Genomic DNA, 114,057 nt, shown 5'->3' with positions numbered 1-114,057 from the left:
TTGAATTATATTATGACTCAACTAATGCATAAATTGCCTTGGACTATTCTCATTCTTGTGATTGCAATTAGAGGGTTCTCTTCGCATCTGAAGTAAAAAGATGGTTGCCTGAATGGTGGGAAGTCGATTGTCTTAGAAAGCCCTGTTGAATTTCTTTCTAAACCATCTAACGTGACACCCTTTATATTCATAGGATCGCTTACATTCGTATTTATAATATACCTTCTACGTCTAGCAGAAGAGGTGGATTTCGATGCAGCTTGATGCAGTGCACTTCCACTTTTAATAATTGTTTTACCATCTATCAATTTAGTTTCATACCGCAACACAGTTTTAAGTTATTTAACATTCATTTTATTGTAGTAACTTTATTAAAATGTATATTGTTTTTTTAATTTATTTTTCAACATGTCTATCGTGGGAAAAAGTCTTGAAAAATTAACCGTAACTATTAACCAATGATTTCCGTACTTATAAATGAAAGCACTTAATTACTATGATAGAATATAAAGAAATAATAAACTTCAAGTAAATATAACATTAAAATTATTTTCGGAACCTGTTAAATAGAATATTACATAGCCAATTAAATGAATACTTGATATTCCAATATATTAAACATAAGTCATTAATTATACTGCACCCCAACTTGAGAAAAGTTTTGATCTAGTGAAGATTCTGATAATGAATCTTTAATGGATTTGTATTTCGTTTTGTGCCTTAGTCCAGTCAAAATGTATACTGTGATTTGAAATTTTTATATATATATATATATAGAATAATATTTGCAATGCTTTAAGTCATAAAACTAAGTTATAGAATTCAAAATATATCATAATATTTGCATTCGAATAATAAATTGGATGGAGGAAGGGAAATTAAAACGTTTTACTTAAAAAGGAATAACCAAACTTTCATTTGGAATAATATTAAAATAACAAAATTACAGGTATTAAAAAAGACTATAAAATGAGCCATCGAACATTAACCTTTTGGCTATTGACAGGAAATCCGTAGTTAATGAGTAAGGTAGTTAAATTAGGCCAGGAATAAATTTTTTTAAAAAAAGATTGATTCTGAAAAATATTTTAATTTTAATTAGAGCAAAGTTTTAGTAATTTCTTCTTAAGTAAAACATTACATCTGATAAAAATGTCGGATCGTTATCTGCATTATTTCTTAAAATATTCAGTTGAAAAAAAAAAAAAAGATGAGGGTCGTCAAAAAATACCTATAAATACTTTTCTATCTGTATGAATTCGTAGAGAGGAAAAAAAAAAAATCTCTATAAAAAAGGTTTGTTTTTAAATATTTTTAAATGATATTTATATGGTTGTTTTTCAGAAAAAAAAAAAAATAATAGTAAATTGTTGAAATCAATGTTTTGTCTCCATCATGCATTTTTTAAAATTATTAACCGTTTTTCTTATATACTACCGCAAATGCTCTTGTCGATTCTGCTTCGTTCAGTGGTAGTGGGGTGGTCGGCTGTACGTAAGAAAATACCGCGAATGACTAAAACAAAATCTTAAATTCAAATTTAATATTCACTTTACAAAATTTAATTCAAATCAAAACAAAATTACAAAATTTAATTAAAATAAAAATAAAATAGCAAAATTTAATTCAAATTAAAATAAAATTACAAAACTTTGCTCAAATTAAAATAAAAATATTTTTTTAAAATCTACCCTTTTTAAAATTTACTTTTGGCTTAAGTTATCTTAATTTTTGAACTCAAAAGCCTATAACTTTCTATGCAACTATTTTTCTCCTTAATACTTATCACTTTCTTATTTAAACTTTTCCTCTCAAACGAATAACCTTTTACTCAAAGCATAAAAAAAAAAATCTATTTGAATTTTCCTTCCCTTATCCCATTTGATATACGGGGATATAATAGCACATTCTGGATGGTCAATCCAACAATATAAATAAATTATAAAAAAATTGGTGTTATATACTAAATCTTCGCTTAATAATCACAATAGGTTGCCAAATCTTACTTGTAATGCGAAACACTCATTAAACAATCCATGTAAAATAGGACAATACGTTCCATTGCGAAAAAAAAATTCAAATATTATTTAAGTTCAAAAAAAATTATTATTTATTATTCATGCCTTTTGTGTGTATATAAGTTGTATTAAGACATTTGTCATCAACTGCGTTCCAAAATTTTGCGAAAATGAGACATAGCATTATCATTAAAAAATTTTTTAAAGCGCATAGTTACTGCTTCATTAGGATGATGCTCCTCATCGTACGATGCAATAATTTTCCATGCTTTGTACATCTTCATTATTTGTCTGGAAGGTTGATGCTCATTGATATCGTTGCTTTGCACCTCTGCCTGGCCCCAGAGACAAAATCTCGACGATTAAAGATTCCAGAGACATTTGCTCAAGCTCCTCGGAGTTGTGTTCGACAACACTATTTGGTCAAAACTTGCTCCATGTTTTCTCTTCAAACAAGCGTTCAACACAGACTGATGCAGTCCAATCGAGCATGTAGTTCCCAGTGCCTCCTCGCCACCTGTTCTGCGAAACATCGTTCGTTACGCAAGTCACTTTTCTACATTTTGTTTTGCTCCTTATGAAAAGTTCGACTGTATGTTTTTACCATATTTTAATGGCAATTCGACTGAGCTAAACGATCAGATCATCAGTAAAAATCGAAGCAGAAATTAAATCATTAAAATATTAATTGAGAGTTTCATTGAACATTTGTATTAATTAAAATAAATCTATAATAAATTGTATTTGCATGCGAAAAATCTTCTTAAACGCGCCTCTCAAAAACTAACAGCTTTAAATATTTTCCATTTTCACTGCCGTCTAATATATTGCTGACCTATCAATTCTTTAATTTCATTTTTCAAACAATGATAGCCCCCCCCTTCACTTTCAGTGTAGACAAAACTTATGAACGTGCCTCCCACATGTCCGTATCTAATTACTCTCTGAATTGGTTAGTGTACACGTTGTGTTCTGTTTAAAATTAAACAAGAATTGAACAACTTATCATCTTTGACATTGATCTTTTTTTCATTTCAATGAACAAATCTTTCAATAAACGGAATTTTGTAAATTACTAAGGTGGCATTTCCTTCAAAATGTTTCGCCAAAATAGAGCCTTGCGTTTCAAATATTTTACGAATTTATAATTAATTTCATAATAAATTATGAATTTATAACAAATTAATTTATTCTAAATAAATTATTCCTTATAGTTTATAAAAATGTACACCAGTGGACTGGACAAGCTTTTCTTAATGAACACAGTAAAATTTTGGCTTACGATCTGTTTAGCAAATTTTTTCAGTTTTTTTTTTTTTTTTAATAATTTGAAAAAAATGAAGTGGAAACTTGAAATTTGCACCGGCTGACGAAATTCTTTCTCTTCTATCAAAAGCAATTATTCACCAGTAAGTTTGTCCAAATATAAATGCAATAGAAGTTGTTTGATGCCTGACATATGCGCAGATATCATACAGTGCAACATTTAATAACATGCCATGTTCATTTATTTTTTAATATAATCATGACGTCATAAGATTTGATCCCTCCTCTTCTGCTACACAAACTGGTTAAAACGCAGACAAAATCCAACCAAATATTAAATTGTGCAGTATTAAGTTGAAGAATTAACATATTTTCAGTGATCGCCACAATTCACAATTTAAAAATATTCATTTAATTTTATAACGATAGCAACATCCATCGAAGGCAGTATGAATCATTGATTTAATAGCTGTGAAAAGTATTAGCCAAGAAAACAAAACCCATAATTAATTACAAAAGTATTTCATTCTTAAAAGCTTAATTTCTCTTCAAAATACTGTCAACTGATTTTAAAAAGTCTTATGATTTAGAAAGAGCAAGGAAACAATTTCATTTAATGTTCAGCATTAGAAATGTAGGACAATAGAAGTGTCTATGTATCAAGTGTAATTTTAACACGTCGGGTTAATGACAGGCCAGGCATTTTGCCAGTCCTGCTACCTTATAGTTACATCATTACTCCGAGTTTAAGCTATTGATGGTAGAATTTTTTTAGACCTACTTTATAAAAGGATGAAGTGTTTTTATTTTTATGGATTTTGATGATGATTTTCGCAAACTATACATAATTATCAAAGATATTCTACAAAGAACAATATATCAGCTACTGACAATTCGACAATCGATTTGAGATGCCTTAAAAATAAATATATAAAAAGTTAATTTCGATACTTTTAGTTAATTTTTCAGAATATTTTGAGTTTACTTTCAATATTCAAATATTTAAGTTTTTGCTTTTTTTTAAATAACTAAAAAATGTGTTCATCAGAAACAATTTGAAAGAACTATACATTCTGAAATAGAAATCTTTTACTGATGCGATTTTTTTTAAAATATTAATTTTAAAGCTATTATCTACAGTAAATACTGCCAAAAAATATTTTAAATTATCAAATTTACTAATTAGCAAATGAATGTAATAAACATTACTTTTTTAAAAACGTATATTCTAGAGCTTTAAGAAGAAAGAAATATTTTGTCAATAATTGCATTGAAACCGATTTGCGGTTCAATGAGAAAAAAACGAACGTACTAGCTCTTGTATTTCTTGGATGGTCCATAATTGATCATATAAGATTATATGAAACAGCTCTAGTAAACTTTAACTAAGCCAGGCATACTAAAAAAAGTATTGCTTTTCTTCACAAACATTTTTTGAGTGTATAAGAAGTCGTCATTTGATTTAAGTGAATCGGACAATCCAATCAAAATTCTATCAAGCAAAGATGCTGTGTCAATCATATCTTATTGATAGTCAGAAAATGGAGTCATATAGCTATTCTAAAATAGTAGACATGCATATAGTATACCGAATAATTAGCAGAAAAAGGACTTTTATACTTTTGTACCTTAAAAAAACTTCCAAACAGAAAAGTGCTTCTTCACGAATTTTCTATGCATTTTCAAGGATGGTAATAGGAAATTTTTCTAGTGCAATCAACAATCATTTGTATATTATTCATTTTCACAAAACTGATAATGCAAAAGAATTGAAAATTAATTCATTTGTTAGTAGCACATTCTTCATAATGTAAAAGGATCCCTATTCATTTATTTCTGCTAGTCAAACCATGCATTAAATGCATATTTACTACCACTAGAGCTTTTCAATAATTTCTCTGTCATGTTTTGGCATGACTATCTTATTCAATTCACACCTAATTAGTTCTCTAGAGAAAACACATTTTAGCAAATACGTTTAACATGAAATTGTGACTTGTTTATAGATTCACTTGCACTTAAAATCTGACAAATTCTTTTGTAACACTGCATATAGGATCACCATAATTTAACTTTTCTTGAAAGCATTGCATACTAATGCATCTTGAGAGCCAAATGAGTTCCATTTTTCATTTGTAATCAATAACCAAAGAAAACTTGAACCTATGTGAATACAGTAATAGCTTAGGAAAAAGTAAATTCTGAAAGATATGTTTATTTCACTGTGAAATTTAAATGGAAGTATTTAACATCAAGTTTAAAAAAATTATAGGATTGGAACTGCAAACGATTTACAATTAATGATTTGCATTAATAACCCCCCCCCCTCGCGATTATCAAGTCTAGTTTTGTTTTGTCGTAATTAAACGAGGAAGGCAACGCTTTACATTGGCAACATTACGAAGGCACTGGAAACAGGGTTCTACTATGATCCTCCTACATGTCATGCACAAAATACAAGTTGTGACAGAAAAAGAGCACCATTCAGCTCGTTGTTCATTGTTTTGTCAGTGTGTAACAGACTTCAATTGTTGCCCCTGCTCCTGTTTATAACTGCACAGTGTGTACAGCATTCATAAATTCACATTCTACGTGGTTTGAGATAAATGGAGGGCTTAGTACTCAATAAGTGAGAAAATATGCATTATAACAGTGAGTTTGGTCTTTTGGGGAAAGAAATGAGTTCATAGAACTCCGGTCTATCTGACTTTTTTGCTATCCACCCTCATACTCGAGAGTGTATTGCAGTTATTTTCTTTTGATATCTCTATCAGTAAAAATCATGATAATAAAAACATAGCAGTGCAAAAGGTCTTATATGAAAAGTTAAATATGGTTTAAATTCACTGGCCATTATTCCTTCACATCACCAAAGGATGTTAAGTCACTAATACCAAAAAGTAAGATAGTATTGGCTACTTGCACCAATTAGGCAGTAGACAGTGGATTACAACCTCATATACCTTTTACCCTGTGAGTGATGCTGCATTGTAAAAACTAATTAAACAATAAAATGTCTTTAAAAAAAACTAAGAGTATATCTTAGAAAATCAATAGATTATGGATGGCAAGGGGTTGCCATTTTAGTCCCTTCCAAATTATTGTCAATTTTCAAGAAATGATGAATTAAAAATAACAGGAATCAATTTAACAAATCTATATAATGATAAATATTGTTAAACATCTATTAAAATAATCTATGAAAAAATTTGCATGCTTTTACACAAACAATACATTAAGCTGACCGGTGTCCTTTAAAAAAGTATATTGCTCATAGACATGTAAAGAATAAATGAAGTACAAGTTAACAAAAAATTTTGGACTGAAAAAAAAAACTTTTTGGAGATGTTTCTATAAATGTATGAAATGGGAATGGATATAAAGAGGAAATTATCATCCAGTACTTCAAGTCATTTTTTTCAACATGCCTTCTAAACCACCACCAAAACTGAAAATGGCATTATTGTTAAAAATTAGTATACATGAGGCAAAAAAAGAAATTATTTCTATGGATGAAACTTCACCATTCAAAAGATAATTTAAGTCATTTACAACGAATTTGCAAAGTTGTCTTCATCTATAGGTATCCAGATCTTTTATTCTGTTGCACTTTATTCACCAGACATTAATCCATAATTTCTATGGTTTAGGATTCATTGTAGGTGTGTGTCAAAAATTTAATTTTCAAAAAGAAGCTGGAAAGTTCTTATTAACCTCAAAAATTATACAATTTTAAGTATAAAAAAAAAAAAAGAACATTTGAATTTGTATGTGACAATTTTTACACTAAGTATCATTATTTTGTTCCTCCAAAAGCTCTTACTTTGCAAACATTACCCATTAAATTTCTTTCCTGCATTCTGTTCTTCCTCATTATACTGTTTTAAATTTAAAGGGGGTAAAAAACAATCCACAATGAACCAAAATTTCTTTTTAATTGCATACTCTTTTACAAACTTTAAAAATATTGTTGTCATCTTGACTTAAACAAGAAACAGCCTAAAGCAGTATTATATACACATATATACACAATGTGTATTATGCAATAAAAAACAATGCATTTCAGTTATTAATAGCAAAAACAAAGGGTTCTCTTTTTCGAAATTTTTACAAGCATATCAAATTATCAAAACAGCACAATAATGCCTTTTTGGTTGTGAAAATTTTCAAATGACCTAAATGATAAAAAGAACAAGAAAAACATTTTTCTTCAAGTCTCTTTCCCCCCCAAGTCTAACTGTATAATTTACGAAAAACAGCAACCAAAATAAATAATAAGAGGGAAGGGAAAAGGAGAAAAGAATTCACACTACGTAATTAACAGCCAACAGTGCTGCCAATAACTAAATATGTTTCAATAATTTGTACTTTGAAACATAATGGCAACACTGCCAAGTTTCAAACACATGACAATCCACAAACACAGACAGAAAAAAATTGCTTAATGCAGACACTGATATAAATTTTGAAGACAGTATATCTATGTAGTTATATATATTGTATATAAATGTACAGAGTTAATAGTTAGATTTTAAAAATTATTTAAAATGGAGAAAAAATACAGTAGAACTTCCCAGGGCTCCCAACATTTCATGTTCCCTTTTCAATAATGTGAATTAAACACATACATTTAGAGGTATAAAAATTGTCACTTTTTTTTGTAGAAATAGGGCATGTTTTATTTATTAAACTACAATTTTTCAGCAGTTACAATTTATTATCTTTTCGTTGTTTCTATTAAATTTGGATAGCAATGGGATTTTTTAAATTTTAATTACAAAGGCAATGGGAATACAACTAAAAAAATGTTATTACATCTTAGTGTTTAGTAAACTCCATCATCTCTTAACATTTCAACAGACCTTTTATTTTTTTAAAAATATTATGTACATTTTCAGGATTTTATAATGCACAAACTGGACATCTCCAGCTAAGAATGCAGCCCACAAGGTATACTGCCAGAGAAAGGGCAATGCAACAGCAAGAGAGACTCACAAACTAGATTTGGAGATATCCGGCGGTAAGATCATCGCTCAAAAAACAGGCTCTTCATGAGTTGTTGGTATTTCTTCTTCTTCATGCAAGAAAATCATAAATTTCCCCCTTTTCACTTTGAGGCATACATTCAACTTTGACAGAAATAATAAACAAAATATTGCACTTACAATGGCAATATATTATCTGGATAAGTGCATGCAAAATTCCACACTTGGTTAAATATAATACACGAACAATTAAGTCTAACTATTGCTTCTTTGGCAAGCACATCAACATTCTTTGCTATACAAGACAATTTCAAAGAAAAGTTTCTTTTTTTAAAAAACAATAATTATTTTATTCCTTTTTAAACAATTGTGCATACAGTTTACAAGGCTAATGAGTAGTTTATTATTGAAATTAACAAAGAACTAATATTTCTTTCTTGCTTTTCTTAAGTGGGAAGTCAATTCACTTCCCAAGTTAAAATCAGACCTTCACAATTAGATTGCACAGAAACCAAACTGAGTGATACACAGGGATTAAAATCTTGTCTCTTCTTTTTTTACAAATACAAGATGACTTCATTGAAAAAGAAAACAAAGTTACACAACACAATAAAAAACAAGAATCTCTCTATTTTGATAATAACCAGTTATCTGTTTTGACTGGACAAACAGTGCAAACAATGACTTTTAAATATTTCTGCATTTACTACTATAAAAAAGGGATTTAGTTCCATTCACGCATGCAATTTAGTATATGTGTAAATAAAAAATACACTGGACAATCCTGAGTTTTACTTCCTATTTAGTTAAGTTACTCTAAAAAATGAGAATCTGTAGGGCAAATGCAAGGATTTTGGTCAAGCCTGGTCAAATTCTATATACATTTACACACACGCAAACTCACACACACGCACACACATACATATATATATTAAGCTTTTTTAATTTTAGCTTAAACTGAGTAAACATTTTTTAAAACAAAAAACTTGATTAAATATACTTCTGTCAGCACAAAAAAAAACACTTAAAACACAATTTTATATACATATATTAGATGAAAGAAAAACTTTAATAACTAATTTGTATTTAAAAATTCAAATTGCTACGTTTGCTTTTCATTCATAAATTAACACCACATTGTCAATTTGGAAGACAACAGAGATTAACAAAATGGCATACTGTAAAATATAATTTAATAATAATAATAAAACAATTGATTCGGTTCAATAGTTCCAAAACTTAAGTAGAGATTGCAGTTTAAAAAAAATTATCTGTAATAAAGCACCAGTGAAATCTCTCAAGAAGAACAAGAGCAACAAAACATCTTTTTTAAAAGAAAAGAATATTGAATCTTGATTTAAAAACTGTAAATGATAAAACAACTATTTAGCTACACTGAAACAAAATTATATATCAAATTATCATTAAGAATTTTCTGTCAACGCAATAAATACTATCCAAATATGTTGCTAACATCTCTACAACTTAATATATAAATTCATCATAATAGTATAACAATAATAAAACTAATCCAATTCTAAAATCAAAAGTTGACTAGACTAAACTAACAAATGCATAACCACCGAAAGAAGAGGCCCCCTTTCTTTCTGAAATATATAAACTACAGTAATTCACTTGAAATTAAAATAGGCTGCCATAAATGCAATAGTAGGTACAACAGTTGTCCAATTATGTCACTAATTCAACACAGACAATTGTGGCTGTAGAAACAGGACAGCCACCGATACACAGACTAAATATTCATGTACAGAAACACCTTCAAGTCACAAGAAGAGTGCAATAAAAAGACTACATAAAAAATGCAATTAAATTACATTGTACGACAAAATCTGCAAAGGAAAGTGTAGATTTCAGAGGATGCAAAAATTTAGTGTTGGAAGGGGGTGAAGGTTTTTAGCTAAACCATATCAATCCATCATTTACTATTCTTCGAAAAAACAATGCTGACAAACATTTAAACTGTTTTAGCAAAAAAAGGAAAGTTCCTTCTCCTTTTTCATGAAAGAGAGAAAAAAAGGGGAAAAAAATCAAACTGCCTTTTCTAGAGTCTAGTTATCCACGAGCCATCTTTCACATAATGAAATGGAAGCAACCGTGAGAGTTCCTCAGGGGGGGACAGGGAGTGATCGCACGGAATGAGGCGGCAGCAGCAGAGCGGGTGGCAGTGTTTCGTTTTTCATGGTGCCCACCCTCGCCGCATGCAGAACAGAGAGAAGGGTTACAGGCACCCGTCACAACAGTTCATACTGATGCAGGTGCATCCGCTGAATGATGTCGCGGCAGTCATTGAATACCCGTCGAATGTTCTCTGTGTCCACGGCGCACGTGAAGTGTGGATAGCAATAATGTTTTCCATCGCCACTGGCTGTGCTAATGCGCTGAAAAAAGAATTATACTCATCAAATTTCACTAAATGAAAAAGTGCAAGACATTTATGTTTATCAACAAAATTAATACAAATTACAAATAATAAAAAGTAATGATTATATATTTAAATTCTTTAAACATTCTTTTTGATCGAAGGTTAGAAAACACACACTACTGAGGAGGAAAACTACTATAAGCAGCAAGCACAACTTAGATTTTGGCTGAATATTTTTTTAAATTCTTATTTTAGAAATATATTGAATATATAACTAACTCCCCTCCCAAAAGCAAAAAAGTAGGATACATAAACACATACAAAAATAATAACAATAAATAAAAAGTTAGAGATTGGACGTATTAAAATTATTACCATATATTTCCCCTCATCCTCTAATTATTTGCGTAATATATAATTAATTTGAATCTAAAACATTATACAAATGTTTAAAGAAAAGTAATTAGAATACGTACCAAAAATTCATCCCTTATAAAATATTTAGCTCTCAAAACTTCAGGTTCATCACCTTGATCAGTAACAGCTAGGACGAAAAACAAAATGTATATTCCAAAATAACCTATGTAAACTAAAATGCAAATCTGTAATTAACCTAAATATTGAAGCCTTGAATCATCCTATAATCGTTAAGATATAGCAGATGAAAAATCACAAATAATTCCTATTTGTTTAAGAATTTGTTGACAAAAACATCAATTAGTAAATCTTTTAATGAAAACATTACATTATCTTAACTAATCATAAAGAAGAATATAAATGTGCATGTCCTTCTGTATATAGGTGTGCTGGCATTCTAGAGGCTACAATGTTTGACCAAGATATACAAAATTTGGTACACAGGTACTTTGGCAAGTAAAAATGTGCACCATAGAGCATTATTCTTTTCTGATAATTTAATTAATTGAAGATAAAGCTAAATATTGGCATTTTCGAACTACTTTTAAAAAGAATTTTTTCATGATAAGTAGGTTTCTGTTTAAAGTATGCTTTTATTAAATTTCTGGAAATTTTGTTATGCTTACACATAGTATAACTTCACGACTTTTTAAAATTTTTAACTTTCTAAAGCATTTTAGTTAGAAAATTTTTTTTGTATTAATTGAAATTTAATCAGTTTCAATTTCAAATTAAAAACCACATTTCATGACAGATAACATAAAATTTTGGAGATGCAAAGCACAATGTACAGAATGATGTAAAACTTTTAAAATAATGCATCTAACTCGTCTAACAAAATTTAAAGTCTACAGTACAAAAGTACTTTGCCAAAGAAATAGTTAAGGGCATAAATTATTTAAATGAAAATTTTAATAAATCAGTCTACATAGACCATCTAGTATCCCACAGTGGCTATATATATATATATATATATATATTAGTGTGAATATACAAGCAATTTTCTTTATATACGAGGTGGAAACCCTTTGTTTAACTCCCTTCACTTAGAATATATTTAAATAAAAAGAACTTAAAATTGAAAGTATATAATTACATCATCTTACTTTATAATCACTCAAAACTCAAGAAAGATCAATAATGTAGTAAATAACGTATAAAATCATCCAAGTATTAAAAATTAAAAAAAAAATGCAATCTTGAGAAATAAAAAATTAGACAACTGTCATTATTTTCAAAAAGCAGAAAAAATAATATGAAAGCCTGGTCTTCCATATGGCCATTATATAGAATATTAAGACAACATCAATATAGATAATAAAATCATAAAAATAACATTTTTAACAATCAGTTATCTGGCAGAACTAATGCAACACTCAAAATTGCAAAAGGTAAATTATATTTAATTCAATTAGGAGGAGGGGAAACAAGCACTTTTTTTTTTTTAATGCAAATACAGAGTTCTTAAAAGTAAGGCTCGTAAACTGTAATCCTAAATTTCCGCATGAATTATTTTCAACCACCTCAAAAATATTTTATTCTTACAAATAACACTTTTTGTTAACTCAGTTTAAATTATAAGCTATTATTAATGATGAATTATTTGATTTTTATGGTTACAGATGCAAGTCTCTTTAATACAGGGAGTCTGAAAGTGCCAAAAGCAAGACAATTAGCCACATTTTGACATACGGCTCTTCATTGGATTTCTTTAATTATGACCTAAGATTTTTTTAAATATATTTAAATTATAACGATGCCTCTTTCTTTCAGAGATGTAATCAAATTAACCGATGTTAATATTTCTTAGGTAGTTTATAAGTGGAATATTTTTTTCCCTTTTTAAGAACAGAAATTAAAAAAGATTTTCTAAGAAATAAAAAAAGAGAAATATTTAATGAAGAATATAATGCCTTTTCTTAAAAAAGTAATTCCACAAGAATTTTCTTTGGTTCAAAAAATGTCAGATTTTCTTTTGGAAAAATTTTCCTAAATTCAGATTTTCTAGGAATTTTAACAACCAGTAAACAACAATAACTACATTACAACATAATAATTAAATGACTTTTTTTCTTTCCTCAACACTTTTTCTTTTTATGATTTAAAGTTATTTACTATTTAAAGAACAGTCATTATTTTTTTAAATTTCATAACAAACTGAAAATGTATACAATTCATGATAAGTTATTTCCCTTCAAAAAATTCATATACATACGAACTTCAAATTGAGATAATAAGCACAAGTTATTTTTACAAAAATTTCAAGCCAATTAAAAATTCTTTTTCCTTTTTTTTTTTTTTTTTTTTTTGCTTTGGAAGCGAAAAATTTCTATACCATCGGGTGGCGTTTGATAGTGAGCGAAATCAGGAAAATAATCTACAAGCTTTGATTTTCCAGCTTTGATTTTCTCTGCTAAAAGATCTTGCTTGTTGAGGAACAAAATAACGGATATTGTACGTAGCCATCTGCAATGAAATAAATAAATAAAAGTTAACTAATACCCTATGAATTGATAAAAATAATAAAAGGAAATTGAAATCAAGTAATTTTTTTAACTAATTGATACAGAATCAAAACTAACAAGTTTGCATTTAAATATTTCATTTAAATCAAGTCTTTTCAAATTATTATTGGATGTTACTGAAATTTTAGTACTTTATTAAAGTTGTGTTAAAGTTCTCTAATTGCAATTTCATTATTTTTAAGTATAACTAAAAAAAAAAATAATATAAAAAATTTTTAAGTCAATTCCTACTTTCACAAGAATTGAACTCGCATTCTTCACCTTCACATGAAAAATACCGAAAATCTTGCTTTTTACTGATTGAGCTACTGCCCGTTGATTTCAATTTTAATTACAAACTGCAAAAACTCTATTTAAAGTATTAAAAATTAATTAAATTTCATAATTAATGAATTAATATTTGAAAAAAAACCTGTATTAACATCAAGTGTCATTCACTACAAGTTTTAAAAAATGTATTTGAACTTCAGTGGATGAATAAAAAGTGGAAAATATTTTATTAACGATTGGAAATTTGAATAAGATATATAAATATATATAGAGAGAGTGTGAACTAATAGTAGGAATTGAAAAACAATTTTACAATTCTTAATTAAATTCTATACCATCTATTATAAAATGAAATACCAAAGAAGGGATAAAGAGAAAAAATACATGAAAGCAAATTAGTTTTTTTCTTTCTTTAAAAGAAGTTACAACTAATATCTTAAACATAACTATCAATTTATTTATTTTTTAATTTTAATTGATATATTTTAGAATAAAAACCTGTTATTCCAAATGCTCTTGAACAAATCCAGCGATTCCCTGAGTCTATTCTGATTAGGGTCTTCTCTCAGGACCATGTTATAACTGCTGCAAGCAGTCACAAAAATGATGGCTGTCACATCATTGAAACATTGGATCCATTTCCGCCTTTCATCTCGCTGACCGCCAACATCAAACATGCTAAAAAATAAATAAAAAAATTTGATTGATATAAAAAAAGTAAAAAGTTAAATATCATGCTCTCAATTAGTTATTTTAATGAAATTCATTCCCCTCCCTTTTCCCCCCCCTTCTTTTCATTCAGGTATCTAAGAATTAAACACAAAATTTGTAACTTCGATTAAACTAGAGCTTTTGATTAATAATTTAACTACTGTAAAGTAATGTTTATTTTCATCTAATATTAAATAAATTAATGCAATGAAAAAAATCTTATGAATTAGTTATAAAAATAACAATATGACGGATTCTTGAACACTTATTATTAAAAAAAATTTTTAATTCTTTCCAAAAATAAAATGTTATGATGACATGATTGTAATATTAATATCATAAAAGTGCTCAAGCCTTTAGCTTTCCATTGCACAGACTGATGAAGTTTTAAAGATTATATGTTTAAAACCAAGCAAAAGAGAGAAAAAAATCACAGGTTTGAACTGCCAATAATAAACAATAGTATGATCTGACATATTAGTTCTATTATTTTCTTCACAAGTTTAAAATTATATCAATTATAACAAAGAATAATTATATATGCTTGTGCTTTAATTTATCATCTATAAACAAAACAACAAAAAAAACTGAAATGATTAATTTATTATGTTAGTGAATTTATGGCAGAAATTGTTCTATTTCTATTTAATTTCTTCACATAAAGAGCAAGTAATAAATATGATATGGAAATAATATTTAAAATATCATTTGCACAACCTAAACAAGATATATAATTGATACTCTTTTGACTGATTTTTTATCAATAATTTTAAAACATTAAGTCTCCTCATTTGTGCTTTCATATGACAAAAAATTATGATACATTAAGAGATAATATACTGAAAGTAGGTAATGAAATAGTGCAATGCATAAATACAAAATGATGTTTTTTTAATTATGTAGAATTCATTCTTCTCAAAGGATAATGATTTGATGTAAACACAAAAACTACAGTGCAAAAAAATAAATAAAAAATATACTTTTTTTTATTATAAGGGGTGGGGGGAGGTTAAATATTCATTATATGAATGTAGTTTCAGTAATTCATTTATCATCATATGAATACTGATTTTTAAATATCTTAAATGATTTGACAAATATTACCTTTTTGAAAACAGGGAAATAGTTAGACTTTTCTTTGAAAATTTTCAATAATTTGCAATCAAACCTAATTTTTCTAATCAAATTTTTAAAGTAATTTCCAAATAAGGTTAATAAAAAAATTTTCCATTTATATATATTTTTTTTAAAAAAATCAAGGCAAAAATTAATAAGAATATTATTAATAAGAATTAATATTAATATTAATAAGAAAAAAGTTTGTCAAGAGAAATTAACATCAAAGTTTCTAATAGATTATAATACATGAATATATCTACAACAGACAATTTAATATACATAAGTCATTCTTTGTAAACCATAAAGTACGATTTACAAAAAATTGTGCTTTATTAATTAAGCCATACTTTAGATTTTTACAAAAATAAGTTCAAGTAGTTAAATGCAGAGAATGTGGATTTATTATTAATAGAAGTTCACTTATAATATTTTCAACTTTTAAAAGAAATTAATTAGCATATAAAGGCCTTTCTAGAATAACGAATCAAAGTTTGAGACACTTTACTTTTGTAATATTTTACTGAAATCAAATATTTTATTAAACCTCTAAATCAATAATTAAAATAATGGTATCTAATTAATAAAAAAAATTATAAAATTTTTATTACAGAATTAATATAAATGCAAACACTTTATGGATTTTTTTCCCTTTATTCTCTACTTAATGTTAAAGCAATTTTATAAAAAAAACATTACACATACATTCTTTTAAATTCAAACCCAATTTATAAATTGAAAAAATCTACATTAAATTATGAAAAAAATTATAACTTTTACAAATAAAGGGCTGAAACTTTATTTTTAATTAAAATGAGAAAATTTGTTGCATCAAAAGATTTGAAAATCTTAATTTTTTTTTTTTTTTTTTTTAATTTAGTGGATGTCCAAAATGATTCTTGAAAGTAGCAGAAAGTTAATTTTTCCAACAAATTATTAAATTTAACGAAGCACTGTAATAGCACTTTATATATGTGTTCATGAAATGAACTATAAACACTGCAAAATGAATTCTGTCTAAACTCATTTTATTCAAAAATGAATTTATCCCCCATGAACATTAAAAATAAGTAGTCAAGCTTTGAATTATTTTTAAGTACAAAAAAAAAAACCCTTTTAAACAATATAAAAGCTAAAGAAGCACTTTTCAATACCATACAGTAAAATAAATTTTATTTAAATATCCTTCTTTCCTAGTTTTTATTACTTAAATTCAGTTTTTTGATAAATCTTAAGAAATTGCACAAAGAAACAAATGTTTATTTCTTCTGCAATACTGCACATACATAAAAGAAACAAAATTCTTAATTAATAAGAATTCAATTCACTGTTAAAAACTTCATTAAAGTTGTCCTTTTTATGCTATTCAATTTCTTTAAAGTACAAAAAAAAAGTGCCTTAGCTTTATTTATAAAACAAGCTTTTGTGAGACATTCCTAAATATTTTCAATCTTATTAAGCTATCAATAAATTATATTTATTTATCAATTGCTTTGACATTAAAAATTATTGAATTATGAAAAATGTACAACAAATATTTAACTTCTCCCTTTTACACCATATACTTAAACACAATCTAAAGGTTATAATTATTGCTAATTTTAGTATAACAAATCTTGAAAAGTTAAAAATTGCAAAACATCAAATAGTTTACTCAATCATCTTTAAAATATCTCTTTAAATAAATGCACTACCACCACCTCTTTTCCAAATTTCAGTTTTTTTTTTTTTTTTTGCCTTTTAAAGGAAATTAGATAGAAAAGTACATACTGAAAATTGACTTTATCCACTTGGAACTTTGTTTCAAATATTCCTGAAGTCAAAACACGACATCGAAGGATATCCTGAAATATCAAAAAATGACGAACCACGTTACTATGTCACAAAATTCCACAAGGTGAAATTTACCTATTTTTATTTTATTCTGGAAATTTTCTCACCTGTTCAGTTGGAGTATAGTCACTCCTTTTTATAACACTCACCCTATCAAGAAAACTATAAGAGGAAATAAAAAGGTATATTTAAATTATGTAAAAAGGTTTTGAACTTCAAATAATAATAATAAACATTAAACTAGAAATTTTTATATTCAGAAAGAAATTTCAACTCTCCGCTTTTATATGGCAAATCAATTTACTCTAAAAAACAAGAAGAAACATTTTGATATTTGCATAAAATGCAGTTGAATTATGTAAAGAAAAAAGAAATCATTCCCAAATTTATTTGTTATTTTTAATAATTTAAAGAAATTTTAACAAATTAAGAAACTTACAATTAAATGTTTTAATAGCAAAACTGCTTCACTCTTTTGTCAAAAATATTCAATAGAATTCTTTATGAAATTAACATCTAATTCAAAAATTTTCCAAAAAAATTTTCATAATAAAATATGGAAAGTCATATAGCTAATTTTTAAATTTTGCTTCAGATCCACCAGGTATTTCTAAGCAATATAAGATTAACTGCTATATATTTGATCTCATAAATAAGCTTGCAATATTTATATACTGGAGGCTGTAAATAAATCTGTTATGATGCCATTATTCCCATAAGTCAGCAATATTTATTTAGAGTAATTAAGCTAAGAACAATGGTAGAATTTAATATTAATGACACTAGTACCAGGAATATTTTTTAATGTATTTTAATGAGAATAAAGAATAACCAGCAATAAATTTTTTAAAATCCTTCGCAAATATTATATTACAAACTCCTATAAAATATATCCTTTCTAAAAGAATTTCTTTCTATATACACACTCAAAACATTACACACAAATAAAAATAAAATAGAGAATATATATAACAGTTTTGTATGCTTACTACTTTGCACAGTCAATTAACTGATATTCATTTGATCTCTCAAATGTCTGCTGAATACCTCTATCCTTCCATAAAATTTCAGTGTGCTCATAGAATTCCTATAAAAAAAGAGGGGAAAGAATACTGAAACAAATATTTTAAATATATATATATAGAGAGAGAGAATATCCTATTTCATCAAAAGCTACAAAAAACACATATCAATCTTCTATTAATTTTTTTTAAGTTCATAACCACATCAAATTCAGAAAAAAAAAAGAAAAAAATGAAACTAAACAGACTTAAAAATCTCAATAGAATCTACACAATAATTTACATACATAATTTATTTTTTAAAAGCATACTTCCATATAAAATTATATTATAAAAGAAACCGCAATAATAATCACTCTTACCATTTCTTCCAAATTATACAATTTTTACAAAGAAAAAATAGCCAATTTTTGAGAATTTTAGTACAGTTCTGTACTTTCTACTATGGAAGTGGAAGAATTTTTCAAACTTTAGATATTAGCCTTAAAACAAAATAATGCAGAATATTTTTTAAGAAGACTTTGACAATTTCTAATTTAGTAGAGAATATGGAAGCTCGTAGAAAAACATTTTAGAAGCTAATACAAAGATTAATAAAGGACAAAAAGAAATTAATTAATATTATGTACTTACTGGAGGATAATCAAAGTCAGGATTACTCGCAACATCTTGAATGTAATCCACTCGCCATTGGTTGTCAGGATTTTCTAGTGGTACTGGAGGGGATAATGTGCTCATGGCCCCAGAAATTGTCTGTAATTATAATTTAAAAAGTTACAGTTATAAGAATTTAATACATAGTACTGTAACAGTTGCATTAATATGAAATTAGGACTTTGTAAGCTAAAACTTTAAAAACCACATAGCCATAACCACAACAAAAAGAATACCTTTTACAAAATATCATTACACAAATTATATTAAGTTATAGCAGTTTGATGGTTTCTTAATTCAGCACATTGCTTTTTGTTTTAAAATTAGATATAATGATCCAATGGATTTGAAAGACAAATGACTATACTCACCAATATTGCATCCCTTATATTTTTTTTAATATCTTCTATCTTCTGTTTCCGTTCCCTGAATATAAAAATAAAAAATATTAAAGAAAATTTTATGTAATTGTCTTAAAATAAAGATGAATTTCTCAAAAATTGTTTACAATTTGTCTAAATCATTCTCATTTTCATCTCCACTTCTACTAAATATGTTTCCAGAATTTGAGAAAAAGCTTATTGAATAGAATCAGAAAATTTAGTATATGCCATTATGAAATTTCATTCATTTTTTTAAAATATAAATTTACATAAAAGAATTTAATAAATTTTTATATGTACAAATAAAATAAACATATATGGCTTGAACTATAATATTTATTATAGCACTCTTTAAGTTTCCTAATATTTCCTTTTTGTAAAATTAATTCAATAAATAATAATATAAATAACTATGATAATTCTTTCTCTTTCATGTATAGTAACACTATCATAATTCAGAAGCCAATAGGAAACTCCTAATAAATTTACAATTATTCTGTAAGGCTAACTGATCAGCTGAGGAAGATTCCAAACAATTATTGAAAATCTAAGTTGCACTGAACAATTTTCTTAACATAATAAAAAATTGAATTATATTTCACATATTAGAAATCTGATTTCTACAAAATACATTTAATCACAAAATACATTTTTCTACAGTGAAAATTAAAAGCATTGTCTAGCCTAAATGTAAATAATTTTTCTTGTTTCCATCAAGCAAAAGTTATAATATTCAACATTTTTAGAATTTTATAAAATATTTTTTTATTTTCTTGTATATGAAGTAGAATGATTGTTTTATTGGTATAAATAAGCCAATCATGAATAAACAGCAAAGATCAATGAGGTGAGATCTGAAATTTTTATTATTTTATATTAATGCTCATTCATTATATTCTTTATTCATGGATCAAACTGAAGGTGTTTGTGAACATTTTCTTTCAGCATTTTTTTATTCTCTCATATATGCAATTTAGAGAAAGTATTAATCGTCAAAATATTCAAACTCGAAAATTTTGAAGAATCTCCAAATTTTAGACGTTTCTGAATTTGAAAAATACATTTTAAGAAAATGCTGGTCTGTCTGTGACAAAAATAAATCAAACATGCATTGAGATAGTCTGTTAAATGACCTTTATGCCATAATTGCATATTTCTATCAAATTTTGAACATTCAGGGGAAGTCTAGCTGTCCAAAGACACATTCATACAATAACTACATGACAAAAAGAGCTAAATAAATAAAATTCAATATACAGATTTAACATGTATAGTGAAGACACTTATCAAATTTCGAGCCAAATCCAACAAGGTGTTGACTGCCTATCAGCCTATACTTTCAGAAACATGTAAATATAATAACACAAACCTTAAGGTCTTAAATATATTAAATTTGGTATGGATTTTGAGACTGCAAGTGTAGTTTTGAGTCAGATTTTTGCTTCAATTGGTGGAACAAACATCTAAAGTACATATTTGATTTTCAAATTATTATTAACTACATGCCCAGAGTTAATCAACAAAAAAACTCACCAAGTAGCATAGGATATTCAGTAAAAATACTAAATTCAACCAAAAAATATTTCATAACTATTTTACACCATGTAAGGCATTCTCTGAGATAACACCTTCATTACAGAATATGCAAGAAAATTTCAACGAGACCACACCCTCTGGTAAAGAGCAGCTGTTATATTTTAAATGTGTTTTTCTAAAAATGTAAAAATTAACAAAAGTAATTTTATGAGCAAAACTGAACTGAAAAGGCAATATTTCCTTTCCTCCAAAAAATTAAATTCATTTAGTCAGTATAATTTTATCAATAACACTATCAAACTGAAGCACTACAGAAACCTTATTGACATGATACTAAAGTCAATTCTGCCTTTTCTAAAAAGAATTTTAAATTTCTACAGAAAAATCCAGGGGAAAATTAATTTGATTTCTTATTTTATTTATAATTGATTTATAAACTCCTGTAATAATATCTCTTCGAAGTTAGTTTTGAATAATTTTTACCATTATTATTCAGCACAAATTTCAACAGTGCTTTTGCTTCAAAAATTGAAAAGTAATGTTTATATTGATTATAATATCTTTTTTCTAAATAAATTAGAATATCATGTTAGTTATTAATTGAAATTAGCAAAAGTTTGAAACTTTTATGCTTATATAGTAGAACTCGAGTTCATTTATTATATTCTTTCAAATGCTTCTTCCAAACATTTTAAAAACACAATATTTTAAATATCTTAACATGTATCAATATATCATAATTATTTGAATAAAGTAATAAAGTTTCACTGTTTTTTATAATAATCTCAAAAATTTCAGAATAATCCAAATTTCCTTTTAATTTTCCTTTTTACTTTAAAGTACTTTATGATTATTTTTTCCAAACATGTTTCTTTTGTACATAATTTCACACCTCCAAAATTTTTAAATGATTAAAAAAGAAACAAATAAAATTTTATACACAATTTATATGAGAAAAAAAACCATCAATAACACTGCTATGTGTAGACTTAAACATACAATTCTTATTTTTATCACTATTACTTTATTGTATTACAGTATTTAAAAATGATAATGAAATTAATTATTTTATCTTAATAACTTTCTGAATATTTATTTATTTATTCTATCATTATAATCAAAGCAATTTTGCTAGGAAAAAACTTCTATTTTATACAATGAATAATAAGTTATTTTGATAATATTTAATAAAAATATTTATACATACAAGTTGCAGTTATAAATTTCAAAAACTCATCTATTCATCTCATTCAAAATATTTATTATCAACTATGATTAATAAAACAAATCAACTTAATAATAAGAATAAAATAATAGACATTATAAAATAAAATTATTGTTAACAAAAATACTTATGAATTAAAATGTATGAAATTAGTTTAAAACATTATATATGAGAAGTTGAAATTTATAAATTCGTATATGCAATTCTTCCAGATGCCCCAATAGAACTTTAGCATGTCTGTTTTTAAAGAGATATGCTTTATTTTATTAAATAAAACTGTCAAATTTATGTAAAAAAATATTTAAAATTTCAGAAAGGCAACAATTAACACTTCGTATGTAGTTTACTTGGCTAAATCATTTAACATTTTAAAATACGTCTTTTAAATGCAGGACAATATAGAGGGAAAAAAAACTTACTCTTCACTAAAACCATTGACATGCAATATCCTCATCTGTTTAACAATTGTGCTTTTTCCAGATTCTCCAGCACCTATTAAAAAAAGAGAAATAAAATGCAAATGAAAAAAAATGCATACACATTAAATATAGTTCAAAAGAAGGAATTTCTGAAAAACAGAACTAACTTTTAAAACAATTTTAGATTAGTTCAAAAGAACTAATCTAAAATATTCATAATAATCATTTTTAAAAAAAGAAGAGATCAGATGATAATCTTTCTTTCATCATGTTAACTAATTAGGTTCAAGTTCAAAAATAACATAAAAAGATACAAAATAAGCAGATAAAATCACATCATAAAAATGTGGTTTGAACCATCAATAAAACAAAATACAATAAAAGATAACTAAGATTTAACTGATTAAAAAATTAATTTAACTTTTCTTATTCAAGTTTAAGGAAGACCTCAAGAGTAACTGAATTTTAACATAACTTATTTAGTGCTTTTATTTTATGATAAGTTCTCAATCTAGTACATGCCTATGTTTCCATATCACAACTACGCAGATATTTCTTCCATATAAGTAAAAACTAAAACTGTATAAAAATTTAATGTCTGAATAAAAATTACATAGACATTAGATTTTTGTGAAATTTTTCAAATGAAAATCTACATATTTTAATTTTACAAAGAGATATAGTAGCATTAAAATTGTAAAAAGCAAATTAAAATATCTATAGTATTTGCAGAACACTACTACTTTTAGCCTACAGTATTATATAAATATTCCACAGAAAAAATATCAATATTTTTATTAACACATAAATTTCACATTCTAATTTTTCTATTAGCATTCTGGAGAAGATTTGTAACATCATTACAATAATTATATAATAGTTCAAAATATAATTATTTATGCCAAAAGCATCACTTATTTCAAGTTATAAAAATAATTAAACAAAAACTAATTTTAAAAACTGTTTTTATGTTTAAAAAAAAATAGCAGCAATTTAAAATATAACACATCTAATAGAAAAATCTAAAGCACATTCATTTGAATTTCTTTAAGAAATGTAATTAAATATGATTCAAAGTAATTTCTTAAAAAAAACTTGTGATGGACCAATATTCACCACCACAAAATGTAATTTGATAATAAAAGGAATTTAAAATTTTCTTTACCCCTTTATTCATGTTTTTCCCCCTTTGTTTTAAGCATCTGATTGAAAAATTCTGACTTTTTCAGTGAAATATAATATAATTAAACTCAAAGATTCACATGAAAGCAAAAAACAGAATCCTAACTTTTAAGCTGTTCTAAGAGTAAGAATTCCAAAACATTCAGCATATCTTATACAGTTAATGTAATTTGACAGCCTACTTGATACAGAATGAACACAATTTTAGCAACACTATATAAAAGAAAACTAAGCAAGATAAGTAAAATAATATGTAACACTTATTTTAAAATAGCCAATCATTCCCTACCTTTTATTAATAAAATTTTATCAATTATTAATAAAATCTTTCTCACTGACTGCCTGAAAAGAAATGCGAGTACTATTAAAGTGACAAACTGGAAAAACTTTAGTCAAGAACAGAATGATATGGAATTAAATTCTGTGGAAGGTAAGGGTTCAGCCAGGTCTATTGTGCCAGTGAAGAAGAATGGCACACAGTTGTATAAACAATAGTAGGGTGAAATTAAATGAAAAACTAAAGATATAAATGAAAATTGGAACCTTTTATTTATTTACCTTTGGAATATATTTGCTAATAATGATTTCAAGAAATTATTTAGTGTTTCAGCATATAAAATACAAACATTTATTTTCTTTTATTTGAAGCTGCTTTATAGTTTACTATATACTCATAGGAAATAGTTTTACTATATACTCATAGAAAAACTATTTCATAAAAAAATTATTTTTTAATAATGATGTAAAATATTAGCTATTAATTTTTAAAGATAAGTTTCCAAAACAGGTATTTATCTCAATATTTATTTTTCAATTAATTCTATTCATTTAAAATATATGTAGTGTTGTCTAATAATATTTACTATATATTACTGCAAATTAAAAAAATATTAAAAAATCTATAAACCATTTTTTTAATTAAAAAAATATTAAGAAAATTTAATCAGAAAAAAACAAATGGAATAGTATATCATACATTTTACATATAGTATTTGATTTAAATAATCAATCCATATGAATTACAATGAGTAAATGCCTAACAGTGTTTCAACTAAATTTTACTAGATATAATTTTAATATTTTTTAATTTTGGTTTCTATTAATTTTAATAAAAGCAGAAAGTGTAAAATTAGGTATCAAAATTTAATAAGAACTGATAATAGAGACTAAAATGAAAGATACAATTATTTATAATACTTTCTGAATTCTTAGGTTATGATTTAAACATTAATCTGAATCAGATTCAGATATTTTAGTCAGACTCATAAGTTCTCAAATAAATTCCACAAATTAAACATAATTATATTTTTCACTTGTAAATGATTGTACATATTCATTTATCTTTGTTTTCTTGAGAGATGTTTTCTTCCCTCATTAAATCTAATTTCCATTTCTTTCATCTCATTTCTACATAACATATACAAGTACCCAATTATATGGCACCTATACGAATTAAGTTTTTCAGGTGTCAAAATGTTTTTTTTAACACAAAATCAAGTGAAAATGCTGAAAATTCTTTCAGATGAAGCAGATGCAAGTGATGCACTTTAAATGCATCAATTCAATGTAATACTAATGTTACATATAATAGGAGCTCATACCAATCTTTTTCTTGTAATGAACAAAGTCAGCCTTCAGCAAATATATTTCATAAATGAAAGTTAAAGAATCAAAAGTATGATTTCAAATCAACCTTTTGTATCATTAAACTTGAAATCTTAGTTGAAAGTGAGACCAATAACAAATTTATCACTTCTCTTAAAAAAATTATCAGAAATTACCTTTTTTCATTTTTTTTTTACAAAAGAAACATTGGTAGTTCTTCGAGGATGTAAGTAAGGCCTACTCTAAGTTATTAAAAAGTTAAGGCCTACTCTAAGTTATTAAGATTCATAAAGTCATATGCTCATTAACCATATGACTTTATGAATCATTCAACTCAATGCACATGTTATATGTCCTTATTGCTTACAAAATGCAAATCATTATTTTAACATAATATAAATGGTATTAAAAATAATTCTTCCATTTATTTAAACCAGGAAACATATTATTCTACTGGTAGATCAAGTAGATATGACAAATTATAAAATTCCTAAAATATTATTTCCATCAACTTCTTTCATAATGCAACAACAAAGTTATTTACATAAAAACTTATTCATTAAAAATTATAAGAAACCTATAGAAAATTATTTATTTAAGGAAATCACAACTTCTCTTTCTAAAACAAATTTTCCCCATTCAGTTGTTTTTTTTTTTAATATTTTATTTGTATTTTACATTAATATATTTTTTAAAAATCATCCAGACAATCTGACTAAAAAAGTATAAAACTGCAGAAATATTACTTCAATTATATTTTTTAATACAAAACTGTCAAGGTCCGTTATAAATAAAACAATAATCATGGTTATACATCTCGGCTGCTTGCACATATTTTATTATTATTATTATTGTTTTCTTGTTTCATAAAAGTTGCTGGGAAAAAAATTTCAAAGCAACTAACTGTTTTGGAAAAATCATAATGAATTTGGCATAACTATCACTACCTTCTTAGTAATGATTATATTTTTCTTGAAAAAATCAAATTCTCATGTTTGCAAATATTGGAAGAATAAGAGGAATTTAAAATACAATTTTAAATAAACCATAATGACAGAATTTAAATGCAATTTTATACAAACCATAATGAAAAAAAAAAAATGTAACTTAAGTTTATACCTGTAATATAACTAAATTGTAATTAACTAATTGTTCAATTTTTACTCCTTCCCAAGTAGACGCTTTCTATTTTAGGAATATATTGTGATTTTGATTCAACTATTAATCTTAGAGCATTTGAAGTGTTTATCAATTTCACATAATTCTGGTATTAATCCTTATGCTTATGAATGATTTAACTAACTTTTAAATTCATTAATACGATGCATTCATAATGTTGCTATTATGACACAAGACAGTTAAAAAATAAGTTTGCTATAAGCATTTGATACAAAGTATTATTTATGAAATTTCCAATCAAAACTGCATAAAATAAATATTTATCTTATATTAAATTTACTATTTGTTTAAGTTAACTCAGTTGTTCAATACCATTCAAAAGAATTACCAAAATAAATAATAAAAAAGACAGCTTGTAGAGAAAAATTATATCCAATAAAACACAAAGCAAATTTAATATTCATACTAACACAAGTAAAAATAAAATTCTAATTAGAGTCATGAATGATATTTAATAATGAATCAATAAAATAAAATATTTTTATAAAACTATATATAAAATTCTGCAATCACCAATAATAATACAGTTTGACTATCTAAAAATGAAATACTTTATAACAATTGTAACAACAATTGCAATCAACAAATCAATTTTTGTTATTAAATTAGCAATGAATTAGCAAGAGTAGAAAAATAGCTTCCAAGCAATGTTTTTAATAATGCATGCTTTAACTATTGCCTATTCTTGTTAAAATATAATTAGCAAATTAATATAATAGAGATAAATTACTTTAAAATAAAGAAAATAAAGCATTTGAGACATCAGCTGATTACATATATTAATACAGATAATGATAATAAAGGAAAATACCCAAAATAAAGCCCCTTCCCTTTCAATAAATATTCAAAACAAATTTTTCTTGGAACAATATTTGAAGAATTAATAAGATCCTTGAATACAATCCTTGAAATCCATTGAAAGCACATTATATTTGTTAATAATTTGTAAATAAACAATATGTTATTGAAAAAGCAGGAAGTCTGAAACAAATACTGATTATCTGTCCATGAATAAATATATAAAATATTTACAATTAAAATCTGAATTTGTGATATTTTTACCCACAATCCATAAAACATGAATGAAAGAATCGATTTCATAAAATTGAATTAAATTATTTATCTTTGATTCTAATTTAAAAATGTAGCAAGAATTATTCAATTTTTTATAATATAATATTTTTATTAATAAATTATCAATTAAGAAATCAATAAATAGTTTGTACTTTATACAAATCCAAATTAATGAATAGCTATTTTGATAACTTTTTTGGCACAAATATCATGAAACAAGGAAGAATTTAATGAAAGTTTTGTAACAATCAATTAAAAAATTATTTTTTAATAATAAAAGGCATGAAAATATTTTCATCTATAGATGTACAGATATATTTGCTAGTCTACCATAACATATTATCAGCACAACAAATAAATATTCATACTTTACTCTTTATTATTTTAAAACTATATATAGTAAAAATAATTACTACACTGTATTGAAAGAAAAAGTATAAGAGTTATTCAACTGAGTATAAAATCTGTATGTTTATTGCATAGATTAAAATTAATAAATTGAGCACAAAGTAGTATTATAATATCATGAAACTCTTCCATGATATTAATATATTGCATGCATTTCAAAAGTTTCATTTTAACTGCAACAAATGAAAATTGTCAAAATAATATTTGCAAAGGGAGATATTTAAATAGATTGGAGGATATATATATATCATATGCAATATCAAGAAAATTTTATGTATAAAACAATCTATGGGAAGCGAATATACAAATGAATTATTTCTAACTAAAAAACAAGGATGGATCATAAATATTTTGATGATTAATCTTTTATTTGTTTAAATAATTTTAAAAGATGGGTGAAAACTATTTATAATGTGATAAATGTTAACAAATTAAAGATTTCACTTTTAATGAATGTTTAGAAAGCATACATGTGGAAAAAGCAAAAAAAAAAAAAAAAAAACATACAATTTATTACTTATTTCATCCAACTATACAAATACAAATTAGGTGGTTACACAACTGGTTAGATACAAATTAGGTGGTTAACAGTAATTTGTATTGTATTCCACCTAATTTGTATTTTAGCACCAAATTAAGCAAAAGAGAAAATTTAATTCAAGAAAACTTAGTTTACATAGTTTTATAGGCATCTTTAATGTATGACACATTTCCTAATTGTAAATGATAAATTATGTTGCCATGTTCAATTTTTTTTTTTTTAACTGATTGAACAAGTTTTTCAATTTCTACCTATCAGTATAAATTATGAAAATTATCGTGAGATATGAATCAATAAAATCTAATGGAAATAATCCTAATTCTTTAACTTGTATAGAAAAAGGTATTTTTTATGGAGGAAGGAGGTAAATGATAATTTTACAATCAACAAAATTTAGTATCATACATAAAATTTGACTAATTTAAACATTGAACTTAATTGTCAGTACAAGATCAATAAATTTAGTTTCACGTGTTTCTATTCTTTTCAATATGTGTAAAAATGTAATAAAGTGCTTCTCTCCCCCCCCCTTTTTCAAAATCAGGTTCCTAATTGTGAAAAAGAAGGGGGGGGAAACATATATGACTACTAGCACTTTACAGGGGAAGTATATGCTAAAAAATAACTAAAAAGAATTACAAAGAAAAGTAAAGATTAGTACAACAATTATGAATAAAATATACAATTATTTTTGAACCATACATGAGATTTTTTTTAATAAATAATTAAAATGTAATATGTCCAACCAAGATAACTTTATGCTATCAAATGAATTAGAAGTTACTGAAGATTGCTACTATATGCAATTAGTATCAATATTTGCTTTTTTCAAAAGCAAAATACTGTAAAATTAACAATTTATGTTATACTTTTGACAAAATTTTTTTTGGGGAATTTTGCATTTACCTTTCAAAATCCAAAACAAAACCGATTCACTGTATATTTTTCTACTATGCAGGAAAAGAAAAGACAAGCCATATTTTTTTTATGCGCATCATTTTATATCAATCTGATTTTTAACCTACAACAGCAATGAGTAGGAAAAAAATATATCTTTCTTACAGCTTCATTTTGAAACTTTATTTTATATTTCAACTTTGTTTTCTGTCATAATTTGTCTTTAAAAGCATATACATAAGAAATCAAAATGAAATAAAGAATTTTATTTTTAATTTAATAAAAATCAGCTGCAATTACAATACTGAACTGCAATTCAAAATTCTATAGTGTATTCAGTCCTTAAATTATTCTATTCTAAATTAGTTAATTCACATTACTAACATTTCCTCTTTTATTTCTGTCCAATCTTAGCACACAGCTACTAATCTAGTATTATCTCCTGTGTCAGACTGACTTTTCTAAAACTGGACTAATTATAATGGATCATTGAAATTAAAAAATAAAATATTGAAAATATAGAGAGATACATATATATAATTTAAAAATATTATTTCATAATAATAAGGTCATAAATGAAGTTTCAAAGGTTTTTCCTCCCCCTTCCCAAACATTATTAATGAATCCAGATTTCTAATTAACAAAAAGATAATGGATGTGATATACATCATTAAAAAATGAATGTGATATATATAATTAATATAAATATATGTAAAAATGTAATGTATGTATAAAATAGTTTACATCAAGAGCAAAAATAAATAATAGAATATGTCAAATACAATACATGTCTGAAATTTTATGATTAAAAGTGTTTTTTTTTACTGTTTAATATCTATAAAATCAAGGTAATCTGAATTATTTAAGGCTTCTGCTGTGAATCCTTTCTAATACTTGTTAGTATTACAAGCAATGTTTGACAGTGAAGCAAATAGCCTTGTAAAAAAAAAAAGAGAGAGAGAGAGAGAGATTAAACAAATGTAACCAATAATCTCAAAAAGCTTCCAAAATAAAACTTCACACAAAAGATAATACTAAGTTAAGTTTTTCAGTCTCTTAAATTCACCAATTAGACTTTGAAATTTAAAGCAAACATTTTAAATTTATAGTGTTTGCTTTTGGTATAAATATGTATATGCTCAGAATAATTCCAATTTGCCATTTAAAAGACAAAATGTACAACAATATTTTAAATTTAAATATAATGTAATTTAAATTCAAGCTACCATTATTATGAACTCATCAAACTACAGGAAAAACATTTAACTTCTAATTTAATGAAGAACAAAAACTAATACCAATGCTATTTCATTTTAAATGCCATAATCAAATGATAAAAACAATTTATTAATAGAATTTTTAATTAATTTAACATTTTTGGCAATATGTCATTCTAATAACTATTTATTAATAGAATTTTTAATTAATTTACTAACATTTTTGGTAATATGTCAATCTAAAAACTATTTATTAATAGAATTTTTAATTAATTTACTAACATTTTTGGCAATATGTCATTCTAAAAACTATTTCTATATGGGATATTTTTTTTTCTTTAATATATATTCTTAGGTTGACTTTACTTAAACAAAATATAGGTAAAACAGCAATAAATAATGGTAAAGTATGACAACTATATAAAATGTCTTCCCCTAAAATCCAATCCTTTGCTGTTCATCATTAGTTATTTGGAAATGAATTCTAAATGAAATTGGCAATAATTTGATACAATTAAGAAAAAAGAATAGATTTTTTTTTTTTTTTTTTTTAAAGAATAGAACCATTTTTTGTTCAAAATGTTAACTAAGAACTTAAATTGAAATCGATTAAGTAAAAAAGATTGATTGTGCGAAAATCAACACAATTAATGAGATAATAATCTGAATATAGGATTCATTAATAAAATTAATAAACTTTATCTTCAGATTTTTTTAACCAAATGAAATTATATAAAATATTTTCAATAATACTTTCAGAAAATATAAATTGCTTTCGGAGACAATGTTCTAGTATTATTTACAGTACAAAATATAAATATTGTCAAAAATTAATTTTTTCTTTAAAAAATAATTTTATTTTTTTTATTCTAACTTAATAAAAATTATCCTTGAATTGAACATGAAAAATTAATTATAAAGAATGCTGAAGCGATTAAGCCCATATCTTCTGACATCCTGTATACAATAATAAAAATTAAAAAATTTCAATATAAACTTTTTAAAAGTGAGGTAAACTATTGCAAAAATAAATTTTATTTTTGAAATGTTATTTGTAGAATTCCACTTATTCTTAGATACTTAAAAGTAAATACTGATTATTGGCCGTCTTCCAATGCTCAAAAGCAAGGGGGTAAAAATCTAATTGCTTAGCAAATGTGCAAGCCAATTTTTTTATTTTCCCACATAAACCTTATTCCTCGGAAAAGCATAGGGGAAGAGCCTTAAAAGTTCTCTCTATTGATCAAAGATATGGATTGTAAACATTATTAGTTCTTATTTATGAAGATTTTAAATTAAATTTGTAAAAAATAGCAATAAGCAAATTTTTTTAATAAATTGATTTTTATAAATAGCCAAAAATTTAAAAGCAATGAAGAATACAGGATGAAATTATTAGCATAACAAGATTAAAAAAAAAAAGTCTTATAAAGCCAATGTTTTAAATAAGTTCAGTAATCTAATTCATTTTATAATTTAAGTTAAAATTTTAATATCAAATAATTTCAAGTGGGTCCGAGATTGAAAAAGGGAAGAGAGAAATCAACATCTGAAGCAACCATTTGTTTAAAATTAAAGTTAAGAGTTTGAAGCAAGAGTTAAAAAAGCAGGTAGGCCTTTTTTAATGTGATCAAAATTTTAAATAAATTTTTCAGTAGAGGAATTAATAAATATGAATAAATCACTTAAGAGCTGAAAACGACAAATAGAAATAGCCAAATTGATGTTAAATTAAATTTGTGACCAATGTTAAATGGGACTCAAATTAAGCTGGATTCCTAGAATAATCATTCTAATTTTTTGGATTTTTTTTTTTTTTTTGAAACTAATAAAAATAGTTTGACTTTTATTAGAACATGAGCTTTAAAACATGTAAAGCAAATGAGCTTTAAAACATGTTAATTAGAACATGAGCAAAAAAACATGAGCTTTAAAACATGCAACAACAAAAGAGATCATTCACAAGATAGTTTATATTATAATATTTATTTTTGTTAATATTAAAAATTTTCTCTCAGTAAACCATTTTTAATTATGTTGCCGATTTGTTTAATGCAATCTTTCATTACAATTATTGTGATAAAATTATATTACAAGATTTATTCTTAGAGAAATTCAAAATAAAAAATGGTAAAAAATATATTAACATTTCGGATACGTATTTTTAAAGAAAGTTGTATACTTTCTTTGCAATGAAATGAAGAATAGCAAGATTTGAAATTTTATGATTTAAAAAAGCTATGTTCTTACAGGAGAGAAATGTCTTGCTTTATCTAAATTGCTTGGATAAAATTGGGCTTTATGATTAAACCTAAGGTTTTTAAAACGAAATTAATCAAGCGAATATATTAAACTGAATATTCATATTTTTAGCATTATAATTGAATCCATCTGTTAAAATTTAATCATTTCCTACCAATTATAATAGAAAAAACTGTGTAAACATTGCTTTTTGAATAATGCAACAAATCTTAGGACAGTAAATTGCCATTGAAAGCCGGGAAGATTAAACATAATATTTAAAGTGATCACCATTCCCACAGACAGAATGAAATTAGGAAATATTTTATATGCATTAATAAAAATAATATTACACTTATGTACAGATAGATAAACTATAGATATATTTGTTAGTTGTCAAAAAATGAAATTAGGACTTTTTTTTCTGTCATGATTAACCATGATATTTTATCCAAAATTGACTTTTCAAATTTCTTCCGATAAAAAAAACTGGCATCGATAAGAATAGAAAATCCTTTCTTATTTTTCATATATATGCTTTTTATAAACAATTTTATTCACTATAGTTTATCATCCACAGTAAGTTTAAATACAATTTACAATCATCGAATTTTAGTAACTTTTTGTATTTCAGTAAATAATATTTAAATCTGAATAATTTACATGAAAGTGTAAATAAGAACATATGACTGATTAAATATAAAGATAGACTGATATATATTCTAACTCCAGTGAAATATATATATATACTGATAAATTCTACAAATAAATCTATTAACATGCATTGCTATATAGCAGTGTCTGTATATGTTACAAATTAAGATATTTTGTTTCATTGTACATACTTTAAAACTCATACATTAACATTATCTCAGTTAAGTTACTATAAAAAACTACTTGAAATTAAACTATGAATTGTAATTTTCCTTCTCACCATATCCTCAAAAAATAATAATAATAATAATAATAATAATAAGTAATCATTTATTTAGAATAAGCAAAAATTGAGAAACACTGAAAATTAATTATATTATATCATATACATAAAATCAGCAATAATATTATATTTTGTATTATTTTATCCCTCCAATAGAATAAAAATAAAATATAAATTATTAATCCCAATTTTAAATAGCTAAGAACTACCCTGTACTGTCTTTCATGTCAATAACTTTTTGTGAATTCAAATGCATACAACAGAATATATGATTAATAATTTTGGCATAAGAAGCAATCACCATTAACCTTCTGAATACTCACTTATTTTGATTTTATAACTTTCAAGTTAGGAAAATTAGCTTTCAAGAAAAGGAATAAAACTTTTCTGTCACACAGGAAGTTAAAAATTAGCAATACAAACATTTAAAATAATTAGAAAATTGTTAAAATGACACTAAATCTATTGATAATGTTCAATCAAATGTGCAGTGAGCATATATTTGTAGTGAAATAATAAAACATTATGCATTATATTAAACACGATTGTAATTCAATATTAAATAAATATTTTCTTAATCTTTTAACAATAATTGCAGTCTCTGATAAAGAATTAACCCACATTAACAAGAAATTATGAACAAACTCTAATATAAGAAGAAAAAAAAAAACTTTAATCAACTTATAAGGTAAATGTAAATGCAAGTATGATCACAAGGAAATAACTTTGGATTAGTTTCCAAATTGAGTGGCCTCTATAAGATGATTTTTCAACCCCAAGTTCCTCTCGATAGAAAAAAAAAATATTTTAATTACTAATCCACTTCAAAATGCATACAATAAAAGAGGGGGGGGGATCATTATGTTGTACTTCGATTAAAAATAGAAGTTTGATTCTTAAAGGATATATTTCTTTAGATGGAACAAACAACAACCCTAAGGACTGCACAGCAGAGCGAATAGAAATAAAATTGCAATTTAAGTATAAATCAATGATAAAAAAATGTCAAAAGAGTAATTTTTTTATAAAATGTAGAATAAATCTATTACATAATATAAGAATGAGATTAAGTAAGCAACAGATAAAACAAATCATAAAAAAAAAAAAAATCAGCATTGGTAAATACTAATTTTTAAGAAAGCATTTTGCTTAATGAAAATGTCAATTTCATTACTTTTCAGACTGAATTAGAGCATTCTACGAAATATAATACACTAATAATAAAAATTGCAATAAACACATGTAAAGGATGCCCATTATAAAATGTTTTATATGAATTACTATTACAGATATAATCAAATACTAAGGTAATTAAAATAATTAACAAATAGAAAACCTATTCATCTGCATTTAACCTTTTACAGTTCATAATTAAATAATGAACTTTCTTACTGTGTGATTATTTGCAAAATAAATAAAATAGTATACTGAGTCAGCAAATTATGTTTAAGTGTTAAATTAGTTAACAACTTGAAGTAAATATATAAATAATTTTAAAAGTAAAACATTGTTAGATGCACTTTCAGTGAGAAATTTTTTTTTTCACTTTAGAAATGATTTTAAGATGAAAAAAAATCACATAATGATAGCTAAACAAAGTCTGTTCGAAACTTCTAAATGGATACATTTTAATATGATGAAGAATAAAATTAGCAACAAATAAATAAATTTATGAAAGATATGCATTTTGTCAAAATTTCATAATTCAAACTGTTTTCTTCAAGCAAAAGATATCGATATAAACCAAAATTTTTGATACATTATATATTTTGGAAATAATTAATTAACTATTCTGATAGTTAGTTAAGATTCAAACATTTAGAACATATATGCATATGAAGGTTTATATTTCAAAATCATAATATTTTAGTAGAAAAAAAAATTACACAGGCCGATGAAATGCAGGTTTTCCCAATTTAAATGAGAAAATCAATTACACAATTCTTAAAGAAATGTGAAAGGAAACTATAAAAAAAAAGAAGACGAGACTTCAAAATGACACATAACACGGGCATATTAAATATTAAAGAAACAGCAAAAAATAATAAAATTTCACTTTATGTTTATTCAGAAACTTGTAAAAATTTAAAACACTTGTTTTAAATGCAGTTTTCGAATTAGTTTTAAAATGAAACCATCTAATAATCGAAGGAAAAGATAAATTTCAATTGTGTCACATCAAAGTAAACGTAAGCCTAACGTCTGAAAAATTTTTATTTTACCTGAAATTTAAAATTAACCTATTTAGTTATTTAAATCTGTAAATAATATGTCTAAAATATACGATATCCCATCCAATAATAGAAAACAGTAAGTCAATATTCAATAATTGATGTATAGTATCAACTGTCTGCTGTTTGGGTTGGGTTTCGGGATGAATAATACATCCCCAAAAATCAGATTTACATTATTTTTACAATATTCACTTAGTGTTGAATTTAAAAGATAGAAATTGAATACAAATAAAAAGATATTATCACATTAGAGTCGACTAAAGAGCAAAATCGAATGACCTTCACTACTAAACGAATGGCTCGGTTTGTATAGGATGCATATACAAAGTAGCAAATTTTTATTTGGTATGTACAAACCTAGTAAAAGAAGTCTATGAGTTGCCCTGTATATCTGTTTATCTTTTTGAATCTGTCTTTCGATTTTCTTATTTGCTTCTTTCCTCCTTTTATCTTCTTCGGCATCGCCCTTGGAGCTGGAACCTCCGAAACAACCCATGACATTAGGCCTAATGCCGGTTACCGCCGGCCTACACAGCCTAGCTATCGACTTTGGTTACACACAATCGAAAATACGATCGGGAATATTCTCTTCAATTTTAATCCATGTCTTTATTCTCGGATGATTAGAAGGAGTAAGCACTGCAGAGCTCTTACAGATATTGCGTCGAACTAACGCTCATTGAGAGAATACTAGTTAAAGAGGAATTTAAACAAGTCACAGGACTAACATCCTCAGCTTATTTCCCATTACCGTACACTCGCGAACACGATCGCTTCGCTGCCTAGAGAGAGATCACGACAAAGTAAAAAGCTTAAAGAAACGATATATATGTCTAAGCAAAAAGATATACACTAATCACACAAACAAAAGACGTCAGTGGAAGAGGCTATGTTTAAATATAGAAACAAAAATCTATATTTAAGCCCAGTATTTTACGTTTCTTGGACGAAGAAGATGAAATTGGAAATTCACTATTTTGAATAAAAGTTCAATTTTTTTAAGCATTTACCACTTTCCTGAATAGGAGGTTTTATTATCAGTTTTTTTGGATTATAAACAGAAACAGCAAGGTATATGCCAAGAATACTTTTATAATGACTATAAAATTTGTCAAAATATAGACTCATTAATTTAGCATCTATGATATGCAGTTTTTTTTAATTCAACAGCATTTTCACAAAACATTAGATTATCGCTATTTTCCTAATGAAATCAATAGCATATGGAACAGAAAGAAATTTATTGAATTCACAAAGAGTTACAACATCTACGAAATTTCTAGGATTTAAGACCAAGGAGCTAATGCAAATTACAAAATTTTAATATCGTTGCTATAGCTAAATGCTTGATCAATCTTGCTTTATATTCACCCCTGTATTTTTTTCCCCAGGCAAACATACTGATATCAATTCTTTTCTTCAAACAATCAAAAATGGTAGCGCCATTTTTAAATATGCTTGGGATCGGTCATTTATAACTAATTACCTAATAAATGCTTTGAAACGTAGCGCAATTTTTTTCCCAGTTATGTTATTCCATCCTCTTTGAAATAAAACCTTAAATAAATTGCAGTTTTTTTTTTTTTTTTTACTTTGACAACATCTTTCGTTGTAAAACGAAAGTAAAAGCAGTAGACGCATTGTTTTCAAATAATATTCCATTTTTGTTTAAAAGATAAATTTATATGTCTGAAGTAAGTAAGGAATATTTTCCTTTATATTATTGTGAGTATCCTGAGCAAGTTGAGTGGTAATAAAAAATTTTATCCCATAAAAAAGATTAGAAGGCATTACGAGAATTTAAAAAAAAAAAAAAAAAAAAAAAACATTAATTCATTAACGTCTTTTAAAGTGCCAAGTATTGGCATTCAACTATCAAAATTTCAAATTTTTATATTGGAACTAAAGTTTTCTATTCAAAGCAATAATTACAATGAATTCTTCAACTTAGATATTATGTATATTGGATCAACCCGAGCACATAGCGAGAAAAAGTTATGTACTCACTGCCCCTTGTCAATAATGTTTATTTATTTTTGCTAAAAAATACTGTACTAATCATATTTATAATGATTTTCTCTTCTCTGTACATTCAAAGACTAATAACAAGACCCATGGTACTAATAACTGCCCTTTGTTAGTCTTCACCACGCCACCATAACGGCACTTTAATAAAACCGAATGCGTCATATAATTAAACAGAAAATTATTGTGCAAAACCAATGAATTCATTAAATTAAAACACAAGGTATGGAATTTTTTAAACAGAAATATATGTCATGTGAATGAAATTAAAATGAACCGTAGAAATAAAGCATTTTTGTTTTGATTTAAATATTAGGTTTATCATGTAAATGATGAAATGTACTGATGACATAATATGATGATTAAATTTAATGATAAAATGCCAAGGAATTTAATCGCTTTAAAGTCATTAGATAACGCTTTTTTTCTCCTTGGAATCAAATGGTCTTTGAAGTAGGAATACTTTTGAAGGTGAAGATAGTGATAAACAGAATTTAAAAAAAAAAAAAAAAAAACTGTTCTTCAATTAAAAATTGCAATTTAAATTGCTGAAAAATTTCTTTTGACATTTTTCAAAGGAAATTAAATTAAATTCAAAATGTTAGTCGAACAAATATATCATTGTCTAGTCGAGATTCTGTGAGGGCATATATCTTTTTATTTATTCATTTAAACCTCTATTCAAAACATCGAATTTTATATTTGATTTGTTTGTCTCCATATTATTTTTAAAACCCACTCAAAATCATAGCAATGATAGCATGACGCGAATCAGAAAAATTTTACATTGATTCTTATCTTGAACATTATTTAATAAAAATGTAAATAATAAAGGATATGAGAACATTCTTTTGACTTTTGTATTAGGGATACTTTAAGATGTCAGATATCATAAAAATTCATAATTTTTTTTATTCACTTTTTTTTTCTCCTATACTTTATTTAAACTCATAGATGATTGTTCATATGTTTCTATTTCATAAGAAAAAAAGATAAGAATAAATGTAATGAAAATAAATTTTCCGAATAGATCTTTGATACTATTTGTCATTTTAAATAATTGTTTTTTCAGTTTAAATAAGTCAAAATAAAATAAAAGAATAATAAAAACGATAACTACTTCAATAGATCTTTTCAATTTATTGCAAATCTTAATTCTTCAAAAAAAGAGAGAGATTAAATGTTTATTTCTATTTCATTTTTAATGATATTCTTTTATAATAAATAAGGAAATAGGTAATGGGATATAATTTACCATAGATCAATGTGTGGACTACATATAATGTTAAAATATTAAACAATACAATTTATTTTGGTAGAACTTTACTCAAAATCAAAAAATAAGGAAATAATTAATTTTGAAAAAAATTAAGCCATAAGTTGTCAGTCCTTTAATTCCCAAGTTTTAGCCAATTAATTTTTATTTGTATCATTTTTTTTAGTGGTGTATTTCCGACTAGGCAGCTGCCTAGGGCTGCTGGACTGAGAGCAAGAAGTTTATTTAAAAAAATTGTTATTAGCTAAATTGCTAAAAATTAAATTTGAAAAAATATGAATTCTGTCAAATTTAATTGTTTCAATCTTGTTTGTTTCATCAATTTCATTTAATTACTACAGTATTTACAAGTACAGAGCATCTGCTTATAAATAAAATTATGTACAAATACAGATACCGCTCATTCGTTGTAAATAAAAAAGTAAATAGCTTTTAAAAAAAATTATAAAATAAAAAAATAAATCTAAATTAATAATTAATATATTAATTATTTTAAAAATAAGTTCATATAAAGAACTAAATTGATTAATTTATTAAAAGAGGGTTCACATAATGTAGACTGCTTTGGATCGTAAAATGCCTAAATTCGCCATAATTCTACCATCAATTTTTGTTTACATTCCTTAAAATTTGAACTTTTTAAAGTAATATAAGAATATGTTTGAATTATTGTATACTTATTTATCTGCTTCTGAAGATAATTTTTTTTAATTATTAATTTCTTATTTTGCTCTCAATAATTAACTTTCTTAAATAATTTTTCTATTACTTTTCATGAATTATCTAATAAGAAAAAACCATTAAATTAATCAGCTATGTTGGTTAAATTTAGTTCAATTAATCATATATTAGCTTCAAATTTTGTTTTTCTGTGGATGGCTTGATGCTTATCAATGGAATTCGTTTTTTAAAACAGTTTTTATAGATACATCTTCAATTTTTCTGTATAATGAATGATATTTGAACATCCCTGTGAATACGAAATACGATATCTTTATGCTGTTGTACAGATTCCAAACCTCCATGATGTTTAATATCAATTCCGAAAATGTCAAGAAGATATCGTGATAATGTTGTTGGGCATTTTATGCTCACAACGATATCACATGACGCATTTTATTTTTTTTTCGGAATCGACCTTTCATCAACTCCCCCCCCCCCTTTCCATCTTATACTTCATGATAGATTAGGCATTGTATTTAAGCCACTTCAAAACAGTTTGAATAAAGGATTAAAGACAGTAAAAAGGAAAATGATTTCAATTAAACTATTTTTTCAATTATCTTGATCAGCTCAAAACAGTGTTTCTAATAACCTGGAATTCATTTAGTAAAGTAAATAAAGCAAAGTAAAGAATGAAAGAAGTAAAACAAGCAATTTTTAAAAGCAATTTAATAATAAGAGATTTTAGAAGTGGTGAAAAAAAATGCACTTGCCCAGGGAAAAATAATAGTGCACTTCTAAAATAGTCGATAAATATACACTTCTACACAAGTCGATAAATATATTTTAAAAATCATTCTGATAACTGATTTTTATATAATTTTTTGAATTCATTCCGAAAATGAAATCTGTTTTTCTTTCTTTCTTTCTTTTTTTTTTTTTTTTCTATCACGTAAGGTTTCCCACATAGCATTTTCCTATTTGAAAAGAGGGGGGGATCAAAATAGCTTGAATTTTTTTTTTATTTTATCACTATATTATTACATACTTCCTATTTATATTCTAACATTGTTATTATTAAAATGATAAATAAAGTAATGAAAATGCAACAATTCCTCACGATAAACTTATTTTCCTCCTTTTCTTCAGATGAACTTGCCTGGTATTCTACCTTTTAAACATTCCTGTAATGGCGCGGAAGTTTGGGGAGTTAAGTTGATCGTGCTTGTCATCTGACTGTTGTGCGAAAGTAAGAGGTCAGTTACAAAATAACCTTAATGTTGCTCCAAAGCGAGACGCTAATATTACTTAACCAAACAATTTTTTTTTAACATCCATTTATAGTGGTTAATCATGCTAATATACCACGTTTACTGCCATTACTTTTTCATTTTCTTTACGTTTTGACGAAATCTTTCACCTTCATTCATGTTGAGAGAACTTAAATTTTCTGAGTAATAATCTGAATCGAAATGAAGGAAGATGAATTTTTAAGCTAATATTACACCCTATTATGTTACAATTTGTTAAAAATCTCTTGTATAATAGATTTTAGTTTGGGCTTCGTTGGTAAATATAAAGTCTCTTTTTCATCCTTTTTCCTCATATTTTTTCCATTCTGAGCTCAAAATTTTCATTCATCAGCCTTTTTTTTTTTTTTTTTTTTTTTTAATGTCAAATCCATTGAATACGCTTTTATTAAAATTTTGCTTAAAAATAAATTCGGAAACTGTTCACAAAGATGATTTAACCCTTTGCGGCACACTACACTTTAAATTTTAAACTAAAAAGAAAAGTAAATAACCTATTTAGGCACACAGGAGTACACAGATTAAATTTCATGAAGACTGTACTTATCGTTTGATTGCGGCGCAGTGTTCCATCACCTGGAACACTGCGCCGCTAGAGCTCTGAAAAGTGCAACTAAGCGAGTATTGCAGTGAAGCGCGAAAATGGGAAAAATCTCTAGAATTTGAATTAAATATATAAACACTATGTTATAATTTTGTAGCAGATTTAGCATGATCGAAGGTGCACCATAAGGAGGCATGCTCAGATTGCTATTGCACTGCAATTTTTGAAGCATTTTAGATGTTTCGGAAAAAATTAGTTGATGTCTCCACGCCAATCTCAATACAATTAATTTACAAAAAAAATTTAGTTACATATTTTTAATTATATATATACATATATATAGTTAAAAATATTTACACTATTGTGTAAAACGGACGTTAGAGAAACTCAAAATAAAGAGCAGGAAACAGCTCTAAGTAAAGATGACCAAAGCTACTGACAAAAAAAAAAAAAAAAAAAAAGGATAAGGAAACCACAAAACTTCAGACCATAGATAGGGTTGGCCATTTCCAAGAATTCTGACCGTCCCAAACACTATTTCTTGAATTGAGTTCATTTTCCACGCAAAAGGAAGAACAATATATGAAGACACATGTGTTCTCTTTCCGGCATAGCGACCTGCCGAGTAACACTATCGGCGTAGTGTTCCAGCTGACGGAACACCTAAATTTTTCCAATTTTATTATTTATACGTATGCTTTCTGCATAAAAAAGGTTTAAAAATTATATAATAAATAATTTAAGATGCAGCCAAAAAAATAACATTGAAATTATTTTTCTAACAATTATTTTTAGTAGAAAAAAATTAACAATATTCTTTGACAGCAATAGGTTGACAGCTATAGCTAAAAATTACAGATCAGCTTGCTTTAAAGTGTCATCCATTATTAAAAAAGGAGATTAAAAGTGAATCAAACATTTTTTTTTTCATTTATAATTTAATTTAACAATATTAGAAGCGAGCGAAGTTGTGTTTCATGAAGTGGAACACTGTGCTGCAAAAGGTTAAACATTCTCGTTTTACCAAGAACACTTTTACAAATTCTGTCATAAAGGCAAAGGTTTATGAAGAAGTGAAGTAAAACCGTTTTTGGAATTAATCAAAATTTCCTTCTGAATTTTTTATTTCCTGTACCAATATCTTCCTTTTCATATCCTCCAAATTCAAGCCAAAATAAGCAAAAAAAAAAAAAAAAAGTATCATTTTTTTAATTATATTATTATATAGCAGAAACAATCAAATAAATTAATTCATTCTTTGGAAGCCATTTCTCTCAAGAGCAATATAAACGAAAACTAAAAAAGCATTTCTATTCTAAACTCAAAATTATATGCACGTGTCTTCAGCTAGAACCAGATTATTAAGCAGACAAAGTAGGCAATTTTCTAAGGGTCCTTTAGGAGAAACCCGTAGACAGTTTTTTTTTTTGTTATATTTTTAGAGCAATTAAATTTTATACTTTCATTGAATTTACGAAGACCATATACTCGAACTTATTCAAATTAAAATAAAGTATTGTTTAAATATTAGAAAAATCATCAAACAAGAATATAAATTATTTTTTATAAGATTTATATTATATTATATTAGAAGATGTGTCCATCTAGAAGAGCTAAAGTCTTGTTAGTAATATCTCAGATTTTATGGACAATGGTTTTAAAACGAAATATCATTCAGAGAAAGATTTTTTTTTTTCATCATGTTGGTGCTTATAGACTGACATACTGTCTATAAGGCATGATACAAAAATCGTTTAAAACATTCTTTATTCAGGGCGGACATTTGAACTAAAGCTACCAAACTTGGTATTTATTTACTTTTAAGGTAGTAAATGCATATTGAGAGATGATTTTTTTTCAAGATTTGTATTTTTTATTAAAAATCAACCAGAATTTTTTCGTTTTTCCCTCAGTAATCTCGGTTGCTATAATTACTGCGTTTATACATACGTAAGTCGCAGCGATATTAAAAATATACTTGTATTTTTTGCATTCGTTATTGTTATGCAAATAAAAGTAAATTCTAAAAAGAATTATAGCCGAATTAAGCCGAAAATAGCATCATATTAGGGTACTTTGGATTAGAAGTTCGAATCTCCTTTGATTTTTAAAGCACTAAATGCAAGATACATGCCAAGCAATTTTTTTCTTACTTCAGTATTTTCTATTCTTTTCTAGCCGCTGTCGGCGGTCAGCTTTAGCTAACCAATTAATTTAATTGAGTTTATCAAATCATGTCATCTTACGTTGATAAACTAAATTTTATTGCCGTAAAAAGAAAGTATTATTTTAAATTAATTTGAAGAATAACCATATAGTCCAGTCGAATTTTTCACTGTGGAAAAAATACATATAATGAATTTTCTTTCCCTTTTTAGGTTATTGGGTTGGCGAACCATAACAGGCTACTTTCTACCTTTTCTACTGGATAAAGGAGGGGAGCAGGGTGGTGGTGGTGAAACATTGATTTTTCTTGTCTAAATAAACGGGTTATTATCGAAGAGGAAAGTTTACAATTAAAATAGTATGCATGAAAAAGACTTATGAAATAAGTCACGAGACGCTAAATAGCTTAATTAAATCAAGAGTAAATTCCCCCCCCCCCCAAAAAAAAAGCGCACACATATAATGTAAACACATACATTTTTTTAAGCAGCAGGCCGAAGAGATAAGACACTATTGCAATCTTAAAACTTCGCTTTATTCCATCCTGGGAGGCATAATTTATGTACAAGCAAATAGTGACGAGTACGTCAATCTATAGCAGGAATCAAGAGCGTAAGAGAAAGAAATATTTTCCCCGATGGTTATATATTATGAAATTTCTGATAGGGATTTCTTTACAGGTGTCGTTTTAGGTACCCGGAATATAGGTATCTTTTAAAAGAATTCGCTTAGCTAGACAGATTTTTATCCTTTCATTCAGAGCGTGTGAAAGTGCGGATTAGCAGTTTTTCAGAGCTCATATAGCATTAATTAAATAAATTATTGTAAAAATAATTATAAGGTGGAATTGGATCAGGAAATAAGCGAACATTTTAGAATGAAGTTAATAGGGTTAAATTAAGATAAAAATTAGGAAATTAATTAGGGCTTAATCTAGATTTTAGAATATCATTACACACACACACACATATATAGTTTTACTTCGTGAAATCTTTGAAATTCCACTTAAGTGTCACACAAAAGTAAAATTTTCATATCGATATTTGTATTATTTTTGAAAAATTAAACTCTCAGGAGGAAAGCTGGCTATCGAAAAATACTCAGAAGTATTTTTATATTATTATTGTAATACAATTTCAGGTTGTATTATAATGATAGATTTGTAGAAAAAAAAGCAGGGAAATTAAATGAGAAAAAGAATATTGATCTTTGGCGACTGACCCCTTAAAACATTAAATGATGCCGTGAGAGCAGCGATGCGTGACTTGTACCATTGGAAAATTCATTATTTCTTAATATTGAGACAAAACATAACTTCAATTTTCGGTACTTTTTTTTTTTTTTTTTCAGAAAATCGACTTTTATTGCATCATCTGAAATCTTCGAACGATCCCTTCAAAATATAACTTTTTCTGTCTGCGAATTTGGACTGTTAGAAAAGTGTTTTTAGATATTTTTAACTGAACTCATATATATGAAGTAGTCAGAAGCTTTTGTTATGAAGCTTTATGCTGGAAGAAGTCAACAATCCCAACGCAAAGGATGGTAAACGTAAAATAAGAATTTTTCCTTTTGTTTTCTATATTTAACTAAATAGTTCTTTTTAAAAATCCTATTGAAGAACATTAAAATATAAATGATACCATTATATAATTAATAAAATAATGTTATTTATTAATAACTAAAAAGAAATTCAAGCCTATTTAAAAAAGTCTTCATTGCGAAATGATGCAATTCCATAAAGTTATGAATTGCACTTCGTCAGAAACAAAGAACAGTCGTGTAAGCGGGTCTGATGCACGCTAAATCCGTCGGGTGTGGTGTGGAAGTTTGGAGAAGGGATGCCAGCTCAGGTATCATTCTCGTCATCTGCCCGTGGTTGAAAATTACGAGGTCCATCCCAAAATAGCCCTTGTTTTGCTTTAAAATGGGATGCTAATATACTAAACTAAACTATTAAAAAAAACCCCTACTAAAACTGAAATTTAAAAAAAAATAATAACATTCATTTCTCTAAGGAAAACTCGCTCTTATGATTTCTTATAAAATCATTTTACTATTAAGAAAATATTCTCAGGGGAAAAATTTCCAAAATTATTGGAAGTAAAAAAATTAATAATAATTAAAAAAAAATGACTCATTTCTTCATTTATTGAAATGCGTCGCACGGCATTTAAACTATTTGAAAAGTACAATATCCACTATGCCTGTTTTCTTTATTTTCACCTAAAATAAGAGCACGGTTAAAAATAGATAATTTATCTATATTTGATGAAGTATACGCAGAAGCAGAGCATAATGAGAGAGAAAGGAAGGCAGTGGCATAATGACGGTGACATGAAAGATGCCACAAAGGTATTGTTAAAGGTGCCGAAAATACTGTTTTATTCTTACTATTAGGCATATAAGCGTTTTGGTTCAGTTTTGGAAGGACTTAGCTAAGGCACAATATTAGTTCCATTACTTCACTTTTTAAATAAATTTAAGAAAGAGGCCAAAAGGAATGGTCCTTCCTTAGTATCATTTATTCTCCAAGGTCAATATACATTTAAGAAAAAATTAAAATATATGCTGTAAAATATAGAGAATAAGATTTTTAAGATGCGGCATTTTATTTTCATAATAAATTTTTTAACCAAAATAACTTTGATTTCATTGATTTATATTTTTAATTTCTTATTTAACTTTGCTTGTTTCATATTTCTTAAGAATGGAATTTTGTAGCTAGCTGATTTGTTACTCACTTCCTCATGCATTAGATCTATGAAATTTTATACAGTTATTTGTTCTCAATGGCAATAGAATATTTTAATAATTTTAAGAATATTAATTAGCAATCAATATTTGGATTTAGTAAAAAAATTGATATTACTAAAGTGGCAACCCCAAAAAAATAATTTCAAAAATATTAATTTATAGTTTTTACAATATTTGTAACCATGAATTAGGAAACATTCAAAATGGTTTTATTAATGTAATAAAAAGTAAGAAATAATTGTTTTTAAATAGAAAAAAAAAGCAATATTATAAAGATGCGGTGAAAGACCGTTAGAAAGAAATTTTTGGATGTCTATTAAAAGTTAAAATACAGTTATATGCATGATTAAAATTCCAATTTATTTTTAATCTTGGGATTTATAATTTTGTTTTGACGTCCATATTTTTGATAAAAAATTAAGAATATTATAATCAATAAGAATTAAAAAAATATATTGTTCGAACTGGAGTATTATTAACGCGAACTAAAATATTAAAGATTACGTGCAAATTAGAATATTTATTCTTAGCAGTATAAAATATTAATCAAAGTTAATCATACCCTTCCCCCACCAAAAAAAATCATAATTCCTTAGAAAATGGATATTAATTAAAGAAAGATGGTCGATTTTGAATATAGTGTTTTGCTTATGGCATTCAATTCCCTAGTAAGGTAAATACGTTTTATATCTTTTGTAAAATCGAAATGGACATTGTACAAAAGGAAAACCAGGAAATAATAAACATTTATTTATCAGAATATTAAAAAAGAAAAATAATTCGTTTAAATCAAAAAATATAGAGTTGAAAAGAAAAATCATAAAAGTGAAGAAAATCAAGATAAGAACAAACTAATCAAGATAACAACAACAACAAAAAAAACAAACCCTACCATTTCTTCCATAAAAAGTAGGAAACGTTATAAATATGATTACAATTCCAATTTAATAAGAATATACGCCTTATACTCTTGCGATTTTTAATTTACTTGACCTCCAAATTTTTTATAAAATAAAATATCTTCTCTTTTTAATACATTGATGTAATCATTCTTTAAAAATTATATGAATTAGTTTGTATTGCATTCTGGGAAAAGCAAATATCAATAGAGTGATAATTTTTTTAAAAGATCTAATTTAGCTTATTATTTTTAAAAATATATTAAGCTTATTAATAAATAATAATAAATATTAATACATTTCTAAAAGTTTAATAAATACAATACAATATAGAATGATTAAGTAAAATGATGTCAATCGATTTTACACAATATATATCAAAGAAAAGCATTTTTAATATCAACTTTTCATAAGTTTTTTCGTATATGGGTAGAAATTTATTCAATCGGCCACAATATTCTTTGAATATATTTTAATTATTCAGGCATTTTACATTAGCATACATTTTTAAGTAAATATGACATTAAACGTTTGACTGCTTTAAATAAAAACTACAAACTCGAAAATATATAGAACAAAAGCTCAATTTTATTATTAAAAATATTTATTAAATAAAATATCATATATTTTGGCAAGGTTAAATAATTTTTATTCGTAGTCGCTTTCTTAAAAATCAACCTTGCATTAAATAAATCATGTTATCTTAAAAAAAATTATAAGGTAGAAAATATGTAATAGATTTTATAAGCAATCATGACTAAATTAAAAGTAAATAAAACTAAATTAAAGTAAAACTAAACACTACAGTACAGAATTTTTTGCCAAATTGTAGAAAACTCGACAAATATTAACTAAAGAATACATTTATATTACCATATTTGGCAATTTAACGCCTTTAAAAAATTACAGCTTGATGAATATACTGTATTCTTTAGTTTACCTATAAAAAATCGGTATACTTGCGATTTCAAGATTCCATATTCTTAAAACAATAATTTCACTGTTACCCAGTAAATGCCAACATAATCAGCAATTGCTTCAATATATTTTAGAACAATGACAGATGTGCCAAAACAGTTCAGTTGAGAGAGTGTAGACTGAAAATTTGAAGATCCTTGTTTCGATAGATAATTCTCGGTAGTATAGTGACCAGAATCATTGCCTATCAAGCTAAAGAATGGGGTTTGATTCCCGTTGGGGAGTTTTTTAAAAAATAATTTAATTCTTTTTCAAGCACAAATTTTAAAGGTGCAAAAAGTTATCACAGATAAATTAAATGTAGAATTTTTTTTTGTGCACATATAAATGTCAACTCAAAATGTCCATTCATTTTACAAATTATGTTAACAGAAATAAAGGAAGAGAGGTCATTATTTATTAAAATCTGGAAGTCCTTAAGTTCATATGCAGAAGATTTTCATTTTTTTTTAATATGCTCTGAAACACTACAAAAGTACATGAAAAACTATTATACCGAAATGAATTATCAAGTAAATATTCATATTTCTTATGCAAAATAAACAATATGTCGCAGAAACATACAAGATGTTATTGAATAATTGCCATAAAATATATAAAAAGTAGAATGCAATTATTTGTATTGATATCTACTTTAATTTAGAATATTTTATTACTGTGCAAGACAAAAACAGGGATTTATTATTTTCATTTATGGAAAAATTGCACCAAGAGTGAAGAAATGCTTTCATATTCTTCAAGTCAATACTTTTGGTCATGTTTGAGCCATACTGAAAACCTTTTGAGTTATAAATCATTTCATCACAATATTTTTAATTAATGAAACTTAGTAAGCTATTTTTTTTCTGTCACTAATCCCACATTTTTTTTGTGACAATTATTTATCTAGGGAGCACATAGATATTAATAATAATAAAAAGAGCATAATAGAAAATTTATTTTTACTGGATTTCATTCAACAATTAACATTTCATCAATGAAATGGTACAATGTGAAGTCCATTTCATCATAGTTGCTTGGATAGTATCATAACATTATTTTGTCATTAAACAATGCAATTTCAGCCAATAAACAACCTCTCTCACCCTTTTATGTTATTACCATAGATGACAATCTTTCTAAAGTATCAATATTAGCAATATCAACTCTTTCACACTATATGCTTATGCTACTTGCTAATATTACACATGGTCATTAAAATCATTAATTTAAAATAATGTTATTTCTTTTAAGAAGTCACTAAACTTTTGTTTGTGTTTGATATTTAGAAAGAAATGACAACCAAATCATATAGTCATTTATTTATTAAAGATGACAAAGCAGTTTGAAGGTGTGTTTTTTCCCCCCTTTTATTTTTCTGTAGTTAAAGAGAACATCACATGAGTTTAGTATAAATTTTGACACAGGATAAAATTCTCACAACCCAATTACATGATCAAAATGTATGTTTCTTTTTCAACAACAGAAACACGGTGGATATAAACAATACAAAATGAATGAATGAATAAAGTAACAAAAATATATACAAAAATGAGTGTTATATATAAAGATCTATACACACAGATCTATGCATAACTTCATGATTAGATGACTCAATTCATTTGATTCATAAAGGCTTTAAAAAAATAATTATTCAGTCCCATCAATACTACTATACATTCCATATATTTCCTCCACTTTAAAAAAAAAATCTTGCTTTCTGTTGATAAGAAACAGTTTTGTATTGCTATAAATTGTTAAAAAAATGTTAAAATGACATAATTTGTTTTACAAATACTATATTATATGGAAGGATAACAAGAGGATGATTTGAGAGTTCATTTTACTTTTTTTTTCTTTCTTTACAAGAGCTCTCTATAATTTATTAGTACATACAAAATTAAAGTATTAAATTTCAAATAACTTGAAAAAAAAAGCACTTTAGCATTAAACAATAATATCTAATTAATGGATTACAAAAATTCCATCAAAATTTTCAAATACTTTCCTCCCCCTCCACATAATTCCACTCAGAAAATTACATCTCAATTATGAAAATTTGTTTGTTTGACTATAAAAATCATTAAATAATAATAAATGGAATATATTTATACTTAGAAAATGTGTACTAGAAATCTAATGAAAAAAAAATTTAATAAATACTCATTTTAGATCTTTCAGTAAACTGGCAGCTTTTATAAGCAAAGTGAATTATGTATATTGGAAAAAGTTTAGCAAAAACAGTTCTCTGTTTTTAGAATTGATCAGGTATTGTTTAATTGACAAAATCTGCATTTATATTTTTGAAGTAAAATTAGAAAACAAAGTAGCATATATTCTTATTTTTGATGCAATGTCATTATATACACAGAAAATACTATACAATACTGAAAAACAGAATAGCTGGAGAGAATGAATACTGCATAGAGAACAAAACATCAGTTCTTTTCCAAACTGAAACTGGCTAGGTAATACAGATGTACCAAAATTGCACATCATATAATTAAAAAAAAAAACATTGTTTAGAAATATTGTTTTATATTGTATATTGAAACTCTGTTTTGATAAATAACTAAATGCCTATCAATATGGAAAGGTATCTGTAGGTTTGAGGTATAGATTACAAATTCTCCGAGTTTTTATGTTGATAATATTAGTCAAACTCATTTTGAAAGAAAATGCAGTGTTTCAAAACTTGTGATCATTATTTTAGTATGTTATAGAATAAAACCAGATAAACACGAGTCAACTTACAATGTATGCTAGGAACTTAATATGTGAAATGACAGAGGACATTTTTCAGTTTCTGTCCTTTTTATCTTCTGATCATGATAAATAGAATAATAATTTCATTAAACCAGCAAGAAGCATGTTGTAGAAAAGATGGAAATACTGGCTGAGTTCAAAGATGGGGTATCTTTGAACTCAGCAGTGAAATCAAGGAAGGGGATGGGATGGTGTATGTAATTTTCATTTCCTTATAAAAACCTATAATTTCCTTATAAAATTATTGAAGACAAAACAATATTTTTAAGTAAAAAAATAAACTTTTTATTAGGCCTTTTCATAGTTGTGATTCTTTAAAAGTTAAGTGAAAAGAGAATTTCAATCATTGAAGGAAAAGAAAATTTCACCTCTCCTCTGTTAATTAAACCTGTCATTTTCATAATGGTTTGAGCTTTGAGGATAAAAAGAATGCAACAGATGAAAGTTTTCTGATGGAAAGTCACAAGTTTAATGTTAAAAAGCAGCTGAAGTTAAATTCTGAAAGTAAATATAATTCAAACTTTAATAAACATAATATATTACTCTAACCAGTTGGGAACCAAAATAAGATTATTTTACTTATCATTTTCAGAAGATATCAAGGGAGAAACTGCTAGAAAATACCTTCTAGAACCACCATTATATACTCCGATGAATTCTGAGTATATAATATATGCTTAATTGCTTTTTTTCTAGCTGTTTTCTATCACCGGCTAAGTAATTACCAAGTAATTTGAAACACTGTGTACATAATGATGAAAATCAGATAATAAAGATACAAACGAACGCAATAAGAAATAACTTACAAAAACCGAAATGAAAATACGAAAACTAGAATGGAAATGATGTATAAATGTTTTAAAATGTGCAATAAAAGTGAATAATTTTACATTAGCATGTTTCACTTAAAAAAAGGATTAGTCAATTTTTTCTCCCCTTATTGTTATAAAAAACAATTTGTTTATTTATGAACATTAAGAAATAGCATAAGTTGGAGACAGTAACAGATGTATCATGACATTAGATATAACCACCATATAAAATAAATTATTTTACATGTTTATTTAATATAATTGTATACTGCATATCTAAGACCTATAACTAAAAGACATGGCATTTATTTGAAACAGTCATACGGAAGGGGAGACAAACATTTTCCTTTCATTCATTATTCTTTTAAATTATTGCCATTATTACAAAACTTAATTAAAGTGCTGCCAACAACATTTCATAATTACATTAACTGTTATGAAACAATAACAAGACAAATATTAGCTGCAGAAGCTTTAAAAATCAGCTTCTGATTCAAACTTTAAAAAAAATGGAAAATTTAAGCAATAAAATTGCATACAATCAATTTTGTTTCATTGTATAATACAATATAGATAACTTGGATCAACTTAAAAAAAATATTTTTTCATCATATTTTGAATTTTATCATGAAACTCATTTTTGAAGCTAAACTTTCAAATTATATTTGAGAAAATAAATTTAGGTTCAGATTTAAGATCACATATATAGTTAATAAAATCATATCTCAGAGATTAATAAGTTTAAGGGGAGAGGGAAGAATTTTTTACTTTTTAGTGTTTCATTATTTTCAATGTCTGAAGTATTGAGAATAATGAACATTACTGAGAAACAAGATAATATACTTATATAATGGACGATAAAAACAAATAGGCTTATTCCACAAATATTTGCTATTTTAAATATAGCAAACACATCACATGTAAATATTTCATAAATATGTTTAATATTATTGCATTAATTATCAACCAATTTTTTTTTGTATTTTAACTAATTTTTGAAATATTATACAGTCTTTAACATTGATATAACATTCTTTACACAATATATTTTTAAGAAATATACAATCAATTAACATTTTGCTGACTTTGTGTAAACCAACACATGTGAGCAGCAATTTTGTATAACAGAAGGTAAGATGTTGTATTGCTCACCCTTAACAATGCATGGGCCTTAAAAGATGTCACAATGTAGGTATGATTTTAGAACAATGATGCATTATTGCTTCACTAAAATGATATTCAACAAAGTTTTTTTTTTATTAAAAAAATCTAAAAACACAGAAAATGCTGCAAGATAAAGTTGAATATCTTATATAAAAGAACCAACTTTAAAATACTTCTAAATACAATAAATATTAAAAATTTCTACAAAACCATCTTAAGAAAAAAGTTCAGAACATACATATTTTTCATACAGCACTGAAAAACTGAAAAATGCATGCAAAAACACAGAAAAAAACTTTTTCAGGAATGACTGAATAAAGAAAACATAACTTAAATGAGTATTCAAATACTTCTTAAAAATGAAATGATTAATTTGAAATAATTTTTAAAATAATTAAAAAAAAACAATTGTTCAAACTACAGGGTGATTATAATTAAACTTCCCCTATAAACAGCATCATACAATGCTATTGGGTGAACTGATTGCAACAAAATTTGGTATATAGACTATATACAAAATGCGCTCACAAAATTTCGAAAAAAAAAAAAAAAAAAAAAAAAAAAAATCCAAAATGTCTTCCAGAGGGCGCTGTTTCCGTTTTAGTCATTTATTGTGTTAAAATTAATGTTTTCCGGTAAAGGCGCCCTCTGGTGGACATTTTGGAACTAAAAATTTTGTTTCGAAATTCTGTGTATAGTTTATATACTAAATTTTGTTGCAATCCGTTCGCCCGTTTGCATTGTATGATGCTGTTTATAAGGGAAATTTAATTATAACCACCCTGTATGTTAAAACTAATTATTTTTTCTAGTTTATATATAAAAAATTATTGCTACAATACAATTTTATTTAAAAATCAGGTGTGTCTTTTTATTAGATTAATATAAACAAGGATAAGTTAACTTTTGAAAATAAAATTAATCAATTAATAAAATAAGGGCATTTCAGGAATAAAAAAGTAGAATTATTCCTCTAGAGGCAGAAGAATATTTGCTATTTTTATTTTCTATCATCATAGAAAAAGTTTCAATCTTTAATTTGTAAAAATATATTGCAGAAATGGACTAGACACATCAAATCAAAATGACAAAATAAAGATTTAAAATTTTAGATTGAGCAATCTTGCTAACAAAATATGTATTTTTTCCATCAATATTTTATAATATTTAATATATTCATCTCTCAAAACAATCTAAAGTCATGATTTACTTCAGAGCTAGGTAGAATGAAATATACATACATATATATATTTATACAAGTTATACTTCTTCATTTTTAAGTTAAAAAGAATCTGATTTTCTTTTTAGTCAGACTCAGCTTTAAAACATCATCTCTTCTATTTCCACTTCTTTTTAAATACATTAAAATTACACAGTGGCTTGAATTCTCTGTTAGGAGCAGCTTTGACCATCTTCTGATTGCACAGATGGGTTTGCAGTGCTACCACCTGAAATATGATTATCTTTAAATTAATACTTATATATATAAAAAAAATCAAAACACAATAAACAAACACAATACAAAACACAAGAGGATTATTTCCCCCTTTTATGCATTACTAGACGATAAGATCTTTGAATCACCTAGGCCGTCTACAGATATGACACAGCTTCACCTATCTACTGTTACTATTTTAACATATTCATAAAAAAAATTGCATTATAAACTCCTGATTATATTGCTATTCAATTACTGAATCATTGCAAAAACTGAACTGACAGCATTTATTGTTTCATGGCATTATAATCACATATACATATATAAATTTAATTATTATAATGTGATTTAAAAATCTATTACTGATAAAATATGCTGTGAAGCTGTTTCTAAGCTCTTTAATTGACAAAGAAATTTAAGTAATTATAGAAATGACAAAACTTTCGTGCAATTTAAAACAGATTTTTGATTCTTTTGAATTCTTAAAAATAGCAATATAGTTTTTAACTGGATACCTTTATACAATATTTCTATTTTAACAAATTCTGAATGAATGATTTAAGTGCACAACAGCCACATTTTACTTAAAAATTGAATAATATGCACAACTAAATCCCCTTGAAATATATAAATATGACTAATAATTTTGTGAAAAAAAATTATATTAAATCTTATTTAATTAAACATAGATTCAACATCAAAATTATCTGAATAGTGCATAACATGCAACTTACCAGATTCCTTGATTTTTTTGCGTGCTTTTCTTCTTTTGTGGTCAATAGCTATTACCTCTGCTCTCAAAGCCAGATACTTTTTACGAAGTGCAGCCATTTTATCTTGTAAGACTGCTATTCTCTTCTCAGGATCCTTCTCATCTGTAAGTGAAATTTATATTTTAACAAAGGTGCTAATAAAAATTGTTAAAAAAAATCATTACTGAACTTTTATTTTTAAGCCACTTTATCTTTTTTTAAATTGCTCTATAAAAGAGAAATAGCTGAACAAACTTTGTATGTAGGTTTCATCGTAAATATGCATTTTAAATAACTATCAAATTAGGTGAACATTTACATATTTTCTTACCCTTTTTTAATACCATTTTAATAGCAAAAACTAAAAAGGAAAAAAAAAAAAAAAAACACTTTTAAATTATTCTCAACCGATTAAAAAAACAATGTTAAATAATTAAGTACTTAAAAAAAGATATCATCTGATTAATTTTGAAAACAACAAGCTGCTTATAAATAATTTGATTAAGCTGTGCATACATTTGTAATCTAAAAATGATAAAACAAGTTTAGCAAATTTATTTTGTAAATTTGAATCTTTAAGGAATCTCTACTTTTGCTGATTTTTTTCTAATTAGCAACAAGAAATTTCACAAATTATTATTATACTTATAGCAGTAGAGTAAAGAAAAATGTGAAATAAAGAAAATTGAATTTAAAAGTAATTTATATTAAGCACAGAGAAACTATTAAAAAAAATTAAACATTCAGATCAACAAGTTATTTGAGAAAGGATTTCACACTTGGCTAATTTACCAAAATTAAATTTACATAATGAAAATTTAAAAATCAGAGTAAAATATGAGACTTATTAATGTAAATATTCACCCTAACTGACAAATATGCGAATTTAATGGAAAGTTTTATGGTTAAGTTAATATTGCCTTAAAATTTTCAGGGCATATAATTCTCAAACTGAAAGGAATATACATACGCAAAGGAATGTAGAAGTATCTAGATGATTCTGATGTATTAGAGAGCCGATGGGGTAATGACTTGCTGAAATTGAGGGAGGACAAGCTGGAGTATGGAGGTGAGCTGGAGGTAGCCGGAGAAGTGCCAGAAGAATCTTCACAGTAACTCTCCACTATTTATTAAAAAGAGCACAAGGAAGAAAAAAAAAGAAAATTTAGGAAAATATTCATAAATTTGAAAATTACTTCAATAAAAAAAACCCAATACTTATTAATTAAGAAGGAAATTACATTTACATTTTATAAAATGAGGAAAGTTTTTTTTAAAAAATTAAACACATCTTGTACATTATAATTCTTTTATTGAGAAATTGATTTACAACATAAATATTTTTCAATAGAACATCATTATTTGATTGTAAGAAAGAATAAGTTATAATAAAAGGATTGATTAAGTTTATTTTAGAATTATTTAAACAACTGTTAATGCCAAACGAAGAAAAAAGAATAAAGTCATTAATCCTCTCATTATACAATATATAATCACAAAACATGCACAGCAAATAAAATAATAAAAAGAAAATAAATAGAAGTTAAAATTAAACCATAACTTTTATAGCAAATATAATAAATTATTTAATTTTTAGATTTTTCTTCACTAAAAATATCAGGTGGTTGTATAATTTAATTACACTTATTAACAGAGTACACATATTTTTTTTCAAAGGACTGTTTAAGAAAATGAGATCACTTAATGCATTTATTCCTTACACTTATTAAAGAAGAGAAATCTTTAAATGATCATCAATTAAAATTTCTTTTTTTTTAAATTAATGAATTTTTTTTTTGTAATTTTTAAAATTAACACATTCTTGTAAAATTACATTTTTCAATTCAATTCAAAAAATATTTTTTAAAATATCTACTTAGATTTCATAACTTTTCAGTGTTTATTTAATTTTATTAATATAATGAGATTTTAGTATTAGATTATTATTAATGCTAAATTTAGCTCAAATACAGATTATTCCTTTATAGAATTTTAATTAAAAAAAAATTCCAAAATCTATGTTTTATACGTATAAAAAAGTAATACTATTCATTCACAAACAAATGTCATTTGCACTCAATGATATCTTCAGAATGTTTTAATATAACCAGATCTTCAGACATCTATAAGTCATCGTACGATTATAAAATTTTAAATGAAAAAAATGTGGTCAGGTATAGCTTTCATTTCATAAAGTATCTTAATGCCTTGAAAGTAAAGAGAAGAAATTTCAAACTCTATGAGATGTGACTAAATTACAAAAAGTGTTTTTAAGGGGGGGGGGAATAATCTAAGATTCAGTTTGTTGTTAAAAAGATTAGCATAACAACAGTATAATTTGACTGCCATTTATTATCAAATAACAAATAAAATTTAAAATTAAAATGCCAATTTACCTTTGGACATTCGAGTAAAGGATGATTTGTGCTTTGGGGACTTGACAGATTCCGAGTATCGTTGAACTCTCTTTTTTTTCCTTTTAGATGGAGAATGATCACTTCTTGGGCTTTTTGAATACCCTTGTGAAACTTCATCTTTGGGTTTTTCCGATACAGACTTGCACACAGCAAATGCAAGTGTGGTTGCTGCACGATATTCTTCACTGCCATGAGCAACAGTTCGATTTGTACTGACGTGGAACAAGTCTGACTCTCCTTCACCAGACTGAGTGTTCTCAGCATAGCTGACAGGGAAAGAATCTCTCTCATGAGAAGGAGAACTAGAAAGAAGTGATTCTGTACTTGATGGAGTTGTTGGAGGAGTATTGTCCAAAACATTGTCAATATTATGCTTGTGCAAACTATTGGATGGCTCCCTACTGCTACATGGATAACCACTAGGAAGTAAATCCATTCCAGAATTCAAGGTATCCCCTTCTTCATTGCTGGATGATCCTGAAGAATCATCACCTATTTCAGCTGGACTAGCAGGAACCTTTTCCTCACACAATAGGAAAGACATATCAGGATCATCACTTTTGGAGTCTTGTCGCATCAGAGAACTAGAAGTAGAAGCTACATCTTTGCTTTTCTCCTTGAAGAACTTTTCAGCAGCATCATCGGAAGATGAGCAATCTTTTACTTTGAACTTTTTTCTCTCTTTCTTTCTTTTTTTGTCTAATAATTTTGGTGGAGATTCCTTCTCTGAATCTGTGTCCTGATTATCTTCCATGTGACACTTTCTCTTTTTCTTAGTTTTCTTTTCAAAAAAGTCCTTTTTGTCAGTCACAAACTTATCTCGATTCTTCTTGTTCTTTTTCTTTTTGCATAATTCACCTTTATTATCCAAAAAGTCTTCATGCTTTATGCCACATTTCAAAAATTTCTTTTCATTCCTTTTCTTTTCTTTCTTTCGGATTTTATCTGAAAAGGAATCACGATGATCATCTTCTTTGAATTCAAATTTTTTGATGGCATCACCAAACTGATCTTCATGTCGAGAGAAACGCTTTTTATTCTTATTTTTCTTCAACTTCTTAGATTTTGATTTTAAGTCCAAATTTTTCCCATCATTTGTTTCCATCCTCAAACGCTTTTTGGATTTGCTTTTACCCTCTCTCAATTTTAAATCCTTATCTTCTTTTTCTAAAATTTCTGATGAGCCTAATTTTTTCCCTATCTTTTTACCCAGCCTTTTCTTCTTGATATCTTTTTTGCTCATTTGAGAAAACTGATCACCCTCTTGAGCCACTGTATCAGGCAGTAGATTTGATTCTTCTTCAGGCACATTGTGAATATCAGAATCTTCTTTTATTGCAGCAGCATCTGCCATAGCATCGAGACCTGATGTCTGCAGAGGACAAGGTTCTTTCTTTTCCAACACTTCTTGTTTAACTTCAGGTTCAACATCTTTGTTTAAGGCTGGTGATTCTGAACCATCCGAGTTCTTAGTTTCTACAGGACTTGCAACACATTTTATAACACTGCTTTGAGCATAACTGGATATTGTTCTAATTTCTTCAACTAGAGCTTCTTTCTCAGATTTAACATTCATATCAGGTACGTTTTCAACAGGTTCTTTCTTTTGCGAATCCTCTTTCTCTGCTACTATATCAAGAGAAGCAGAAGAATTTTCAACAGGCAATTCAGGGCTTAAATCAGCAGGTGCATTGTTTTTTAGAGAGTTGCCACTATCTGACAGAGGAGATTCATTGTCTTTTGGAGGAATTATATTTTCTTGAGGTAAAATAGGTATTTTAAGAATATCTGTCTCTTTGTCTTTGTTAGTCGGAGGAATGATTTCAAGCACAGGTGCTGCTATGGTAGCAGCTGTTATTACAGATGCAAGCTGACTAGTCACCAGATTATTGCTCACCTTTTCTTTAGAAGTATCAGAAACACTAGCACTGCTAGAAGTTAACAAACTTGTTTCAGACACAACTTCAGGAATTTGAATGCTTCCTCCTTTCTCATCAAGGGAGCTACTACATGTATCAGGTGGTACAATGACAGGCATTTCTAATTTTTCATTGATCACTAAATCTTTAGATTCAGTATTAGAATCATTAGTATCACTTTCACAAATCTTCAGAGAATTTGATGAATCTGAACAAGAAAGAGGCTTTGATATGTTCTGTGAACCCCGTAAAAAATCAAAACCAAGTTCTTCCTTTGGTGGTGGAAGGCAAACTGATTCTTTGGAGTCAGTAACCACATCTTTTTCAAGTCTCTCTAAAATACCAGGAATCATTCTGCTGAGATCCACAGTATCAGAAGATTTTGTTTGAATTCGTGAAAGTGAAGTAGTTGAAGTACTGGGAAGTGGTTGCAAATTTAAGCTTTCACTTGTTATAGCATGTGTGCCAAAAGAGAAGTCAAAAATGTTGTTCTTCATTTCAGGCAACTTCTGAGGATTTAAACCAAAGTTACTTGTGTTCTGTAATAAAATATCAAACTTGTCTTTTGATTTATTTTCTATCTCTTCTATATTGGAACTACAGAACTTCAAAGGCTTACTTTCAGGCTCTTTTTTCATTTCCGTACTTACATTACTTTCTTGAGGAGTTGCCTTTGATGAATCAGTAAGTGGATCAGAAATTTTTATGTTATGAGAAGAATCTTGAGACTTGGGTTTTTCTACAGGTTCTAAGTCACTTATTTGACTACTAGCAGTATCATCAGATTTCAGAATACCACTAAATATGTTATTTGTCGGTTTTGAGTTAAATTTTTCATCAAATGTATCAGTTGATGCAGTACACTGAGGAGGTGATTTCATGATTGATCCAAACATAGATACAGACTTAAATATATTACTGGTAATACTCCTGCTTTCTAAATTCAGTTTCTCAACTGATGTTGTTGAAAGACTACTAATACTTTCAGCGCTTATTATTTTACAGAAAGTTGTAGTTTTTGATGGAGATGAGACAATATTTTCAGTTGTGGATTTCTGAATCAGACCTGCAAAACTCAGTGCAGCTTTACTTTCTGTAGGTAATAATACTTTAGGAGAATTTTTTTCTAATTTTGCAGAGTTAGGAGATACAGCAGAATTATTTAAAGAACCAGTCATATCAGTTTCAGGAGTTTTCTCTATTTTTATTTCTGGCAGTGAGTTTGAGGGAAAACTGACATCAGCTTCACTCACAAATTCACATTCAGCATTACTAGATAAGTTTTCCTCAGGTTTCCTAGGTAATTTATCACAATTAAGGTTTGATTCTGCATTTTCGTTGGTTTCTTTTACAGACGAATTTTCCTCTTTAATCATATTTTCAGTTTTTTCAACTGTTGTGGAAGCATTCTCCTTGAAAGGACTGTTATTTCCTTCCAGAATGGGACAAAAAAGTAAGTCTTTGCTGTCATCAACACTTTCCTCAACAGAAATGGCTTTCTCAAGTTTAGTAATGTCCCCTCGCTTGACATCTTCAAGCTTTTCTTTCTCTTCATCATCACTAAAGAGTTCTTCTTTGAATAATGACTCAGGAGCAGTAACAGAATTTTCCGCATCATCATCATCATCCAAATCCATGAGATCTGCACCATCAGTATCTGATTCTTGGGAAACATCTGTTGTACTGGTCATAGTGCCAGATTTTTTGCGAGTTCTCTTTTTGGGCTCGAGACCACCGGAGAGAGGTAATGATCCCTTTTTTTCAGAGCGGGTTGCTCGAGAGCTAATGCTACTAGTGGAATTTTTTCTATCCAATTTTGCATTATTTGATATTCCAGGAGGTTTCCCACGATCTATTTTCTTTAGATTTGTAGCAGATAAGGAATTCTATAAAATAAATTATTGAAGATGTTATCATTCTTTAAAAAATCAATATTTGTTACATAAAAACATATTAGCAAGGAATAACATTGTCAGTTATCTATAATATAAAGCTCAATGTGTGTGTTGGCGCTCTACAGAAAAGACCATTTGACCTACAGCTACCAAATTTGGTACATGTATACCTTAGAGGTCAGGAAGGTGCACCTTTTTTTGAATTTTTAGTTAGAATTTTAATTATTAATTAAAAACTAACTTTCCAGAAAAAAATTCTTATCATTTTCCCCAACGCCAAATGAGTAAGGCTTCAGTTTTTTCCCCCCAACAGTAATGAGGCTAGGGTTAACATTTTTCGGCCGATTATTTCAAACGATTCTGTTTATTTTCTTAATGTTTTATGCATTTAAAATTAAACATTATTAATTAATCCATCTTTCAGATTCATTCTGAAGTACTTTTGAATTAAACTAACACAGAATAAAAGAAATTAAATATTTCTAATCTGCATAGCATTACTCCAACTGGCATAGAAAAATTCACGCATTTGCGTTACCATAACTGGCGTTGAAAATTCACACATGCGCATTGTGTTCTGATTGCTGACAGCTATTATCAACGGATGCGGACATGATTTAAATTATTTTTAGGTTAGTTGTGTGCTTTTGTAATTAAATTGTATTTATGTTAGTTATATATTTTTTGTATATGCTTATAGTTTTTACATTGTTTTTTAAGTAGTTTTTTTAAACCTGTTTTCGACCGATTATTTTATTTTCTTAGTGTTTGAAGCATTTAAAATTAAACATCGTTAATTAATCAATCTGTTCATGATGAATCTGAGAAAATTTTGTTGACAAATTCTTGAAGTATTACATAAATTAAGAAAGATATTCTTTAGTGCCCATAAAGTTTAAACGCTTAGTGACTCGATTATCAGTAATCAAATTATAAAAAAATGCTTTGTTTCAGTAAAAAATATTATTATATTAATTGCAGATTAATTCTTTCTACTTTAATTTAAAGCATAAATTCTATGAGAGCTAACAGAAAATTAGAGAGATACATATTACGTTACGACTGAAGGCCTTTATAATATTATGAGTGAATTATATGACTATCAAAATTTGAAGTTTTAAAATATTTTGATGAAGAATCTATTAAAATAGGAATTGCGTAAAATATTTAATTATTAAAATTTAAACAAACATTAAGATTGGTGAACCGGCTGATCGCCAAAGGCAGCTAGTACTCAATAAAAACAGAATATCAGAATAATAATTATAAAACCTACACTTTCTTTAAACATTTAGTTTTGAGAAACAAAATTTGTATGTAAACAATTTCTAGATGGCTGCATAGGCACTATTTCAATTTATTTAAAAATTAAAAATTTCTGAAACATAGTTCACTTTTTCTATACAAAGAATAAACACGAAAATTAGCACAGTACTGCATAGAAAGAGTACAATTATTCCCTTTATCACTTATATGTCATTAAGATGAAAGAATTTCAAAATTTTTGATATATGATTAGCTAATATAACTAGTTACTACTTAATTTTAAAAAAAAGTTGTAAATTCTGAAACATGCATGGCTCTGAAGAACACATGTCAAAAATAAAACTCAAATCTATGGACTTACTTTTAAGTTCTGTTCACCTTTCTTATTATTGCTAATGCAAGCAACAATATAACTTTTCTTCACCCATTCATCATACCTACAGAAATAATTGCAAATTAATTATAAATTAAAATTGCAGACTTTTTATATTAAAATAGAAAGTACTACATAATTAATAAATGAGTAACAAATTTTTAGAAATATCTAAAAATATGTGAAAATTATTTTGAAAAATATATCCTATATATTATAAAACATGAACTCAATCAATCACATATAATTAAAATTAGTAACAGTTATTACACATATCTGTGGTGGGGTGGACAATTTTAGTTTCTCCCCATCATAAAATCTTCCTGCAAACTTTGATTAGAATTTCTTCACAATATTACATCAGTGAGTCAAAAGAGTAGATTTTTATTTTGGCAAAAAATGAATGAACGCAACAATTTTAACATTACATTTCACTTTCACAAATTAAATTAATCATTAGCACATTTTTACTTTGGCCTCTAGCCAGGAAATCATTTTTTTTCCATGCAAGTTCTCATATGTTTTTATGCATATGTAGTCTCAGTAATTCATTACAGCAACCAGAAATGATCTGATATCATAGTAATATCCTACTTACTTAACTGAAGTATTTTCATGTCTAATTCATGAAACTAAAATAAAAACAGGATTGTTTTATTTTAGTAATATCCTACTTACTTAATTGTTTATAATAGTAATATCCTACTTACTTAACTGAAGTATTTTCATGTCTAATTCATGAAACTAAAATAAAAACAGGATTGTTCACTAATTAATTCATGGAAAGCTGGCAATTGTTTTAATTTCTAGATATATATTAAAAAAAATATTTGTAGTTTGTATTAATATTTGGTTTAGAAAGTAGGTAGACTATCCCCCAACCTTGACATTTCTCTATTTAACCAGTTTTTTCCCACCAATAACTTTTTACAAACAAATAAAAATTCATAAAATTTTGATGAAATCTGCTGAAGAAGCCTCTTTGTTGAGTAAAGGATGCTGAAAAAACAATAAAAAGCAAAATAGTTGCCAATCTTATTGTGTGGCTGCAGTGGGTGAAAACATAGACTTCCTTGTTAGTTTTGCCACTTTAATCTGATAGTAATAAATTGCTGTTGATGAAGTCAGAAAGAAGGAGAGAAAACTCACACCCTCTTCTATTTACAACTATAATTCAAAATACTTGCTTCTTAAAAAAAAAAAAAAAAAAAAAATGAAACATATTATTCACACTTCAGTGAATAAAATTCATACCCATTCATTTTCAGATAGGTTAATATGAAATTCTTTAAATTTACTTGATTATAATGCAAAGAGAGAAAAGGCCATCAAGTATTCAAAAACCATTCATGTACTGCTCATAAAGTACATGCTGATTTGCATTTGTATATGATTTTAGAGTACAATAAGCAAATTATTCATTAAATCAGAGCTGCTTCACAATATTTACCAAATTTCCAGGATAATTACTAGGAACAAACCAAATTCCTACTAATTTTATTACTGACTGCTTCTATTGAAGAAGTAGTTTGACCAAATTCAAAGAGGGCATTTCTTGAGAATAATTTGTGGAATTTTTATGTGTTAGCTCCAATGAGATTGGAATGTGACAAAGTATGAACTGCTTGCTCTTCGTCATAATAAAACACAAGAATAGTTTAACATTAGCACTTGCAAGTGTTCTAACAGATGTAGAAATGCTTATGACTGAAGAATGCAAGAAATGAAGTGCTCTTTAGTTCTTTCAATTGAAACTTATACCAGTGTAAGCAAAGAAATTGACAATCTAAACTGGATGGTTTTGAATTAAAACAGGATAACAATTGACAGCATTTAACAACTTATCTCACCCAATTGTGATGACTGGAATAATATATACATTCATTTTCTCTTTAAAATAAGATATTCATTTTAACTCTTTTTGGATATAAACAAGAGATTAAAATAGTTTCTACATATTAATCAGAAGCAATTTCTCTCTGGCTCCTTAATGAAAGTTCCTAAGCTCCAGGAAAATATTCCATAAAAGAAAGTAGAAAATGAAATTTCAAGCTTCTTTTCAGCTAGGATGCTTCAACACCCCCAAAATCTCTTCTACTACTATTTGATATACTAAATCCCTGGTATATCTCAACACACTGAGGGCTAATAAATCAAGGATTATTTTTTTCAAGTTTGATTCACATTATCTGTAAATAAAAATATTTTCTTGAGTGTAAGGTCCTACAAAATTCCTTTCTCATTTAGTCTTGATCAGTTTGGAAATAGCAAACAAAGATATTTGAAGTATTTACCTTTTTTTGGCAAATCCGTAACATAATTTACACAGCACATAATTTTACAAGATGATGATGTGAGGATATTTTAACTTTTCCCTAAGGACAAAGACTTTGCTAACAACTTTCGGATATTTCATGCAACACTATCGCTAACACATGGTTAAATTCTGAACAGCTTCCTCAAAAATCATTGAATAGTGTTCATCATACTTCTATCTTCTGCAGAATTACAGTAAAATCTTTACCAAGATGCACTGAATAGAAATTGATACAAATTTATTGCCACTGAATCTATATAGAGGGAATCATTTGTGCTCAATTACAAAATAATCCAACAGCCAGAAAATACTAATAAAAAAAAATAATTTCCATCTTTTGAAAAAAAAAAAAAATGGTTTAAATCCTTTCCCTAGATGTCTATGCAATGAAAATAATGTAAAAACTGAAACTTTTTTTTCTTTTTGAAGTTTTAGCAATAAACTATAAATAATATTAAAAATTTACAAAAATAGATTGCTGGAATTTCATGAAGTATTTTTCTAATTTGCAACATGTAAATATTTTAGGAAGAAATCTTTTGAACTGTTATGATTTTAGATTTGGGCCATTAGTTGACAATTTAGCAAAGCCTCATGTAAAATAATTTAATGTAGCAGTCAGTACAGTATGTTTATATATATATTCTACTTTCTATATATTTTAATAGAATGCATATTCCATTAAAAAATCCTATTTATGATCAGAATGAATCGCACCTTGTGTTCCATCCTGCATAGTGCACATAGTATCGTTTTTCAGGTCCTTCCATGTCTATTTTGAGGACTTTGGCTTCATACACCTTCTGCAATCGACCACGTCCATACTTGACCTTCACTCGGTCACCTATGTCAATCTCCTTGCCATAATTCTTTTCAGAATCATTTGTAAAGCTTCTGCAAAATGCAGCTTTGCGTGATTTTCAAAAATACAAAAATTCTATGCACAAATCAATATGACAAAAGGAACAAGGGCGGTAACTTTTTAAATTTTTTAAATAATTATTTATTATAACAATTATTTTCAAAAGCAAGCATTACATTCTAAATACATTAAACCATCACAAAACAAAAAAGAAATTTACAGCAATCACTAATGAAATGAATATATATATATATATATATATATATATATATATATATATTATAAAAAATAAATAAAATAAAAATACATAGCCAGATATATTATTCAAGTTCAGACCAAACTTACAAATTTAGAGTATTAACTGGCTTTCCTTAACACGGTTTAAATATTGAAGTACTTTCCTGCAAATGATTCATTTCATTTCTTCCAACTAAACATTTACTTATCCTTCAGAATATTCAAAGCTTCAAAGCACTTTTAAGTGAATTTGAAGAAAAATTCCCTTAAATAGAATTCAAAAGCTTAATATTCTGAAATAATATTTTAATTATCCGAATTCTGAAAAAGTATTGTAATTTTGCTCAAAATGGAATCATAAAAAATTACAAGCAAGTTTTGCAATTTTCTGCTATATATTATAATTCAATGTTCACTGAAATTTGATAGACAAAATAGATTTTTATTTGAAAAAAAATGTGATACACTCCTGTCCCAGAAAGAATTTCCTTTTTCATTTTAGCATTTCATTAAATTAATTTCCCATTTAAAGACAAAAAAATTGCATATTTATCATGAATTTATTATTTAAACGAAAACAACATAACAATGGAGCACTTTTTTTATTTGAGTAAACATGCTTTAATTATCAATCTGAAGATTTGTTCTGGAATGAAAACCTAACATTTAATCAATTATTTTTTGCTATAAAAAAAAAAGACATTCTGACAGATTTTTTTAAATAAATAAATCAAATTAATGTTTTTTTTAACAATGTAAATAAATGGTCAAATATACATACTCATCAGAATCACTCATGCCCTGCAAAGATTCCTTATCTTCTTTGTCATCAGATTTCATGGATCTCCTCTTGCTCTATAAAAAAAAAAAAAAAAAAAAAAAAAAAAATTAAATGATGTTAGCTAGAAAATTCTAATAAAATACTCCAAAATAACATTTTAAAAAAATATTTTCCCAATGTTTTACTCATATTAGAATATGCAGAATTTAAACAAAATATTTTCCCAATGTTTTATTCATATTAGAATATGCAGAATTTAAGCAAGACATTTTTTTAAAGCAAAAATTTAGTTGCTGGACTCAGCAGTACTTTTATACATAAAAATGTACCTATGTTCCTCACTTTATTAAAAATGAATGTTTTATTGAATTTTATGTTTTTCCATACTACTTACAAATATAATAAGAACTACTTTATTTCATTTTTAATATAATGGTTTCCAAAGTGTGCATTGTATCAGCTTAAGGAACTTCACATACATTTTGAGATAATTCTTATAATCTTAACTACATTTTTAATTCACTCTCATCAGCTATGACATCAAAGCAAAACACTTATCACCTGGATTGAGAAATACATTTTCAAAATGATAAAATACATAATTTTACACAGATTCAAGTTCCATTAAATGTTACTATCCAATCTGCATTTGCATAAAATTATCTGACTAAATTATTTTGTTATAATTCATTAAAAAAATTAGTAGCATGGAATTAATTGAATTTTGTTTGTCAGCAAAATATGAATATCTATTCTTAAATGCCAAAATTTAGAGAACAGTTATTTCAATTGCTACTTCTTATTTGTACAAAACTGGGTTTTTCAGTTGTTAGTGTCTGAAAAAGTTTGAATCCAATATTATTCTATTATCTGAGAGAATGAGTAATGACAAACACATTCATTTCCCTTTATATAATGGTTTACTGGGCTATTATCACTAAAATTTGTATGCAATGTTATAATATGTTTTATTTATCATTGGAAAGGGAATCTATATTCACCAATAGCACCAAGATCCCAGAAATTTTGAATCCACTACTTTAATACATGAAAATCCAAAATTTTCCTGGCATGCATAACTGCAATAGTCTTAGGTTAAGATAAGAAACATAATATTCCATCTTCTCAAGATTTATAGTTATGTAAAAAGTATACATGCTGATTACAAGGTGTTATTTTCATCCTTATTGACATAAAATAAACATGTGTTTAAATCTGATAACAAGCAAATATATCTAACTCATATTTTCAATAAAATTTAAACCAAACTAAAAGTATCTTTAAAAAACATTTTCAATCAACTTTATTATTGATTGGATCTGAAATTAAGCATTTTTCCTTCAGAAGTCAAATCTCAATTTACAATGCATTTCAATTTATCATACTTGAAAAAATTATTACTTAAACAAAATTTAAATTTTAAAATACTTAAGAGTCACTTTTTTTATTTTTATAAAAATAAATTATAATACTTTATAATCATGCTTGAATTAGTCAGCATTGTCTAAAAAAAGTTTTCTTTTTCTTTTCTTTTAAATCCAGAATACAGTTTTGTAGAAATTATTTTTGAAGTCAAACATAAAATGATTTCAAAATATATTTCATTTATGATAAACCAGTTTATTACATAGATGTGGACTCAACCTACTTAAAAGTTAAATTGGAAATACCAACATTCAACAAAATAATTTCGTGGATCTGAAACACTGTTGCTCTCTTTAATTTAAATCAGCAAATGAAGGAAGCTTTAACAACTTCAAAATATAAGCAAATAAAAATAATTATGACAAATACAGCAAGCCATATAAAACTGGAAAATGTTATTCTCTCAAATTTTTCAGATGACCCTCTCTTAAACAAAATGCCTATATAATATGGGGCTAAAAAGATTATGATCATTTATTATATAATTAAATGCTTCTGATCGATATTAATAAAACTTTCCATAAGGTTGATAAATTTTTAAATCTAAAATAATATTTCCTAGTTGTCACTGTAGTTTTATGATTTCATAATTTTGGTATTTGCTAGCAATTATTTGATCCCTGAAAATCAAATTTTATATAATTTAAAAATAAAAATAGATCAAAGAAAATTACAAGCAATTAGCTAAGTACATATTTCAAAAGTCTCTTATTATGATTTCTAAAAAATACTGCGAAATGTTCAGTTCCTAAAAACCATCCGATTTTGAAATGAAGTCATTTGGTATTATTTAAAAAAATATATTTTAGATACCCACAAATTTTGTTTAGTATTATATCCGAACAACATGCTTAATCGATTTTAACAATTCGATTACAGGTTCAATTTAGAACTAAAATAGACAATAATACATTTTTAGTTTAAACCTTTTTTCGAAAGACGTTAATACCTGGTAAATTCGAAAATTAGTCAAATGACATCAGGCGGTATTTGACGACATTTCGTTGTCTCATTTATGGAAAGCTTATGAATGTCAACACATGTCGATATCACGAGTAATATTTGCACAGAAAGCCTAACCTTCTTATGATACTTCTAAAAAAGTACTTATTTCTTTCTTCTGAACAATCAAGATGGATTCTTAATTTTTACTTCGAAAGAAAATACCAAAATTCAAAATAAAATAATCAAATGTAGCACTTTCGATTATCCACAAAATTCAGCGGCACGGCAATCTACAAACTGAGCGCATACGGACTCAAACCAAGAAAATGCTTTTGAATAAGTGTTATTGACAATAGGGGGGAGGCTACACATAAACACGATTTAATAAAGAATAGATTTTAATTTGTTTAACTTTAGTAAAAAAAAAAAAAAAAAAAAAAAAAAAAAAGCTGAAGTTTTTTGAAAATATTAAAATACCTATTCGTAATTAATTTTTTAAAAATATCTTTGGATTAAAAATTGTGAATAATTTGTCCATGAATGCACAAGTATTTATTGAATCTTCCAACTAAAATAAACACCGATTGCTTAAATTTGCATTTTTTTTAAACTATATATGACAAATCGGTCGAGAGAATGTTAAGAACGTGGGAATAAAAAGCTATACTGACATTACTCATAATTAATTCAGTTGTCCATAGTATAGCTTTTCATATAATGTAGGCTATAGTATGACAAACGCATACAAAACAGAACCGGGTATAATCAACAGATGCATCTCAGCCGCGGTGCGTAGTTTAAAAAAAGTAAAAGTAAAAATTGAGAGAGAGAGAGAGAGAGAGAGAGAGTGGTCTTATATTGTTTGAAAATTAATTGGAAATGCAAAAAGACTTTTTTTTTTAAATCTAAGAAAATAGAAAAGTTCCATTATTTAAACATGATTCAGACTTGGGGCAAAATAAAGCTGCACTTCCATAAAATAATTAATTGTGCCAAATGTAAACATCAAGGAATAAAATAATTATAATTAAACAATAAAATGAATAAATTTATACGAAAAGTGATTGAGGTATTAAAAAATAACGTAGAATTGTAACATGAAAAAAAAAAAAAAATGAATCTATCTCAAAAATAATAAAATCCGATTCCGAAAAAGTCGAAATCCTCGTTTCAGCGATAATGTGTCGCGTCTAATAATTGCTTGAAACTGATTTCAAAACAATATTTTTTAAATGAGTACAAAGTGTTTTTTCTTCTTTAGCTGTTCTGTTACAGAAACAATGTATAAATACAATAATTCCACAAAACTGCACATCAGGAAGTAAAATCAAATATTAAAAAATTAATGTGACATTTAACCCAATGGAAAGAGTTGATGACATAAATTTCTTTATAAACTAATATAGTATAACCCATCACTTACGTTCTCTATTTAAAGCTTTCCTGCCATTACACAACACTTTGTTGGTCCTCTCAGAATAATAATGTACGTGGTTCCGTGTGATTCACATTTTTCTCTAATTAATATCACAATCTTTTTGGTTCCTTGGGAAAATATTAAACCGCGATAATATTAAAATACCAAGAAGTAGTTTGTATGTAGCTCGTCGTGCAACGTAAAAAAAAAAAAAAAAAAAAAATAGACAAATGAAAAACCCCAACGAAACTTTTAGATCGTGAATTGTTTTGATTTCTGATAGATTCAGGATATCGAGCTTTCCAGCTTTCCCAAAATAAAATCAACAAGCGATTTTCGAATGTATATCATTAATTGAAATATAAACCATTTCATGGAAATTTGAGTGGTCCAGAAATATACAGAAACATTTTACGACGAAGAGAATGAATCATTTTGGGAGCAAGGATGATTGTTATAAAAAACGAACATTTTTTGCTAGTAACATTTTATATTTTGCGACTTAAAAGATAGAATCATCAAATGTATGACATATTACTACACACTGTTTTTCAGAACCATGATAAAATCAGGGAGAGTAGCCAAATCTTAAAAAAATAAGTAGTTTATAAGCACCTTTGAGAAAAAGAATTAAGGATGAACCTTAACATAGTAGTTCTGATTATGGAATTAAGTTATGATAAAATTCATTAACAAAACAAAACTAAACAAACAACAACAAAAAAAACCTATTCAGTTTTAAAACATAGAATACCACCAGTAACTACAGCATATTTTTCATAAACATAAAAGCTAACTTACTTAAACTGTATTATGCAAGTATCTGCTAAAAACCTAATTTAAGCACTTTCAAATCATATTTAGAATATTTTAGTTACATAACAGTCTGTATTAAGAAGAAAAAACATGGGATTGCCTCTTCTTTAACAATGCAATTTCTTAATAGGGAGGGAAAAAAAAAAAAAAAAAAAAGGTTAAGAACATAGGTAATAGAAATTTCACTATATCTTTTAACTGATCAATTTTCTCGTTAATGATTTTTTGCAACTAGTAAGATTTTTTAGCCGTGAAAAGTTTCTGGTTTGATCTGCTTGTATATCACTATTACATTCAATTTCAGTAATTTCCTTTTCTAAGAGAGATTTCTTTTTCCATAAAGAGACTGAGGAATCAGACTCTAATAGTTTATCTTTATGTAATTGGCAGCAATTTCTTTAGCTCTTTGTTCTTACATATTTTGAATGGGTTGCTGAGGCTGATATTCAATTCTTCAGTAATTTTATTAAGTGTATATCACCAGATTGTTTTATACGAACATAGAATAAATGTTGTGAATTATATGATATTTCATTCAAATTTTCCACCTCAATATTTTTACTAATAATGTTTAATAATATAATAATAATAGATGTTTGTTCATGAGAAAGAAATAAAATAATTTTCAAAACTTTCCACAGTTCTGTGAAATTATTGCCTTAGAAAAAAGGAATTTAAAAAATCATCCAATCTCATATTTTTGAAATCGATTAAGGATGGTTTGACTACATTTTCCAAGAAATCTATATACTCTATTAGAACAACATTACATCCAGCTTCATCTTTTCTGAAGCAAAAGAACTTGTTTCAATTTGTTTTCACACTTATTAGTTTTCTCTGCCATGTATACTGAGTCAATACATATAACATTTCTTATTAAAGCATACTTTATTGGAGACTTAATTATTATGCATGCCAGCATTTTAAACCAAATTTCTGGCAGGCATGCTTAAAAAGCTCGTATTTTTTCCAATAATTTATCTTTTCTTATACCTGCACTTACTTCATCAATTACAGAATAGAGTTCATTATCAGAATAATTAAATTTACATAAGCTATTTACTGCAGAAATGTCAGCTAAGAAATTTTCTTTTAAAACTTAAAAAGAAAATGCAAATATTGTTTTATTAATTTATAAATATCAGATGCACAAATAGGAAAAAGTGGACCACTATTCTGATACATTTGAAGAAATGCCTTAATGCAATCTGTAATACATGTGAAAAAAAAAGTTTCACAGGTTTTAATTTCTCTTTAGTAGCTTGGAAAAAATTATTTACAGGTAACTTTGGGAATTTTGCCACTTTCAATTAATTTTACATAATTTATCTGGCCAGATTTCAAATGCAGTTGGTTCATTGGTGAATTTTTTAACCATCTATGATTACAGAATTTAAGAGGTAATTTTTTAAGCTTAGAAGATTTCAAAAATACTTGAAGATTTCAAGAATACTTGAAATAGGAGAAGCAACTTTTACAGTTGCTTCTCCTATATTAGAAATGTCAAATTCTTTACAGTACCATGAGCATTTCGCTTTATATATATTTTTAGAAGCCTTCAAACATTCAATGTGTGTTCAGGGTATTCACTTTTGTAAGTCCATAGCTAATTGAATATACTTTTTTCCAGCATATTGTGTGTATATATATATATATATATATATATATATATATATATATATATATATAACTTCTGCACAAAAATTGCATATAGTAAAAATGGTTACAAAATTTGTAGATAAAAATGTTAAAATATAATAAATATTCTGCAGTGTGAATCAAAAGTGCAACAGTGAGCTTAAGTCATAGCTAAACCAACTTTATATAGTATTTCCTGACAAAGCATAAAATTATTCCTGAAAATAAACTTTTTTGTTTTGTTTTATTTATCAATGCAAGCAATAGAAGATAAAAATAAAAGTTAGGTCTGTGAAAGAGATTTTTTTTACTCCATGTATGCATACTATTACTATCATAAAAGAAATTTTTTCAACCTCTGGACTCATTAATGCAAACAAATTAGCAACCAGCATCACTTCCTCCTTTATGATCAGCACTTTTCATTGAAGAATGAGACAAAACAAAGAAAATTTATTCCATACTAGGGCATATCTAACTTCTAGATTATTTTATTTTCAAAAAGAAAAATAAGCACCTGTGTAGAAAGTAAGCACTTTTTAGGCTTTTATATAAGGACCATAAAAAATAATCAGTTTTTAATGACCCTATGCACCCTGGAAATTATAATTTAGATCATATATTAAATTTTTACTGCAAAAATTGAAAATTCTAGTAGCCAGGATGGTAACTTGGCATTTTCAATGAAAAACAATTACAAATTTGTAAATGTTTTTTTGTAGTTACAAGAATGTAATTCTTGTTTCAGACTTGTTAATATAAGTTGATTTCCTTGTTATTATAAGTTCAGCAATTGACTTAATCATCACTTTTGTTCCAAACATGGGCAATATTATAATCAAGGGGGGAAAAAACCCTTCATTCTAACAAATAATTTTTCTGAGGATTTTCCTTTAGGACATAGGAGATTAAATAACACTATGGATAATAAATTAAATTATTGGTATGAAACTTGAAAATTTTTCTTATAAAATCAGATTATTAACCTCTAATTTTTATAAATGCAAAATTATTATAAAATTTTTAAATATCTCTTGATAGTTAAAAAAAAATGTAATTCTTGTTTCCTTATTTTATTTCTTCTGTTAACAGATGCTATTACAATTTATTTAATTGATTTGATTATTACTTTCATTCACCACAGGGTTAACATTGCAATCAGAAGAATACTATTTTATTTCCCAATTAGATTTTTCAAGAAATCTTACCATCTGAATAAATTTGATACAAATATTGAAATAAATAAAAATAGATGACACAAAAAAGGAAAAAGTGTAATGGAAATAAATAATCAAAATAATTTGTCCCCCGCCCTCTTAAAAGCACACATGCTTAATTTCATTTTATACATAGTATCTTTATATAAATTCTATATCAATAGTATAGACAATTGTAACACTATCTATAATTCTAATGATTGATCAATTTGAAATTCCTTGCTACTACATCACTAATAATTGTGGATTCAAATTATAAAAGTGTTCCACAAAATGATGTTTTAAATATATATATATATATATATATATATATATATATATAAAATACATGTAACTGGATGTTAAAATTGTTTTCTGACTCTATTTAAATGCACAACTAAGCAGAATGATGATAAGAAGTGGATTTTATTAATTTTGAAGATGCTTAAGCTTAACTGTGTGAAAATAAATCTATGCCTATGAAAATAAATCTATGGGCAGATTAATCTGCCCAATTCATCAAGTTTATTTAAGTGTATTTATTTTCAAGATTTTTATACTATCAAACCAAATATAAGATACCAAAGAATTTTATTTGACCATATCTTCTCTAAAGTAGCAAAATGATCCAAATTTTGCAGATGCTACTTCTTTTTTTAATTGTAAAAATTTAGCAATAAACAGGATTATAATCACTAAGCACAGACAATTTAAGCAATTTTGCACGTCAGCAAGACTTCAAATTACATATATTATGGAAAAATTCCTTACATGTTGTAATTAATTTGCTTTTTTAAATATATAAGTTATTGATCATAATGTTTAATAAAATTTTAGAGCTGATAGTAAAACATGACATTAAATACACCAATTACTACAAACATCAGCATAAATTTAGTATTTGGTTCATCATAATTTTATAAAAGCCAATCTGATTGTGCTAATCCTTATTTAAGGTTTATAACCAAACATTAGAACAACTGAACTAGCAATATTTTTTTAATTATTTTATTTCATAAATAATGAAGAAATTAAAAAAAAATTACCAATTTTAAAAACTCTTGCATATGATTTATTTATTTAATAAATACCACATAAGTTCCAAAGATTAATGGTAGACTAGTGTAAAATATTATCATCTAGAAAGTGAAAAAAAAAAAAAAAAAAAAAAAGCATGGCAGAAGCTTCATTTATAATTCAAAATTGAAATGAATTGTTAAGTACAGATGTGTATTGATTACATTTTTGATAGATATTTGTTTATTATAAACTAGGTGTGAATAGAAATGAGAAAAAGTATTGTAAACACTTCGCTAACAGAAATGAAAGGCGATGAATTAGAAAGTTAAAGCAATTGCCGTTCCACTAACTTATATGATTAGATATCTCAAAATAGAGCTTTTACCATCTGATAGACAGCTAATTTTGATACACAAAGTTCTTTAAATGAATCAAGTAAGCTATTTTTTGCATATATGATTTCAATAAAAGGTCTGCCATTTCATCAGATTTATTAAAAATAGTCATTATTTATAAATGTGATATTTTACATGGATTTTTTATTTGATATTTTATATGGTTATATTTATTTATGGTCATTAGTTCACATTTTTATAATACAGGGTGATCTAATTATAAATTTCTATAATATCTATGGTTGGAGATAAATATCTACTTTTAATTGAAAAAAAGCTTTAAATGACAAAAGAATTGCATTTTTAAATTTTGAACCAATAAATGTAAATTGGAAGGGGGGGGGGGGTCAAAATTTTTATGCATTCTCCCAACCTATTAGTCAAATTGCATAATTGATAAAATAACATTTTTTACAAAATAATAATAATAAAAAAGAGTGTGAAACTCTGAATTTTAACAACTTTAGGACTATCAATGGTTGCTTCAGGAAAGTGCATTTTACAGATGTTAGATATTTCTCGAAGCAATCATTGAAACAGCCTAAAATAGTGATATCTGAAATTCCATAAATCACCCCACCCAAAAATGTAAAAAAAATGTTGTGGTGCATTAAGAAAGTTTTAGAGAAGGCTTTATGACAAATAATTAAACAGTATACTTTATAATTACTAAACAAATATTTCAATAGCATTGCACAGTTTTGAATCAGCTAAAACACCATCAAGATATATTGCAAACAGAAACCAAAACATGGGAAAGACAGATAATTAAATATAATTCATTTTACCTAATTAATATCAAAAAATAATTCTGTAACTTGAAAATTGTTTTAAAGTTTCTTATAACTCAAACTTTTGTTCAAAACCTGATTACTTGCATTTAAAAATTGAAGGAAATTAAAATTCGCTTTTGAAAATAAGTATCTTCATATCCCATAACTGTAAGATGCCACTCATAATTTTTAAGTAAATTATGGGTACTTGTGCATTAACCAAAATCCAGTGATTCATCACCAACACACACACGCATAATATATAAGTACTAAATTTTGTATTATTCTTTTAAAATTATTAATAACCTATGAGGAAAATTAGCTTTCTGTAATATTTAAAAACCATTCATACAATCTGTAATGTTTAAAAATTTACAACTTATAGGTGCAACAGAATTTTTTATTTTATATAAAGTTAATACAAAAGAAAGATTTTGTACATTGATGCATTGTGATTCTATTATTGTGCTATTAAAGAGATTTAAATTTTTTTACCTATCATGCATACTTAAAAGGTTTCTTGAAACTATTAAAATATAAGCTAAGTTTTAAAGCAGTTTTTGTGATAAATAATTAAGCTATCTATCATTAGCAAAAAGGCATGTAAATTTCCTCTTAAACAAAATCAGGCATATTAACCAAAATATATACAAATTTAAGAACAAAGTAAAAAAGGCTTACTTTGCAAGGTGGCTCGTCCCCTTCCTCAGATTTTAATTTAATTTTCTTTTCTAGCTCCTCTTGAGGAGGTCCATCTGTTTCCTCCATATCTCCAACTTCTTCAATTATAATTTCATCTCCAATAGTAGGGTTGTCTTCTTTTCTGTCTCTTAATTTTGGTCTTAACTTCTCTTTTGCTGGAATCTCCTCTTTTTTCACATCTGTCTCGCTTTTTATTGGCTTTTCTTCTTTGACACTTTTTGCATCAGTGTCTTCAACAGGTTTCTTATTAGTTTCTGCAGAAACTGCCTTGTCTTCAAGGCGTGTCTTTGGACTTTTCTCCTCAATTTTTTCTCGAATAGGTCTTTCGATCTTTCTTTTGGGTGATTTCTCTTCAGAAACTTTACTATCTTCTTTTTTAACTTTTGGAGACCCTTTATCCTCTCGAGATGAATCTCGTTCTCGTTTTTCTCGAGGAGGGTTCTCTCGTTTTTCCTTGGGAGACTTCTCCTCCACTTTTTTTTCTCGTAGAGCTTTTCGATCCCTTATAAGCTTGTCTTCTTTCTTTATTTTTGGCTTTTCATCCTTGATGTCTTTTGCAGCAGGCTTTTCCTCTTTTTTATCTTTTTCCTTTGGTAATTTTTCTTTTTTATCTTTTGGAGTTTCCTCCTTTTCCTTCTTGGGAGGTTCTATTTTTGTGTTTGATCTAGTTCCCTTTTTCTCTGGACTTTCATTCTTCTCTTTTCGAGCATCTTCTCTAGTTCTAGCCTTCTCTGGCTTGGTTTCTTTTTTATCCTTTGTCAAAGATTGTGAACGAACTAATCTTGGTTTTTCTTTCTCCTCTTTCTTTTGTTTACCATCTTTGTCATCAGGTGACTTTTCAATTCTTTTCTTTTCTGGACTTTTTGGTTTTTCTGCAGCCTTGGAAGTATCTTCCTGCTTTGCTTCTTTTTTTTCAGGAACTTTTGGTTTCTCATCAGCTTTTTTCTCATTTGCAGTCTAAAACAGAACAAAAGAAATAAATTAAGTCTTAATTAGATTGATGATAAAAGGAATCATGCTTCCTTTTTGTTCTTAAAAAAAAATTAATTCAATATTGAGGCCAATATTTTACTGATTAAACAAATCTAATATGAATAGAAATAATTAAAATTAATAATTTAATTCACTTGATGTAAATGGATAGAATGAAGGAATTTGCCATTTTTTTCAATCTTCTATATATTCATTCTTACCTTCTCCTTTGAATCCTTGGTATTTCTACCTTTTGGTGATGCAGTATCCCTTTCTCTTGTTCTTGTTACCATAATGTTACGGTCTGATCTATGACGACCCCTAGTGGAACGGCTATTGCTTACCATGGTACAGCCCAATTTGCGATAAAAATCTTCAAAACTTTGTAAAAATCTATAAAGAAATAAATTTTGAATTTTCACAAATATCAAATACCTAGATTTTGGATTTCAAAGTATATTTGAAAATTTTTTGGGATGGATTTCAAATAAACAGGAAAGCTGAAAAATTCAACTGGGATCGCATCTCAGTAAAAATTCAATTTATCTAAAAAGTTGAATTAAGAAAAATGGTGATGATTAATAATGGGCAAAAATGATGAGTCTAAAATTAAACTGGCACAAAAGATTTATATAATTCAATAAACAATTCAAAATTAATAAACCAATAATCGGCAATCTTTTTTGCAATAATTTTGATAATTAAGTACACTATTTCATTAAATAATACACAATACTCTGAATATAACAGTTGTATAATAAAATTTTAAAAAGTGAGAAGATTTTGTTATTTAACTATTTAATGACTTAATTACTTTTAAGTATACTTAAGCATTTAATTGAAAATCCAAGAGTGAATTACAATTATTTCTAAAATTATTTATTATAATTGAGGACACAAGATATGGATACACTTTACAAATAAAAGTAATTTGGAACTTAATGAAACTTATTTTTTGTCTTCACGTTAACTGAAACAAATTCAAATCATAGATGATATTTTAACATTGTCAATAACAAATTCAGGGGATTTGAGGGGCAAAAATCAAATTAGCCAATTTGCAGTGAACATAAATTTTATGAATTATGTGATTTTAACAAACCAATAGGAAGGCTTAAATTAACAGGTATATGCATATTTTATTATATATATATATATATATATATATTAGCATACTTAATTGTTTTAATGATTTAATGTGCTCCAATAAAATGACCAGATTAGATAAATTCCAATATAAGAAGTAAAATTACATTACCTTTTGTAAGCCACTTTGATTTGATTAGGGCCATTCAAATTAGATTGTGGCAAACCCATTCTGGTGTACACAGTTTTCCATTTATTTTTATTTGTTACCTGTAATATAAAATAACATAAAAAAAAAGTAACATACATTCAATTATTCCATTTAAGAAAAATTTCTAATCGTTCATTTTGCGTGTTTTAGCAGTAGCAATTTCTGAAGTTTCAAAGGAGATACACAACAAAAAATTTCACTTTAATAAATGGAAAGAAGAATAAAATTCACTATAATCCTTAAGTAACATTTTACAAGAATTTCACTCCTCTACCCTTTTTAACAATATTTCAATTCATTACAATTAATATAAAGAAGAAGGTATTAAAATTTTTGAATAATTGAAAATTCAACAATTTTTAAGGGAAATTGTTTTTTAAAGTGTTAGACAGCAATACAAAAATTAAGATGCCTCTTAAAAAAATAATAATTTTCATTTTTATCTATTACTCAATTAAAAGTTCTTATTAAATAGTGTCATGCTAAAATTCACTGTGAATGAATGTTAAAGAAAAAGAAAAATAAATGAAAAAGTTACAGAAAGTATACTTGAAGAATGCTTACCTTATTATATCCACCCAGCTTATGCATGATTCTAAAAAGCTTATAGAGGTTTAAATCTCGATTACTAACAACAGGTGCTTTATTGATGGGGGTTCCTGAATAATAGAAAAAATAAATAAATTATGCTTTATTTTGTTTCTGATTCTATAAAGAGATCAATTCCACAATATGCGATCATAAATTTTTTTCATCTCATTTTAAATCATTTGATGAAAAATAAAAATAAAGTTATCATGATAATGAATTCTCAAATTTAAAATACCGCTTTCTATATTGTTTCTTTTAAAAAATTAAACACATGGAAAATTTAAATAGAATATATAAATATGTAAAACTCATATTAATGCCATTTACAACCAACATAGTGTAATTTTAATGCATAAATGGATAAAATTGTATAAATTTAATTAAAAAAAACTATCAATATATATTGCTTAAGGACATTTTAAAATAAAGTTAAGTAAAACACTTTACCTCTTTCATCCATGAACTTATAAAGTTGAGCAACAAATCTGTCTTTTTCTTCACTAGGTTCATCATCAGAGGTCTACAATAAAATAAACTTGAACATTATCTTTGATCTTTTGAAAAGAAAAAGTAAAAATTATTATTTTTATTTTTGAATATTATATATATATATATATTACTCAGAAAGACAAAATATACAATTTAATTTAGGTAAGAGAAATTGAAATGACTTTTGTAGTAATCGAAGAGAATTTTGTCTTTAAAGCTGCAACTTATTTATTTGTCATAGCAGAAGTTTTCCTTTGTGAAAAGGTTGCAGAAACATGCTAATGGTTTTCTGAAATCTCATAATGTGCCTACACCATTGAATATGATATTGATATACAGTAACATTGTTTGCTTATTAGCTTAGGATTTGTATAAAAATTTTTAAACAACTTTTGGATATGCACACACAGTTTCATGTCTCCATAAAAAGAGAAAATTAAAGAGAAAGAAGGTTTGAAAATTAAAGATAATTCACATACATCAGAATCCGAATCATGGCTTTCTTCATCAGCAGACTGTGAATCCAAACCAGCAAAGAGGGCCTTATCCCAATGAGGAGGGAGTTCGTCCTTTTCAAGATAATTAGTTGCCTTTTCCACAGCTGAAATAATAATAACATGAATATCATTGGAATAATCATTTGATATATATTTTTTTATAATCCATACAATTTTTACTATGTTATACAAGAGGCAGAAAATATTTATACACAATATTTTTAAATTAAAGCCGGTATTCAATGATTGTATGCATATATTTCCTCTACAATTAATTTATATAAATGAATGTCAGAAATAGATCTAAGAAATCATGAAAAATTTAAACGTCAGAAACAGGAAATTAAATAAGTATTTAAAATTAACCATTAATAATTAATATAAATATATTATTTGTTGATGTAATTTTTTTTTTATTTTAAACTTTCCTAATTCACATCAAAACTGGACCAAGCAAATTATGTTATTAATCCTGCTAAAATGCAAACATGCATTCCTATATAGAGCAGTATCGAAATATGGGAATGCATGCTGCTACAATAGGTTTTAAAGTTATAATTTCTTTATCTTTTAACTGTCAATTTCTGCTCACAGAGTTATATCAATTAGGAAGACTTCTTTCAATGCTAATGGCTATATTTCAATAGACAAAACAATTTCAAAAACAAAAGTCAAAAATTCTTAAATGCCAAAATCTTTATTATTAAAAAAAAATATATATAAAAGAATAGTATTATTTTAAAAAAACTCGGCATAATTCATAAAGGAGAAACTAAATTTACATTTATATGACATCACAAAGACATTTGACCAAAAAAAAAATAAAATAAAATAATTGTAAGAATAAGTATGATTTCAAAACAATCATAAAAAAATTTGAATTGAATGTTACCTAATCTTAAAGAGTTGTTTTCCACTTTCTGAACAGCATCTTTTATAAACTCTCTAATATCTCTTTTAGGTACTTGGTAACTACAAATAAATATTATAGTTGATTCAACAAAACATAATTAATTTTATAACCACTTTAAAAATAAATTCAAAGAATAAAATCATAAAATTCTATGATTTACTTTTAAAAATTGATATGAATTTAAATATCACCTGACGATAAGAGATAAATAATATGAAAACAAACACTGTTATATAAATAAAGAAAAAGAAGAATATATGTATCATATTTAAAGCAGACTTTAAATATACTATTAATAATTTATGTGCAATGGCAACAAATGCAGCAGACTTAAATGCATGACAATGTAATTTGATTAAGTTACAAAATATAAGTGAAAATAAAACTTTATTATATAGCCAAATATCCACATGGTCTGGAAAAAATCAAGCTTTTAAATGAAATCTGAATAATACATCTTAAAGAAAAGATCGGTTTCAGCAATATTTCTCAAGGGAGAATGACGAATAATTAACAATATAATGATATATAACATAAATCCTGTTTAAATTAGTTCGTTAATCAGGCAAATTCTCAAAGGTGCTTACTAATAAAGAAATACGAATTAGAATGAGAATGAAATAAAAAATTTTGAAACTGCAGCTACTTTCATATAACATTATTCCTTAAAAATAATTAAAATGAAAAACCTTTAATATAAAATTAATTGTTAATATATATGAATAATATAAACACATACTATTTTCCATCTTTGAAAGAACGGATTAAGTGCTCATCTTTTGATATTTTAATAGTAGACTGGGCAGGATGAGGTACAATCAAGCCAGGATACCAATTTTCTTTCTTACGACGATCACCATAATCAACACATACTACCTTCCCCAGATCAGGATTTTGCTCTTTATCACGAATTGCTCGTACTTTCCGGGGGATGTTCTCATCATCACTACTCTCATAATCTCTGAAATATAATATGTACATCCGTACAATAATGTCTTTTTCAACCAAAAATACAAAAGTGTATAATAGCAACAGGGGGAAAAAAATAAGCAAAACAAATTTCACTAACAAATGACAAAAAAATAAAAGTATCTATATGATTAGTAATTTTTCTAAGAAAAATTTTATTTACATTTAAATTCACACTAAATATATTCCATTTTTTACAATAAATTAAATGAATTTTTATAAAAAAAAGTTTCTATTTAAAGTTACAAAAAATTATTTTCATGCATTGCTAATACTTAAACTAAAGAAATTTTAGACACAGTCACGATTTTTTATGATGTCACATTATACATTTTGAGGAACAATTTCACATAAAATCACAGTATATACACTACTACACTTCTATTTCAAGAATGCTCAGTTTGATGTAAAAGAGTGTTAACATGCTATTAATTTTTAAGAGGACAAATTTTTAATAATCAACATTTTTTTATGGACATAAAATTTTTAACAAAGAATGTAAAATAAATATTCATAACTTTTCTAGAATACCTTTAGTTTCTATATGAGAGATTTTTCTTTTTTACCAAACAGAAACTAATACATATAAAAAGTTTTTGTTCATACATCTGTTATTTGATGAGCAGTTATGACAAAAAGAGGGCCTTATAACAAGATTGAAGGAAAACATTTTAAAAATTTAAAGAGAATGTTAAGAACTGATAAAAATACAGTGCTAAAAAAAAAGTCATATTAAAAATATGAAATTTTAACTTACAATGATGAGTTCATAGTAGATCTTTTGCGCTTGAGTTTACTTGTACCAATAACAGGTGAACTAAAGTGCTCTGGATTAGTCAGTGGAAATTGATCTAAAGTCTGTAATACAATAAGAAATTAGTTTGAGAAAAAAGTATTATTTATGATTAAGGAAGGAATTGCATATTTTTATACATTTTTTTTACAGTACATTATTTTCTGTAATATTTTTTTTATATAGAAAAAGTTTTTCTTTTTCTTTCTTTTCCTGAAATAAATTGATTCTTACATTAATGTCAGCAAAATTCAGTAGAAATATGACTGAAGGTTCTCACAATTTTATCATATAATCCAAAATGGACAAATATTTCTTAAGGAACAAGCAGAGGGATGGAGTAAGGAAAAAGAATGAGGCTGTATTGCACTTAATATTGAAATTATTAATGAAGTATATGGTCCTTTGCATAAATTTATTATATTTATTGCATTCAAACACTTCTGATAATCATGAGATAGACTATTGTTAATGGTTCTTTTACATAAAGCCTGAAAGTTTCTATATAAAAATAAGTAGTGGTGTAATAGTAATAATTACAATAATTATAAAAAAAAACATTTAACTAAAATAGTACTTTCAATTTTCCCAATGTTTGAACATTAATTCAAAGATTTCTTAAGAAAATTATTATACTTACTGGACTTTCTGCAAAATGGCGTCCACTTTTCAAACACAAAGAAGTTCTTCGTAAAGTTGTTTCATCCCCATCATCAAAAACTATAAAGATCATTTATTTTTAAGTCTTACAACGAGGATAATTACAGAGATGCTTATAGCAATAAAAGATTACACTAATTTTCATGAGTATATTCTAATGTTATTTCTTAACATGATTATTCACATTTTTAATTAGTCTGGAGAACTTTTTGCTCAATGAAAGCATTTGTTGTGTTGCATATATTAAATAAATACTGTAGAAAATTTTATTAACACAAAATGAATCATGAAAACTAGTGCTTGGAAAAATGTAATCTAAAAGAGGATTTCAGTGAATAACGGCAACATATTTCTAACTATTATTTATAAGAATGTTCCAGTAGTTAACATACTAAGCACATGCATAGCATATATGCATTTATATTGGTACATATATTGGTAAATATATATTGTTCATTTATTAATATGTAAATTACAACAACACATAATAATTAAGTAATTAGTTCATTACAAATGTTACAAATATACTAATAAATATGATCAATGAATACAGTACATTTTAACTTCAGAATTACAATTATTATAAAGAAATGGAATTTCAAAGGTAACTAAAATAGCAATATTTGAAGTCTATTTCTTCTGACATTTAGCCTACACACTTATATAAATTATAATTTTACTCACCAACAGTATATTGACTATAATCTTGTACTTTATTAATAACTGCTTCCATAAACTGGCCTTTTTCTGGATGTTTTGCATCAATTTCTGCACCAATCTAAAAAAGAATAAACAATGATAGATTTTTTCTTTTTTGTCAGAAATTTTTGTGTAGTTAGTTGAATTTTACTATTTTAGTCTTACACAGTTTCCCCCTTTCCCTTTTTAGCAAGAATAACTAGAATGATATTAATAATAAATTATTTTATTTGCAAATGAAAATAATTTTAAAGCTTGTAATGTCAATAAGACATTTCACTGAACTGATTTTACATCCTTTTACTTTCATGGTGTGAATTTCTTTCTTTTCTTTTCTTGGGAAGCGTATCTTTAGATGAAAGGTAAAGACCTATTCAACAATTCAATGTCACAAAACAATAAAATGTAATTGATATTTTGTATTTCTAGAGAATAAAAACATATTTGATCCATAATAAAATTTATATATGAGCAAGTTAAATATTTATGAATTCAGAACTATTAATAATGAAAGCTTTGGAAAATTTTTATTATATATAAACAGTATTGAAAATATAATGAAGAGAAATATAGAACAGACTGAATGAAACATTACACATCTAAACAGAATTTCTTATTTATAAATTTTTTTAAGCATTTAAGGGAAAAAAAAAAAAAAAAAGACATTTCTGTGGTAGACCACTCACTTGTTTTCTAAGCAACAAAAGTTGTTTAGAAAAAAAGCTTTAATAGTAATACATCTATCAGTCTACAACAATTTTTGATCTTAGATGTATAGTTTCGGAAAATAATAAATTCTCTAAAATTATTTATGAAATTACACAAATATAACATTTTTCTGGAATATTTACTAATTTCACAATTAATTAAATTGTATCTGAAATGTAAGATTTTTTAAATAATACAAAGGTGTTCCATTAATGTTCATGGATAGTAAAAAAAAAAATAATAATAATTTGAAATCTTTATGAAAATTTGGAATGTTTAATTCAGTATTAAAAGAAAACTTACTCTTAATGGTCCTTTAATTTGATCATCCGTTATTAAAAATGAGCCAAGGCTATTTTTGAAAGTCACCTGAAAATAAATTCAGTCACATATGTTTTAATAGGTTTTCAAATATAAGTCTTTAAAAAATTAATGACATAACTAATAAACACATGAAAAAGAATGCAAGATTTTCATTTTTCCAGATAAATGATTTTATATAATTAATATTAGGGGAAAAAAACAATCCAAAAGACACACACATACATTATTTTAATAAATATAGTAATAAATATTTTTAAAAATGCTACCAATCTTTTTATTATTATTATTGGAAGAAATTCTGCAACTGTTTTAACAGCAAATATTATGAACTTTCTCTTATAAATGTATAAAATGAGATTTTGAAATATTCAGCTAATTCTTTTCAACATAAATAGATAATAAAGCACACATATTTAAAATGTTTACCTGTGTATTTTTTCATACCTAATAACTACAATAAATAAATAGCTTTATCCAAATGTTTAAAGAGTATTAAAATTCCCTAATAAATATGAAAACACAACAAAAAAAAACTAATTTTATTTTTTTAAAAATATGTTACAAAATCTTTCAGGTCATTTTGATTATTTTTTTAAAAATTTATTTAGCAAACTATACAGATGCAAAACTGACAAGATATTACAGACTATACTTAAAATGAAAGTAACAGTATTTTGACTAATTGAAAAGAAAATGTATTCCTCAAATTCAGCATAATTATCTAAAAGGGGGACTTAGTGAATTTATAAAATGTAACATTTTATACATTAGTATTCTGTATTACAAAAGTAAATCATATAGACAATTTCATACAGGAAGTTATGTTTGTTTAAAATCATATATTCAAAGATTTCCAAAATTAACACCACATTTATTAATTTAATAGTCAATACTGCAAATTTTTAATTTTTCAGATCAGAATACAAAAACAAGTAAACAAAAGATGGAACTAATAAGGATTTAAAATACAAATATGTGGATTTTAATAGTAAATTATATATTCATTATGTTCAAAAAGACATTTTTCAAATACTCATAATTTTTTTTTAATTAGTTATTCTAAGTTTTGTTTAGAACACTTCCAAGAAATTATTCCAAACAAGTCATGTTAAATCAAATATTTTTTCATTCTACATTAAAATTTTCTTTTGATTAAACTGGTATAAATAAATTAAAAAAGATAAATTTTAACACTTTTTAAAAATTTTTTAAACCTGCATGAAAATAAGAAAATGAATGTAGTCCCATCTAGGGAAAATAGTGAAAGACATTTAAGGGAGATTTGGGAAAAAGGGGATCTAGTCCCCTTTCTCCCAAACTTCCCCTTGTCTAGTTTTCTCGATTTTTTAATTTTTTTTATTCACTAGTTTAGTCTTACCAAGAGAGTTGTTTATAAAAATCTAACAGTAAGTTCTTCAATTTATTTCTAAAAAATACATGAATAGCAAAGAATAAACAATTTTTGAATAACAAAGAATAAAAATACATGAATAACAAAGAATAAAGATTTTATTTGCATAATTAAAAATTGTAACATTTTTGCTATACACTCCTTTTATATGAGGCATGTATAGGAATTCATAAGGGAGAAATGGGACAACATATGAAAAAATTAAAGTTAATAAATATTATATTTTCTTTGCATTCAATGGTTTATGGTTTTGGACATAACAGACAAAGATTGATTTTGAAATATTCAATGGGCAGCCACGTCTTGAAAACTTTTTTCTTTTTGCAACCATTTCCACTGGTTGCAATGTTATTATTTAATATATTTTTCTTTATCTGGATACTTTTTCTCCCATATTCCTGGCATTTTTATATAAAAAATATAAAAATTATAACTTTTTTAATTGAGAGAGACAAAAGTTATAATAAATAACCTTCATAATTTAACATTTTTTCATTACTTAATAATTATTACATTGTTTATTACTTTATTATATTTACAGTAGAATTTCCCTTAACTGAAACTTAATGGTAAAAATGATTTTAAGTAGAATTTTACCAATTTTATTAAACATTAAGAAAATTTTAAAACTTTAATCATTAGAATATTTAGCTATATAGAAAGTGTGTTGAAATGTAACTGAGCATGTAACATTCCTCCCTCTGCAGAATTTTCCTTTAAAATACATATTACATAAAGCATGATGCATTTAAGCTTAATTGGATAGTTAGTTTTTAAACACTGTGTCTTTGAACTTATTATACATTTAAAATATTTTTATTTTATAAATAATAAGATTAAAAAATATAATTGAAAAAAAAATAGGAATTTGTATTTACTTCTGAGACATAAAAATGAGGTTTTCTTTTTTAAACACAAATAATATAATAGATGGTGTAACAATTAGGATCAAATAAAAGGGCTATAGCTGCTCTATCTAATAGAGAAACTAACAATAGATTCTAATCTTTTATTTAGATATAAATGCAACTGCCCCATTCCTCCCAACTCTCCTCAATTGTAAAAGTTGAAAAATCTTCAAAGATAAATGTTTAAAATTCAGCTATTGCTTAGTAATTTTTTTAAAATGGCAGAAAAATAAATTACTATAAAAAATTAATGCCTGAAATTTTTATTTTATTTTAATAAATTTATTTTTATCATTGAAACAATATGGAATATCATGTCATGTTAAACAATATTGAATAACTTTTATATTAGAACTTAATGAAAGTTTTCAGTTTAAGAGCATAATATTAATACAATATAAAACTATACTTGGAGCTAACTTTATAAAATTAAACAGAGATACCTTAAACATTATCAAGTCCAAAAACTATTTTATTGAAATTAAAAAATGATTAAAACTAATTAAAAATGAGAACTCATAACAAAATTCCTAAAAAATCATCTTATTTTTTACCTTGCATTTAACAATTCTGTTTACTTTCTTTATTTTAGCTTCACAAAAGGCTCCTTTATATTTGGCACTAACATCAGTGCCAATTGTAAGATAAGGTGGTTCATCTGTAGCCTAAAACAATAAAAATAAATGAAATCTATTTGTATTATCTGCATGAATTAAATACAGCATAAAGACAATATAAACAACATACAAATTTATTAAGTACATTTCAGTGCTTTATCTTAAGTATAAACTATTAACAGATTTGAAAGAATTTGTCATCAAAATTTCTTGTAACTTTCCAAATAACCATACAGCAATTATTTGGTGACAATAATGGAATTATTCTTATCTCATATTCTAAAAAACAAAATTGTATAAAGATTTATTTACAGCTTAAATTACAAACAGTTGATTTGCAGCACACTTCATACAGTTTTCAATATGTAAAAGGAGGAAATAGTAGAAAGAAAATAAATAAGCACATTTTACAATATTTGTTATTAGCCCTCATAAAACTCATATAAATACTAAGAAAATGCAAGCACTGAGGTTTTTACTTTAACTTAGAATTGTGAAGATTTGGCAAGTTTTCCATGAATTCACTAGGTTTTACTTTTATATTTTAAAACAATACTAAGATTTTCACATCATTCATGGTTTCTTAAATAATGGGCATGCAATAACATTTTTTTTTTTTTTTTAGTATTATTAATGATAAGACAGTCAGTTAACTCTAAGTTTCACAAATTTAATAAATTAGGAAACTATTTAAAAAGATACCTTACAAATAACAGATTTAAAATGTAATAGAATATTTAGCACACTTTTCTATTCACATTAAATAAAATTTTCAATCATTTCAATAAAAAATCACAATATTTCATGATTTAAAAGATGACAAATAAGATACATTTTAAATAAATAAAGGGAATAAGATAATCTATACATATAGAAAATTTTGAAAATTAGGAAAATAAAAAAAGCAAGACACATGAATACAATTTATCAAAAACAAAATAAATGGTTTAAAGAGTTTAATCTGCATGTTAAATTTTTTTTTTTTTACTTGCAAAAGGGATGATAAATCTTTGTTAAATCTTAATTATTCCAAGATAAACAAATATATATAATTTTTAAAGTATAATATATTTTTAATATTTAAAGCCTTTTAATAACTAGGAAGGAAGTATACAATATTTAAGAAATATTCACTGCAAATCAATATCGGAATATTTTAGTTTTCCAAAACAAAAAAGAATATTAAGACTCTAATATTAAATATATATTTAAACAGCTAATTTAATTCTAAAATAAAATAAAATTTCAAATAATTTCATTGCACTTAAGTATGTAATAGAATTTTGGATATATTTTCAATAAGTTAAAATATATATTTTAAACTGAACTTGCAATTTAATAGTTTTAAAACTAAACTTGATTGAAAAGGAATAATTTCGATCATTATTTATAATAAAAATAACATTTTAGAATGATGACGAATAATATGTCTACAGGAAATCAGGAGGACGCCACTGTTTGTTTCGACTTAGATCGCTCTTTGAAAATTCCAGAAATCTAATTTGGTGAGGTTACTTTAAATATTAAAAAAACAAAACGATTAATAATAGCACTTATAATGCTGAGCACTTGCTTACGTTGAAATTACTGAAACGAATTTTTATTATGGAAGCATTTTTCATTTAAGCAATCAAAATGAATCCACACTATAATCAGAAAAATGGTTTTAATATTAGAAATTTCTTTACTTTTATGATCATGCAGAACATTATTAAAATAAGTAAAAATCATTAAAAAAAAGCACAAAGTATTAAAAGTGAATACGCGCTGCAGAAACTTCAACAGCTATCAATGATAAGGAAAAATAAATATTTATCGAAAAAAATTAAATACATAAATGTATCAGCAATTGATCCAACTTTCGTTTTATGTAATAAATACAAAATTTAACACAAATCTGCAAGTTAGCCTTATAGCGTTCTAAAAAGGCTGACCTTATTATGACAAGTAATGACAATATCTCGTTTTAAAGAATAATAAAAGACAAGAAATCTTACCATAATTGAAGATATCAGATTACAAACATCGATATTAAAGGCAAATACATGGATGTTATGATTATTGCAATGGGATATTTATAAGAGTACCAACAAAATTTCAACCCTTTACAAAACCGAGAATCAACAACATTTTCGATGTACAACATAAAACTAGACAATATTTCTAAGCAGCAGCACAGTGCCTGTGATTGGTCAATGATCACGTGACACTACGATTTCTGAGGCTTACTCTATAGCACAAAATTTAGATTTGCAGAAAATTTAAACTTTTAAACAGTAAAACTTAATCTATTCAAAATAAAAGTACTGAAACTCAAAATGCCATTCAGTTATAAATTTTTTGTGCATAAAAAGCTAAAATTTCAATAATATTCTACATTAACTCTTATTTATTTAACTGTAGCCGTATGAATTGTCCTTGATCTTGATCCAAGAAATCTGTCTAATTTTAGTTTCGTAACAGGGGGAGATACAGAATGGTCACTTTATGGAAGAAAGTTTTTCCTTACGAAATTCGTTCGTGATTGCATTTCATCTTTTACGTTATCCTTTCTGCATCATTTTTGTGTTAATGAGTACTTCTAATTTTTGTACTACTGAATAAATGTATTGTGAGCCGTAAATGAGATAAAGTTTCTGTATATAATTTCCGCCTGGACTTCCGTTTAGCTTTATTTATATGTCTTGAAAAATGAGAAATATTCGTCTAATGAGTTGATGTAAATAAGTGGATAAAACTAAAAGAATGTTTTGTTTGGGACATACTAAAAATTACATCAGACCATATCTAATATGGTTTTATTTATCTAGCTTTTTTGGTTTTGTAGTTATCATGTTAACTGAGATTCGAACAACCGGACAGACAGACTTAATCTGAACATATTATACTTAAAATTTTATAGAAATATGCAAATTTGGTGTTAAGACCGTATACCAAATTTCATTTGTCCAGCACAAAGCGTTTTTGAATTATCTTTGTCACAGACAAACATTTTCCAAAAATGGTTTTTTTTTTTAGCTCTAAAACGTGGAGATTCGTCAAAATCTCAAGTTCGAATTTTTTTACGATTGCAATATTTTCTGTATACTATGCACTTAAGAATATAAAAATACTTAAATTTATACCAAAATCAGTTATGTGATACACAGAAAATTCGTTGTTATTTGACAACAATGGGAATCACTGACTCTTGTACGAAACTTTTACAAATAAGTGGACGCTTTTAGAATTTGCATTTTCAAGCTTTATTTTGCCATCTGTAAAAATTGCTGCATAAGAAATTCATTGTTATGGCTTTCAATTTATCGATTATGCTTTGATAATAACATTGATAATAGCACCAATTATTTATATATTTACATTAAATAGGAACATTAAAGAACCAGTGCTCTAATCAAAACTTCAGTGCATATCTTTTATAGGAAAAAGACCATGACAAAATCCCCCAGCCGGAATCCTTGTACCGATTTCGTCAATTTTTATTTCATAAGAAAGCTTATGACCTCTGAATGAAGCATTCATGGTCATCTGTCTTTTTCCACCCCTTATTTTTAAAAGAAGTTTCAAAAACACTACCTCCCAGTGTATTCTCTATGAGGGAAAGAGCTTGACTGTTACCAGTCTCCATCATTAAATAAATATCCCTTTATTTCATTTGAAAGCTCATAACATTTAGATTCATCATTTTCGATTCTTTCTCCATTTTCGAATATGTCGCAAAATAAAGAGTTGATGCCGTTTCAAATCTCAACAACTGGATTGATTTTGCTAAATAATTTCTTCACTTTGCATGCATAAGTTAAGCAATCAAAATACACTTTGTTTATTGGGAAAGTATAATTTGATATAGTATTTCCATTCAGTGTGATTAGATATAATTAAGCAGAACTGGTTGATAATACTAAATTACAGATATTAATATAGTAACCGAATAGTTTGGTCACCGATGGCGGCAAGTTTAAAATTATAAACACATATGCATTATTTTATACTGCATAAAAATAAAATTATTTTTATTTATTTGAAATTACCATACCGTGTACCACAAAAACACTGTGCATTTCTCAATAAGATGACTTATAACTTCGAATTTTGTTTATTTATAAGATTGTCGGCAGAGTTTTAATATTTTGCTGTGTACAATAAAAGTACATTACACGATATATTTAGAAACAGGGATTAGGAAATCTTATGAATATCTGCAATCTTCCAATTCGCAGATTTTGGTATTTTGAGGCTTAAATTAATATACATTATGAGACCCTCTTTTTTTTTTTTTTTTAAATACTGATAAATTTAGTTCCTCATATCAAACTTAATTCCACATGTTAAAGATTTATCTTAGCTAATTTTTGTATTTTAATAACTTTACAAAAATGTATCTTTTATTTTTTTTAAAAATGTGTTTCTTAAGGACGAAGTAACTTAATTCTTAAAAAATTAACTCAATTCTTAAAAAAAATTAACCATAATTGTAAGTTAATGAATTCCTTACTTACAAATATAAACATTATTATGAAACATTATAAACAAATAATAAATTTCATAAGGGTATAATATTAAAAATTATTGTTATTAATTTGCGATATTTTTGGCGTTTATGACAAGTATTTGGTGAAAAAAATAAAGGTTCACAAAGTTGCGGAAATTTCGGTGATATATCTATAAGAAACCAAGCTTCAGGATTCTTCCAGATTTTCATGCCCTGTCATTGGAGCAATAAAAGCGAATGCGGACACACACGAATAATAGTCAAGTGTTTTCTCTTTTTGAATTGTTACATTCCAGCGAGCTCCCTGTGAACGGTTTGTATTATTGGGATTGTTTAGTAATGATTTTTCCTTCCTCGCAAGTACTACCCTTGTATTTCGGCGGTCTTTTATTATCTATGTATTTGCGTTTTCTGCGTTATCCGTCATCGACTTCCCATCATATTCTCACCGGAAGGATTTATCTTAACATTATTATTTTCCCGATTTGCTAAAAAGAAATTAAGGACTAATTGACATTCCAACATATCTTTACATGGAATATTATTGCTAATTCGTTAACGGCTAATTAATCTTCCAATATATACAAAATAGTTACAGTTTAAAGAAAAAATATTTTATTTAAGGCTTTTAATAATTTAATATGTTAATTCAATAGTTTTACTTCTTGCAAATTTATTTAGTAATTAAGCTAAAACAGTTTTTTAATAGATCTTTCTGCTCCCCCTAATCAATTCACTTGCCGTAATCATGCCTGCCTTGTCTGGTAATCCACCTTTTATACTGGAAATCCTAGTCCTACTGGAATTTGGTCTTACTTTGATCCTTCGTGTGCTTTCTCCTATGATTTTTAAAAGGCTTCATAGTGTGTTTGGTTGACTTGGCAGGGGCTTATCCCCAGTAATGATAGTGCTAGAAAAGGACCTTTCCTTCAATCCATTAACGCGACCGTCTTCGGTGATGTCTTGAGTAGAAATGAGGTTTGTCAGGAAAGATGAATTTTAAAAGTATTCGTATGTTATTTTCCTTTTTATCCTCTTTTCCTTCTCTTTCTTCTTTTCAAATACTTATTCGATTATTTTGTTATAACCAAGAAAAAGAATGGTAGAACAGAGTTGGTTATATTAAGGTGTCCCAAAAGTTTCTCATTGCGCTATGAATGGCTTTGTCTGGTACTGCTTGTGCAAACATGCAGGCTTATCTATTTGCCGTCTATGTCATCGGTTTCAGTCGTACCAGAGCTCTATTACACTCCAAGCCGGGACTACACCCAAAAAAGTTCTTTTGTTCATTTGGTAGTATTGGAAAGGCGTAATTTTCTACAAGCTCCTTCCTCAAGGTGAAACAATAAATTCTACGAAATACTGTCATCGACTGGATCAATTGAAAGTTGCCTAAGCAAAAAAAAAAAAAAAAAAAAGGCCAGAATTAAGACACAGATGAGGTGTGGTTTTCCATCATGATAACGCGAAACCCATATTGCATTAGTCGTAAGAGAGAAGCGCTTACAGTTTGATTGGGATGTTTTACCGCATCTTGTATACTCTCCAGATCTCACTCCATCTGATTATTACTTCTTTCTGTCCTTAAAAAATTCTCTTCGCTATTAGCACTTTAAATCCATCAACGAAATAAAAATGCACAAGGAGGATTATTTCTTGTCCAAAACACAACAATTTTGGAAAAGTGGCATAATGAGGTTTTCTGAAAGATGGAAGTAAGTAATAGAGCAGAAGGGTTCTTATATAACAAAATAAATAATATTTTTAGTAAATATTGTGTATTCATTTCATATTAGAAATAGGAAAGAAACTTATGGGACTCCCTAATATTTTATCTTGCCTGCATCTCTCTCTCTCTCTTTTCACTGACTTTCTTTATTTCTTCTATCTTTATTTTATTTTTAATATTTACTCTTAATAATATAACAGTAATAAAGAGCACAGAAAAATACATTTATTATCATCAAAAGGCGCATGTGTACAAGCGCAGTAACCAAAGTAATAAAAAGATTGCTGCGAAATATTTTTAAAGATATTTTGAAAAATATTAAAATCAGAGAAAAAATGTGTAAAAAAAACTGCCATTATTGAAAATATATTTTTGTATTTAAAGCGACGCAAAAATGGTTTTTATGTAATAACATGCTTTAAAATTATTGAGGAAAAACATTAAAACATTGAATAATTTTTAATTAAATTTTCAGAAACTCTTCTTAGTGAGAATCTGCTAGCCAAGAAGTAACTACGTGCTTAATTTAGCTGTTTACAATTAAATAATTCGCTTTGCAGAAAGTCTTAAATGGCTTTTTTTCATCATAGAAGATGCTATTTACAAATCGTAAATAACATCTTGTTTATATAAAACAAAGATATACGAATGATATTGTCAAAATTTGATAAATGAAATTATGACATCCTTACTTTGAGTTTTAGAATCATATTAACTATTCAATGAGACATTTATACATCTCCGCATTGTAGTTTGTTGAATCTTGTAGAAGAACTTTGTCCTTATCTGATTTTCGAAGGTAATCCCAATGTGAGTCAATTAATTTCTCTTTCATTGCAATCTTTTCTTTCAAGTTTTGTTATTTTTATTCCTTTTTGAAAGTATGAAAAGTTTGGGGGAAAAGTGTGAAATACAAAAATTACTTTCAATTTATACTTGAAAAGTTGAAAAGAAAATTTACAGGAGATTCGAACCAAAGTGCAAAACATCATAACATAAAAATCTTTGAAATGTGATTCGTTTTATTATTTCAATTTCTAAATTTTATAGCAATGATAATGTGTATGAAAAAAAATGTCTTTGGTAATTTCGTTAAGTGGGTGAAGACAAACTCAATAATTACTACAGTGAAAGAATATTGTAGTTATAAAATTATTTAAAAAATTTCTAAAAATTTAACAAAATTAGGGAAAAAATGGTACGAAAATGAAATTAATGTCACCAAAAAGTTTAGGTTTTGAATTTAATACGGTAAGTAAAATGGACAAAATATGCTTAGAAATTATTGATGAAAAACCTTGGAACACCAACTGGTTTTAACTTAAAAATCTAATTACATTCTAAAAATCTCTTTTTTTACTACCTAAAACGTACCTACATTTCAAATTTGATAGCTCTAGGTCTAATAGTTTGCCATGCAAAATGTTTGAAAAAAATTTTTTTATGTCGTCTTAGTTACAACTTACAGATTTGTATACAAGGTTATAAACATTATACTGAAATCGAGAACTCATAAAAATGTCTTATGTTTAAAATAAATATATACCATTTTGTTTGTTTAATTTTTGTACTGCAACACTTATACACTTTAAATTAAAATGAAATATGACGTTTTCCACTGGCAAATTTAAGTCGATTGTATAAAAAAAGTTATAAATATACCTTTTATAAGCTCAGCAAATATATCTGTAAATGTTAAGTTTCAAGAACAATATTAGAAGAATGAGAAAGCTTTGTTCAATCTTAGAATATTTTCCCAAGAGAAACAGAAGTAAATTGGAAAACTTAAATTCCTATTATGTCTTAATATAAAAGGAAAAAAAGATGGGGGGAAAAAAAGACACCACAAAATTTCGTTAGATTTTGATGTTCTTGGTTGCTAGGTAACCCCTGGAGCGACGCAAACGACATCGCGTGATGAACAGAATGAGTACCCAACTTGTACCGAAACAAACCTATTCTTTGGTAGATTGTCTTCACAGTATAACATACTAAATGATCTCCATGAATTCTGAACTTTTTCATATTCTTTTTCACAGAATTTTCAATGTAATCTGGAATTTTAAGTAAGTTTCTTTTATTTTACTTTGAAATGTAAGAAAATAGCCTAATTTTTGGGAAATGTAGAAGAATTGCATAGAAATTTACTGACTCACTAAAATTCTTTTAAAAAATAAGATTAAAAAACAAGACACTTTTTCCTAAATTTTTTTTCACTCAATTTAACTTAACTACTCGTACAGCTAATTTTTGTAAACTAGTTTATTAACTCATCTATTCTAAAAACAGGATGAAAAAGAATTGATGCTGTACATCGCAGTGCTAAGCCGATGGCGAAATTTTCTGTATTGCTACTTTGTGTACAGAAAATTTTCCCTCCAATTTTTTTCTCTCTTTTTTTTTAAAGAAATAAAAAAATGAAGGAATAAAAAGAATCAAATAAAAAACCCAGCAGGAAATATGTTCTAACAGAAATATGAAATAAAAATGATGAAAAAAATAAGATCGTTGAATCATCAATATTTTTTAAGCTAAATACATTAAAAGAATTACTATTAGTCTTTTGTTTATGCAATAAATAGGATATATTTCGAGTTCAATCATTTGTAGGATCATTATTGTACGGTCATTCAATCGAGTTCAATCATTGTACATTAAATCATTTCCGGCGTTCGTAGTATGATTTTTCTTTTTCGCTAGAATAGGATTAAAGTAATTCTCTCTTTTTTCCCCCTTCTATTCGCGGAACTCCTAAGAACATCTTCCAGCATTCCGCAGAATTCAATTTGAAGAACACTGGTTTATACAGAATTTCTTGCAATGGTGTATAAAATGTTCGGGTTGTAATTAAAATAAATTTTAAAACCCGAAAAATATGTACACAGTATATTTCTATTGGAAAAAGAACCCTTTCCGCGACAAAATATTCTATAGAAAAATGACGCTTTCTGCTTTGGAGTAACACTAGATAACTTAGATTCAGAAAGCATGTCCAAAAAATTAAAAACAACTATAAAGGTACAAAGGCAAAACTTTATCCAATTTTAAATTATAAATCTTAACGCTTAGAAAAAACAAACTTCTGATCTATTAGCATTGGAAAGATTACAAAATGTGACAGATCGGTAAAGCATAACATGCTGTGGCTTGTCTTGAACAGTGATATACGTAAAGACCTTAATCTTTCAACGCTTAATGACTTTCAGAAGAAATTATCAACCAGATTCTTTGAAAACTTGACAAAAAACGACAATATCCGCCATCAAGGAAATTGAATCTTCCATCTCAAGTTCCCGAAGAACTTCAGAAAGCCCTGTTGACTAAAACAGCTTTACTACATCAACTTGACTCTGAATCGAATTTTGCTGATAATATTTTTAAGTAAATTCTTTTTCCAATTATGTTTTCTTTCCCTCTTAATTTAATAAGTAAATTTATTTTTACTTGCACACTTAAATTAAGAATATTTTTCCTATGGACAATCCTATTCAAATACAATATCCGAAAGTGAATAAATCGACATATTTTAAAATTGTAATACAGTAAAGTACTGTTTAAAAATTTTTCAATGACGATTTTAAGTATTTTGTGGCAGAGTGTATGATGTGACCCTTATTTCAATATGACGATCAATTTAATTTCCAATTCCATACATTTTAAACATGTTTGTGATTTATTTTATGTTAATATTTTTTTACTTTATTATTATTGTGAAAGAATATTTGTCTTTATCAGATTCCAGGCTTCCCGACTTTCACATTTGCATCCAATATTATTGAAGCAGAGTTTCGGTATTTATGAATATTCTAATAAATATGTGAATATAAGGAAACATACATACATAAATATATAGGGATGGATCTGATAAATTATAATTGAGGAAATATTAATATTATTCTAATACATTTTAATTCATAAAATTTTTATTTTTTTAGAAACCTTCTTACTTGGCAACCAGAAAATAAAGTTTTAAAATCTACTTGCTTGCGGCCCCTTCTTAGGTTAGCGGTACATGGCAATTACATGATTGAAATCCGCCACAGATGTTTTTAGATCCCTTAACCACAGTTTTGATTCATTCGCCACTATTGTAAAGGCGAATTTCTTCATTTAACGTCTCAGATTTCAATTATATGTTGCTTTCGATGTTCGGCTGAGAGCATTAAAAAAGCATTAGCTGTGCTATTGTAAGCCGTATGATTTTATTTTAAATGCAAAATTAGAACTTATATAAAACTTTTAAAAATTGTTTTCGTTGGAAATAAAAGGAAGTGTTAGGGCAAATCATTAATTAAAACTTCCGTAATTGTTAGTTATCAATTTCCACCATACAATATTCTAGACCTCTCCTATGTAATAGTATTTCTTAATCCAATTTAAATCTCAATTAACTTCCTAATTTTTATCTGGACGCCCCATTACTATTTAGAAAAACAATGCAGAGTTAATGTATTGCTTAGATGTTCTGACGACTACTAGCCGAGAGACGAAAAATATCCTTTCCTTGATTGATTGAAATGGGATGAGAATGGGATTTTTGTCAACAAAGGCCGTTGTTCCCTAATTCCAAAAGAGTACATTCAATATATATTAAAAAACTTCAGAAATCGGAGAAGGATCCGAAGTTACTGCTTTTTTAGAAACAGCTTTTTGAATAAACGCTTTAATGAAAGTCAATATTAGGTTTTGCAAAAAGATTTGACGTATGAGTTGCGTATTTGGAACAAAACAAGATGATATGTTCGCCGTTCCTTAAAAATGATAAACAAACAAACCGGAAAGCTATTCATTAGTGTTGTCATAAACAGTGTGTATAAAAGTACGTGGAAGTAACAAATGATATTGTTTTAAACTCACTTGCTATTAATTTGGTGTTAATTACCGCTTTATTTTAAAGCCTTTAGACACTATTTTACCGTCTAGTACAATATAAATATATAATAATAATTTTCATTAAATATTTCAAACAATACTGGCAAAGCACATCTCAAATGTCATGGGTCAGGTGTCTCGATATCTACCAAACATAAAGCGAATAAAACGCAATGTTTACATATTTTTTTTTATATAATATAGAATATAGATTTAGTCTTCATAATTTTTTAAATTATATTTATTCATTGGGACAAAATAAAATATTATTTGCGTCATTTAAATCCTTTTGAAAGTGAAGCTAAAAACTAAATTTTACGATGAATTAGAATTTTTTTATTGATTAATACTCTGATATATTGTCTAAACTATGGAAATTATTCTATCGTACGAATATCTCACGATTAGCTTTTTCTGACCTAAAAATATTTTGCTGAAGAAGGTATTAAGAGATCACATTAGAAAATTATTTAATTGAAAATTTTAGCGAGCATTAGTTTTCTGCGAACCAGCCAGTTGCCAAAGGCGGCTAGTATAAAATAAGAGTATTATCTTCAAGATTTCGTCTCTAGATTGTCTATTGGTGCTGGATAAGCCTATAATCTTTGAAAATGTGCAATTACCTTTACGCCGATGGTGTGAAGTATGCATTCAAGCCGATGCTCGCTCGTTTGGAAAATGTGATACAAAACAGCACTCATTAACAATTTGCTGTTTCTATTTTTTTTGTTTCACCTTTTGTTCTAATTCTGCGATTTGCACTTAAAAGAGTCCTTTCCTGCACATGCACATTCCGGAAGACAAAAAATGCTTGTTTGGTTCACTCTTACACTCTTAAATATTTTGCCAGATATTTCCCGAGCATCCTGCATATATAAAAATGAAATCAAAATAAAAAAGCATTAAAACTGTAGATATCACATTTTAAAAACAATCCTTCAAAGGGTTGGCCATTGTTCTTTGTACTTATTTGCAAATGTGCGAACGCGACAGTCCCAAATCTCAACAAATTCGACAAATTAAGTTTGGAGTGTGGTATTCTCATTAACAATTGTATATATACATAGATCTTTGGAGCCAATCAGTGGCAAAGTAGACACCCGATTTCCAGTTTTCTTCATTATGCCATTAATTATTAATTGCGTCATATTCTGTTATTTCACGAGAAAGTTGGCGAGAAAACTCTACCAGAATGTATTAAATAAATTTAGTCTCACTCTTTTTTATTAAAAATCGTATCTTCTTTATTACAGAAAAACTTAAATGGCTGCTGAAGAAGCAGCCGCTTCTGCAGCCACCTTGCGCGATCCTCGCTTGGATTACCTAGGAGGACTTGTCCAGATAGTATTACGCTGCTCCGAGGAGAAATGGCTCAAGTTATTGCAAGTGGAAGAAAATCGGATTCAGCTGACCACTCATTTCCTGGACGATGCGAATAGTGAGTGTATTTTTGTTGCAGAAGTGAGTGGTGGGACACTAGCCCTCTATACCTCATCTGCCGATCTGCCTTTCGCAGCCGGCAAACAGCAAAAAGCTGTATTTTTTCTTAAGGTGCCTGGTCTAGTTGCGACAGCTGAAAATGTGAGGCAAATAATAACGTGCGGGGATCTATTCTCGTCGACCGTGGAACAGCTCCAAGCTTTCCTGGATTATGTGAGTATTGTCTCATACTTCTTTTTATGGGTGGGGAAAATGATGTACATTTTTATTTGAGGGACCAGAGCATTGTTTTCATTCGTATGAGTCGTCAGGATTACATATCCCAGCATAAAACTGATCTATTTTGCCTTATAACCACCACTGAATTGAAACAACATTAGATTGTTATTTAATGCAAATTTAAAGAAATATTCAGGACAATTCAAAAGACCTTAAAAAAATTTAAGGGTAAGGTAGGAATGCAGGAACAATTTTTTTTTCACAATTTAGCAATCTTTTGCAAACGAAAGGATGGCCTTTTTCACTGTACTATGCAAAAGAAAAAAAATATGACAGATAAAATCTACGATGCAGATATTAGAATAAAATTTGCCAGTAGCTCTTCGGCTTTATTAAAATGTATACATTACAAGTCGCATCCAGCATGATAAATGTAATGCCAAGTCACAGTATCAGTAATAAATAGGAAGTATTTGAAGTAAGTATTCAAAGGATTTACCGTCCTAAGTTATGCACTTCTCATTTTGTTATTCAATCGAATTGCTTTGCTATCACAAATTTGTATTCCACTTACAATTTATCACATTTTAACTGGTTCAGTTTTGTCAAATAACTCTCAGTAGTGGTGGCCATTGCACCGATTTTCTTTTGTAAAATGTTTTGTTTCTGCATGTTTAATTTACATTTTATCTACGGACTTTTGACTCACTTTTTACAATAAATAATTAAAAATGCTGAATAAAGAAGACAAGATAAACGATTGCATTTGATTATGTTCTTACCAATGATAATTAGGCAGATAGATTTAAATAAATTTGAATGGATAAAAATATGAATTGTAAGTATGTTTACACTCGATTATATTGAATAAGTCTGTAATTTTGCAGGAGATTAATTTGAACTCTAAAAGAAATTTATTTTTAATTTATGAGTTTAAAAAACATATGAAAAAGAAAGAACAAATACTTTAAAAATTTTCATATACTAGCTAATGGTCTAGAATATATTCTATGCTCAAATCTCGCTAATAATTTTCTGAGATACATAAATAATGAGCATAAATACTCTTCCATTAATTATTATTATTATTCAAATGTCAAAAAATTTCAGAAATAATGCAAAAATTTCTTATTGCTTTCTGGTCATCAATTTTTAAATTTTTAAAATGCCAGATCATGCGTTGCAGAGATTTATTTTATGATGTTTCTTTCCTCTTATGAAAATTATTCACACTAATCTGTACTACTAATAAAAGTTAAACTTACAAACATTTTCATTTATTTTGTTTCAGGCGGTCATTCCAACACTTTGTAATCCAGCCTGTCACGAAGGTTGGGCTAAAGAACAGGCAAGCGATCTGCTGAACAGTGTCCGTGCTTTGCGTAGCATTGTAGCGAGGGGGGTGGCTCAGAGCAAGAATCATGTCATCATTTCAGTGCCCCCTATCCGGCCCTTCGATGCTTCTGCTTTTACAAGAAGGTAAGATCATGTGAAAAATATATTTAAATTTAAATACCTAATTTTCTTCTAGCTTGAGAGAAAAAAAAAGAACCGGAAGGACAGCCTAACTCAACAGATTTGGCTTGTCTCATCTCAGTTGTAATGACAGGGAGAAGAGCACACTATTTTATAATTGACTGTTATTTAACAAGAGTTCTTCGCATTCTTAGACACAGTATTGAACACTATTTGACGAATTTGCATAAACTTATTATAGTAATGATAAAAAAAAAAAATGAAAAAAATCTTTGACGAGAATAATTGTTGAAGGTACATTCTAATGAAAAGATATTTTATTATCACAAAATGAGACATACCATTAAGATTTATACATTAGTTCACACAATATTTGTTTTGCAAATGATTGGGATATTGTACATATTATCGTTTTTCCTTCAATTCTTAAAACAGGGAGGAAGTCGTCGCAATAATATGTAGCCACAAACCTTGTCAAGTCAATTCTCTGCAGGTGAATTAAAATTAATAAAAAATATTCCTTCATTTAGTGAACATTTTCTAATCTCAATCGAATAAAATTATTTACTGCTACATTCTTCTTAACCTTTTTTGGTCCATTGTCCAGTACCAAATGGACATTACAATTTGGTTGTACTGGTCCAGCAGTACTGGGCATGAAATTTTTAAGACAGAAATTTAAGATTAGTATCTCAAAAACTGATGCTGTATCACATTTTTCCCAGTTATACAAATTGTTTTATTTTTTTTTCTATAAATTAAGTTGGACTGGGTTACTAGCACTCTAATAAAATCAATGGACCACAAAGGGTTAATACGAAAACAACATCTGATGTCTCCAAATTAAATTAAATGCATTATGAGCAGGAAATTCCATTTGCAGGAAATCTTTTAAGCTGAAACTTTCTCTTTACTTGAACGTTTTTTGAATTGAACGAAAATATTTGTGCACAGTATAGCGGTACGAAGATTTATGTGAAATATTAATAGATAGAACACTTAACTTTTTTTCATGCTTCCCAATGTATAGAAAAAAAAGTTATTTGATCTTGTAAGATGAAATTTTTTAAAATTTTTTCCTAAATTGAAGTTGTTTTTGTCTTTAATATTATATACAGGGTGATTATAATTAAAGTTACGATTTCAAAAATTGGTAATTTTAAAACTATTGGTCAGAATGACTTGATATTTTAACAGAACAATTGTGAGACAAAGAAATTTTGTTTGGCAAAGGAAAACAAATAGTTCCAAAATTTGCCGATAGATGGTGCTGTCAGAGGAAAGACCGAAAATGGATTCTTTATATACAGGAATATTGTTAGCCAAGAGCAAACAATAGAGTTCAGGGGCTTACTAAAAATTTATTAGCGATAAGACAAGAATACATGTTTATAGCAAAAACAGTGATAGTGACAATAAAAAAAAGCTTCATGGAACAAACACTCTACTAATTAGAAGCGCCAAACGGCATGCTCCACAACTAGGTATTGCAATATTGGACCAAAAGTATCGGACCGGTATTCGGTATTTTTCAGACCTTAATACCGGGATACCAGTTTTAATACCGTAATAGAAATTTTAGAAAAAGAAAGAAAACATAGGTGTTTGTTTTATTTGCCAGTTTTATTAGAGAGTATAAATATCACACAAAATAATTTGTAACTTATAAATTATAACAGTATATAAAGAATCACAAAAAAGTAAAAGAACATCTTATTTATTTTAATCACAAAAAATGTAAATATCACTACTCAGTCTGTGGTACTATTATAAATTTTTGAAATGTGATCTTAAAAAACATAATGCATCAATTGTACTGTCATTAAGCCTGGAACGTAACTTGGTGCAAAAATGACCAGCTGCCGAAAACGCTCTTTCGGCATCTACGTTAGTTGGTGGTACTGTTTGCAATGCTTGATATACTTTTTCCAAGTATTTACCTCTAAATCCCTCATCTTCAAATAAATCGGTTTCCTGTTGGATGGTTTTGGATATAGCTGATTTCTATATTGTATTTTGGTTTGTTGAAATTTTTTTATTCATCGCTAATTCTAATTTTTGTTTAAGAGACAATTCCTTTTCACTATCGACATTAGTGTCCTCATAATCTTCGGTAACTGTACTAAATTCTTCTGAATAAGAATAGGTTTGTGAGTAAAAAATTTTAAGAAAATTTACTATAAACTTGATCAGATTTGAATTGGTTAATCTCTCTTCTTCTTTTTCATTTTCATTTTTAAAATCATTAAAATTATGTAAATACCGTAAGGCATTTTTTATTCAGGTATGCCTTTCTTCTGTGCGATTTTTTCGTTGTAATATATAATTCTTCAGATAGTGATGTGTGCTGTTCTTTCAGTGACTGCAACATGAAATTTATTGTTGTTTTAGCTGTTAGAATCTCTATGACATAATGCCTCAATAGCCAGTTTTATTAGAAGTAGAGCTGATACAATTCTGGAATTCACCATCTGAAAAATTAATTTGCAGGTTTAAGACGATTATTGCTTTTTGGATTGGATTTCTCAGTTTCAAAAATCGTTCCATCATTAAGTGTAAACTTTTCCAACGTGTTTTAGAATCTAATATTAACATATATTCTGTTTTATTTTCAGTTAGAATATATATTTTTGTAATATGGCAATTTTTTAGGGGAACGTTTAAATATCTTAACAATTTTTCGAACTTTATAAATTATAAGAAGTAATTCTTGATGGGTTAATATTTCATCCTCATTAGCAATATCTTCTTCAACAATTACATTGTCATTATCTTCATTGTCACTATCACTCTCACTCTCACTTTCTTCAAAGTCGGAATCCGAAGTTTCTATATCCACAGTATTTGGATTCTGTTCTTTATTGAAGGATTGTTCTTTATTGGATTCTTCTGTTCTTTATTTTTGGTATAATACATCTATTACTGCTAATTGAATTCCATGAGCATAGCACAATTGCTGATTTGTATAATCAATTTTCCAACTTTTTTTTCATAAATGTGGCTCCATCAATCGTTATGGATACAATACCTTCTTTCAGGGATAGCCCATGTTTCGCTAATTTAGATTTAAGCACTTCCACACATTTTTCGGCTGGCATACTTCCCAAGACATGTGTAAGTCCTATATTCCAACATTTTTTTTCTGAATGAATATTTATATTTAAATAGTGTCTATTTTTACACTTGTCCATTCATCAAATATAAGACTAAATTTTTCATCATTTGCTTTTAATTCCATTAACTCGTGTTTCAAAGAATTGCGAACACCGTTACTGTAGATTATAACAGTTCTTCTTATAGTGTTAATTGATGTTGGTAGATTTTTAAAAACTCTGGTGATAGTGATTTTCTTAATTCAGTAAAAGTGCAAAACACTCGAAATGGAAAGCCATCTAATGCTATCATTTTGCTTATAATTTCATCCAAATTATCTTTTTTTTTTTTTTTTCAAAATAATCTAAAATCTCTGATGGTTTGGGCTAAGAAACTGTGATAAAAATTTGTATCTTCTTCGCAATTGATTCTTTCCTCTTTAACAAATTTGTATCATGTTTCGTTTTTAAATGTGTATGGAGCCCGCTTGTACTTCCTCCGTTCACTTTAATAACTCTATCTCATTTTTTTACATTGTGCCACCATATTCTTTTCATCATATGAATAATGAAACCAAACCGAAGCATTATCAACTGATTTTTTACGCTCTTTAAAGCTATTTTTATTCATTATTATGAGTTATTATTTATAAGTATATATGTATAATAAATCTGAAAAATACTTTGAACCCTAAAGTATGATATGCAAATACAATATGAATAACAAACTCACTAATTAAAAAAATATCGAAATATTACGCATTTTCTTCACAATTACAACCTTGTTTTCACAGATACGAATATAAGACTACGAATCCTGCGCATGTGCAGTATCGCTCGGAGCTGTAATAGGATAGTTTTGACCCGCCTGCTTGGATGATTCACATATTTTATCACTTCTCTTATGATGCAACTTTGTATTCACAGTCTAATTAATTTCGCCCGTCAGGGAGACATAACAAAAACTTATGCTATTTTGCTATGTTGGCGATCCCTGAACCTATAATGGAGGCAATTAAAAAAGTTTCTAGTAAATACCGAAAAAACGATATTTAAATTTGTGAATACTGGTATTACAAAATTGTACAAATGGCTCAAAATACCGGTATTCGGTATTGCAATCCCTATCCAGAGCAGATCGGAAGGTATCTGTACTGATACAATGGATATGGTGTGTGATGCTTGCCTTCAAGTCTGCTAGATTCTCAATCTGCCCTCTGTAAATAACATTATTCGGAAATCTCCAAAGCTAGAAATCAAACAGGTTTTAGTTGTAGGAACGTGGCGGCAACATCGTTGGAAATGATCTTATAACCCTATCATCTCCAAAATGAGCACTCAGTAGCTGCTTCACAGGAGTAGCAATGTGCGGAGGAGTGTCATCTTGAATGAATATTGTGCGATCCACACACAGACGCTGCTGAAGTGCTGGAAGGACATGATTACGCAAAAGTGCTTCATACCACTTGCTAGTAACAGTGAAGGTAACGGGACACGCATGTGTGATCTCCTCGAAGAAAAACGGGTCGACGATAAATTCTGCAGTTATTCCGCACCACACAGTGACTTTCTTCAGATTGAAGAGGTTAGCTGGAAAGGATTCTTGGTCGCCCATATCCTGCAATTTTGCGTATTTACAGAACCGTGCAAATGGAAGTGGGCTTCGTCAGACCACATAATGTTCCATTGCCATTAGTTGTCCACTTTAATCCGAGCAAGAAATCATTGTGCAAAAGATTCACGTGCTTCCAGGTCAGCAGGTAGCAACTGCTGCACATGAATTATCTTGTACGGATAACAGTGCAAAATGTTCCGTAGGACTTTACGCACTGTGCTGTTCGGCATTTCCAGTATTCGGCCAACTCCCTGTGCTCTGCTGATACGAGCATCACTGTTAGTCTATTCTTGTAATGTTGTAGCCACATTTTCCACTGCCGCAGCCGAAACTGGTTTCTTTCCTCTAATCATTCATGTCAATGAACCGGTCCCTTCGAATTTAGCAATCATTTTTCGCAGACCATTTGTAGTTATTGGATCCGATTTTATGGATTTTAATGCCCGAAACTTCCTGATAGCTGTGAGTGCACAGTCATTACTCTTATAAAAAAAAGCTTCAAGAGCAGAGCGCGATCCTTCATAATCAGAGTCATAACGAAGCATTCAGGCAAAGAGCTGGTGCCCTGCATTTTTATGGCAGATATGTCTGCGGTGCGCATGTCACGTATAAGTAATTCGCATATCTCCAGACAGTGTGAACCCTGGCGACGCCGACTGTCGGCACATTTTAGAACTATTTTTTTCCCCCTTCGCCAAACAAAATTCTATTGCCTCATGATTGTTCTGTTAAAATATCAAGACATTCTGACCAGTAGTTTTAAAATTATCGATCTTTACTCGTCGTAACTTTAATTATAATCTCCCTGAATTTTTCTCCAATTTTTTTATTGGTTAATATAATTTTTCCTTTTGAATGGATATTTCATTATGTATAAAATTGTTTTTTAGGTGACTTTATTTAATTCTATTCAGCTCATATACTATTTAATCACATTTTTTATACTGAATATCATCCATTTGAATTTAAAAAAAAATAAAAAGATCTTTTCCTAATAAATGATGAATATTTTTTAAAATAATATTGTTCCTAATGATGCACTAAGAACAAATTTTCATTTCAGTTTGCGATAAGATGCATATTTCAGACAGCTTATATGTGAAATTAAACACAGGTTTTTGTCTAATAGCTCTTCTCAGTCAGTGGAAGAAGCAAAAGAAGCTTGGATGCAAGAGACATTATCCATCCTAGAAAGTAGTGTTCGCCATTGGTCGGAGCAAATTCAAGAAGTGCTGGACAAAGAATTGCATTCTGGGAAGCTTTATCCCCAGCCATCTGATTATTACAAATTCTTCTGCCTCAGAGGAAAATCACTTCGCTATATACGGCAACAGGTGAACTCAAAACAGCTTATTAGTGTATCTTCTTGACACTCTTCTCTTGGAATCAAATCATAATTTAATTCATACCACAGAATTAGTTTTTAGAATTTAATATTTGCAAGTTTACATTCATATTCTAAGCTGTACAAATTTTCCTCCAAAGAAAATGATTTTTTTAAATAATATTCTAGATTTCTAAGAATAAATGTTCTAATTAATAAATAATCTATGTATTTGATATTCTACTAGGTTAGGAAATATTCTTGTTCGTATTAGCTATATTCCTAATCTAAGAATACATTTTTTTTGTCTTATCACTAAAAAATACTTTTAATATCTTATTTTAAATAATTCTTTGTTATAAAAATAAAAGTGTTACAGCAAAATTCTTCTTATATATTCTTAAAATCATATTCTAAATAAATTAGAGTATTAATAACATTTATATATTTTTTCTTCAAATAAATATTCAAGAATTACTTTCTTATGATTACTTTGTGTCTTAATTTCTTTATAATATTGTTTGATTTTTGACTGTTGGCGCTATACACGCCAGACGGTTTGACCTGAAGTACCAAATTTGGCACAAATGCACTTTAGGGGTAAGAATGCACCTTAGAAACATTAAAAAAAATTTTTTTTTAACAAGAACACTTAATTAAAAATGAAGCAAGATTTTGGAATTTTCTCACGATAACTTATGAAAATATGAGTATTATGCAATGTTTTAAAAATCAAAAGTTTATTTTTTTAACGATACCATTTTATTTGTCGTGAAGTTTCGTTTTTTAAGTTCTGGCAATTTTTCAAAAATATTTTTTAACATAATTTCCAATAATATGCTTCAATACTGCAATGAAATTCAATCCATTTTCTTCGTTTCATGAAATATTTAGATACGAGTTTTTTACTACTGTTGAAATGATTAAAAAATGATTCTGTTTATCGTCTGCGCAGTTAAGGAATAAGTTGATTAAGTTACAGCTCCGAGAAATACAACATGAATTTAGAAGACAGATTACGCAGACAATTACGTTTTTAAAGGTACTATGATGTAATGGGATTCGACTTCATTAGAAAGGTTCATTTACAAAATGAATAAAACAAATCTTATATGACCTTATTTATATATATCTTTAACTAATTGAGGGCATCATTAAAAGTCAGGTTATGACTAAGAGATTTAATTGAAATTAAACCAACCAGTATTTACGAAGAACCAGGTCTCTTTTTGTATAGAATTCTTTTCTTCTTCTTCTTTTTTTTAGTTAAGAAGTGAATCTCTGGAAATAGTTGCTGAAATTCTTCAATCGAGGAATAGTCCTCGTGATGCCGAACTGAAAGATCTCATAAAAAAAGTAGAAGACGGTAAGCAAGCAAGCTTTAGAAATTTGCCATTCAAAAAATTCACTTATATCAAAGAGTATCACAATCGGCTGCAAAACACGTATTTTTAGTATGCATTAAAATCTTAAAAAAAGTTCCATCCTTTATTTATTATTTGGTAATTATTCTGTTTATTATACTATTCAGGGTATGTCAATGTAATATTAAGAACTCGTATTAAGAATTGCTCGTATAATATAGATTATTTTCTTCTTTACTTCATGACTTTAAACTTCATGACTTTTAAAAATTTTACAATGAAGAGGCTATGAAGTTTTTTACTACGTCGAAATTGGGGATTTTAAACTGGCTGCTCCGACCTGGCACACCTACTGAAGGCGCACGGAAAAATCTGAATGAACGGACCGCTGCAACAGCAAAAATGATAAAAGCTGTGTTTGAGTCTTAAGGGCCATCATCAGCCACGGCACAACCCTTTCCTTGGGAAGTACTTCCCGTCTTTTATGGAAGGAGCCAGACCCCCAACTTTTTCTGTACCCACCAGGGTGGCGAGAATCAATCACCATGCCGGAAGCTTCCCATCTTGAACTACGAGGTGCCTCCCTGGTATTCGAACTTGGGATAGATAATTTACTAATAATAATTTCTAACAGCTGAGGTTTTTTAATTCTAACTACTAAGGATTTCTATTTTTATTTAATAATCAAATCAAATCTTTTCAACCTATTTTGTTTTCATAATTCAATCTCATTTAATAGAAGTTTATGGCTGTTCAGCAGATTTCAAGCTAGACAGGGCAATGTAGTTGTCCATTTAAATGACGTGAAACCCATCTCTTGGAAAAAATGTTTAGCAGATGTTTCCTTATAGTGGAACAAGAAATTCCATGAACATCAATCGTTAACGCTGATTGAAAATGAAACATCGGCCCATTCTCTCTCTATCTCAAAACTAATACTTCAAAAAATTCTATTCTCTACTATTAAAGCCTATTGTACTACTTCTCTATTCTCTAAATAGGCCTATTCTCTACTTCAGATAAATGAATACTACATTAAATGTTGTAATGATCACATTAAACGGATATTTTTGTGTATATTTGAATACCTCGGTTCTAGACCAGAAGATAATGATAATATAAAGTAAATGATATTAACAGCGTTCACATTGAGCTGTGTCCACTGTGTAAATACTTAATCTGCTTCTTATATTTTTTAAGGAGTTACAGAAGCTGAAGATATTCAGAAACACTTATTCCCATTGCACAGAAGATGTAAGGACTTGGAAGCAAAAGACCTTCCAAGGTTGCGAAGACACCTGGTGGATGGGCTGCTGAGAATGGTTCGGGAGGCAGTCGAGCACTGCCACAGCTTGCAGCTGCCACATAATGCTGTTCTAGTGTCTAAGCTGTACTCTAGTGCTTCTCACATTTTAGTTCGCTTGGTAAGCTGGCTCAAATAATTTATGAATAGAAGCCACTATTAATATTTGATTATAATTATCTCGAAAACTTGGAAAAAATATACTCCTGAAGGAAAATTTGATAAAAGAATACTTAAAAATAATATTTAATTAGATAAGTTTAATAAAATGCAATTATTTGAAAAGCAAATTTATTTTATTGGTGTACTAAATTTTTTAAAATTTTATTTAGCTCTTGCTTTTTATTATTTAGTTTATATTTCATTTATATATATAACTTGGAACTCTTGAAAATAATTTTTTTTCTTAAATTCTCTACTAGATGGCTCTTTAGAGAATTTAATTACAGTTACAGAGAATTTAATTAATTACAGTATGAAATCGAAATTTCATTGAATTCTTCAATGAATTAGTAATAAAGTTATGAAAATAATAAAGTAGAGTATTTCATTGAGAATAAAGAAGCGTAGAAAATTTTAGAATTCTAGCACATAAGCAGGTGAATGAAATAAGTTGACTCTGAACTAATTTAACACGCACCAGTTTCTTATGACAACAGATCTTTTGCAAAATTGAATCTTAAACCATTGAGAAGTTTCGTGAAGGAATCATGTTGTTGTATTTTCATACCTACAAGTATCATACATTCTAGTACCAAGCGAGTTTAGAAATTTTTTTTGCTTAGGTTGAAGATTAAATCTCAGTTCCGCAATGATATAGAAATCACACAACAGACTGTGATACAAGAAATAAATTTTGAAAATAATATATTTTAAACATTTACATTAATTTTTCTGTTACGTGTTATATTAAAATGCATAACAATGAGATTTGTTTTAATGAAACGCCATAAATATTAATTACAAAGTAACATTACTAAATATTTCAAAATCTATTCCAAATTTTTCAAATATAAACTTTAAGTATTTTCAAGTTTCAGTTAAATAATAATCTCGATGGTTAGAATTTTGCATTCATTCCA

The 114,057-nt window shown here is 26.9% G+C and overlaps 2 protein-coding genes across 2 annotated transcripts; both read right to left on the bottom strand.

Annotated features, from left to right (window-relative positions):
• Window positions 1–8,129: 8,129 nt before the first annotated feature.
• Window positions 8,130–37,144, bottom strand: LOC129971369 (guanine nucleotide-binding protein G(s) subunit alpha). The gene is made up of 11 exons (XM_056085073.1): window positions 36,636–37,144; window positions 22,764–22,836; window positions 19,572–19,626; window positions 19,180–19,299; window positions 18,514–18,611; window positions 17,632–17,686; window positions 17,462–17,535; window positions 14,363–14,542; window positions 13,405–13,535; window positions 11,129–11,196; window positions 8,130–10,668 (listed from the first exon to the last, which is right to left on the bottom strand). The coding sequence occupies exons 1-11, from the start codon at window positions 36,772–36,774 to the stop codon at window positions 10,522–10,524; spliced, it is 1,140 nt and encodes a 379-aa protein (XP_055941048.1). The 5' UTR covers window positions 36,775–37,144; the 3' UTR covers window positions 8,130–10,521.
• Window positions 37,145–54,167: 17,023 nt separating this feature from the next.
• LOC129971229 (AT-rich interactive domain-containing protein 4B-like) lies at window positions 54,168–92,185 on the bottom strand. The gene is made up of 21 exons (XM_056084815.1): window positions 92,047–92,185; window positions 89,987–90,097; window positions 87,093–87,158; window positions 86,067–86,160; window positions 85,363–85,442; window positions 84,687–84,787; window positions 83,700–83,921; window positions 82,940–83,019; window positions 82,030–82,151; window positions 81,509–81,581; window positions 81,035–81,129; window positions 80,432–80,529; window positions 79,395–79,566; window positions 78,181–79,158; window positions 67,875–67,948; window positions 66,712–66,888; window positions 63,666–63,741; window positions 58,204–62,029; window positions 56,778–56,930; window positions 55,790–55,930; window positions 54,168–55,065 (listed from the first exon to the last, which is right to left on the bottom strand). The coding sequence occupies exons 1-21, from the start codon at window positions 92,047–92,049 to the stop codon at window positions 55,010–55,012; spliced, it is 6,798 nt and encodes a 2,265-aa protein (XP_055940790.1). The 5' UTR covers window positions 92,050–92,185; the 3' UTR covers window positions 54,168–55,009.
• Window positions 92,186–114,057: the final 21,872 nt, after the last annotated feature.

Source organism: Argiope bruennichi, chromosome 6 (genome assembly GCF_947563725.1).
Source record: "Argiope bruennichi chromosome 6, qqArgBrue1.1, whole genome shotgun sequence".
Taxonomy (NCBI): Eukaryota; Metazoa; Arthropoda; class Arachnida; order Araneae; family Araneidae; genus Argiope; species Argiope bruennichi.
Note: the sequence above shows the minus strand (reverse complement) of the source record. Positions and strands in the feature narration are given on the sequence as shown.

What these genes read in the sequence shown, in the direction of transcription:
- LOC129971369 (XM_056085073.1), bottom strand. Translation starts at nt 36,774, where the DNA reads ATGGGTTGTTTCGGAGGTTCCAGCTCCAAGGGCGATGCCGAAGAAGAT. An exon ending in TTAATTGACTGTGCAAAGTA is followed by an intron (nt 17,687 to 18,513) that starts GTAAGCATACAA and finishes TTCCTCTTATAG; the next exon opens with TTTTCTTGATAGGGTGAGTG. An exon ending in GTGGATAAAGTCAATTTTCA is followed by an intron (nt 14,543 to 17,461) that starts GTATGTACTTTT and finishes TTTATTTTTTAG; the next exon opens with CATGTTTGATGTTGGCGGTC.
- LOC129971229 (XM_056084815.1), bottom strand. An exon ending in AAACAACTCTTTAAGATTAG is followed by an intron (nt 82,152 to 82,939) that starts GTAACATTCAAT and finishes TTATTATTTCAG; the next exon opens with CTGTGGAAAAGGCAACTAAT. An exon ending in CTTTACTCGAATGTCCAAAG is followed by an intron (nt 56,931 to 58,203) that starts GTAAATTGGCAT and finishes TTTAATAAATAG; the next exon opens with TGGAGAGTTACTGTGAAGAT.